This window comes from Chroicocephalus ridibundus, chromosome 1, assembly GCF_963924245.1.
Source record: "Chroicocephalus ridibundus chromosome 1, bChrRid1.1, whole genome shotgun sequence".
In the NCBI taxonomy this organism is placed as follows: Eukaryota; Metazoa; Chordata; class Aves; order Charadriiformes; family Laridae; genus Chroicocephalus; species Chroicocephalus ridibundus.
The window spans coordinates 9,631,806-9,772,251 of NC_086284.1; the positions used below are offsets into that span (position 1 = coordinate 9,631,806).

Here is a 140,446-nt window from a genome sequence, read left to right on the forward strand (position 1 = left end):
TGGCCCCGCTCTCCCCCACGGCCCCGCTCCCCGCCCCTGGCCCCGCCAACCTCTCCTCCTTCTCCCCGCAGGTACGGGGACCTGCACACCTTCGAGCTCCAAGCGCCCACCCGCCTGATCGAATGGGCCCGGGGAAACCGTGAGTGAGGGGCGGAGGGGGAGAGGCCGGGCCGGGGGGTGGTGAGGGGGGGAGGGTCTGGGCCCGTGGCTCCCCGGGGGATATTAGGGTGAGTGGGCCGGGGTCCCCGGGAAAAGAAGGGGGTCAGGGGACTGGGATGGGGCCACGGGGGTAGGGAATCATAGAATCATAGGACCACGGAATGGTTTGGGTGGGAAGGGACCTTAAAGCCCACCCAGTGCCACCCCCTGCCCTGGACAGGGACACCTCCCACCAGCCCAGCTTGCTCCAAGCCCCGGCCAACCTGGCCTTGAACCCCTCCAGGGATGGGGCAGCCACAGCTTCTCTGGGCAACCTGGGCCAGGGGCTCACCGCCCTCACAGCCAAGAATTTCTACCTCAGATCTCAGCACAATCTCCCCTCTTGCAGTGGAAACCCCTTCCCCCTCGTCCCATGGCTCCCCTCCCTCATCCAGAGTCCCTCCCCAGCTTTCCTGGAGCCCCTTGAGGGACTGGAAGGGGCTCCAAGGTCTCCGCGGAGCCTTCTCTTCTCCAGGCTGAACCCCCCCAACTCTCTCAGCCTGTCCTCACAGCAGAGGGGCTCCAGGCTTCTGAGCATCTTCTGGTCATCACAGAATCCCACGTTGGAAAGGACCTCAAAGATCATCTGGTCCAACCTTCCTTGGCACAAGCACAGTCTAGACAAGGGGGCCCAGCACCCTGTCCAGCTGAATCTTAAAAAGTGTCCAGTGATGGGGAATCCACCGCTTTCCTGGGGAGATTTTCTGGTCCAGCTCTGGGGCCTCAGCACAAGAAGGACATGGACCTGTTGGAGCGGGGCCAGAGGAGGCCCCGGAGATGCTGGGAGGGCTGGAGCCCCTCAGCTGTGAGGACAGGCTGAGAGAGTTGGGGCAGGTTCAGCCTGGAGACGAGAAACCTTCCCCATCCTTTGATCATTTTGGTGGCCCTTCTCTGGACTCTTTCCAGCCTCCCTACATCTTTTTTGCATAGCAGTGAACAAAACTACACACCGTATTCCAGGTGTGGCCTGACAAGCACTGAGCAGAGTGGGATAATGACTTCTTTATCTCTGCTGGTGATGCCCTGGGTGATGCAGCCCAGCATCCCATTAGCTTTATTTGCCACAGCAGCTCCACTGCTCAGTCATATTGAGCTTGTTGTCTACCAGGACCCCCACATCCTTTCCCACAGAGCTGCTTCCCAGCCAGGTAGATCCCAGCCTGTGCTGCACTCCGGGATTATGGTTTCCCACGTGCAAGACCGTACACTTGTCCGTGTTGAACTTCATCAAGCTCTTGTCAGCCCACTCTTCCAGCTGATCCAGACTTTCCTGCAGGGTGGCTCTCCCTTCCCAAATGTCCTCTTCCCCACTCAGTTTGGTGTCATCAGCAAACTTCCATCAGGGTACCCTTGATCCCATCACCCAACTCACTTATGAAGATATTAAATAGCATTGGAAAATGGCCATGGGGCCAGGCTGGGGCCACGGAGAGGGGAGAAGGAGGGACCACAGAGTTGGGCTGGGACACCAGAGGGGAGGCCAAGGTGTAGGGCGAGGACCCCAGGAGTGGGGCCAAGTGGCTGGGACTGTACCAGGGTTCAGACTGGGCTGGAGCTCTGGGTCCAGGGTTCAGGGTGGACCGTACTATGACCAAGAGGTCTGGCTCAGGGAGCGGTGGGCCAGGCAAGGGGGTGGGGGCATCCCTCACCATGTCCCTGGTTCTTCATCCCCACCTCCAAGGTGTCTGTGTAGCCGGGTATGGACAGTCCGGTGGGAACGAGATCCTGCAGCTGCTCCCGCCACCATCGCTGCAGGTGAAGGAGACCCAGGTGGGTGTAGCAGCCAGGATGGCACCAGGTCTCTCTGTCCTCCTTCACCTGGTGTTTTCAGAGGCCAGGCTGTGCTCTGCTGGGCTTCACAAGCTGCTGCCTGGTCTCTGTTGCTCTGACAAGGACTTGGCTGGGTCTTGAGCAGCTTTGGTTGAAAGGTAAAGCACCTAAGTCACCCAGGTGCTGTCCTTTTGAGGTAGCACAGGTTGGCACGCCAGTCATGTAATCCTGCAGCTCTGCGGGCAGCTTGTGCTGTGAAAACTTCATCTCCAGATGTGTGAGTGAAAGCGTTTCGTGGGGAGATAGGACAGATCATAAAATCCCAGAACGGTTCAGGTTAGAAGGGACATTAGAGATCAGCTAGTTCCAACCCGCCCGCCCTGGGCAGGGACACCTCCCACTAGACCAGGTTGCTCAAAGCCCCATCCAGCCTGGCCTTGAACACCTCCAGGGATGGGCCAGCCACAACTTTTCAGATGTGGACACCAAGGCAAATGAAGAAGGGACTTGCTGAGATGCCCGAGCCTGGGGCACCACGTTGCTGAACAGTGAGGTTGGCCCTTGGGTAGGTGACCTCTAAAGTAGTGACCTCTAAAGGTCACTAGTAGTCACCTAGTGACCTTTAGAGTGACGTCTAAAATAGAAGGTGGTGTTTGGGCACTGGGTAACGAGAAAGGTTGTGAGCCAGACCTGTATGGATGGCAACGAACCCATGCAGAACCCTTGGCAGGAGCTTTCTCCATATTTTTTTCCTCTAACTATTTTGAGATCCTTCTATTCCTGTAGCTCCTGTTGAAACAGGCATTACTGGACAGGCAAGAGCTTCACCCAGAGTCTCTTTTTTTCTTGTCTCTTTTTTTTTTTTTTTTTTTTTTTCTGATAACTGACCACACCACGTTGTGCACCATTACGTATGAAGAAATGACTTTGCCTCTGATTTCCAGGGCCTGTGTCCAGAGAGAGATTTCAAGGTGGAATGTGGTGGATTTTCAAACCGCCCAGTGTACAGCCTGAAATATGTGCCGGACACCAGGTATGGCCGTATACTTCCAGGGCGTACTGGAGATGGAGAGGGGACTTGTCCACTGAGAGAGAGCTCCTTTTCCTTGCTTGCTTCCCAACCCAACTGGTCAGTCCTGCCAGCTCTGAGTGCAGTGTGAGCCTGAGTAGGGACTTGCTGGCCAGTGACATGTAATGGTCCTCCCAGAACCCTGTCGTGGTGTTTGGAGAGGAGCTGTCTGTCGGGGTGCTCGGCAAAATGGAGTGCACCCCGGTGCCGTGGTACAGAAAGCTGCGGTGACGTGTCTTGTGGGGCAGCTGGCAGAGAAACGGAAACTGCTGCTGGATAACTTGAATCCTCAGCTTCTTCCAGAAGTGAGCCGCAGGGGCTGCTGACATTGATGCTGGCTCACCGGGGATTCCTCCCTGCCCCACTTCTGAGCAACGGGGACCTGTACAGCTTCCGTGCTCTGCCGTTGCCGTCCCTTCCTTTTGCATTTGGCGCAAGCGTGGAGGCGCTCAGCGGGCAGAGCAGGATGCTGCCACTGCTCTGTAAGTCCCTGTGTATGCAGGTTCCAAAGGTTTGGTTTTTTCCTGCTGTGGATTGTAGACCAAGCAAACACGCTTCCCTCTGGCTGATTCATTTCACTTGTTCAGTTCTCTCCTCCTACACAAGCCCCCATTGCTACTTTGGGGCTCTTCGCACCGTTCTTAGTCTAGCGCTTTTGGAAAATGTGCTAATGAAATGCTGTTGCCTGGGACTGTGTTTGCTTGGGCTGAGTAGAGCACCCTGGCATGAGGAGTTCTGGCATTATGGTCCTTCTGTCCCCTTCTCTGCTCTGAGCAGAGGCAGGAGCTCCTGAGCACAGGAGGGGTGGCAGACCCATTTGTCCCAGCCCGGAGGGGGGGAAAAAGCCGTTCTCTGCTCCTGAAGAGTTTTGTGGGGTTCTTTTTGTTTCCTCAGCTTGCTGGTGACGAGTGGCCCACCAGACAGCTCCCTCCAGGTCTGGCAGGTGTCAGCAGAGGACTCTGGTAAGGGAAGATGTTTCTGAGCTTGAGTAGTTTCTCAGTGTAGTTCTTGCGTCAAACATCTCTAGCTTCCTCTTCTTCCTGGGTGTAAAATGAGGAGAGGAGTGCCAGTCGCACTCAGTGAAGTCCTGAGCGACTGCCCTTCTGTGGCAGGGGCTGGAGAAGGGCACGAGACAAGCGTTTGCGCCAGTTCCGGTGGCTTGGAAAGAAACGGCACAAACCTCATAAGGGATTTAGTAGGTTTAAGCCTGTCACGGTGGCTTTATTTGCGGGCTCTTACTCATACAAACAAAAACCCTAATCAGAGTTGGCACAATGTTCCCTACCTAACTCCGAGGGTTAGAAATAAAAAGCGCCATACATCACCTTTCAGGATATAGAATCATAGAATTACAGGGTAAATAATACCATGAAGCACCTCAGTTCTCCAAGCCTGTGTCTGCCTGCTTCTAGAAAAGGATTGCCATTGCCTTGTCTCCTCTTGTGAAATACTTGGAAACCGCCAGAAAGGAAGTGCAAAACGTTAGTCGTTTTCTTCGTCATCGAAAATAAACATCTCGATTCACGTCTTTCCCCGCATTTTGCGAGATTTTTAAACGGCTTGTTGTCAGCCCTTGCTGGATGTGTGGGAAAGAGTGGTTTTATTCTGGAGAGGGGGTTAGTCATAATGAGATTTCTTAGTTGTTTAGTAGGTCACTTTTAGCTTTATGAGGCTGTGAAACAGCTTAATCTTGTGGATTACTTGACTCCTGATGTGTTTTACAACTGCTTACATCTCTTTCAAATAGATGTTATTAAACCCGTAAGTGCCATACCTACAGAAAATGACACCGGGCAACCTTGGGCTAAAATTGCAACCATTTCGGCCAGAGCCCCATGGGTCCTTCACGGCTCAAGACTCAACAGCGTCCAAATTACAGAGGTTGAATCCAGGAAAAATATCTACACGGCAGGTATTCAAACCAAATCTAATGAGTGATTTTTGGGAAGCTGGGATTGGGGTAAAGCAAAAGTAACTGCTCAAGTGGCAAACGTTGCAGTGGGTGGGTACTTCCAGACGTGTGCGAAAGGGCGGAAAGATGTTTGCAGAAAGTACATTGTCTTGAGGAAAGAGGTTACAGTGCTTTGGTCCATCTCCAGCTTCTCATTACTCCCATGACAGCGATTTCTCAGGAAGGACAGGGAACTGCTGGAGAGGGGACAGCAAAGGGCTACCAGGATGCTGAGGGGACTGGAACACCTCTCTGATGGAGAAAGGCTGAGGGATTTGGGTCTCTTCAGTCTGGAAAAAAGATGATTGAGGGGGGATCTTATCAATGCTTAGAAATACTGAAAGGGGGGGTGTCAGGAGGATGGGGCCAGGCTCTTTTCAGTGGTGCCCAGTGACAGGACAAGAGGTAACGGGCACAAACTTGAGCATAGGAAGTTCCACCTAAACATGAGGAGGAACTTCTTTGCTGTGAGGGCAGCAGAGCCCTGGCACAGGCTGCCCAGAGAGGTGGTGGAGTCTCCATCTCTGGAGACATTCCAAACCCGCCTGGACACGTTCCTGTGCCACCTGCTCTGGGTGACCCTGCTCTGGCAGGGGGTTGGACTAGGCGATCTCCAGAGGTCCCTTCCAGCCCCTGCCAGTCTGTGATTCTGTGTGATCTGTGCCCTACAAGAGCGCCATAGATGGTTTCAGAGCGAAGAATTGGGTTAGCAGAGGGCTGCTGTGTGTCTTGTCCCAAATGAGGGAGGACCTGGCCGCAGAGTCACATCTCTTGAGGTCATTGAAATCGGCATCAACTTCTGAGCGAGCTCTGTCTTACTCTGTGATCTGTCTGTGCGGATGGGAGGAGGATCACACCAGCCCCGTTAAACCAGCCATGCCTTAACGCAAGGTGGTGAATGCAGGTCTGGTTTGTTGGGGGTCCTGGAGACCATCTGCCTTCACCAACCCAGTAAGACTCAGTCCACGCACCTCACCCCCTGGTGAGGAAAATGTGTGCATATGTGTCCAGTGGCTATAACACAGTGTGCTGAGCAAAAAGAAGGTCTATTTGTCACTGCTGTGCTGTGTCCCTGTGCCACAGGGACTCACGTGGCTCCCGCTGGCGAGGGGCAGCGCTGGAGGCATTCGCACTTAGAGCTTTGGTCCATGTTGGGTCCCCCGTGGGAGCTCGAACAGAGCTCATGTTAGTCGTGGGCCTCCTGTCTCCTCTGCCTGGGTGTTAACATCTGCTTTTGAGGGTTACGGACTGTGCCAGCTCCACATGGATCCTGCGCAGAGACAATTCCCGAGCAGGCCGTCACTCTCTGCTGCTGGCTCTCTTGAAGAACATTGCTTGAAAGCCACTTGCAGGGACAAGGCTGGAAATCTGCTTTCTCGGGCAAGATTGCAGCAGAAAAACCACGCAAATGCTCCTCGAGTCATCTAAGATCTGCCTGTCTCTTTTCCAGCCGCCAGAAACAGCGAGGAGCTCAGCGGCCTGGCGTTCCTGGATTGCAACACGTTGCTCCTCTGCTCTGCCAAGGGCCAGCTGTGCCTGGCTGACATTCGGCAGCCGCAGAGTCCCTTGGAGGCTGCGTCCGTCCCCTCGGCGCCGTGTGGCGAGCGGTGGTGCATGGGCGTCGGGCGCGGACCTCAAGGCTCTGACTCAAGCTCCCGGCCCGTAGCTCGCCTCTCGAGCGGAGGGCACCTCACCCTCACAGACGTAAGGAAAATCTCCGAGTCCTTGGCCTCAGCGAAGTGCAGGGTGCCCTCTCCCAGCTCGGGTGCGGAGTTCCTGTGCGTCTCCTGGGCTCCCGCTCTGGAAAGCTGCCTTGCTGTTTCAGGTATGTGCTTTGGGTAGAGATCTCCTTTTCTGGATGTTTTTTTGAGCTTTATTTCTACGGACGTCCAGTTCACCCCACCTTACTTTAAACACCCCGGTTAGGAGGTGGTTGTTCAGAGCTCCTCCTGGAGCCAGCAGAGAAGCGAGCTAATTGTTCTCTGCAGTTGCCTCTCTCCAATAACTACACAACGGGCCTGGATGGGTTCTGGGGGACCCCCGCGTCCCTCCTGGGAGAACAAAGACCCCAAGCACTATCCTGGTAGCGCCAGTGTGACAACCTGGCCGCGGGGAAAACTGCGCTGATAAGACCAACTCTTGGCCCAGGGCATCGCAAATTCAGACCAGTGAATCTGCAAGCTTTTTGGATCCGGCCTGTGTTCTCCCCGGCAGCTTGAGACAAGCTCCTGGGAGACTTGGAAGCTCTGCTGTCACGGGTTGTCACTCTGCGTCTTTGTCCTCATTTCTGTCTCAGCAGCCCTGCTGGGAGGTGAGCGCGAGCCCAGTAGGACTAGAGCAAAGCAATTTAGTTCTGCCGTCTCTCTTAATTCCCTTTTATTCAAGGTTTTGATGGGACCGTGCATGTGTATGACGTGCAGAGCTGGGACGGCTCTGGCAGGGAAGCAGAGCCCATCTTTGTTCACAAAGGCCACGCGTTCGGCGGATCGGACAGCGGTGGAGGCCCTCCCTTGGTCACGGCGCACACGTGGCATCCACAGAAGCCGAGAACTTTATTGTCGGCAGCAAGCGACGGTTCCCTGCACGTTTGGGACTGGGTTCAGCCTGGTGGGAACTGTGGGTAGATTGTGCTTTCAGTGCGATGTGGCGCGTTTCCTGTCTGTCTTTGAGTTTGCGTAGGCTGCGAGGTGTCTGTTTGCGTGCAGATACCGTTTGGAGACCGTTGTAGCGAGCGGAGCCAACTGTAAAGAGTGCTATTTTAATATAGTAAAAAAAGTTTGATGGTGTTACTTGCTCTCCTGCCTACCAGCCTTCAAATGATAGCTGTGGCTGGGCAGTAGTGGCCGCCAGCAGAAAACATCCTGCCATCATTTTATCGTAGACCCATGTCCTGTCTGCACCGTATTTTTCAGAAGAAAACAGCCCAAAAAAAAAAAAAAAAACACCCCGTGAGGACGGTTTGAGGAAATGGGCTGTTCTGTGGCATATTTAACCCGCTGGTTTTTTTCGGTCCCGAAGCGCTGGGGGGGCGGGGGAGGAAGGTTATACAGCCCCGTGGGGTGTTGGCATTTCGTCACGTGCGTGTGTCACAAGTGGTGGCCTCCGCTCAGGAAGTGGCAGCGCAAACGCAGCCTGCAAAAGCAACAGGAGCGACCTTTTCGGCCCCGGCCCACTGCAAGCTTTTGCCTTCCCCCCCTGCGGAACGGGAGAGCACCCAGGCTAAGAAAAGGCCTTGGGATCTTTTTGGCTCTTTTCCCACCAACATAAAGTTTAAATTTGATCGAGCTAATGTGATTTCCCGGGCCTGAAGAAGCCCAGCGATGACTCTTGCAACACCTACGCTGTTACCAAGGTGTTACTCGGGGGGGGGGGGGAATGGGTGGATGGGAAACCTGTCTGCTCCTTATCCCCGATGTGAAAACCAGCGTTTTTCACCGAGGAACTGGGGAGGGAGTCTAGAGCCAGGGCAGGGGAGGGATGCAGGCAGGGGGTGCTCACCCTGCAAAAAGCGAGCCCCCCCAGCTTGCTCTGGCACTGAGGGTTGCTGGTGCTGGAGCAGCCAGACTGGATCTTGCAGGGCAAATGTTTGCCCAGGACCTCACCAGGATGCGTCCCCTCTGCTCCGTGTCCCGGCACCCAGCCTTCGCCGTCTCCTCCTGCTTCTAAATGCCTTTTCGCACTTATTTCTGAGGTCAGGAACCGCTGTTCTGCTTCCCTCGGAAGGGGGGGCTCCCCGCTTTTCTGTGGGTGAGAGGTGGGTTGAGGACAGGTGAGATGGGGTGACTTGGGGTGAAGGTTGCACTGGGGGAGGCCGGAGCTGGAAGCGGCTGGGGATGCCGTGTTCCCAACCGCGCTGTGTCATGGCAACCGCTGGTTGCCTGCGGCTGCTAAGGCTGAAACCTGTATCCACGGGATAATGATAACACGGGGAAGCTCCCCGCTGCTCACCCCGCAGGTGTCCTCCCAGGACAAGCTCTTCTCCTCCACACCCAAAGCTGTCCCCTGCCTATGTGACAGCGTTGGAAATGTGGGGAGCACATCCTGCCCGAGGCTGGGGGGCTTTGATTATAGAATCATGGAGTGGTTTAGGCTGGGAGGGACCTTAAAGATCATCCAGTGCCACCCTGGGGCAGGGACACCTCCCACCAGCCCAGCTTGCTCCAAGCCCCGGCCAACCTGGCCTTGAACCCCTCCAGGGATGGGGCAACCACAGCTTCTCTGGGCAACCTGGGCCAGGGGCTCACCGCCCTCACAGCCAAGAATTTCTGCCTCAGATCTCAGCTCAATCTCCCCTCTTGCAGTGGAAACCCCTTCCCCCTCATCCCATGGCTCCCCTCCCTCATCCAGAGTCCCTCCCCAGCTTTCCTGGAGCCCCTTGAGGGACTGGAAGGGGCTCCAAGGTCTCCGTGGAGCCTTCTCTTCTCTAGACTGAACAATCAAAGCAGTTTGCCGCTTTGTCACCTACCAAAGCCACAGGTCTCTGTCACCGCCAGCAGCAGCAGTTGCTGTACCAGTGAGGAAAAAAGCCTGTTTGAGCCCAGGAGAAGCTCATGCAGGAAGGCCTGGTCCTCCTTACCACCCCCGGAGAGTCCCCAGCAAAACCAGACCAACAATGCCAACATCAAACTGGTGTAAATGGCTTCTGACCAGGGGTCTGGGAGGATTTCAGCCCCAGTGAGGCTGACGGATACACAGGCATGGAGGGTTCCCCAAGTGGGATCCTGGAGCTCAGGGCATCTTTTGGGTCACCCCAACCCCATGGATGCTACAGGCTGGGGGCTGAGTGGCTGGAGCCTGGGGTTGTTGGTCGACAGCCAGTTGAATATGAGCCAGCAGTGTGCCCAGGTGGCCAAGGCGGCCGACAGCATCCTGGCCCGTGTCAGGAGCAGTGTGGTGAGTAGGACTAAGGAAGTCATCGTCCACCTGTGTTGGGCACTGATGAGGCCCCACCTCGAGTGCTGTGTCCAGTTTTGGGCCCCTCACCACAAAAAAGCCATTGAGGTGCTGGAGCGTGTCCAGAGAATGGCACCAGAGCTGGTGAGGGGTCTGGAGCACAAGTCTTGTGAGGAGCGGCTGAGGGAGCTGGGGGTGTTCAGCCTGGAGAAAAGGAGGCTGAGGGGAGACCTTCTCACTCTCTGCAACTCCCTGAAAGGAGGGGGTAGCCAGGGGGGGTCGGTCTCTTCTCCCAAGGAACAGGCCATGGGACAAGAGGAAACGGCCTCAAGTTGTGCCAGGGGAGGTTTATCATAGAATCACAGAATCTTCATGGTTGGAAAGGACCTTTGAGATCATCGAGTCCAACCAAACATCCTACAATCTCTGCCACTAGAGCATGCCCTGAAGTGCCAAATCTAGAAGTTTCTTAAACGCCTCTAGGGATGGTGACTCAACCACCTCCCTGGGCAGGTCATTCCAGTGCCTGACCACTCTTTCAGTGAAGTAATTCTTCCTAATATCTAATCTAAACCTCCCCTGCCGCAGCTTCAGACCATTTCCTCTGGTCCTGTCGTTATTCACCTGGGAGAAGAGGCCAACAGCCACCTCTCTCCAACCTCCTTTCAGGGACTTGTGGAGGGCAATGAGGTCTCCCCTCAGCCTGCTCTTCTCCAAGCTAAACATGCCCAGCTCCCTCAGCCTCTCCTCATATGACTTGGTCTCCAGACCCTTCACCAGCCTGGTAGCTCTCCTCTGGACACGCTCCAGCACTTCAAGGTCCCTCTTGTACAGAGGGGCCCAGAACTGAACACAGCACTCCAGGTGAGGCCTCACCAGTGCCGACTACAGAGGCATGATCCCTTCCCTACTCCTGCTGGCCACGCTATTCCTCATACAAGCCAGAATGCTGTTGGCCTTCTTGGCCACCTGGGCACGCTGCTGGCTCATGTTAAGCTGTCCGGCCACCAGCACCCCCAGGTCCTTTTCTGCGGGGCAGCTTTCCAGCCACTCTTCCCCAAGCCCCTGGCGTTGCTTGGGGTTGTTGTGACCAAAATGCAGGACCCGGCCCTTGGCCTTATTAAACCTCATCCAGTTGGCCTTGGCCCATCCAGCCAGCCTGTCCAGGTCCTTCTGTTTAGGATGGATATGAGGAAAAACTTCTTGCCCGAAAGGGTTGTCAAGCATTGGAAGAGGCTGCCCAGGGCAGTGGTGGAGTCACCGTTCCTGGAGGGATTTAAAAGCTGGGCAGACGTGGTGCTGAGGGACATGGGGTAGTGGTGGGCTTGTCAGTGTTGGGTTGATGGTTGGACTCGATGATCTGAAAGGTCCCTCCCAACCTGGACAATTCTATGATTTTTGAGCACCCCTGGCAGTGGGAGATCTGGCAAACTGAGGTGCCCAGCTCAGCTGCAGCAGCTCCTCTTGGCTCCTCCACGACACCCAGCTGGAAGCACCCACCAGGCTGAGGGTCTGGCCCTGGAGAAGGTGGGCTCTGAGGAAAAGAGACGACCACTGTGGCCTTCCCAGCAACCCGGCTTCATCTTCCTCACTGTCCCCTTTGCAGGGACAGCAGAAGCAGCAGAAGCAGCACGCCTGACCCCGTCCTACGTCACGATGATGCCGGTAGCACGGAGAGGACAGGGGAAGCAAACTTGCTTGGCTTGCTAGAAAAATGGGGCTTGAGCAACAGCACACTTTGTACTCATCTAAACTTCCCTTTATTTTTTTTTCCCCAAAATAACTTAAGCCTTTTTGGTCTAGTTTGAACCAGATTTGACAAGTGGGCTGTAGATGTCCAAAATATTAAGTACTTGCAGCTGCCGCAGAAAGGGATGATGCACAGAGGAGGGATCTCCCTTCAAACATGAGGCTCCTGCCTCCAGGACAAATGCTGATGCCCCCAAGCTGGGCAGATATGGTGCTCAGCGATATTGTTTAATGGTGGTTTTTGGCAGGTTGGGTTGATGGTTGGACTCGATGATCTGAAAGGTCCCTTCCAACTTGGACAATTCTATGGTTCTAAGATGGACTGGCTTAAGGACGGTCTCTCCTTCTCCACTGCATCATTGTGGCAAGGGGCAGCTCGCAGCTGCCTTGGTCATAGAATCATAGAATGTGTTGGGTTGGAAGGGACCTCTAAAGGCCATCTAGTCCCACCCCCCTGCAGTGAGCAGGGACATCTTCAACTAGACCAGGTTGCTCAGAGCCTCATGAAGCCCGGCCTTGAATGTCTCCAGGGATGGGGCCTCCACCACCTCTCTGGGCAACCTGGGCCAGTGTCTCACCACCCTCAGGTGTGAAGAACTTCATCCCAATATCTGATCTAAACCTGCCCTGCTCTAGTTTAAACCATTGTCCCTCATCCTATCGCTACATGCCCTCGCAAACAGCCCCTCCCCAGCTTTCTTGTAGGCCCCCTTCAGGGACTGGAAGGGGCTCGAAGGTCTCCGCGGAGCCTTCTCTTCTCCAGGCTGAACCCCCCAACTCTCTCAGCCCGTCCTCCCAGCAGAGGGGCTCCAGCCCTCCCAGCATCTCCGGGGCGTCCTCTGGCCCCGCTCCAACAGCTCCGTGTCTCTCCTGTGCTGAGGCCCCAGAGCTGGAGGCAGCACTGCAGGGGGGTCTCCCCCGAGCGGAGCAGAGGGGCAGAATCCCCCCCCTCGCCCTGCTGCCCACGCTGCTGGGGATGCAGCCCAGGATGCGATTTGCCTTCTGGGCTGTGAGCACACGTTGTTGGCTCATGTCCAGCTTCTCATCCACCAGGACCCCCAAGTCCTTTTCCATAGGGCTGCTCTCTGTCACCTCATCCCCCAGCCTGTATTGATAACGAGGATAGTCCTGTCCCAAGTGCAGGACCTTGCACTTGACCTTGTTGAACTCCATAAGGCTTGCTCGGGCCCACCTCTCCAGCTCGTCCAGGTCCATCTGGATGACATCCCGTCCCTCTGGCCTGTTGACTGCACCACTCGGCTTGGTGTCATCAGCAAACTTTCTGAGGGTGCACTCGATCCCACTGCCTATGTAGACATTAGGAAGAAGTTCTTTACACTGAGGGTGGTGAGACACTGGCCCAGGTTGCCCAGAGAGGTGGTGGAGGCCCCATCCCTGGAGACATTCAAGGCCAGGCTTGATGGGGCTCTGAGCAACCTGGTCTAGTTGAAGATGTCCCTGCTCACTGCAGGGGGGTTGGATTAGATGGCCTTTAGAGGTCCCTTCCAACCCAACACATTCTCTGATTCTATGATGTTGAACAGCACTGGTCCCAGTACGGATCCCTGAGGGACACTGCTTGTCACCGATCTCCATCTGGACATCGAGCCATTGACCACCACCCTCTGGATGCGACCAGCCAGCCAGTTCCTCATCCACCGAACAGCCCACACCCATTGAATCCGTATCTCTCCAGCTTAGAGAGAAGGATGTTGTGGGGGACCGTGTCGAAGGCCTTTGGAGTTCGATGTGAATCCTGTGGCATTTGGGCAGCGATTCACGGGGTTTCTGCTGCAGCCTGAAGCTTCCAGAGTCCCCACACACATGTGGACACTCGGTGGGAGCTGAGGACGGGAGCCAAGGTGGCCTTGACCCACTGCCTGCGTGAGCTTGGAAGCCAGGACACGGCAGGGAGACAAGAGGGTCCTGGGGGGGGCGTCTGGAGGGGTGGCGGAGGCAGACACGGTCCCAGAGCCCGGGCAGGGATGCTGGAAACAGCAGGGCTGGAGCTGGGATGCTGCCGGAGATTTATTTGCATGACGAAATTAATTAACGAGCGAGGAAATTCACAGCTTGGGGGCAGGAGCAGCGGGAGGGCGAGATGCTGGGAGGAAATCTGCTCTCCCGAGTTCGCCTTCGACTTGCTGGGGTGGGACAAAGTGTGGGAGACGGGGGGGGCGGGTGGAAGCGAGAGCCTCCGTGTCCGTCCCCCCCCAGCACCACCACCGGGTGCCACGCTGCAGAAAACCCCCCAGGACTGTGCCGGCTCCCCCTGTCCCCAGCCAACAGAAGCGTCCAGGTGCTGGGACTCTTTTTTTTTTTATTTTATTTTATTTTAATTTTATTTTTTTTTCTGAGTTTAATAAACTAGAATAATTTATTTGACAGAACACAGAAACGTCACGGATTAACGGTGGAGAAACCAAAGAAGCAGGTATCAATGAACAGTACAAAGGAAGAACCACTTTACAAAAAGAAGTACCACGCTGCCCATCAGCTTTATCCAAAAATAATGGGGGGGGGAGGGGGCTCGGCTCTGCACCCCCCCCCTCCCCGGCTCCAGGGGGGGACACACTGCTGTCCCCACGTATCGCTCTCGGATGACGACGCTGACCGCAACGGCACAATAAATAGTGAGACCGGCCCCGGGGGGGGGGATGGGGGACGGTGGGAGACCCGAGCCCCTGTTGGGGGCGGGGGTGGGGGGGGTGGTCCACGGGGGTGGGATGGGTCCCGGGCACCCAGGACAGGCACCGCCAAACCGGGGCGGGGGTGGGGGGGGCACAAGCATCTGGTGAAACACTTGGTCAGGGCGGCAAACGCCGTGTTCTCCTCCCCCCGAAGAGGTGCTTGACCCCATGTAGGCACAAATTGCGGGGGGGGGGGGGGGGGGCGGGAAGAGCAACTGGGGGGAGCTTTGCAGCTCCTGGGGGGGCCAAAGCATCCCTGGTGTAACCCCGCGGGGAACCAAACGTTACGCCACAACCCTGCTGTCATGGAAAAGGCAACATCACCCGGCTGGGACCCCCGGGGACCCCCCCCACCGCCACCGCCAGCCCTGTCCCCGCATGTCACCTCCCAGTCCTTCGCTGGCCCCGGCAACTCAGGGCTTGGAGCTGGCTTCCCCCGCAGGGGGCGGGGGGGGGGCTGTGTAAAAACTGATGAAGAATAAACCCCCCCCCCCGGGGTTGGCTGATTTAGGAGGATTTGGGGGTAAAAGCCGGAGGGGGGTGGGGGGGGTGATGCCCACCCGTCTTGCCCGGTGCCGGCTCGAGCCTTTACTGGGGGGCAACTGGGCTCGGGCAGGATCGAAGCCAGGTTCGTGCATCCCGGGTTTGGGCGGGGGGGGGGGGGCGCAAAACACATGCAGCGGGGCCAGACAGGAGGGGACAAAAGGAGGGGACACCCGAGGTGCCCTTTCCCATGAGCAGGCTGCCTAGAAAAGACATCCCCCCCCCCCGACCCCCCCCCACCCCCAGCCCCATTCTCCTGCATCCCCCCTCCCCGTAGCAAACCGGTGGCGAGACTGGGCTTCTATAAAACGCGTAAAAGAGGCAGCTCATAAGAAAGGGCTCTGGGGGCGGAGGGGAAAAAGGGACAGGGGGATTATGGCGGGGGGGGGGGGTCCTAAGGGTGAATTCCCACCTGCCCCCCCCCCCCCCCACTTTCCAGCACCCCTCCGGCACGGGAAACAGCAGCTCTGGATGAAGAGTGACAACACGGCACGGCGGGAAGGTTATTAATTCCTCTGGCCCTCGGGCGATCCATAGGCTCCCGGGACAAGGTAGAACCCCAAAATTAATAATTATACAAAAGAGAAGAAGCCTAATGCACGGGTGTTTCTTTCTGGCGAGCTGGGGGGGGACGGCGGGTGAGGAGATGAGGAGGAGGGAGGCGTCGAGGAGGGGGCGGAAGAGGTGGGGGGGGTGCTCGCTTATCTGTCGTTGAGCTGCGGGGAGTTTGTCCGCTCCTCCTCGTCCTCCTTGTCGTCCTTCATGCCTTTGAGTCGCTGGCGGGCGAAGTCTTCGAACACGATGTCGTCGTCACTAGCGGAAAAACGAGGGCTTTACCCGAGGGAGGGGGGGGGGGGGGGGACGCGACGGATGGGACGACGGGGACGAGTCCGGGACCCCGCAAGGCTATCCCGGCTCCCGCATTATCAACCCGCTTTATTCCGGCAGCTCGGGGCCGGGGGGGGCTCTTCCAACGCCATCCTTCAGCCAACCGCGTTTTTCACAGCTTTACCAACGCTTGCCCTCTGAGCGTCCCCCCCCAACCACCATCCCCCCCCCCTAAAAAAAAAATGCCCGGGTGCTTGCCCCGGGGAGGAAACTGAGTAGCCCAGGAGCGATGCGGGGCGGGGGGGGGGATGCAGCTCCCCGGGGGTGTCCGCAAAGCGTTCCCTCCGCTCCCGGCAGAGCGGCAGCCCCGCGGCGAGCACCGCCAACACCTCTCAAACCCAACTTCTGCCAGCGCAAACGCAGAGACGGGGATTAAGCCGGATGGGCGCAACGCATCCGCGGCATCGCCAGCCCTGGGGGGGACGTACCCCCATCCCCAGGAACACCCCAACCCCACCCCACCCACCCCCCCCGCGAAGCACGATCCCGGCGGGCGCTTCCTTACTGCGGGTTCTCCTGGTTTTTGGCAAGCCATGCGGGGAGATGGCGAGGGAGGAGAGAAGAGAGAGGGGCACGGCATGCGTTAGGGGTTACGTGCCGGGGGGGGGGGGGTTAGGCATGGCGTTAGCAGGGTTAAGGCGGGGGGGGGGGGGGGATGCCATGCAACCTCTGTAAGAGCTTCGTCTTCCCACCCAGGCTCCGGCGGGGGGTGGGGGGGGCGGTTGATATTTTTTAAGTCTCTTACTTTGTGTCAAGCTCTATCAGGTTGGTATCTATGGGCGCTTCGTTCTCTGGAACTGAACAGAAGCAGGGGGGTTAGTCACCGGGGTCGTCGTCACCGCCGTCCCCAAGGCTGGGTACGACCCCCCCCCCCCACCCCACCCCACCCCCCCGCAAGGTTTGGCTGCACCAGGATGATGGGGGCACCCCCAGAATTTTATCCCTGGGGCTTTTCTGCCCAGAAAAAACAGGGCTTGAAGGGACCCGAAAATCTCCGTCGGGCACCACGCAGCCTCGCTGGCACGGAGGGGGGGGAGCGGGCTGACCCCTCTGAACCCCCCCCCCCATCACCCCAAAGAGGGGCTGCGCCGCACCCAGGGCTGGGGGGGGGGCGGTGTGTTGGACACTCACCATCCCGATGTGCCGGTTCCTCCTTGGGTTTGGGATGCATCAGCGTGAAGGGCAGCTCCACCGCCACGTCGCTGCAAGAGATGCCGGGGGGGGTGTAAAGCATGGGGCAAATTTGGGGAGGGAGGGGGGGAAGGGGGGCAGTTAGAGCCACATCCCACATTTCAGTTGCAGGGGAGACCCCAAATTCGGGCCAAAAAAACTGTATTATCCTCCGCGTAGCCTCTTTACAGCCAGGGCGTGTCTCGCTGGAGCTGGACCCCGCGCTTTGGGATCAGCACAAACACCCCCTGCCCCGAGGGTGGTGGGGGCGGGGGGGTCAGCGGAGGCGAAAAATCGGCCTTTTAGCAGCAAAAAATCAGCCTTTTAGCAGCTTAGCGGCAGCTGGGAATGCAAATCCCCCCGGGGTTTAGGCTGCGCCGTGTGAAGGGCGGCGGGGTCTGGGCCCCACCGGAGGGATGGAGGACGCGCGCTGAGTTTCCCAGTACTCAGCAGGCACCGTGGCGGTGATGCGGGACACCTCTCCCGCTCCCCACGTGCGTCACAGCGGGGCGGAAAGCACGTCGTTGCGTGGCGGCTCCAGCCCCGGTGTCCCCCCTCCCCGGGGAGGGACGTGCGGGAACGTGGGACCCCGCGGGAGGGGACCGATTCAAGGATGGAGAGCGGGGAAGCCCCGGAGATTCTCCTCCCCACGGCCGAAGATGCTCAGCCCCGAGGAGCCACCTCTGTGCTCTGCCCAGTGTCCCCCGCAGCACCCACGGGTCCTTCTCACTCTGGGGTTGGGGGGGGGGGGGGATGCAGAATCCGGCCCCCACCAGCATCCCCAGCCCCACAACGGCTCAGCCCCATCTCTGCGGGCCGCCTGGCTTTTGGCTTCAAGGTGACCCCAATGGCGGTGGCATCCTGAGGATGACGGGATGGGGGTGGCAGTGGAGGGGACCGAGGGGTGCATCGGCGGGGGCCGGGGGGGGTGCTGCGGTGGCGATTTGGGGGTGTTGGGGGCGGGTGGCATGGGCATTACCTGGAGGCGAGGTCTCCCAGCAGGCTGGCGTGGGTCAAAAGAGACGACACGTTAGTCATGGCTCCCCAGGGACATGTGACCCCCCCACACCTTGTGTCCTCCCAACACCTTGTGTGTCGTCCCCCCCCCTCCCGCTGCCCGAGTCCCAGGGGAGGTCTAGGGGGTGACAGACCCCGTCACCTCCCACCACGGGAGGGCTGGAAGCGGGGCCCCGTCCTGCAAAAGGTGCTGCGGCACAGAGAAGGCGGGGGGCAGGGTTGTTGTAAGGATTAATGACCCCACCACCACCACCCCCCCCCAGCCAATGGCCACCCTGGTGTCCCCAGAAAGTGCCACCATGCCCAGAGCTGGGCTCTGCTGCAGCTTCTCCATCCCACCCCCAGGGACCACACAGCGTCCCGGGGGACACATACCGCGGCCGGGGTCCCAAGCCCAGAGGAAAGCAAGGGAAAAGGGGGGGGTGCAGCCCTGGGGGGGTCCCCAACACTCACCCTCCTCGGGACACCACCAGCTTCACCTTCACCTTGTAGGAGACGATGATGCCCAGGATCTCCTTGTTGGCTCCGTCTCTTAACCTTGGAGGAAGGGGCAGGGTGGGCATCAACAAGGGGATGCCCATGGGGACACCCCCCATCCTCCTCGAGGTCCCCCCACCGTGTCTCCTCCACCCCAAGCATCACTCCTGGAATGGGAGCTTGGATGCCCACCAGGGCTTGGTCCTCCCCCAAGTCCCCCCACAACGCTGCGGGAGGGAGCAGGAGCCCCGGGGGGTGGTCATGGGCTGGGGGCTCACAGTGTGCTGGAGGCCAGGTTGGTGTCCTCGTGCTTGAGCTTGCCGTCCAGGGCCAGCCCCCGCTTCTCCCGGTTGTTGGCGAGGAAAGGGGTCAAGGTGTAGACTTTGCAGAACGTCGAGCTTGGGGCCACCATGTCACTGGGGATGATAGCCACCATCAGCCAGAGCCCCAGCACCCTCCCCCATCTCCAACAACGCCACGGGCCACCCTGGACATCTCCATCCCAGTCTGGAGAACATCTCTGTCCCAGGCCTGGTCTGGAGAACATCTCTGTCCCAGCCCCAGCACAGAGGACATCTCCATCCCAGGACCAGCCTGGGGAACATCTCCATCCCAGGACCAGCTCAGAGAACATCTCCTTCTCAGAAGAAATTTGGAGGACATCTCCATCCCAGGACCAGCCTGGGGAACATCTCCATCCCAACCCCAGCCTAGAAAACATCTCCTTCTCAGGACCAGTTTGGAGGACATCTCCACCCACACCACAGCCTAGAGGACATTACCTCCCGAGGCCCAGCCTGGTGAACATCATCCCAACCCCAGCCCCGGCCCAGACATCTCCATCCTAGCCCCAGCCTGGTGAACATCTCCATCCCTACTCTTGACCCAACTCTTGACGCAGCAGACATCTGTCCCTGCCCCAGCCTGGAGTTCATCTCTGGCCAGGGGACACAGAGGGTGACATCCGCCGTGATGCCATCAGAAAAGCATGCAAAACCCCACGCTTTTGGCAAAATGCCCACCAGAAAAGGGTCTCCATCTCCCCACTCCCCCCACCAGGACCTGCTGGCCGAACGTGACACCCCACTGCTTTGAAGGTGCTGCACTGTAGCAGGGGTCCTCCAAAGCTCCTCTGAGGTCCCCAGGGCCCCTCGCCATGTCCCCGAGCAGCCGGTACTCACTCAGCGTCCTCCACGGCCACCGGGCACTTGTACTGGGCGGTGTTGAAGAGGCAGATGTCGGCATACTGGCGCACTGGGGTGAGAGATGGAGAGATGGGGGTCAGGGAGGGTCCCCATGGGGACAGTGACGGCAGCCAGTGGGGACCAAGCCCCGCTCCTCACCTGAGATTTTGATCTTCTTCACCGTCTTGTTGGTGTTGTTGGTGACATGGACGTTGACGCTGATGGGCTCTCCATGGTAGTAGATCTGCAGGGAGCAAAGGAGGTGGGGGATGGTGAGGTCCCCGTCCTCACTGAGGTCACCCCACCGGTGTCCCCTCTCCAGTCCTCACCCACCTCCTTGTCCAGGGACGCCTCGAGGTGCAGCGGTTTGTCTGACATGAGGAACTGCCGGGTGGTCTCCGCCATGGGCTGGGGGCCGGGTCGCTCCGGCGCGTACTGGACCTTACGGATCACCAGACGCACCGAGTTCCTGGGGGGAGAGGAGAACCCAGCTTTCTTGGCCCGTTTTGGGTCAAATCTCTCTTTTCTTCTGGTATGCTACATCAAGAGAAGGATGGCGTGGGAGGTCCCAGCTGGATGCCCAGCTCGCCTGGGTTGCAAGGGGGCAGCCCCATGGCCGTGCCAGGCTGCCTACACGGCCCCATGTCATGGCAGGGCTGGGCTCCTTGCCTGCAACACAGCAGTGGACATCTCCATCCCAACCCTCAGATCATCTCTCACCCATCTCTACTCTGGAAAGCATCATCATCCTAGCTCCATCCTGGGGAATATCTCCATCCTGGAGATCATCTCCATCCCAGCCCCAGCCTGGAGGACATCTCCGTCCCAGCCCATCCAGAGGACATCTCTATCCCAGGCCCAGCCTGGAGGATATCGTCATCTCAGGCCCAGCCTGGAGGACATCTCTGTCCCAGCTCCAACCTGGTGAACATCATCAGCCCAACTCCAGCCCCAGCCTAGCAAACACCTCTGTCCCAGCCCCATTGTGGAGGCCATCTCCATTCCAGCCCCAACCTGGAGGACACCTCCATCCCATCCCCATCTCACCCACTGTGGGTAGCAAACTGGGATGACTCTTTCCCACTGATGGGTCGCAGCCCCTGCCAGCGCCCCGAGGACGCTGCTCCCACCCGGGCTGGATGGATCCTCTCCACTCACCTCTTGTGGATTTTCTCCTCCAGGTTCTCCGCACAGAAAGCTTTGACCTCGTAGTCCACACCACAGGCCTGGAAACCAGGAGGGGGCAGAGAAGGAGGCAGAGAAACTCCTTTGCACCCCCACAAGAGATGACCCCAACTAACGGCCGTTCACCACCACCCCAGTGGCATGAGGATGGGGGGACAGAATCACAGACTGGCAGGGGCTGGAAGGGACCTCTGGAGACCATCCAGTCCAACCCCCTGACAGAGCAGGGGCACCCAGAGCAGGTGGCACAGGAACACGTCCAGGCGGGTTTGGAATGTCTCCAGAGACGGAGACTCCACCACCTCTCTGGGCAGCCTGTGCCAGGGCTCTGCCACCCTCACAGAAAAGAAGTTCCTCCTCATGTTTAGGTGGAACTTCCTATGGTCAAGTTTGTGCCCGTTACCTCTTGTCCTGTCACTGGGCACCACTGAAAAGAGCCTGGCCCCATCCTCCTGACACCCACCCTTTCCGTATTTATAAGCGTTGATAAGATCCCCCCTCAGCCGTCTTTTTTCCAGACCAAAGAGACCCAAATCCCTCAGCCTTTCTTCATCAGAGAGGTGTTCCGGTCCCCTCATCACCCTGGTAGCCCTTTGCTGTCCCCTCTCCAGCAGTTCCCTGTCCTTCTGGAACTGGGGAGCCCAGAACTGGACCCAGTGCTCCAGCTGTGGCCTCCCCAGGGAAGAGCAGAGGGGGAGGATGACCTCCCTCCACCTGCTGGCCACGCTCTTCTTGATGCCCCCCAGGAGACCATTGGCCTTCTTGGCCACCAGGGCACATGGCTGGCTCATGGGCAGCTTGTTGCCCACCAGGACTCCCAGGTCCCTCTCTGCAGAGCTGCTCTCCAGCAGGTCAGCCCCAACCTGTCCTGGTGCGGGGGGTTGTTCCTCCCCAGGGGCAGGACCCTACACTTGCCCGTGTTGAACTCCATCGGGTTCCTCTCCACCCAACTCTCCACCTGCCCAGGTCTGGCTGGATGGTGGCACGGCCTTCTGGGGTGTCACCCATCCCCCACCCCCCCCCAGCTTGGTGTCAAATCCCACGGCCCAGGGTCCTTACCTTCCCCGTGTCCTCCGGCCCCGGCTGCAGCGTGACGGAGCAGGGCAGGTTGGGGGGGATCTGAAGGGGAAGGCGGGGGGGAGTTAGCAGCAGGGTGGGGACCCCATTTCACGGTGTCTCCGGCATTTCCCCTTCCACCCGAACCGCCAGGAGGGACTTCCTCCTTTTCCTAATTACATTTCCTAATTGTGCCCTTTTCCGGATGGATTTCAACCCAAGTTTCCATCCCGAGCAGCACCTCGGCTTCCCCACACCCGAACCCCGAAGGGTTACGAAAATCCCTGGCTTGGAGGTGTGAGGTTTTTTGGATTTTTTTTTTTTGTTGTTGTTAATCTGGGGGATTTGGAGGAATTAAGATTGTTTCGCAGGGGCTCAGGGTTGTTCGCGAGCCCGCGGGGCTCAGCTGATGGCTCAAGCCTGGAAAATGCCACCAGGTGTGTCCCCCCCCCCCTCCCCGCCCAGCTCAAGGAACGTACCCCATGCCTCAGTTTCCCCGCTGGAAGCTTTTTGCTCCTGACTTTTAAGCTCCACTAACAAAAGCTGAATTTTCGTCACGGGTGGCAGCATCTCACCCCCGACCACGACCCTACGGGGCCCAGAGGGGATGCTGATGTCCCCAAGGAGTTGGGGGTCACCGTCCCCTCCACCCATGGCCACCCTACCTCAAAGGTGAAGGGGTAGGCATGCTCGCCCAGCTTCTTGATCAGCCGCTCCTGCAGCCGTGTGAGGGGTTTCTTCTCCTCGGGGACCGGGGGAAAGGCCTGGGCGTTGGCCACAAAGAGGTCCTTGCGGAAGGTCAGCCCCAGCACGTCCAGGTCCTCGCGGCCGTAGCGGAAGGCGCAGGTCAAGGTCACGAAGACTGAGGAGGGTGACAAGGGGTGGAGGTTGGTGGTAGGGTGGCATCGTGGTAGGGTGGCATCATGGCGCGGTGGCATCATGGCGCGGTGGCATCATGACATGGTGGCATCATGGCATGGTGGCACCATGGCTTGGTGGCATCATGACATGGCAGCATCATGGCATGGTGGCATGATGACGTGGTGGCATCATGGCATGGTGGTATCATTGCTTGGTGGCATTATGGCTTGGTGGCATCATGGCTTATCCTGGTCCCACCAGCAGCGGTGGCTCCCCAGAGGTGACATGGTGAGGAGATGGGGACACAGCCCAGGGACGAGCCAGATGCACCTTGGGGCACCCACTGCAGGACACCCATCCCCGGGGGGCTGGAAAATGTCACCCGAGGGCCCAGAGGTGCCACCACCGGGGCAGGACGGTACAGGGCGACCAGCTGTCCCCTGAGGGGTGCCACCTCCGTGTCCCCAGGCAGGAGGGACACCGCAGGGAGCCGTTACCTTTTCTCTCCTTGAGGTACTCGGGATCCACCAGCACCACTCCGTCTGCAAGGGAACGCCGCAGGGTCAGGGGACACGGCAGGGACGGGGTGGGGACATGGCAGGGACGGGGTGGGGACACGCTGGCAAGGTGAGGGGGACACGCCAACAGGGTCAGGGGGACACGCTGAGAGGGTTAAGGGGATGTGGCAGCACCAGGGATGTGCCAGCATAGCTGCGGGGCCGGGGGGGGGACAGGACATGCCAGCGGGGTGAAGGGGATGTGGCAGCAGGACCGGGGTTGGGGGGACAACCAGCGGATGGGGACACCCCCGGAGCATCTCCCAGCGGCCCCCTGTCCCCCCAAAACCCCTTCCTCCTGCGGCCTCGAGCCACTCCACCCACCCCAGCACCTCTGTGTCCGTCCCCCCCCGCCCCGAGATTGTGTCGTCGTCGTCCCCACCCCGACCCCACGTACCCACGGGGTCCACCACGTCGATGTGATCCACGAAATCCCTCTTCCCCAGGTAGACGGTGAGCTGTGGGGAGGGACCAGGGTGGCGGGGGGTCAGGGATACCCCAGAGCCCTCCCCCCCCCGGCCAGGCTCCGAGCTCAGGGTGGGAGGTGTCCTGGGGTCCCCCCCAACCCGGTCCCCACCCCCACCGTCCCCATGTGCCACCCCCATCACTGCGGCACCCAAAAGCCAGTGGCAGCCCAAAAAGCCTGGACCGCCCCCCAGCCCCCCACCCCCCCCCCCCAAAGACATTTGGGTCCAGGTGCAGCCCCAGCTGCGCCCCCCCCACCGCCATGGGCTTGTCCCCGTGGGTCTTAGCAGTGGGGCAGGGCTGAGCCCCACGGTGTCACACCCCCGGCTGTCTCCCGCTGGGGAAACTGAGGCACGGGGCGCAGGAGCGTCGTCACCTAAGGGTGAGCGCGAGCACCCTCCCTGGGCGGAGAGGGACACCAGTTCCAAACTGGGAGCCAGCCCCGGTGGCGGTGCACGCTGCCACCGGCTGGGACGGTCACCGGGTCCTGAGACACCGAATGGGACTTGCCCCCCCGGCCCACCCCCAACCCTGCCGTGCCTCAGTTTCCCCTCCTGCTGGCGTGGCAGGACGCTCAGGCAGCTCGCAGGGCATCTCTGGGGTCTCTTAAGAGTCTGTGCGTGTCCCCCCCGCCGGCTGTGATGGTGGGATTTGGGGGGTGGTGGCCGGTGGGTCACCCCAAGAAGTACCATCTCCCCCCCACTCTCCCCCCCCTGCCATCTCCCCGGCCGCCCCCTTACCTTCCCGTTGGGGCTGGCTTTCTTAAACACCCTGCAAAAGAGCAAAGGTGGGGGGGGGTGGGATTAGCGGCTGGGGCACCCATGGGTGCTGCAGGATGCGTTTGAACCGCGCCAGGGCAGCACCGGGCAGCTGACTGGACTGGACCCCCGTACGGCACGGGACCCACGGTGCCCGGCCCCATACAGCGCTGTGGGGCACAGACTGAAGGCACCCGACCCTGTAGAACACGGGGGGGCACAGAGACCCTATTCCTCGCCCCCTATGGCAGTGGGGAGCACAGATATTGCACCCCGACTCCGTAACGCAGCAGCAGCCCCAGCCCCGTGCCTCAGTTTCCCCCCACCCCAGGCGGCACGTTGGGGCTGGGAGGGGGCCGGATCCCTGCCCCCGGCACCGTTACGCCCGGGAGGGGTTTGACCCCTTGCTGCGGTCCCAGCGGCTCCGAGCCGGGGTGGGTCGGCCATGGGGGGGCTGCGCGTGCAAGGTGCCGGGTCCACGTCCGTGCAAGGCGCCGTGCGAAGGTTTGCCACGCAAAGTGCCGTGCCAGGTGCCACGCAAAGTGCCATGCCAGGTGTCACGCCAGGTGCCGTGCAAAGGCCCCGCTGCGCGAAGCCAGGCTGTCTGCAGGCCAGGGACCAGCGTAGCAGAGGGGTAGCCCCTGGCACACGGCACAGACACCCCCCCCCCGGCCCCAAGCACATGGCACAGCCCCCGGCACCCCGTACAGCCCCCCCAGCCCCACATACAGCCCCCCCGGCACCTCATACAGCCCCCCGACACATGGCACAGCCCCCCTGGCACAAAGCACAGCCCCCATACAGCACACTCTACAGCCTCCCCGGCCCCCCCATACAGCCCCCCCTGGCCCCCCATACAGCCCCCTTGGCTCCTCATACAGCCCCCTGGCACCCCATACAGCCCCCATACAGCACACTATACAGCCCCCCCAGTTCCCCATACAGCCCCCTTGGCTCCACATACAGCCCCCCGGCACCCCATACGTCCCCCTGGTACATGGCACAGCCCCCCCCGGCACCCCATACAGCCCCAAAACCCCTCCGCGAGATCCCACAGGGGAAGGACGTGGGTCCAACACCCCACCGAGGTGATGTGAGTGCTGGGAAAGTTGGAGCATCCCCGGTCCCCCCCGCTGCAGGCAGGGACAGGCAGGGAGGAGGCAGGGACAGGCAGGGACGGGCAGGGAGAGGGCAGGGACAAGCAAGGAGGAGGCAGGGAGGAGGCAGGGATGGGCAGGGAGAAGGCAGGAGGAGGCAGGGAGAAGGCAGGAGGAGGCAGGGACAAGCAAGGAGGAGGCAGGGAGGAGGCAGGGAGGAGGCAGCGGCAGGCAGGGAGGAGGCAGGGAGAAGGCAGGAGCAGGCAGGGCTCCCTCGCCCGGCGCTGCCTGCTGTCGGCGGCTGCTCAGAGCCTGCCCTGGCCCGAAGCCACCCGTAATGGGCTCTCCGCGGATAATCCCTCCGCGCCTTTAAATTCCATTAAAACCATCCGGGAAGATTAGCGCCGGGGCGGCTTCGGGAGCCGGGAAAAACAATTCCCGAGGCGGCTGCTGGGCTCTGCCGAAACCGACCCTCGTCCCATGGCCAAGAGGAGCTGCCTGCATCCCTGCCTGCATCCCTGCCTGCACCCTGCTGCCTGCATCCCCTGCTTGCACCCCGCTGCCTGCATCTGCCTGCACCCCGCTGCCTGCATCCCCTGCTTGCACCCCACTGCCTGCACCTGCCTGCACCCTGCTGCCTGCACCTGCCTGCACCCTTCCAGCGAGGGAAGGAAACCGGAGCCAGGTCCAAGGGACGGTGCCCGGGATGGGGGTGACCGCAGCCTTGGTGACAGGGTGGGACGTGGTGGCAGCGTCCCAGCGCGCTGGGGGACACGCGGGCACATGCCAGGGAGGGACCTGGCACGGCCACCACCGCTGGCTCGGTCCCCACACCGGGCACAGCCTTGATGGGAGCATCCGGGGACGTGCTGCGTGTGCCAGGGTGTCCCTTGTCCCCATGCCCATGTGCCTGGGCCATCCTGACACCTACACCAGGGTCACCCTCACCCCTGTGCCAGGGTGACAGTCATCTCTGGGCCTGGGGGCTGGGGGGACCCTCAGCCATGCCCATGTGCCATTCTGACCCTCAGTCGCGTGCCCAGGGGCCACAATGGCCCTCACCCCCATGTCCCCATGCCTGGGTGACCTTCACAGCCATGCTGGGGTGACCCTCACCCCCGTGCCCATGTGCCAGGATGACCCTCAGCCCTGTGCCCGTGCGTTGGAGTGACCCTCACCCCCATGTCCACAAGCCAGGGTGACTGTCACCTCTGAGCCTGGGTGCTGGGGTGACCCCCACCACTGTGCCCGTATGCCTTGGCGACCCTCAGCCATGCCCACGTGCCATGGTGACCCTCAACCTGTGCCCACGTGCCGGGGTGACCCTCAGCCATGCCCACGTGTCATTCTGACCCTCAGCCGCCTGCCCACGTGCCACAAGGACCCTCACCCTTATGTCCCCATGCCTGGGTGACCCTCACCCCCATGTCCCCATGCCTGGGTGACCCACACAGCCATGCTGGGGTGACCCTCACCCCCGTGCCCATGTGCCAGGATGACCTTCACCCCTGTGCCCATGCGTTGGGGTGACCCTCCATCCCATGTCCACAAGCCAGGGTGACTCTCAACCCCATGCCCACATGCCATGGTGACCCTCAGCCTCGTGCCCACGCGCCAGGGTGGGCATCACCCCCATCCTTGCATGCCATGGTGGCCCTCACCCCTGTGCCCATGTGCCAGGGTGACCCTCGTCCCCATGCCCACATGCCTGGTGACCCTCAACCTGTGCCCACAGACCAGGGTGACCCTCAGCCGCGTGCCCACGTGCCACAATGTCCCTCACCCCCATGTCCCCATGCCTGGGTGACCCTCATAGACATGCTGGCGTGACCCTCACCCCTGTGCCCATGTGCCAGAGTGACCCTCGCCCACATGTAGCCCTGGCAGGAGGGACAGCAGTGCCAGGAGCGCTCCCCAGTGCCACCAAGCCCCAGCACCGGCCTCACTGGCCCAGCCCAGTGCCAGCGCTTGCCATGGCACAGCCCTGGGCTACGGAGGGACATCCAACCCCCTGCTCCCACCGTGCCGTGTCACCCAGCAGCCATCACCGCCAGCTCCCTGGGGACCCGAGCACCCCCATGGGGAAAAGGCGTGGGGAAAAAGGGGGTTGCTAAAATCCAGCGTTTCCTGCGAGTGAAAACACCCGGTTCTGTCAGGAAAGGGCCCTTCCTTCATCTGCTTCCAGCCCGGCTCCCATGGGCAGGAGGAGGAGGAGGAGGAGGGCAGGGTGCTGAGCGGGGCTGGAGGAAGGCAGGGCGCTGAGCTGCTCCGCCAAACCCCCGGCATCACCCACCCCAGAAGCAGGAAGATGCTCCTCAGCCCCCTCGCCTTGCTGTGCCTCAGTTTCCCCATGTCCCCTGCTGCGGAAAAAAGGTGGGAGTTACATCTGGAGGGGGCACGGGGAGAGCGCATGGACACCCCGGCATGGAAAACCAGTGAGCAGAGGACATCGGGTCCCCCCAGGCCCCGGCAGGGCCCATGGCGGGGGGGGGCAGCACAAGTGTCCCCACATCCCCATGTCCCAACGGCCCTGCGTCCCTGTGCCCCAGCATCGCTGCATCCCTGTATCCCTGTATCCCTGTGCCCCTGCATCCCCACATCTCTGCATCCCTGTGTCCCTGCATCCCCACGTCTCTGCACCCTTGTCCCTGCATCCCTGTGTCCCTGTATCCCTGCCTCCCTGTGTCCCCACATCCCTGCATCTTTGCATCCCTGTGTCCCCGCATCCCCGTGTCCCCGCATCCCCGTGTCCCCGCATCTCTACATCCCTGTGTCCCCACATCCCCATGTCATTGCATCCCTGTGTCTCCGCATCCCCACATCTCTGTGTCCCTGTGTCCCCACATCCCTGTGTCCCCGCATCTCTACATCCCTGTGTCCCCACATCCCCATGTCATTGCATCCCTGTGTCTCCGCATCCCCACATCTCTGTGTCCCTGCATCCCTGCGTCCCCATGTCTCTGCACCCTTGTCCCTGCATCCCTGTGTCCCCACATCCCTGTGTCCCCACATCTCTACATCCCTGTGTCCCTGCATCTCTACATCCTTATGTCTCTACATCCTTATGTCCCTACATCCTTGCATCCCTGCCTCCCTGTATCCCCACATCTCTGCATCCCTGTGTCCCCGCATCCCTGTGTCATTGCATCCCTGTGTTCCTGCATCCCTGCATCTTTGCATCCCTGTGTCCCTGTATCCCACCCTTCAGACCCACGGGGCCCAGCCTGGCCTGCCCGAGCTCTGGCCAGGGACCGCAGCGGGATCGGGTCCGGCCATGGGGCGGCTGCCAAGGGGGGACCCGGGAGCGGGGGACCTGGAGGGGACCCAGCCTGCGCCACCACACTTATTCCCCTGCCCCTAGATGAGCCCCAGGGTTTGCTGCCACCGCGGTCCCCGGGGTCAGAGCTGGCGTTAACAAGAACGCTGCTGCGGCTTAATTAATTGGGGGGGGGGGGGGGGGGAATAAAGGGTTAATCAGGGAAGGGCATGGCACCGTTATTCAGCATTTCCCCTTCCCCACAATTAATTAATTAATCGGTTTTTAAGGCCAAGGGGTGAGCGAGTCATCTAGTCAGGGATGGGGGGGGGGGGGTGATGCCACCCACCCCCCCGCCCCGAGAGCCCACAGGAGCCCCACAGAACCCCGTGCTATGGGTGCAGAAGCCTGGGGTGCCCCACAGTATGGGTGAAGGAGCCCCACACAGCCCCACAGCGGGGGGGCAGAAGCCTGGGGTGACCCCCACGCCATGGGGACAGGAGCCCCACAGAGCCCGAGAGCCACTTCGCCCCACACCATGAGTGCAGGAGCCCTACACACCCCATGCTATGGGTGCAGGAGCCCCACAGACCCCCATGCTGTGGGTGCAGGAGCCCCATAGAACCCCACACCATGGATGCAGGAGCCCCATAACAGCCCCACACAGCCCAAAACCCACATGGCTCCATGCTATGGGTGCAGGAGCCCCATAGAGCCCTGCACACCCCCACGCTATGGGTGCAGAAGCCCCATAGAGCCCCACACTATGGGTGCAGGAGCCCCATTAGAGTCCCACACAGCCAAAGACCCACATGGCTCCATGCTATGGGTGCAGGAGCCCTGTAGAGCCCCACAGCACGGGTGTAGGAGCCCCACACCCCCATGCCATGGGTGCAGAAGCCCCACACGCTCCCACGCTATGGGTGCAGGAGCCCTATAGAGCCCCACAGCACGGGTGCAGGAGCCTGGGCTGCCCCCTAAACACCTCCACGGACGCCCATCCCTCCATCCAGCCCCATTCCAAAGCCCCCACGGGAGCAGGGCAGGGACAGGCGGGGACACGGTGGCCCCTGGATGCCGGCGGGGTTGCCGGGGGGCGGGGGGGACACACGGGACCCTCGTCCCTCACCCCTCGCCGCTGCCGGATTCGGAGGGAGGGAAGGAGGAAGCGCGGAGCCTTCCCTCCCCCTCCAGCCCTTCCTGGTGGCGAAAGGCAGGAAACCGCCACCGCTGCTGCCCATGGGTCATTGCCAACCCCCACGCCATGGGTCTGCAGCCCCACTGCCCCCCCCTCACCCACGAGCCCCCCCCCCAACATGCTCTTTGCCTTGGTACTCTCCATCCAGTACCTTAATGAGCTCGTTAGCCACACGTCGGGGGGTTAATGAGCTTTATTTGCTGGCTGATAATTGAGTAGGGTCCCTTTCGATCTCCCCAGGGGGGCAGATTTATGAGGATTTGATTTGTGTGTCGTCGTCGTCCCCCCCCACACCCCGGGGACACGGGAGCGGGGGGTGACGGCCACCGCCAGCCATGGATGGCCTTTGGACGTGGGGTTCCGGGGTTTTGACGGGTTTCTCCCCGCTAACGAGGCCGGCAGGCAGCTGGAATTAGCCAGCGGCGCATTAGAAGGGAGCTGCAGGGATGACGGAGCCGCCGGGATAACGGAGCCGCTGGCAACCACATCACCCACTCCAGCGGGAACCCCCTGCGGCGGCGGCTGGTGGCTCCCGGCCAGCCCCGCCGGGATGAGCCCGCAGCAGCCGGCTGGCCGATCCCTAAAGCTGGAGCAGCCCACGGGCCGAACGCTGCATCCCGCATCCCCGCTGCATCCCTGCATCACATCCCCACTGCATCCTTGCATCCCCACTGCATCCCTGCATCCCACATCCCCCCATCCCCATGCATCCTGCATTCCCATGGTATCCCTGCATCCTGCATCCCGCATCCCTGCTGCATCCCTGCATCCCGCATCCTCACTGCATCTCCGCATCTCCCCATCCCCGCTGCATCCTCGCATACCCACTGCATCCCTGCATCCCGCATCCCAGCTGTATTCCTGCATCCCACATCCCCATTATATCCCTGCAGCATGCCTGTATCCTGCATCCCTACTGCATCCTCGCATCCCGCATTCCCATTGCATCCCTGCATCATCCCTGCATCCCGCATCCCCACTGCATCCTGCATCCCTGCTGTATCCCTGCATCCCACATCCCCACTGCATCCCTGCATCTCCGCTGCATCTTGCATCCCATATCCCCACTGCATCCCGCATCCCCCATCCCCACTGCACCCTGCATCTCTATTGCATCCCTGCATTCCGCATCCCCGCTGCATCCCTGCATCCCACATCCCCACTGGATCCCTGTATCCTCACTGCATCCCGCATTCCCATTGCATGCCTGCATCCCCACATCCCTGCTGCATCCCCGCATCCTGGCTGCATCGCTGCATCCTTGCATCCCCACTGCATCCCTGCATCTCGCATCCCTACTGCATCCCACATCCCAGTTGCATCCCGGCTGCATCCCGGCATCCCCTGCCAGGCTCGACAGCAGCATCCCCTGGCCGGGTGGGAGCTTCGCCGGTTCCCTTGGCAAGGAAAGGCCTTGGCAGTGGGATGCAGGATATGGCTGGATCCTGCCAGAGTTTGTTCTCCAAACCCCATGCAGGAAACGGGAGTCTCCCCTCCCGGGCCACCTTCCAAGGTTCTTCCCAGCGGAGATCCCTGCCCCGCTCCCGGAGCCTCCGGCTTCATCCGGAGGGATGCGGGGGATGCCGGGAGGATGCTGCGAGAGGGGCAGGATGGGCCCGTGGGGCCAGGGGAAGGGGTGGGCTCTGCCATACTGGGACCACCACGGCGCTTCCCCAGTCGCTCCAGTTGATCACTGGGAAAACCCCCCCTCCCTGCTGCGTCTCAAACCGCGGGCCACCTGCCAAGCATCCCACTGGCCCACGGAGGCCACCCAGAAGCCACCCTGCCTGGGTGCTGGGGGGGGGGGGAAGCGGGGGAGCTGGGGGGGGTGATGGATTTTTTTTTGGAGAAGCTGCAAATAATTAGGGCATGTGTTGGGCTGGGGAGGACCGAGACACCCCCCCACCCCAGCACCAAACCCCGCGCGGGGGGGAGCACCCAGGGCCCCGCCAGGAGCAGGGTGACCCCAAACCTCACCACACCCAGGATGGTCGGACGTGGGGCAGTGACACCTCCCCCCCCCCCCCCAAAAAAAAAAAAAGTGGGGTGGCCCCACGCAGGCACTGGCGGAATCGGCACAAATGATGCTTTTGGGGTACCCAACGGTCCACAGCCGAACACCCCCCCCCAATCCCTCTCTGGTGGATCCAGGATGAATCCAAGAGGATTTGGGGCTAAAAGGGAGATGGGGGGGGGGGATTTGAAAGCCTAACTCCCGCCGCACCCCCCCCCCCCCCTCCCTCCGTACGCGCTGCGTGGGCAGGGAGACGATCAGCTCCTGCCTCCCGCGGTGGCTGCCAGCCCATGGGCTTGCCCGCGCCCCTCCCCGCGCACCCAAAAATCCCCCCCCGAGGTGTGGGGGGGGACACCCAATGGGTGCTCCAGCCCCGCAGTCCAAAAGTGGGGGGTTTCCTCCCTCCCCAACCCCTCGATTCTGGGGGGCTCCTCGCCTGCTCCGGGGGTGCCAGGCGACGGTTGGCGAGAATTCGGGATGCTGAGCCGGGGGGATGCGGGTGCTGGTGGCCATAGCGGCCCCCCCGACACCAACACCCCCCCCCCAGTGCTGGGGGGGGGGGGGGCAGCAGGAGCCCCCAAATCCCATCCTGCCACCCCAAAACACCACGGGGTTTCTGGAAGGTTCTGCCCAAAGCAGGGCCGGACCCCCAAGTCCCCCTCTCCTGCCGTGGGGCACGGCGGTGGCATCGCCCGCACCGGGGACACCCAGCCCCAAAATCCATGCTGGGGGGGACCAAGGGGAGGGTAACGCCACCCCCCCACCTGCCCGCCAGTTTTGGGGGGCGAGTGGGAGCGCCCCTCATTACTTGGGCCTAATTAATGAATGACGGGGAGCGTTAACCCCTTGGCCACCCTGCGGTGACAGCCAGGGGGTGTCACAGGAGGGGGTGTCACGGGAGACACCCCCAGACACCCCCATGCATGGGCTGGCGGGGAGGGCGAGGGGCGGCTTTCCCGAGGTGGGCACAGCGGCGGGTCCATGGATTCGCCCCTGGGAAACGCCAGGTGGGGGGAGTCCCCCGTCCCCACGGCACTGGGGTCCCCGGGGGGGTGACAGCCACGGGAGCAGGACGTCGTGCGCCGTCATCGTCCCCACGTGCGCCCTGCCACCCCCCAAAGGCCACGAGGCGGGGGCCAGGGCCTGGGCCCCCGCGGTTGCTCCAGGCTCCCACCCCTGTCACCAGTGGGAAGAGCCCGGGTGACCCTCCCACCCCCCCCCATGCCCCCCCCCCAAAAACCATCCAGGCTCCGGACGGGGTGGGAAGAGAGATGTAACGCTGCCAGCACCGCGCTCGGGCTGTGGGGCGGGCAGGGGGCAGGCAGGGTGTGGGCAGCGGTGAGGGCAGGGTACAGCCTGGGGTGAGGGCAGGGTGTGGGCAGCGGTGAGGGCAGGGGGCAGGCAGGGTGTGGGCAGCAGTGAGGGCAGGGGGCAGGCAGGGTGTGGGCAGGATGCAGAGGGGCGTGGGCAGGATGCAGGCAGCGGTGAGGGCAGGGAGCAGGCAGGGCGCAAACATGGGTGCGGGCAGGGGGGTGCAGGCAGGGGGCAGGCAGGGGTGAGGGCAGGGGATGCAGGCAGGGGGCAGAAACAGGTGTGGGCAGGGAGCAGGCAGGGTGAAGGCCGGGAGCAGGCAGGGGGTCAGACAGGGTGCAGGCAGGGCTGTGGGCCGGGGTGCAGGCAGGGTGTGCAAGTAGGATGAGGGCAGGGAGCAGGCAGGAGTACAGGCAGGGGGGCAGACAGGATGCAGGCAGGGGTGAAGGTAAGGGGGCAGACAGGGTGCAAGCAGGGCTGTGGGCAGGGGGGCAGGCAGAGTGTGCAGGCAGGATGAGGGCAGGGAGCAGGCAGGGGTGCAGGCAGGGGTGAGGGCAGGGTGTGCAGGCAGGGAGCAGGCAGGGGTGCGAGCAGGGTGCAAGACATGGCTGCGGGCAAGGGGCTGAAGGCAGGGTGCAGGCAGGGTGCAGGCAGGGTGAGGGCAGGGAGCAGGCAGGGGGTAGACAAGCTGCAGGCAGGGCTGTGGGCAGGGGTACAGGCAGGGGGGCAGACGAGGGCAGAAGAGGTGTGGGCAGGGGGGCAGGCGGGGTGTGGGCAGGGGGGCAGGCAGGGTGAGGCAAGGAGCAGGCAGGGTGCAGGCAGGGTGCAGGCAGGGGGGTCAAGACCCGCTCCCCAAGGCCCCCCCCACGTCCCCCTGGACCCCACCGGCCTCAAGCCCCGGGCCTGGCTGCAGACCCGCCCCCAACACCGAGGGGACCCGGGTGGCGACCCAGGGGACCCCCCCCCCGCCAGCCCCGGGCAGCGGTGGCGCGATGTTGTACATCCCCACCCCCCCCCCCACCCCCCAACTTCTCCCGGGGGGGGGGGGGGGGGGGCAGCCCCGGAGGGCTCGGTACCGGCAGCGCCGAGACGGGCAGCGGAGGCGTTCCGGGATCCCCCACCCCCACCCCCTCCGCCATCCCCGGGGCTGCCACCCCTGGGATGTCCCCGTGTCCCCCCTCCCCGCGGTCTCCAAACTCACCGGGTGCCTTTGTCTCCCATGGCCCCGCCGATCCTCCGGGGCGGCTCAACCGGGAAGCGCCGGGCGGGCTTGGAAAATTACTGGCTGGATGGCGGAGGGGAAAGGCGGCGGCGGGGCGGGCTCTGGGCTCGGTACGGCCCGGTACGGCCCGGTAAGGCTCCCTGCGGCTCCCTATAGACCCGCCCGGTACGGGTCGGTACGGCCCGGTGCGATCCGGTAGGGCTCAATGTGGCTCGGTACCGCCCGGTAAAGCCCGGTAGGGCTCGGTATGGCCCGGTAAGGCTCCGTAAGGCTCGGTACGATACGGCTCGGTAATGCACGAACCGGGTCGGTGCAGCCCGATACAGCTCCGTACGGCCCGGTCCGGTCCGGTGGGGCTCGGTATGTCCCGGTAGGGCTCGTCCCGGCCCGTCTGGGCTCCGTTGCGGGCGCTGCCGAGCGCAGCCCCGCGGCGCCGCCGCTGCCGCCGCCGCCGCCGCCTCCGCCCGCCCCCGAGCGGCCCCGGGGCGGGGGGCGGTGGCACCAGCGGGGCCACACGCGGCGGAGGGGAAGGGGCGGGGGGGGGAACGGCGGGAGGGGGGGGGGGGGGGGGGCGGACCGGGGAACCGGGGGGGTGGTGATTGGGGGGGGGGGGGGGGGGGCGGGGGTGTGTGTGTGTGTGTGTGTGTGTGTGTGCACCGCCCTGCGCGCGCGCGGGGCCGCGGGAGGGGGAGGTGCGCCCCCCCGCGCATGCACGCGCAGTTGCACGAGGGGAGGGAGGGGTCGTGTGTGTGTGGGACACACGCGTGTGAACACACGCACGTGAACACGCACGTGCGCGCACACACGTGAACACACGAGCACACACAAACATGTGAACACACACGAAGACACGCGCGCGTGAACACACGCGCGTGAGCGCACACGCGTGAACACGCGCGCGAACAAACACGCGTGAACACACACGTGTGAACACACAGGTGCACACACACATATGAACGCACACGTGAACACACACACGTGCACAGACGGGAACACTAGCACATGTGAACACACAAACACACACGTGTGAACACACAAAGACCCACGAACACACACGCGCTCACGTGAGCACACACGCGTGAATACACGCGCACATGCACACACACGTGAAAACACACACGTACACACGCACGCAAACACACACACGCACACATGTGCACACGCGTGTGAACATACACGTGCACACACATGCACACGCACGTGCGCGCACACACACATGCACACACACGAGCACTCACACGTGAACACACACGTGCAAACACGCCCCCGCTGCGCGTGCATCCTATGTGCGAACACCCCCCCCGTGTGTACACGCCCCCCCCGTGTGTAAACACCCCCATGTGTACACACACCCCCGTGTGTAAACACACCCCCCCATCTGCACGCTCGCATCCATGTGCACACACCCCCACGTGTAAACACCCCCCCTGTGCACACACAACCCCCTTGTGTGCACACCTGCATCCATGTGCACACACACACGTACACCCCCCCATGTGCACACCCCCCTGTGCGCGCACACACGTACACCCCCCCATGTGCACACACACACGTACACCCCCCCATGTGCACACCCCCCTGTGCACACGCACATGCACAACCCCCCCCCATATGCACACACACCCCATGGCACACACCTGATGCGCGCACACCCCCCCCGCCGTGTGCACCCCCCCTCCACGTGCACACACCCCACATGCACACGTGCACGCACCCCCCCCTCCCCCATGTGCGCACACCCCACGTGCACACGAACACACGTGTGCACACCCTCCCATGTGCACTCCCCCCCCCCCGAGCCCTGGCTGCCCCCCACCCCTGCACCGCTGGCCGCTGGCTCTGGGGTGGGGTCCCAACCTCCCCCTGGCGTCCCGCTATGGGGACCTGGGACCCCCCCCCCCCCCCCCCCAGTGCTGGGCAGGGACTGGGGACACCCCGACATGGGACCTCAGGAGGAGGAGGAGCAGGCAGGGACAGGCAGGAGGAGGCAGGGACAGGCAGGAGCAGGCAGGGCCCCGCGGTGGGGGTGTGACATTTCCCACCTGCAGCTTCGCAACCCCGAGGTCCCCTGCGGGCAGGAGCGGGCAGGAGCGGGCAGGAGAGTGGGACCATGGGGCCAGCGGGGCCGCGGGGGGCTGGCAGTGAGCTGCGGGGCAGTGCTGCGCGGTGGGGCGCGGTGTGGGGCGGTGCAGTGCGGCGCTGTGCAGGTGCAGTGTGGTGCACTGATGCTGGGCGGTGGGACGCGGTGCAGTGCCGTGCAGTGCGGTCCAGTGAGGTGCGGCGTGGTTGGGTGCGGTGCGGTGCGGTGCGGTGCGGCCCTGCGCAGTGCAGTGCGGTGCAGCGGGGCGCTGTGGCGTGGCGTGGTTTGGTGCCGTGCGGCGCTGCGCAGTGCCGTGCGGTGCAGTGTGGTGCCGCACCGTTCAGTGGGGCGCAGCGCGGTGCAGGCGCTGTCATCTGTGGTGCTGCGGGGCGCTGTGCAGTGCATGGCTGCGCTGTGCAGCGTGGTTTGCTGCGGCGCTGCGCAGTGTGGTGCGGTGCTGTGCGGTGCGATACGGTGCTGTGCAGTGCGGTGCGGTGTGATACGGTGCGGTGCAGCGCGGTGCAGTGCAATGTGGTGCGGTGCGGTGCAGTGCGATGCGGTACTGTGCAGTGCAGTGCAGTGCAGTGTGACGCGGTGCGGTGCAGCACGGCGCGGTGCGGTGTGGTGCGCTGTGGTGCTGTGCAGTGCGGTGTGGTGCTGTGCAATGTGGTGCTGTGCAGTGCGGTGCGGTGCGGTGCAGTGCGATGTGGTGCCATGCAGTGCTGTGCAGTGTAGTGTGCTGCGGTGCGGTGTGGTGCGGTGCGGTGCAGCGCAGTGCGATGTGGTACTGTGCAGTGCAGGGCAGTGCGTTGTGGTGCTGTGCAGCGTGGTGCAGTGCACTGCGGTGCGGTGCAGTGCAATGCGGTACTGTGCAGTGCTGTGCAGTGCGGTGCGGTGCGGTGCAGTGCAATGTGGTAGCGTGCAGTGCAGTGGTGTGCAGTGTGACGTGGTGCTGTGCAATGCAGTACTGTGCAGTGCGGTGCAGTGCGGTGCGATGCGGTGCTGTGCCGCGCAGTGCTGTGCGGCGGGACGTGGTGCTGTGCACTGTTGTGCAGTGCAGCGCGGTGCTGCGCGGTGCGCCGCGGTGCTGTGCAGTGCAGTGCAGTGCGGAGCCAGTTGCTGGAACTGGCCCCGAGTCGCACAGCTCGGCGCAGGGCCAGGGCGCAGCAGCCCCGGGACACTGCACCTGCGCGTGGGCAGGCTCCAGTGCTGCCTGCCCCACTGCCTGCCCCACTGCCCGCCCCGCTGCCTGCCCAGTGCCAGGCAGAGCCCCGGCTCAAACGAGGACCCCGGGGACCCCCTGCTGCCCCCATGGGTGCCCAGCACCTCGTTGCCAGGCTGCTTTGATGGGGTGACCCCAATCCGTGGGGCAAACCCCACGGGTGCTGTTTGGTGAGGGGGATGCTGAGGCTGCCCGGTCGGCGGGCACCCAGTGGCCAGCCACCCCCCCCAAACCCCCCACCCACCCAAACGCACCCAAACTCCTGTGGGGAGTCCAGCACTAGAGGCACTGGGGGCACTGGGGGCACTGGTTTTGCCCCCAGCGTGGCCACTGTACAGGCAGCAGGTGCCATCTAGTGCCGGTGGCCACCCAAAGCTGCCCGCTGTAGGCAGGGAGCCCCCCACCCGCCCGGGGACCCAGGGCTGGGGCTGGGGACACCACAGGGGACCGGACTGGCACGGGGTAGTGGGACAGGGACGGGGACGGGGACAGGGACGGGTCCCAAAACCCACGCTGGCTCCAGGGGGGGGGGCTGACCTGAAGGTGGGGGACGCGCTGGACCCTTACTTGGGGGACACTCAAGTGGGGTGCCCAAGGGACACTCGCACCCAGCCCAGAGGACACCTGCACCGCATGGGGACACCTGCACCCCACACAAAGGACACCTACACCTATCCCAGGGGACACCTGCACCCCATGGGGACACCTACGCCCTATGGGGACACCTGCACCCATCCCAGGGGACACCTGCACCCCATGGGGACACCTGCACCCCACAAAAGGGACACCTGCATCTATCCCAGGGGACACCTGCACCCCATGGGGACACCTGCACCCCACAAAAGGGACACCTGCACCTATCCCAGGGGACACCTGCACCCCATGGGGACAATGCTGCGTGGGGCACGGGCACCCACCCCAACACCCTCCTGAGGCCACCCAGGCAGCGGGGACAGGGTGGTGACAGCTGGAGGGACAGACGGGGACAGAGGGACAGACAGAACGCGCTGGCTGAGACACACAGAGGGACAGGCCCGAGGCCGGGGTGAGGGGCAAGACAGGTGGCACGTAGCCGTGGCACCCCACGTGTCCCCCCCAGGATGGCAAAGGGACGTCACCAAGGGCAAGGGAGCCATCGGTGGGGCTGGGGGCCCCCAAATGCTGCTGGTGTCCCCTGGGTGGGGGTGTAGGTGTCCCCTGAGCTCTGGAGACTTGCTGGGATTTAATCCCGGGATTCCTCCCCGTGGCCGGGAGCAGCGCGGGATGGGGTGGGACGGTGGCAGCTTGGGGGGGGGGGGGAGGCACTTGGCAGTTTTTGCATTTTTTCCCCCCATTTTTCGGCAGCTCGCCCAGGGTCGGCACTTGCCAGCGGCCAGGTCCCCGGGGATTTTCCCTCCGGCATCAAAGGCCGCTGGCTGGGATGAAGCCCTCAGCTCCGGCCGGGATGAAAGCGTTGCATTGATCCCGGGTAATAAATTGCTCGTTAGCGGCGGGGGCTCGTTAGGCCGGGAGCTGGAGTGAAGCCCCAGCCCTGATGCCAAGGGGATGGGCAGAGCCAAGCTGCTCGGATCCTGCACCCCCGGGTGACTTGGAGCATCACGGCGTGACCCACGGCTATGGCGGGGGGGTGGGGGGGGGTCCTGGTCTGGCTGGATCCTGCCCCCACCCCCCAGGCTGAGGGATCCCAGTACCGGTGGGATCCTGGGCGGTGGGAGGGCTGGGAATCGTGTCCTAGTGGGGTCCGTTGCATCCCGGGATGGGTACGGAGGGATCCCAACTGGGGCCGGATCCTGACCCAGTATCAGTCATGGCGGGGGGCGGGTCCCAGCCAGTCCTGCCCCCCAGTCCCAGCACAGCTGGGGGGAGGTCTTGTCCCGGGCCAGATCCCGCTCTAATCCCAGTCCAGATGTGGAGGGGGCGGTTTTATTATGGGCCAGATCCTGCCCCCAGCCCAGCCCAGGTGTGGAGGGATCCCGGCACGGGCCTTATCCTGCATCCCAGCCCAGGATCCCGCTGCTGTCCCAGTCTAGGATGGATCCTGCCCTGGCCCAGCTCCAGCTGGATGGGGCGGGGGGTTTCCCAATGCAGCCCCTTCCTGGGCACATGGGGGGCCCCCCCTGACACATGGGGCTTGGGGCTGGGGCCGGGGCGGGGGGGGGGGGTTGGAGCATTCCTAGGGGCTGGAGCATCCCGGGATGGGGCAAAGCATCCCTGGGGGGCTGGAGAATTCCAGAGGTTGGAGTATCCGACCAGGGATTGGTGCATCTGGGGAGGTCCGGAGCACCCCAGGGGATCGGAGCATTCTGGGATATCCTCCCCCTCCTTCAGCATCACTGGGTGACTGGGGCATCCCAGGGGTCTGGAGCATCCCAGGGGACTGGAGTCTGGAACATTCCGGGAGAGAACAAGGCACTGGGGGGAACCGGAGCATCCTGGGGGGCTGGAGCATCCCAGGGGACTGAAGCAGAGTTGGGGTCGGAGCATCTCGGGAGGGGGGGACTGGAGCATCCTGGGGGGCTGGAGCATCCCAGGGGACTGAAGCAGAGTTGGGGTCGGAGCATCTCGGGAGGGGGGGACTGGAGCATCCTGGGGGGCTGGAGCATCCCAGGGGACTGAAGCAGAGTTGGGGTCGGAGCATCTCGGGGGGGGACTGGAGCATCCCGGGGGGCTGGAGCATCCCAGGGCACTGGAGCATCCCAGGGGACTGAAGCTTAGTGGGGGATCAGAGCATTTGGGGGGGTTGGGGGCGTCTGGAGCATCCTGGGGGGCTGGAACATCCTAGGGGGGTCAGAGCCTCCTGGCCTGACCCGGAGTCCCCCCCGGAGGGCAGTTTTGGGGTGTGTAGGTCTCAGCTGGAGCCACCCAGTCCCCAGCGGAGCCATGAAGGGGGTTGGGGGGGCAGGAACACCCCCTCCCTCCCCGCACCCCCAAACCGTGCTGTCCCCATGCCGGCCGTGCCAGCTGCGCCCACCTCGCACAGCTCACGCACGGGCAGGGTCCTCCCCAAACACAAGTTGTCCCTCCCTGGTGCCACTGCGCATCCTTGGGGACCCCCCTCCTGCTTTGGAGCATCCTCCAGGAGACCCGACATGAGGCACCCACTGACCCTCCGCGGGGAGATCGACGTATGAAATTTATTTAGGAAAACCAAACCCACCAGAAAAAAAAATAATAAAGAAGGAGAAGAAGGAGGAGTAGAAGAAGAAGACCGAGGAGGAGGACGAGGAGGAGGAGAACAAGAAGAAGAAGAAGAAGGAGGAGAAGGAGGAGGAGAAGAAGAAGAGGGAGAAGGAGAAGAAAAAGAAGGAGAAGAGAAAGGAGAAGAAGAAGAAGGAGGAGGAGGAGAAGAAGAAGAAGGAGGAGAAGGAGGAGAAGAAGAAGAGGAAGGAGAAGAAAAAAGGAGAAGAAGGAGGAGGAGAAGAAGAAGGAGGAGGAGAAGATGAAGAAAGAAGAAGAGGAAGAAGAAAAAGGAGAAGAAGGAGGAGGGGGAGGAGAAGCAGGAGAAGGAGGAGGGAAAAAGGTGAAGAAGAAAGGAGAAGAAGGAGAAGAAGAAGGAGGAGGAGGAGAAGAAGGAGGAGGAGAAGGAGAAGAAGAAGGAGGAGGAGAAGGAGAAGAAGAAGAGGAAGAAGAAGGAGAAGAAAAGGGAGAAGAAGGAGGAGAAGCAGAAGAGGAGGAAGAAGAAGAAGAAGAAGAAGAAGAGGAAGAGGAAGAAGAAGAAGAAGAAGAAGAAGAAGAAGAAGAAGGAGAAGAAGAAGAAGAAGGAGAAGAGTTGTCTCCTCCTTGGGCTCTGACGGAGCCCAGAACAACCAGCGCGGCGAGAGGGGGAGACAGAGAAGCTGGAGGAGGTTTTGCACGGCCGCGCACGCCCGGGCACCCGCGTGGGCGAGCGGGGCTGGGTGCCGGCCGCGCTCCCCAGTATCCATGGGGGTATGTACAGGGGCGGGAGCCGGGAAAGCATCGACCACCTACTCACACCAGCGGCGGGGGCTGGAAAAGTGGGATACAGCTGGGAAACGGGCATCCCTGCGTGGTACCCTGTACGCGGCACCCCAGTGCAGGACCCAACCCGCATTCATCGGCACCAGCGAGACCCCCACATGGCCAGGCCCCCCCCCCCAGCTTGGCACCAGGCTACAGGTACCAGTTGGGAGTGGTGGAGCCCATTGGCACGTTGGTGGCACGGCCAGCATCACGCCGGGGATGGAGCCCATTGGCATGGTGGTGGCATGGCCAGCATCACGCCGGGGATGGAGCCCATTGGCACGTTGGTGGCACGGCCAGCATCACGCCGGGGATGGAGTGATGCAGTTTCTCCCCTGATGGAGTGATGCAGATCCTCCTCTCGCAGTTTGGGGGTTTGCTGCCTTCTGGGACCGTCCCTGCCCCACCTCGTGGCATGGGGAGGGGGGAGAAGGGTTTGAAGGCCGGGGGGGGGGGGGTCTCATAGGCGAAGCCATGGGCCAGCAGCCAGACACGGTCACCGGGCGCATCCTACCGGGGTTTGGGCAAAGCGTCTCGCTAAAGGCATCTCCGAGTAGGTAAGGCAAAAGGAATTCAGTTCACTTCGTCCTGGGGAGCAGCTTGGCTTTGGGGTGTCCCCGTTGCTCCCGCAGACACACGTGCTCCGCGTACCCCGAGAAGTGTCGCTTCCAGACGAGACGACGAGAGGAGCGGCTGCCCTGTAGCCCAGATCCGGGAGGGAGCCATCACGCCATGCTGTGGGGACCCGCTGCGGCATCGCCGGGGCTCAGCGCAGGGATGGTGCCGTGGGATGCTGTGGTGGAGCGGGGATGGGGTGGCGAATGGCCCCATGGCTGCACCCGGGCTGCCCTTGACCCTGGTGGGACCAACCCTGGTGGGACCAACTCTGGTGGGACCAACCCCAATGGGACTGACCCCGGTGGGACCGATGCTGGTAGGGCTGACACTGGTGGGACTGACTTTGGTGGGACCAACCCCAATGGGACTGACCCTGGTGGGACCGGCCCTGGTGGGACCAACCCTGGTGGGATCGAACCCCAGTGGGACCAACCTTGGCAGCACCAGGATTTCACCGTGCCACTTCCATCACCTTCCCCTGCCGTGATGGTGAACCCACCAGCTCCCATGAGCCGGGTGATGCAGCCAGGCGGGGCTCAGCACCCACCCTCATCCCCGAACCACTCCCTTTGGCTCAACCCCGGCAAGGCGAGCTGCTCACCAGGGCTCACCCTGCCCTGGTCCCCCTGCTCATGGGTGTTTCGGGTGGCTTTGGTTGGGGTGACAAAGACCTGGGTCATGCACAGCTGGAAGGACCATGCTGGTTGAGCAGAGCCCCCGGGGCTGAGGGGGTCCACACATGTTGGGTTGTGAGACTGGAGGGACCATGGGGAGTCCGGCATAGTCCATGCATGGTGGTCTGTATGACCAGAGGGACCATGGGAGGATGGCAGGGTCCATGAACGGTGGTCGGTAGGACAAGAGGGACCACAGGCGGCCATCACCATCCATGCATGGTGGTCAGTAGGATCAGAAGGACCACAGGAGGATGTCAGGGTCTATGCACAGTGGTTGGTAAAACAGGATAGACCACAGGTGGCCATCACCAGCCATGCATGGTGGTCTGTAGGACCAGAGGGACCATAGGAGGATGGCAGGGTCCATGCGTGGCAGTCAGCAGGGCAGGAAGGATGGTGGGAAACCAGCAGGGTCCATGCATGGACAGAGGGACTGCAGAGAGACCAGTGGGATCCATGCATGGTGCTCAGTAGGACCGGAGGGACTGCAGGAGGCCATCACTGTCCATGCATGGTGGTCTGTAGGACCAGAGGAACCACAGGAGGCCATCACAGGAGGTCCATGGGAGGATGGTGAGATCCATGCATGGCAGTCAGCGGGACAAGAGGGACCAAAGGAGGATGGCAGGATCCATGCATGGCAGTTGATGGGACCAGAAGGACCACAAGAGATCATCAGGGTTCATGCATGGTGCACTGGAGGACCAGAGGGACCACAGGAAACCATCAAGGTCTATGCATGGTGGCCTGCAGGATCAGAGGGGCCATGGGACACTGGTAGGGTCAATGCATGGCAGTCAACAGGATTGGAGGGACCACAGGAGACCATCAGGGTCCATGCATGGTGGTCTGTAGGACCAGAGGGACCACAGGAGACCATCAGGGTCCACGCAGGTTGGTCAGTATGGCAGACATCGTGAAGCCACTGCGAGCTGGGGATGCTCATGGACAAGTTGGTCACCGGTGCAGCCGCTGGCAGAGAGGAGGCTCCTGGGTGGACACCACAGTACCAAGCCAGAGAAACACCCATGTGCTGGGGACAAGGTGGGGACACGGTGGGGACCGGACTCGCTGCAGTGTCCCTGTGGGAGCGCAGGCCCCCCGGTACGTGCAAGCCAGGAGCAGGACACCCCCCCGGCCCTGGCGCGCCTGTAGCCCTTGCAGGGGACGTGGCCTCGTGGGACAGGGCTGGGACGAGGGACACGAGTCCTTCATGTCTGGGGGTCCCGGAGGGGGACATTTAACCAAGGGATGCTGGGCGGGAGCTGGTTCTCCAGCGTGGGTGGGGTCCGGTCTGGTGGGATCCAGCAGAGCATCCCCGTGGCCATCCCGCTCCGGGTGCCTCTTCCCTTCTCCAGCCGGGGCCTCCTTCCGTGGGCCTGATCCTGACCCCTCTGTCCTCAGCCTCCTCTCCCACAGCCCCATGTCCCCCTCTGAGGTCCCCACGCACCCCCTGCAGCCCACCCCCACCAGCACTCCCACTGCCCCTCACCGTCCTGCCCCATGCCGTCCCCCTCCGTGCTGCTGACCCCACCAGACCCAGTTCAGGGGGACGACCCCTCTGGGGGTGCTTCCACCAAGGACACCGTCCCCATTGTCACCCCGCGGGGACAGGACCTGCAGCCTTAAGGCAATTTAAAGCACATCCATCCCCCCAGCCCCGTGGTGGCCCTCCCCACTCCCTGGTGACCCTGGCCACCAAGGCAAGAGTCCCAGCAAAGAGGGGTCTGGGGGCCACCGGGTGGAGGGGACACCCGAATCCCTGCCCTGGAAGGAGGGGACAGTCACCCACCGGTGGGGGAAGGACCGACAGCGGGTGCTGGCAGGGCGCAGACCTCACCGCGGTGGTCCAGAGTCACTGATGTCCCCCCAAACCTCCTCCCGAGGGGCTGGGGGGGACAAGGGTTGGGGATGCTCCTGGTCCCCCCCCCCCACCTCCCCACCCCATGGCCCCCATCACTCGGCCCCCGCCTCGGGCTGCCCCCCCTCGGGCTCCAGGCAGCCGTTGAGCTGGGGGTCGGGGGCCTGCGGGTCGTATTCTTCATCCAGAAAGTCCAGGGAGTTGTTACTGGGCAAACCCCGGATGGTGAATTTGTGGGAGACCTTGGTCCACTGCTCCCGGTTACTGGCCACCCTCTCGTAGAGCTCCGCCGCTTTGGGGAAGAGGTCCTGCAGCAACCTGGCGGGTGGGGGGGGGAGACCCCATCAGCACCCCCTCAGTTGGGTGCAATCCTGCTCCCCACCTCCCCGCTGCTTGGAAACCCACCACCACCACCACCACCATCTACAAGACCCCCCAGCCCTGCACCCCCCCATCCCACCCTGGCATGGTAAAGTGGGGGGGGGGGTGGGGGGGTGATAGGAAAGCCCCCCCCCCCCCCCCGATGCCAGCCCTGGGGGCTCACTTGTAGATGGGCATGGCGATGTGCTCCATGAAGCTGATCTGCAGCTCGGGGATGTAGGCTTTCTCCCGGTCCATCATCTCCAGCGGGCGGTTGCCCATGGCCTTCTCCTGTGGCAGTGGCAAGTGGGGGGGTCAATGCTGGTGGCCATCCCCATCCCACCCCATTTCCATCCCCATCCCATCCCCATCCCATCCCATCCCCATCCCATCTCCACCCTATCCCTTCCTCTTCCCCATCCCATCCCCATCCCACCCCGTTCTCATCCCATCTCCAACCCATCCCATCTCCATCCACATCCCCATCCCCATCTCCATCCCATCCCAGTCTTCATCCCTTCCTCATCCCCATCCCATCCCATCCCATATCTATCCCATCCCCATCCCACCCCCATCTCTATCCCATCCCCATCCCATCCCCATCCCTTCCTCATCCCCATCCCATCCCACCTCCATCCCATCCCCATTCCCAGGCCAAACCTCCCTGCCTATGTCCCCCTCCCCACCAACCTCATCCAAGCCCTCCCAAGAGCGTTGGCCAAGACCAACCTTGCACCAAGCCCTGGGGCTACCTACCAGGTCACCCTGGGAGAAGAACTCCTTGTAGATCAGCTCCTGCAAGGGACAGGCTGTCAGTGAGGGGGGGGTGCATGCCTTGGGTGACCCCCCTCCACGCCCCACCTGCCCTCCAGGCCCCTCTCAACGGCTGCAGGAGAATGGCTCTGCATGGGGAGCTGCTGGGTGGTCTGGGGGGTCCCTGCATGGAGGGACCGCCTCCATGGGGCACAATGCCACTGCAGGATGCTGGTCCCCGGCACCTGGGGACACAGGGGTGTCCCAGGGGGGGCGGTGGGTGGTGGGGTGGCATTTGGGGGGGTTAGCCCCACGGCGTGGCACTCACCGCGATCTTCCTGGTGGTCTTCCAGCCCTTGGTCTGGTCGGAGAGGTCGCAGGACGTCATGAGCAGGCAGAGCAAAAGGCTGCGGTGCTGCTTGTTCTTGGGGTCGTAGCCCACTGCCGGGCAGGGAGGGGGGCAGGGGTTGGGGTGGGGGGGCTCGGGAAGGAGCCCCACAACCCCCATCACCCCCCAACACGAGGACTTTGAGGACATCCAGGACCTGCCATGCCACCTCCCAGCTTTGGCGGGATGAGTTCCCACCACCCCACCACCCCCACCCCCAGGGGCAGGAGCTTCACCTTCTGCCATCTTCTGGAGGTCCTTGAAGATGCGCAAGTGGTGGGCCAGGTCGGTGGCCAAGATGATGTCCCTCATGAGGTCCAGCATGCGCTGGTAGTCCTGCGGGGGGGGGTGGTGTCATCAGCTCCGTGCCCCTGCCAAGCCCTACATCCCAAGGGCCGGAACCAGGGATGGGGAGCTGGGGGTCCAAGAGGGGATGAAGGGGCTCAGCCCGGGCATGGAGGGGGTGGCATGGGAGAGGTACCAAGGCTGGGGGCTCACCTTGCGGGAGAAGTGGTCAAAGATGTTGCAGCCCTGGCTGTTGAGGATGGCGATGGCTTGAGCGAAGTGGTGCCTCTGCGGGAGACGCCGGGGACCGTGGGTGCGGGCAGGGTGCAGGCAGGGGGCAGGCAGGGGTGCTGCCCCCCAGCCCAAGGACCGGCGAGATGGACAGGGGGAGGTTTTGGAAGGGTGGGGATCTTACCTCCATGACGGAACCCTCCGAGCTGTACAGCGCGGCCAGGACTGATTTCTGCAAGGCAGAGCGGCCGGAGTCACAGAGTTATGGTGGTGAAGACCCTCCCCCCGGCGCCATCCCAGTGCCCGTCCCCCCCACCCATACATGTCCCAGCGCTGGGCTCGGCTCACCGAGGCCACCTGGAAGGAGTTATTAGTGCCTCTGTGGTCCAGGTCGTGGCACATGCAGGAGATGAAGAGGGCAAAGATCTCGATGTCCCTGGCGGGGGGAAAGGAGGGAAACTGAGGCAGGCAGGAGGGCAGGGAGCACCCTGGTGGGGCCGGGGGGATGGGGACAGGGACAGGGATGGTGCCTGGCCTTACTCCAGGTAGTTGACCAGCTCCAGGTTCTTGTAGAGCAAGTAGCAGAAGTGGGAGACGGAGAAGGCATGCATCCAGTTGTGGTAGGGGGGGTCGCGGTAGCCCTTCTTCACCATCAGGCAGAACCTGGCGGGGGTGACGGGGACATGAGTAGGGGGGTTTTGCCCCTCCGGGGACCCCCACTTACCCAGGGGTCCCATAGGTGACCATGGGGACAGGGACGGGGACCCACCTGGTGAGCGTCTGGCGGTCCATCTTGTAGTTGTTGATGAAGTTCATGTCCTGCAGCATGCTCAGGATGGCCTGCGGAGGGGACAGGGTGGGTGGCAGGGGGGTGACAATGCCCAGCAGGGTCCTCCCTGTGCCACCCCTGCCTGGGTGATGCTCGGGGTGCAGCCACGTCCCCCCATCCTAGCCCCCCACCACCCTGGGGTTGGGGTAGACAACCTGACCGAGGGCAGGTAGGGGACAGTCGCAGCTGGGGACCGTCCCCGTCATCCTCACCATGGAGGTGTCGTCCTCGGGCAGCGAGCGCGGGGTGTAGGTGAAGCTGGCGAAGTTGGGGTCGATGGTTGACACGGGCTGGATGCCCTCGCTCAGCAGCTTGGTGTACTCGTCGTCCGACACCTGCGGGAGCCATTGTCAGTGGCCCACGCTGTGACCAGGTTCCCAGTGTGTCCCCAAGCTGTCCCCTGGGCCACATCAGCTCCATGGAGAGCAGAGAGCCCCGGTTTGTCACCGCCACCCCACCGCGCCACCACCATGGGGTGGAGTGTGGGGGCACCATGCTGGCAGTGGGGGTGCCAGCTCATGTCCCTGTCCCTGTCCCTGTCACCGTCTCCGTGCCACCTCACCTTCATGTGGTACATCATCATCTCGTTGGCCAGGTGGCTGCGGTACTGCGCCTCGTTCACCTTCTTGTAGAGCAGCGACTGCGGGGCAGGATGGGGGTATGGGAGTGCCGGGGGTGGGCAGACCCCTCCCAAACCCTGAAACATCCCTGTTCCCCGTGTGTGCCCTCCCCATCCCATCCCATCCCATCCCATCCCATCCCCATCCCATGCCATCCCACCCCATCCCCTTCCCATCCCATCTCCATCTCCAACTCCATCTCCATCCCATCCCACCCCATCCCCGTCCCCATCCCAACCCCAATCCCATCCCACTCCATCCCCATCCCATCCCCATCCCCATCCTATCCCATCTCCATCCCATCCCCTTCTCCATCCCATCCCATCTCCATCCCGTCCCCATCTCCATCCCCATCCCATCCCTTCCTCATTCCCATCCCCATCCCACCCCCATCCCAATCCCCACCCTCATCCTCATCCCATCCCATCCCCATCCCATTGTATCCTATCCCATCCCCATCCCATCCCTATCCCATTGCATCCCATCCCATCCCTATTCCCCATCCCATTGCCACCACCACTTGTCCCCAAGGAACAGGGACCGCACACACGTCCCTCCGTCCCTCTGTGCTGTGGCCAGCTGTGGGGCAGAGCGGTGGGGTCCCCCTCGCCCCCCCACCCCGGGTTGGGCCCCCCGGGTGCATACGTGGGCGATGCTGATGCCGCAGTAGATGGAGAAGGCGGTGGCCAAGTCCTCGTCGAACTTGCTGAACCAGGGGCCGTTGATCTTGTTGACCAGCTCCGCCACCCCGATGACCTCTGGGAGCAGAGTTGGGGGGATAGGGGACAGGATCAGGCCCCTGTGCTGGGGACAGGATCGTGCCTATGTGCTGGGGACAGTGCTGTGTCTGTCCATGGGGGGACAGGAGCATGCCCAGGGACAGTGCTGTGCCTGTGTGCTGGGGACAGGATTGTGCCCATGTGCTGGGGACAGTGCTGTGCCCGTGTAGTGAGGGACAGGATCGTGCCCACGTGCTGGGGACAGCAGTGTGCCTGTGTGCTGGGGACCGGATGGTGCCCAGATGCTGGGGACAGGATTGTGCCCGTGTTCTACGGCCATACCACCCTGAGAACACCCCATCTCGTCTGATCTTGGAAGCTGTGATTCTGGGGACAGGGTCGTGCCCACATAACAGGGTCAGCATCGTGTCCATGGGACGGGGACAGGATTGTGCCCATGTACTGGGGACATCGCTGTGTCTGTCTGCAGTGGGACAGGATCACACCCAGGGACAGTGCTGTGCCCCTGTGCTGGGGACAGGATGGTGCCCACATGCTGGGGACAGTGCTGTGTCTGTCTGTGGGGGGACAGGATCGGGCCCAGGTGCCCAGAGACAGCGCTGTGCCCGTGTGCTGGGGACAGGATGGTGCCCAGATGCTGGGGACAGGATGGTGCCCACATGCTGGGGACAGTGCTGGGTCTGTCTGTGGGGGGACAGGATTGCGCCCAAGTGCCCAGGGACAATGCTGTGCCTGTGTGCTGGGGACAGGATGGTGCCCAGATGCTGGGGACAGGATTGTGCCCGTGTTCTGGGAACCGGATCGTGCCCACGTACTGGGGACATCGCTGTGTCTGCCTGCGGTGGGACAGGATCACACCCAGGGACAGTGCTGTGCCCCTGTGCTGGGGACAGGATGGTGCCCAGATGCTGGGGACAGTATCATGCCCATGTTCTGGGGACAGGATGGTGCCCACATGCTGGGGACAGTGCTGTGTCTGTCTGTGGGGGGACAGGATCGGGCCCAGGTGTCCAGGGACGGCGCTGTGCCCCTGTGCTGGGGATAGGATGGTGCCCAGATGCTGGGGACAGGATCGTGCCCACATGCTGGGGACAGTGCTGGGTCTGTCTGTGGGGGGACAGGATCGTGCCCAAGTGCCCAGGGACAATGCTGTGCCTGTGTGCTGGGGACAGGATGGTGCCCAGATGCTGGGGACAGGATTGTGCCCGTGTTCTGGGAACCGGATCATGCCCACGTACTGGGGACATCGTTGTGTCTGCCTGCGGTGGGACAGGATCACACCCAGGGACAGTGCTGTGCCCCTGTGCTGGGGACAGGATGGTGCCCAGATGCTGGGGACAGTATCATGCCCATGTTCTGGGGACAGGATCGTGCCCACGTGCTGGGGACAGTGCTGTGTCTGTCTGTGGGGGGACAGGATCGGGCCCAGGTGCCCAGGGACAGCGCTGTGCCCCTGTGCTGGGGACAGGATGGTGCCCAGATGCTGGGGACAGGATCGTGCCCATGTGCTGGGGACAGTGCTGGGTCTGTCTGTGGGGGGACAGGATTGCGCCCAAGTGCCCAGGGACAGCGCTGTGCCCCTGTGCTGGGGACAGGATGGTGCCCACGTGTTGGGGTCAGGATGGTGCCCGAGTACCAGGAACAGGCTTCCCGTCGGAAGCACACCAAGTTTTGGGACCCGGTGCCACCTCCACGCGCTGGGGGACGGCGTGGCCCCTTGGGTGACAACCCCGCGTCCCCTCACCCTGGCTCTCGTTCTTGATGGGGAAGCAGAGGATGTTGCGGGTGCGGAAGCCGGTGCTGTCGTCCACCCCGCGGTAGAAGAGCGGGTGGGAGTAGGCGTCCTTGATGTTCAGGATCTTGCCCGTGGTGGCCACATGGCCAGCGATGCCTTGGTCCGCGGGGATGCGGATCTCGTAGCTCTGGGGGTAAGAAAGGATGGGGGGGGCGGGGGGGGATGTCACCCCCATGTGTGTCATCCCCCCCCCCCCCCCCCACTTAGGATTCTCCCCCAAAAGTCCTTCCTCTGGCCCCCCCGCGCTCACCTCGTCGTCCACCACGCCGCCGTCGAAGACCTTGGCCACCAGCTCGTGGCTGAGGCGGTCCAGCAGGAAGACGGAGCAGCTGCAAGAGATGCCACCACCCCGCTCGCACCCACGGGGCTCCCACCACCCCCTCAGCACCCCCCCACCCCCGGTGCACACTTATGTGTCGCCGTGTCCCCCACCCACCCGCCCACGCCGGGGTCACCCACTCACATCTCGGCGTTGCTGAGGTTTCGGGCCTCGGTGATGATCTCCTGCAGCAGGACCGAGACGTCGTCTGGGGAAGGGGGGGGAAGAGGGTGAGGGACCCCCCCCCGCGACCGCCCGCCTGGGCTGCCCCACTCGTGCGATGAAAGCAGGGGGGGCTCAGCCGGCACCGCACGGCAAGGCGGGGGCGGGGGGGTGGGCACAACGGGCTGGGGAGCGCAGGGGGAGCGGGCTGCACGGAGCGTGGGCACGCGTGTGCAGGCGTGTGCGTAGGCACGTGTGCATCCACATGTGTGCCTGCGTGTGCAGGCATGCAGGCGTGTGTGTATGCACATGTGCGTGTGTGTGCAGGCGTGCATGTGTGTGTATGCACATGTACATGCGTGTGCGGGCATGTGTGTATTCACATGTGCATATATGTGCAGGCGTGCAGGCGCGTGTGTATGCACATGTGCAGGTGTGCGTCGTGTGTGCATGCATGTGCAGGCATGCAGGATTATATGCACATGTGCAGGCATGTGTATGTACTTGTGCATGCATGTGCAGGCATGCAGGCATGTGTCTATGCACATGTGTATGCGTGTGCAGGCGTGCATGTGTGTGTATGCACACGTGCATGCGTGTCCAGGTGTGCAGGCATGTGTATGCACATGTACATGTGTGTGCAGGCGTGGATGTGTGTGTATGCACATGTGCATGCATGTTCAGACGTGCATGTGTGTGCATGTGTATACAGGCATGCATGCGTGTGTATATACACATGTGCATGTGTGCGTGTGCATACACGTGTGTGCATGAATGTGCAGGCGTGCAGACATGTGTATGCACATGTACATGCATGTGCAGGCGTGCAGGCGTGTGTATGCACTTGTGCATGCGTGTCCAGGTGTGCAGGCATGTGTGTATGCACATGTGCATGTGTGTGCAGGCGTGCATGTGCATAAATGCACGTGCATGTGTGTGCAGGCGTGCACGTGTGTGCATGTGTGTGCAGGCGTGCGTGTGCATGCACGTGTGTGCATGCATCTGCAGGCATGCAGGCATGTGTATGCACATGTGCATTCATGTGCAGGCGTGCAGGCGTGTGTATGCACTTGTGCATGCATGTGCAGGCATGTGTGTATGCACGTGTGCATGCATGCACAGGCCTGCATGTGCATACACGTGTGTGCATGCATGTGCAGGCGTGCACATGTGTGCATGTGTGTGCAAGCATGCATGCATGTGTGTATACACTTGTGCATGTATGTGCAGGCGTGCGTGTGCATACACGTGTGTGCATGTGTGTGCAGACGTGCAGGCGTGTGTGTGTATGCACACATACATGCATGTGCAGGCGTGCATGTGTGCATATACACGTGTGCATATGTGTGCAGGTGTGTGTGTGCATGCACGTGTGTGCCTGTGTGTGCAGCCGTGCATGTGTGTGCAGGCGTGTGTGTATACACATGTACATGTGTTTGCAGGTGTGCATGTGCATACACGTGTGTGCGTGCGTGTGCAAGTGTGCAGGTGTGTGTGTATGCACACGTGCATGCATGTGCAGGCAGGCACGCAGGTGTGCGCATGCACATGTGCACATGTGTGCAGGCGTGTGTGCATACAAATGTGTGCACGTGCGCCTGCACATGTGTGCATGTGTGTGTGTGCACGCGTGTGTGGGTGCATGTGTGTGCCTGTGCATGTGTGTGTTCATGCGCACGTGTGTGTGTGTATGCATGTGTGTGCATGTGCCTGCATGTGTGCATCTGCGCATGTGCATGCGTTTCGGGGGGGGGGGGTGGTGTGTCTGCATGTGCGTGCGCATGCATGTGCATGTGTGCATATGTGCATGCGTGCACATGGAGCAGTGACGCCGCTTGTGTAAGCAGGGCCACAGCACACGCGGCGCAGCAGGGTGCTTGTGTGTGGTGCACGGCAGCTGCGCGGCGGGGGTGTGTGCAGCAGTGCGTGTGCTCCTGCAGCAGCGTGCGTGTGTGCTCGGCTGTGCAGGGGTGCACGTGTGTGTGTGTGTGTCTGCAGGGGTGCATGCGCGTGCGCAGCAACGCAGGCTTGCCCGCAGCACTGCGTGTGCATGTAGCAGAATGTGTGCAGCACTGCGTGTGTGTGCGCAGCTGCGTGTGCGTGCAGCTGTGTGTGTGCGTGCACGCAGCAGCGCGTACCTGTGTGCAGCAATGTGTGTGCAGCACTGCATGCCTGCAGCAGTGCATACATGCGTGCAGCCGTGCATGTTGTGCGTGCAGCCGTGCATGTATGCAGCAGTGCGCACATGCCTGCAGCAGCGTGTGTGCACACAGCAGTACAGGCATGCAGCAGTGCATGCACATGTGCAGCAGTGTGTGTGCCTGCAGCAGTGCATGCATGCAGCCATGAGTGCATGCATGCAGGAACGGGTACATGTGTGCAGCGGTGTGTGCATGCAGGCAGCAGTATGTGCGTGCCTGCAGCAGTGCGTGCCTGCCGCAGTGTGTACATGTGCGCAGCAGTGTGTGCACGCCTGCAGCAGTACGTAGGTGCAGCAATGAGTGCATGCGTGCAGCAGTGCCCGCATGCAGCAGTGCATGCACACGTGCAGCAGCGTGTGTGCCTGCAGCAGCGCAGGCATGCAGCCGTGAGTTCATGCAGGCAGGAATGGGTACATGCATGTAGCAGTGTGTCTGTGCCTGCAGCAGCGCGTGTGCATGCAGCAGTACATGCATGCAGCAGTGCGTGCGTGCATGCAGGAATGGGCGCGTGCGTGCAGCAAATGCATGTGCGCCCACAGCGTTACGCGCACGGCAGCGCAGGGGACAAGGTCCCCACGGGCTGGGGACCCCCCTGCCACCGTTCCCCGGGGCTGCGCATGGCGGGGTCCGTCCCCCACCCAGGCCACGGGCGCTGCCTGCAGCGGCCACCTACCCAAGTGCGTGAAGAGGTTCTTCGCCACCTGCAGCAGGGCCTGGGGGGGACAGAGGGGGACGCCGTCAGTCACGGGGGGGGGGGACCACGCGCACGTGCGTGCCCCGGCGTGACGCGGGCGCTCACCTGGCACTCGCACTTCAGCTTCTGCTCCTTCTGGAAGGCCAAGGTGCTGGTGAGCACCGTGGAGGTGTAGCAGAAGCAGTGCTGGATCTTGTGCTCGTCCGCCTCCGTGTAGCTGGGGCGGGGGGGGACACGACGACATGACCCCACGGCAGGGGGGGACATGACACCTCTCAGTCCCCCGTCCCCGCTGGTCCCCACGCCACGCCTGCCCCCCGCTTTCACCGCGATGGAGATGCTCCATCACCCCCAAAGGCAGCCCCAACGTGGGGCAGAGGGGAAGGGGGTGGGGGACAGATCCGGTGTGTCTGTCCCCCGCCCCGAAGCAAAGCCACTCCTCACCTGTCCCCGCTCAGCTTGTTGAAGGCGCAGGCCAGTGCCACCACCTGGGAGGTGGCCCGGCTGATGACGGGGACGCAGAGCATGGAGGTGACCTCGCAGCCCAACATGCTGCTCAGCTGCTTGTGCTCCTCCTGCGGGGGCGGGGGGGCGAGATTGGGCAGGATTTTACCTCCAACAGCATCCCCCCCCCCCCACCGGGAGGCCCCGTGGGACACCGAGGAGGGGGGACAGCATGTCCCCGGGTGCAGGGAGGAGGGGACGGTCCCCATCCAAGGCTGGTACCCACCTCGCTGATGTCCTTCAAGGTGATGGACTTCTTGTCCTCCACCACCTGTCCCAGGCGCCCGAAGGTGAGCTGCGGGTGGAGGGGACGGGTGAGCCCGTGGGGACCTGCTGCCCACCCCCCCATCCAGTGTGTCCCCCCTCCCCGGGCACCCCCCCACCCCGCGCTCACCGAAAAGCTGATCTCCTCCTCGAGGACGCGGTCCCCCACCACCTGGAAGAGATGGAAGGGGGGGGTGAGCTGCCATGGGATGGCGGCCGAGCCCCCTGGGGGGTGTGCAACGGGACCCACTGGCCCCAACGGGGGGGGGGGGGGGTCGGGGTGGGGGGGATCAGCCCAGTGGCACCCACCTGGCAGAAGAGCTGGTGGTTGTCCTCGGAGACGAGCAGGAGGCAGCAGCAGAGCGACTGGGTCTCCTGCTTCAGCTGGGGGGGTGAGGATGGGGGTCAGCACCTCAGCCTGCCCCGACCCCCGCCAGGGACCCCTCCTCCGCGTCCCCCTGCCCAGGGCACCCCCACATGTGCACCAGGCGGCCCCCTAAACTTCTTCCCTGGGGCTGATCGGGTTCACTCTGGAGACTATTGATGGCGAGGGCAAGGGCAAGGCTGTTCCCTCTGGACACTACTGATGGCGAGAGCAAAGCTGTTCACTCTGGACACTACTGATGGCAGAGGCAAGGCTGTTCACTCTGGAGACTACTGAGGGTTGTGTACAGGACGCTAGGGAACAGGAGGGGGACCCATAGGTTCCCCCTCAGCGTTTGTGTGGCTACGGTGGCACTGTTAACTCTGGCGACTACTGATGGTTAGGACAAGGCTGTTCACCCTGGTCACCACTGATGGCTGCGCAGCTGATGCTTGAGGCTTTTCTTTACTTTGGGGGATTGTCTTCTTTTTTTGGGAAATAAAACGGGGTTCCCTGGTGTGTCCTGGAGCTGGGGGTGAGGGGGGGTGACGTGGGGGTGGGGGGGCGACTACTCACATAGTTGACGACCTTGAGCTGGAGCGAGGCGGCATCCAGGTCGTACAGCTCACCTGCGCGAGGGGCGAGAGCGGCGTGAGGGGCTCAGCCCCCCGGCTTCACCCTGCCCGTGTGTCCCCCCCGGTGTGTGTGTGTCCCCCTGCCAGCCTCACCGCAGAGCTGCAGGATCTTGCAGTCCAGGTCGCTGTAGCCGCTGTCGGGCGCCTTCTCGGGCTTGGCCAGGGAGTTCTGGGAGGAGCTGGTGGAGAGGCTGACCTGGGGCCAGGGCTGCAGCTTCTGCAGGGCTTGCAGGCGCCGGTACGCCACCAGGGTCTGCGAGGGACAAGGGACAGGAGGGATGGGGGACGGGGGTGGCAGGTCCCCCAGGTGGCAGGTCCCACGGCTGACCCAGGGTCACTCACGTGTCTCTCCAGCGCACGCAGGTTCTGCTCGTCCGAGTCACTCAGCTGGCCACAGTGTACCTGGGGGGGGGCTGTGGCATGAGGACCCCAGTGTCCAGGCCCTGTCCCTGTCCCCCAGAGCCTGGCACATGTCCCCACACTCACCAGGATGACGCACACCACGGCCCCGCTGTCCTTGTCCACCAGTGGGATGATGAGCACTGCAAGCCAGAGAGGGTTGATCCCGAGTGGGCACCGGGGAAACGCCGGGCTGTGACACTGAGCCCTCGGGGTCCATGTCCCCACCGTGTCCCCATGTGTCACCCACCCACCCACCTGGCCATCCATCCATCCTCCTATCCATAGAATCACAGAAGGGTTTGGGTGGGAAGGGACCTTTAAAGGCATCTAGTCCAACTTCTGCCCTGGGCAGGGACATCTTCAACTAGACCAGGTTGCTCAGAGCCCCATCCAACCCGGCCTGGAGTGTTTCCAGGGATGGGGCATCTCCCACCTCTCTGGGCAACCTGGACATCCATCCACTCACCCATCCATCCATCCATCCATCCATCCATCCATCCATCCATCCATCCATCCATCCATCTCCATGCCTACTTGTCTCCCAGGGACCCCTCAGTCCCAATATACCCCTGTCCCTCACCTCTCCATCCTGCTTCCATCCAGCTGTATGTGCACCCATCCACCCACCTGCATGCCATCTTGTCCCGTCCACCCACCCATCAGTCCGCCCACCCACCCACATACTGACTCTCCTGCCCATCTACCCACCCACCCATCCACCAAGACCCACCACCAACTCTCCAATCCATCCATTCACTCACCCACCCACCTACCAACTCTCACGCCCATCAACCAGCTCACCCATCAGCCGATCACCCACCCACCAAGCCATCCATCTACCCGCCCAAACATCCACCCACCCACCAACCCATCCACCTACTAGCCCATCCATCCACCCAGCCACCCACCCGTCCGTCCGTCCGTCCGTCCGTCCGTCCGTCCATCCATCCATCCATCCATCCATCCATCCACTGACCCACCCACCAACCCATCCATCTATGCACCCATCCATCTACCCACCCGTCCATCTACCCACTCATCCACCCACCAACCCATCCATCCACTCATCCAGCCACCCACCAATCCATCCATCCATCCATCCATCCATCCATCCATCCATCCATCCATCCATCCATCCATCCACCTACACACTCACCCACCCATCCACCCACCAATCCATCCACCCACCAACCCATTCACCCACCAACCCATCCATCCATCCAACCATCCATCCATCCATCCACCCGCCCACCCACCCACCCATCCATCCATCCACCCACCCATCCACCCACCCACCCACCCACCAACCCACCCACCAACCCATCCATCTACCCACCCAGCCAGCCACCCAGCCACCCACCTCCCAACCCATCCATCCATCCATCCATCCATCCATCCATCCATCCATCCATCCATCCACACACTCACCCACCCACCCACCAACCCATCCATCCACCCACCCATCCACCCACCCACCCACCCACCAACCCACCCACCAACCCATCCATCTACCCACCCAGCCAGCCACCCAGCCACCCACCTCCCAGCCCATCCATCCATCCATCCATCCATCCATCCATCCATCCATCCATCCATCCACACACTCACCCACACATCCACCCACCCACCAACCCATCCATCCATTCATCCACTTACCCATCCGTCCGTCCATCCATCCATCCATCCATCCGTCCATCCATCCATCCACCCACCCACCCACCCACCCACCCATCCACCCATCCATCCATCCACTTACCCATCCGTCTGTCCATCCATCCATCCATCCACCCACCCATCCATCTACCCACCCATCCATCCACCCACCCATCCATCTACCCACCCATCCATACACACACCCACCAACCCACTCACCCACGCACCCCTTCACTTACCCACCATCTACCCCCCCATCTACCCACTCCTTCACCCACCCACCCACTCACCCACCCACCCATCCACGCCTAAGCCCACCCAATCTCCCACGCACCCACCCACGCACCCACCCACCCATATTGCCTCCCCCCACCCCATTATTCCCCCCCCAGCCCCACCTTGCGTGCCGGGGGCCAGGGGTGCTGCCAGGGGCCCCAGCTGCCGACCAGGGAGCTCAGCGGGGGGCAGCCCCCCGCATTCCAGCCGCTTCTGCCTCCGCACCGCATCCCTGCGGGGACAGGGATGGGGACAGGGACACCCTGAGCCACCACCCCGGGGGAGGACACCAACAGCCCCCCGGGCAGGGGAATCCCCCCGGGGAAGGGGACCTGCATGCTCGGGGAGGGACAGGCCACCAGGACTGCGCAGCACATGTGGGAAAGGATGAGGATGAGGATGGAGATGGAGATGATGGAGATGATGGAGATGGAGATGGATACAGGAAAGGGAAAGGGGATGAGGATGGGGACAGGGATGGGAATGGAATGAGGATGGGATGGGGGACAGGGATGGGAATGGAGATGAGGATGAGGATGGAGGTGGGGATGGGGAAGAGAAAAAGGATGGGGATGGGATGAGGATGGAGATGGAGATGGAGATGGGGAAGGGACAGGGGAGGGGATGGGGATGGGGATGGGGATGAGGATGGACATGAGGAGGGGAAAAGGGATGGGGATAGGGACAGAATGAGGATGGAGACAGGATGAGGAGGAGGAGGAGCAGGCTGAGGATGGAGATGAGGATGGGGAAGGAGAAGAGGACGAGGATGGGGACAGGGATGGGGACGAGGATGGAAGAGGATGAGGATGGGGATGAGAGTGGAGCCACCAGCCATGTCCCCTGGGAAACCTCACGCCCGCCGCGCACACGCGTGTGCGTGCATCCACACCAGGCCACAGGCGTGTGCACACACGGCGGGGCGCGGGGGGGGGGGGCAGGCTCACCTGAGCTTCCCCTCGGACGGCAGCTCGTGGGGGGGGTCGTCGCAGATCAGCCGGGTGTCCCCGTCCAGCAGGTAGATGTAGACGTGCTCCTGGAGGGGGACGGGCAGCGCTGAGGGATGGCGACACCCCGGGACCCCCCAGACCCCCCCCAGACTCCCCTGGATCCCCCCCCCCGCCCCCCGGCTCTGCAGGGAGCGGGGAGGTGCTGCGTGCCTCACTTTCCCCAGGTGCGGGGGGGCTTTGCTGGGCAAGAGACGCGGCACCCCACGCACGAAGACATGCGCACAGGCACACGGGTATGTACGCACAGGTACACCCCCACGCATCCGCACGCGTACGCACCCACACGTAAACACACATGCACACCCACCCATGTGCAAAAACACACGTACACAGCCACACGTGTGTGTAAACACACGTACACACACATAAACACACGTACACACCCACACGTGTGTGTAAACACACGTACACACCCACACATAAACACACGTACACACCCACACGTGTGTGTAAACACACGTACACACCCACACATAAACACACGTACACACCCACACGTGTGTGTAAACACACGTACACACTCACACATAAACACATGTACACACACACGTATGTAAACACATGTACACACTCACACATAAACACACGTACACACACACATGTGTGTAAACACAAATGCACACCCACCCATGTACAAAACCACACGTACACACCCACGCATGTGTGTAAACACATGTACACACTCACACAGACACACGTACACAGCCACACGTGTATGTAAACACATGTACATCCCCACACATCAACACGCGTACACACCCACACAGGTGCAAAAACACACGTATGCAGTCACATGTGCATAAACACATGGACACACCCACACATGTATGTAAACAACACATACACACTCACACGTGCATAAACACACGTGCACACCCACACATACGTAAACACACATACACACCCACACATGTACATAAAGACATGTACACACTCACACATGTGCATAAACACACGTACACACCCACACATGCATAAACACATGTACACAGTCACACATAAACACACATACACACCCACACATGTATGTAAACACATGTACACAGTCACACATAAACACACATACACACCCACACATGTGCAAAACACATGTAGACACTCACACATAGACACACGTACACACCCACACATGTATGTAAACGCACGTATGCAGTCACATGTGCATAAACACACGTACACACCCACACATGTACGTAAAGACATGCACACAGTCACACATGTGCATAAACACACGTACACACCCACACATAAACACATGTACACACCCACATATGTGTATAATCACACATGCACACCCACACATGTATGTAAACACATGTACACACCCACACATAAACACACATACACACCCACACATGTATGTAAACACATGTACACACCCACACATAAACACACGTACTCTCCCACACATGTGCGTAAACACATGTACACACCCACACATGTATGTAAACACATGTACACACCCTCACATAAACACACGTACGCACCCACACATGTGCATAAACACACGTACACACCCACACATGTATGTAAACACATGTACACACCCACACATAAACACACGTACGCACCCACACATGTGCATAAACACACGTACACACCCACACATGTATGTAAACACATGTACACACCCACACATAAACACACGTACGCACCCACACATGTGCATAAACACACGTACACACCCACACATGTATGTAAACACATGTACACACCCACACATAAACACACGTACACTCCCACACATGTACGTAAACACATGTACACACCCACACATAAACACACGTACACACTCACACATGTATGTAAACACATGTACACACCCACACATAAACACACGTACACACCCACACGTATGTAAACACAAATGCACACCCACCCATGTACAAAACCACACATACACACCCACGCATGTGTGTAAACACGTGTACACACTCACACAGACACACGTACACAGCCACACGTGTATGTAAACACATGTACATCCCCACACATCAACACGCGTACACACCCACACAGGTGCAAAAACACACGTATGCAGTCACATGTGCATAAACACATGGACACACCCACACATGTATGTAAACAACACATACACACTCACACGTGCATCAACACACGTGCACACCCACACATACGTAAACACACATACACACCCACACATGTACATAAAGATATGTACACACTCACACATGTGCATAAACACACGTACACACCCACACATGTATGTAAACACATGTACACAGTCACACATAAACACACATACACACCCACACATGTGCAAAACACATGTACACACTCACACATAGACACACGTACACACCCACACATGTATGTAAACGCACGTATGCAGTCACATGTGCATAAACACACGTACACACCCACACATGTACGTAAAGACATGCACACAGTCACACATGTGCATAAACACACATACACACCCACACATAAACACATGTACACACCCACGTATGTGTATAATCACACATGCACACCCACACATGTATGTAAACACATGTAAATACCCACATATAAACACACGTACACACTCACACATGCATAAACACACGTACACACCCACGCATGTATGTAACCCATGTAAACACACGTACACACCCACACATGTATGTAAACATAGGTACATACCCACACATAAAGACACGGACGCACCACCCCACATGTACATAAAAACACACACACAGCCACACATGTATGTAAACACATGTACACCCCCACGTATAAACACACGTACACACTCGCGCCTGTGCATCCACACACGCACATACCACACACGCACATAAACACATGCGCACACCCACCCAGGCACGTGAACAGGCGCACACAGGCACACGTGTGCAGGAACGCATGCGCACACAAGCACATAGGCACACACATGTACCTAAACACTGGCGCACCCCCACACATGTATGTAAACACATGTACACACCCACACATAAACACACATACGCGCCCACACATGTGCATAAACACACGTACACACCCACACATGTATGTAAACACATGTACACACCCACACATACACACACGTACACACACACATGTACGTAAACACATGTACACAGTCACTTGTGTGCATAAACACACATACACACCCACACATGTACGTAAACACATGTACACACCCACACATGTATGTAAACACATGTACACACACACATAAACACATGTACACACCCACACATGTACGTAAACACATGTACACACCCACACATAAGCACACGTACGCACCCACACATGTACAAAACCACATGTACACACACACATAAACACATGTACACACTCACACATGTATGTAAACACATGTACACACACACATAAACACACATACACACCCACACATGTATGTAAACACATGTACACACCCACACATAAACACACATACGCACCCACACATGTACAAAACCACATGTACACACCCACACATGTATGTAAACACATGTACACACACATAAACACACATACACACCCACACATGTATGTAAAACACATGTACACACCCACACATGTATGTAAACACATGAACACACCCACACATAAACACACATACCCACACATGTGCATAAACACATGTACACACCCACACATGTATGTAACCACATGTACACACTCACACATACACACATACACACACACACTTACGTAAACAACACCCGTACGCATCCACACATGTGCGTAAACACACGTGCACACCCACACGTGTACACAATCCCGCACACGACCGCGCACCTGCACGTACGCGGACACAGACACGAACACCGACCCTCACGCACACGCTCCGGGGTCACCAGCACCCCAGGGCCACCACCGGCACCAGCATCACCAGCACCCTGGGGCCACCACCAGCACCAGGGTCACCGGCGCTGCAGGGCCACCACTGGCATCAAGGTCACCAGCAGCCCAGGGCCACCACCAGCACCAGGGTCATTAGCACACCAGGGCCACCACCAGCACCCTGGGGCCACCAGCACCCCAGGGCCACCACCAGCACCAAGGCCACCACTGGCAGCACAGTCACCAGCAGCACCAGGATGACCAGCACCCCAGGGCCACCACTGGTACCAGGGTCACTAGCACCCCAGGGCCACCACCAGCACCCCAGGGCCACCACCAGCACCAAGGCCACCACTGGTAGCACAGTCACCACCAGCACCAGGATCACCAGCACCCCAGGGCCACCACTGGTACCAGGGTCACCACTGGTACCAGAGCCACCAGCACACCAGGGCCACCAGCATCCTGGGGCCACCACCAGCACCAGGGCCACCACTGGTACCAGGTTCACCAGCACACCAGGGTCACCAGGACACCAGGGCCACCACAGGCACCAGGGCCACAACTGGTGCCAGGGTCACCAGCACCCCAGGGTCACCGCTAGTACCAAGGTCACCAGCAGCACCTAGACCACCAGCACCCCAGGGCCACCACTGGCACCAGGGCCACCACTGGCGCTCCGGGGCCACCACTGGTACCAAGGTCACCAGCACCCCGGGGGCCACAAGGACATTAAGGGTTCCACAGCTCCTGGCAAGGAGGCGGCCAGTGACACTCAACCCAAGAGCGATGTCACACGGGGCATTGGTGGCCGGTGACACGTGGCCCATATGTGGGAGGACATGGAGGTGGGCCGGGTGGGGGGGAGGAGGGGACATTCCCCCTCCCCCCCGCCCTGAGCTCAACCTTGGTACAAGCCACCAGCGAGTCCCCCGCGTGGTCCCCACCTACCGCAGCGGGCAGCAGGGCCAGCAGGCCATGGCGGAGGGCATCCCGTAGCCCGGCGGCATCGATGGCGGCCCCTAGGCTCAGCAGGGCATCCTGGGGAGAGAGCAAAGGGGTCAGGGGACCGTCCCGCGTCACCTCCCCCGGTCACCCGGCCACCCCCCCGCAGCACCGCGCCCACAGCCCGTCTGGGCTCAGAATGTCCCTTTTTGGTCAATGGCTGTCGGGGAGTGGGGGGGGGGCGCTGGGCATACTGGGAGCACTGGGATGGAGAGCCGGCACCAGCGGGGTGGCGTCCCCAAGGACACCTGGGCTTGCAGGGACATGGCCCCGAAGCCACACGTGGGGACGCACAATCCTGCGCTAGCCACACCAGTGGCTGCGCTAGCCACGCCAACATCCGCATAAGCCACGGCAACATCCGCGTAAGCCACGCCAGTGCCTGCACCAGGCAGCCAAACACCGTGCCAGCAACTGCACTAGCCCAGCTACCAACAGCGCTAGCCACGCCAATGCCCGCACTAGCCAAGCCACTGCCAGTGCTAAGCCACACCAATGCCTGCACTAGCAAAGCCACCCCCGGCTCTAGTTCCACCAACACCTGCACTAGCCACACCAATGCCTGCACTAGCCATGCCACCCCAGTGCTGGCCACACCAATGCCTGCACTAGCCACATCAATGCCTGCACCAGCCACATCAATGCCTGCACCAGCCACGCCACCCCCAGCACTAGCTCCACCAATACTTGCACTAGCCATGATAATACCTGCATTAGCCATGCCAGCATCTGCACTAGCCACACCAGCACCTGTGCTAGCCACATCAATGCCTGTACCAGCCACAGCACCTCCAGCACTAGCTCCACCAGTACCTGCACTAGCCACGCTAATACCTGTCTTAGCCGTGCCAGCATCTGCACAAGCCACGCCACCCCCAGTGCTAGCCAGACCGACACCTATGCTAGTGTCATGGTCAGGACAGCTAGCCAGACCACCCCCAGTGCTAGCCACACCAATGCCTGCACTAGCCAAGCCACTGCCAGCACTAGCCATGCCAGTGCCTGCATTAGCCACACCACCCCCAATGCTATCCATGCCATATACCTGCACTAGCCATGCCAGCCCCAGTGATAGTCATGCCAATACCTGCACTAGCCATGCCAATACCTGCGCTAGCCATGCCACCACCTGCAAAAGCCACACAAACACAGGCGCTAGCCATGTCAATGCTTGCACTAGGCATGCTACCTCCAGTGCTAGCCACGGCAATGACTGCGCTAGCCTGCCACCCTCAGGACTAACCATGCCAACGCCTGCGCTAGTCATACCAATGCCTGCACTAGCCATGTCAATGCCTGCACTAGCCACGCCAGCACCCGCAAAAGCCACATCAACATGTGTACTAGCCATGTGAATGCCTGCACTAGCCATGTCAATGCCTGCACTAGCCATGCCTATGTCTGTGCTAGCCACAACCACCACACTAGCCATGCCACCTCTAGCGCTAGCCACACCAACGCCTGCAACTAACCATGTCAGTGCCTGCTCTAGCCATGCCATCTCCAGCGCTAGCCACACCAATACCTGCACTAGCCATGCCTATGTCTGTACTAGCCATGTCAATGCCTGCACTAGCCATGCCAGTACTTGCACTAGCTACATCAATACCTGTGCTAGCCACGTCAATGCCTGCACTAGCTACGCCACTCCCAGTGCTAGCCACGCCATTGCCTGTACTAGCCACGCCGACACCTCGTCTCCGACGGGGCAGGCAGGGCTTGGGACAGGCAGGGCAGGCAGGGCAGGGAAGGAAGGCAGGGCTCAGTGCAGGCAGGGCAGGCAGGGTGAGCAGGGCAGGCAGTGAAAGGCAGGCAGGGCAGGCAGGGTGGGTAAGGCAGGCAGCACAGGCAGGGCAGGCAGGGCCTAGGGCAGGCAGGGCAGGCAGCACAGGCAGGGCAGGCAGGGCAGGCAGGGCAGGCAGGACCCAGCGCAGGCAGGGTGGGCAGGGCAGGCAACCTAGGAAGGGCAGGCAGGGCTCCATGCAGGCAGGGCCCAGTGCAGGCAGGGCAGGCAGGGCAGGCAGCGCAGGCAGGGCCCAGTGCAGGCAGGGCAGGCAGGTCTGGCACAGCAGGCAGGGCAGGCAGGGCAGGCAGCGCAGGCAGGGCAGCAAACCTGGCTCCCCTCCCCTTAAATATTCGAGTCGGTGCCGGTTCCTTTGCATTAATACACGGGGGCCACCCCGGACCTGTCCCCGCTCCCCACCCCACGCCCCCCCTGGGCACCCAGAGGGTGCAGGGGCCGGGGGGGGGGGGCACCCTGGGTCTGCCGCAGGGTGCCAGGCGAGCCGTGGCCACCGCCGTGGCTCCCGCCAGCCGCCCCCCCCCGCCCAGGGAGCCCCGCGGGCAGGAGGATTCCTGCCGTTCCCCTGCCAGCGCCGCCATAAATCCCCCGGGAGAAAGCTCGCAGGCGCCCGACGTCGGCTCGCTGCCGACGACCATCCCCGGTGCCACGGCGGGGACCCTGCGGGGACCGTCCCCAAGCCGGTGGCAGCCCCTCGGCCGGGGCCGGCGGCGAGGGCGCTTCCAGCTGAAGACATGGGCACTGGTTTTATTCCAACAGGGCCGCATCTCCAGTCGCTTACTCACACTGGAGACACATGCACTGTAGAATACAGCCAGGCCTCGGCCGGGTGGCCGTCCTGCCGTCCCTCTGTCCCTCCGGTCCCTCCGCGGGGGCTCGGCATCCCCGCCGTGTGCTGAGGAGGAGACGGGGCAGAGCCCGAGCGGGACGCCCACCCCCCCACCCCGGGGCTGTTGGGAGCATCGAATGGCGGCGGCACGCTGGGCGCGGGGACGGACAGGTGGCAGCTGGAGGCGGGTGATGGGTGTAATGGGGCTGGGAATTCGGGTCCGTCCCCGGAGCGGGTGGAAAAAGCTGCAGGAGCTAAAAAAAACCCAGCCCCACGCTGAGGAGAGAGCGGCGGAGGCAGGCGGCGGGGCGCGGCTGCACGGGAGGGCATCCCGCTCATCCCACCCATCCTGCTTGTCCCACTCATCCCACTCATCCCGCTTGTCCCACTCATCCCGCTTGTCCCACTCATCCCACTAATCCCACTCATCCCACTCATCCTGCTCATCCCAGTTGTTCCACTCATCCCCCTCATCGCCCTGTCCCACTCATCCCATTCATCCCACTCATCCCACTCCACTCGTTTGTCCCGCTCATCCCACTCGTCCCTCTCATGTCACTCATCCCACTTGATCCATTCATCCCACTCATCCTGCTCATCCCACTCAACCCACTCCTCCGTCTATCCCACTCATCCTGTTCATTCCACTCATCTCGCTATCCCACTCATCCTGCTCATCCCACTTGTCCCCCTCATCCCCCTCATCCCACTAATCCCAATCATCCCTGTATCCCACTCAGCCCATTCATTCCACTCATCCCGTTATCCCACTCAACCTGCTGATCCCACTCGTCATGCTTGTCCCACTCATCCTGCTTATCCTGCTCATGTCACTCATCCTGCTTGTCCCACTCATCTCCCTCATCCCACTCATCCCAATCATCCCTCTCATCCCACTCAACCCACTCATCCCATTCATCCCACTCATCCCACTCCACTCATTTGTCCCGCTCATCCCACTCGTCCCTCTCATGCCACTCATCCCACTTGATCCATTCATCCCGCTCATCCCACCCATCCCCCTTGATCCACTTATCCCACTTATCCCACTCATCTTGCTCAACCTGCTCATCCCCCTCATCCCTCTATCCCACTCATCCCGTTCATCCCACTTATCTCACTATCCCACTCATCCTGCTCGTCCCACTCATCTCGCTCATCCCCTTCATCCTGCTCATCCCACTCGACCCATTCATCCCACTCATCCCCCTCGTCCCTCTATCCCCCTCATCCCCCTCATCCCACTCAACCCACTCATTGTGCCCATCCCACTCCCATACCAACTTCCCCCTGCCATGCCGGCAGTATTCCCGGTTGCTTATCCCGGGATGCCATAGCCGCGGCCGCGCTCTGTACCCTCCCGTGCGCATCCCATGGGACGCTGGGCTGGGAGCCCTGGGCACGGAGCCCACGGGCCACCCGCCCCCCTCCCGGTTTTAGCCATAAATAGCCTTTCCCGAGGCCCCGCTGGGGCCCCGCTGTCAGCTCTGTTTATGGCTTTTATTTAATGACCCCCCCTCGGGAGCTGGAGCGGCGCCCGGGACACTGGGAGAGCCAGGAGCCACGGGGTGGGGGGGGGGGGGCTCCCCTAATTCCTGCTGGGGAAGAGGGATGTGGGTGATGTGCCGGGTCCCCGCGTTCGCCGGGGGGGTGACGAGCATCCTGGGGCCACCGTGCAAAGGGGTTGGGGGGGGGGGCACGGAACCCCCCCCAGAAGCCCCCTTCCTGCCCCATCCGCAGCGGGATGCTCTGGCACCCGACGATGAGACGGGGCCACCGGCCACCCCGTCCCTGTCCCCGGGGATGTCACCCATCCGCAGCGGGTGGCAGGGTGCGGGTGGCACCTCCCGGTACCCATCGGGATGCGGGGGGACATAGGACACGGCGCTGGGTGTCACTGACAACGCCGGGAGCTGAGGGCGCTGCTCCTGAAGAGCAGGATAGAGGAGGGGAGCAGTGCCATGTCCCTGTCCCTGTCCCTGTCCCCCTCCCTGTCCCTCTCCCTGTCCCTTTTGCTCTCCCTCTCCCTGTCCCCCTCCCTGTCATCCCTGTCCCTCTCTCTGTCCCTGTGCTGGTCCTCGTGCTCAGACAGCATCCGTGGCCCCATGGGACCGTCACCCTGGGACCAAGTGTCCCCTGGGAGGATGGGGACACCGGCCTCTGCGTCGGGACTGGGTGACACATGCCACACTGTCCCCATGGGACCAGGGCTGGCACATGCCGGAGCCGTTATCTGCCTCAAATATTTCCCACCGGAGCCGCCGGGGTGATTAATGAATCAGCTCATTAGAGGAAGCAATTTGTCTTCGGCCCCCTCCCCTCCACGAGCCAGGGCACGGCGAGGCCCCGCACGGCACAAAAACCTTCGGAAAACCCAAAAACCTTCGGAATGCACAAAAACCTTCGGAAAGCCAAACCTCACGGTGGCCCTGCCCTCTTCCCCGTGGAAAATTGCACCTTTTTATTCCCCCCCCCATTTTTTCCCCCACTTTTTTCCTTCCAGAGAGCAGCGGCAGCATCCCCCCCACGCCAGGCTCCGACAGACCCCGCTGGGATGGAAAACCATCTTTTCCAGCGGAGGGAATTCACCTGCAGCAAAAGTGAGGTGGGTTTGGGGTTTTTTTTTCCCAGGGAGGGAGGGGGTTTCTGGGACAGATCCGTCCCCATGCTCAGCCCCGCCAGCCGCGGCAGCTGGGGCTGTCCCCCCCACCTCCCCCCCCAGCCCCAAACAACCCCCCCACACACGCCGGCAGCCTGTCTGGATGTTTATGGAATAGAGAAATCCCATCCTGGCCAGCTTCCTCTCCGGAAAGGCTCCTCTCACGCTTGCTGTGGGGAGGGAGGGGGGGACAGGTTGGGGACGGGGGTCCCGCTTCCCCGCCCCCCCCCCAGCACCCGCGCTCGCTGGGTCTCGCACCTCATGGCTTGGGGATAGAGACGGTTTTTCCCCCATGGGGGAGCTCAGGGGTGATGCTGCCCCATCCAGAGCCCCCCCAGCGTGAGGGGTATCCCCCCTGCTTCCGGAGCAGGCAGAGGCCGGATCCAAGGCAGCGAGGGTCCTGCTGGGATGGATGCTCAGCCCCCTGGAAGATGGGGTTCCTCTCGGGGGGCGGCGGGGGGGGGCACTCAGGCGCTTGGCAAGTGGAGTTAGCGCCCAAAGAGCTCAAATCCAGGACCTGCCGCCCACCAGGCTCGGCTCTAACCCGGGGGAAACCGAGGCACAGGAAGGGAGGCAGCCGTACGCGGCGCCTGGGAGCATCCTGCTGCCGGAGGGATGCGGAGCTGGGGTGCAGGGCGCCCCACCCTGCCTTGTAAAAGGGGGGGGACAACAAGGGCTGGGCGTCCTGCCCGGCTCCCAACCCGAGGACGGGGGTGCTGGGCTGAGGGAAACCAGACCCACAGCCTGGCTGCACCCTGCCACGGCTGCGGGGGCACCCATGGGTGCTGGCCCTGAGGCGGGGCTGGGCTGGGGGCGGGGGGGGGGGGGGGGAATGCTGGCATCAGCCCAGGCTTCGGCAACAGCCCCTGCCCGCTGCGGGGCCGAGGAACCTCGAGGAAATGAATCATCTCCCAGCCCGCCTTCGCCCTAAAAACTCCAAGGAAATTATTTGACCGCCCGCCACCCTTGGAGCTCGGAGGCGTCCGGCTCCCCGCAAACCCTCCCAGCCCGGCTCCTGCCCCTCCCGCGGGATTTTATCCACCTGGGAACCGCGAGGGAAATGATCCCAATTAATTCTGTAAGTGGATTAGTGCGTTAATGCCAACCCCCCCCCTCCCCAGCCCCGGCGTGAGCGATCGCCTTGGGGATGAAGCCGGACATCGCTCCGTCTGGAAGGAGTTCATCCCCTGCCCTGAGCTGGGGCAGCCAAATCAAATCAGAGCATCCCAGATGCTGAGTACGCAGATCTCCGTGCCCACGGGCATCACTTCCCCCCCACCAACCCCCACCCCACCCCCCCAGTAGCCACCTCCCGCGGGTACCGTCCCCATCCCTGCCCCATGCCTTTGCCAAGCTGCTGGATTGGGATGCAAAGGGATGGGGATGCTTGAGAGCCCAGCGTACAGCGAGGCAGGGAGGGTCTAGGGCAGGGAAAAGCCCCCCCATCACCCCATTTATCACCTCTCCGGCAGCAGATGGGGTGAGAGATGTCAGCCCTGAAACCGGCAGACCCCCAGGGCAGCCAGGACCCCCCCGCCACCCCCCAGCCCCTCTCACACCACCCCCACTGCCTCTCCCAGGAGCACCTCTCAGTGCCCGGCTGGGGTTGTCACCCCACGGCGGTCCCACAGAGCCAGGGTTGGGGACCCGGCACCCTCCCACCTTGGGTTTGTCCCATGGGATGCATTTTTAGCCGGCGCTGGCTCGGCCACAGCCGCCAGCCTCTGGATCTTGTTCCGATCTCCCGTCTGACAGGCAAAAAGCAAATCGCATTTGTATTCCTGCCGCCCGCTCGCTGCCATCTGGGAGGCAGCCGGTCTCCCTGTGCCCGTTCCCGTGTCCCCAGCATGGGGACACCCGGCCGCTCGGGTCACCTTCCCTTGGCCAGGGCAGCCCCAGGGGCTCCCTGCCTGGCCCTAAACCTGCAGGCAGGGTCACAGTTCCCCCTCCCCAAGCCACAGCTTTGGCTTTCCCCATCACTTTCCCCTCTCCAGGGCACTTTCTCCTCTCTGCAGAGGAAGATGCTGGTCCAGGACCCCCTTTCTGCCCCCACCGATTGCCCCCAAGGTGCCCCCCAGGACATGGGGACAGACATCCCTGCTCTTGCCACCCCCTCCAGGGTGTAACGTCAGGGTGCCAACACCACGTCTGCACCCCAAGATGGGCACCCCCAGCTGCCGGGGGAGCAGCCGAGCCCTGTATCCCCCCCACCCCCAACAGGACCCCCAAGCTGAGCCCCAGCAGCCGGCGGCTGGAAGCAAACCCCCCTCCCCGGTGCCCGCGCCGCCCTGCCCAAGCATTTGCCGAGCAATCTGGCCGGGTATAAAAATATCCCCGAGCTGTGATTCATCCTCCTCTCCCGCCTCCCCCTCGCCTCCGGCAATACCGAGCCCCCCAGTCCTGCTCCCATCCCTGGGGGGGCTGCTCTCCTGTCACACACACACACACACACACACACACACACACACCCCTGCTCCGGCTGCACGGCCCCGTGCTCCGGCCGCGGTGGTTAAATATAGCCAAGCTCTGGCTGTGTGTTAGCAACGCCGAGCTGACAACACGCAGGCAGGGCCGGGCAGGAGCCCTGCGCAGGCAGAGAGCACGGCCCGGCTGAAACATCGCAAGTGGGGAAACTGAGGCAGGGAGTTGGGAAGCGACTCTCCTGAAGGCAGCGGGTCCCCACCGCTTTGCTGTCCCCTCCAGCCAGCTCTGAGTGACACCGCTGAGGTCCCTGTCACCCTGTCTTCGTCCCTGCACTGCCCCAGGATCCCCAGCCCCACGGCCACCATTCCCCAGGGAACGCCCTCCGTCGGGGTGGGGATATGGAGGCAGCATCCCCCATGCCCCCAGCAGCCTCCCCGATACCCCCCAGCTGCATTCCTGACACCCCCAGCCACATCCCTGATACCCCCAGGGCAGCATCCCTGATACCCCCCAGCAACATCCCTGATTCTCCCCCCCCAGCAAAATCCCTGATACCCCCCCAGCTGCATCCCTGACACCTCCCAGCATCATCCCAAATATGCGCCCAGCAGCATCCCTGATACCCCCCAACAATATCCCTGATTCTTCCCCCCAGCGACATCCCTGATACCGCCCCAGCAGCATCCCTGACACCTCCCAGCAGCATCCCTGACACCCCCCAGCAGCATCCCTGACACCTCCCAGCATCATCCCAAATATGCGCCCAGCAGCATCCCTGATACCCGCTGGGGCAGCATCCCTGATACCCCCCAGAAACATTCCTGATTCTCCCCCCCAACAGCATCCCTGACATCCCCCAGCAGCATCCCCGATACACCCCAGCAACATCCCTGACACCCCTCCACAGCGTCCCCGATACCCTCCAGCAGCATCCCTGACACCCCCAGGGCAGCATCCCTGATTCTCCCCCCCGCAACAGCATCCCTGATACCCTCCCAGCAGCATCCCTGGGACAAGGTCCAGGGCGTCAGAGGACGGAGGGATGGACAGACAGAGAGCAGCTCTGCCCAGCCCCGGCTGGGAAGCCATCCATCACCTCCCAGCCTGCCCATCCCGGATTAGAGCACTGCTTTCGCTCCCAAATTACATTGCTTTAATCTAATCAGGCAGCAACAACCTGTAACCCGAGGTAGCTCCTTAATTACCTCATCTTTTATAGGGGGATAATGAGCGTAAACGGGAAGGAAACACTTCTGGGATATCTCTTGCCTCCCCACGGTCATTTGCCGGGGCTCCTGTTGCAGCAGATGGATGAGGAGCAGGGGCTGGCACAGAGTCACCCTGGCATGCAGCAACGCTGGGATAAGGACGCCCATGGGTGGGGGGATGCCAGCCTCCAGCGCCAGCCACCCCCAAAAAAACCCACACTGGGACCCCTCCATGCCCGCTCCTGCCTCAGTTTCCCTGGGTGTGCAGGGTGGCAGGCGTGCAGGACCGGCTCGGAGAGGCGCTGGGGTTGGGAAGGGGCTGTGCTGAGCCCCCCAGCGCCGAGCCCGGAGCTCAGCGCATCCCTCCACCGCGTCCTCCTCGCCCCCGCACTGCCCGCGCTTAACCACAGCCGTAACCACAGCCGTAACCAGCGCCTAGCAGGCACAAAGAGCCCCAGCGTGAGCTCTTCGCTTCTCCTTAAATCATAGAATCAGAGAATCTTCATGGTTGGAAAGGACCTTTGAGATCATCGAGTCCAACCATACACACACCAAAAAAAAAAACCAAGCAAAAAAAAAAACCAAAACCACCAAAAAAAAAAAATATCGCACTTTTCCGAGTCATTTCAGGTGCTGGTGCTCCACCAGCGAGTTCCAGCCCAGGAGGCTGCAATGGAATCGCAGCGGCCAGCAAGGCATCGCCCGGCCGGGGACAGGAGTCGGTGCTGGGGGGGCTACACCCGGCGGGGGGCTGCACAGGACCATCTGGTGGAGCGGGGCCAGGGGAGGCCCCGGAGGTGCTGGGAGGGCTGGAGCCCCTCTGCTGGGAGGACGGGCTGAGAGAGTTGGGGGGGTTCAGCCTGGAGAAGAGAAGGCTCCGCGGAGACCTTGGAGCCCCTTCCAGTCCCTCAAGGGGCTCCAGGAAAGCTGGGGAGGGACTCTGGATGAGGGAGGGGAGCCATGGGACGAGGGGGAAGGGGTTTCCACTGCAAGAGGGGAGATTGAGCTGAGATCTCGGGCAGAAATTCTTGGCTGTGAGGGCGGTGAGCCCCTGGCCCAGGTTGCCCAGAGAAGCTGTGGCTGCCCCATCCCTGGAGGGGTTCAAGGCCAGGTTGGCCGGGGCTTGGAGCAAGCTGGGCTGGTGGGAGGTGTCCCTGCCCAGGGCAGGGGGTGGCACTGGGTGGCCTTTAAGGTCCCTTCCCACCCAAACCATCCCGTGATTCCGTGATTTGCACGGAGTGCTGTGCACGGGGCCATTGCACAGCTAGTGCCAACCATCCGCCCAGTCCGGGGCCAGCTGGACCGACGCTCCCTGGGGACACCGCACTCTCCCAGCGGGGGATGTCAAATATTCCAAGCAAAATTTTCCAACCTGCCTCATCCTCCGAGACCTTGGGGGATGCTCCCCGGGTCTGTCCCCGTCCCCGTCCCCCCCCACCCATCCCAGCCTCGCTGATGGAACGGGGCCGGAGTCAAGGTCGCTTCCTGTTGATGTGCCTTTGTCGGGCAGGACAAACGGCCGGGACCGCGGCCGTCCTCCTCAAGGATTTCCCGTCCCCAAGAACATCGCGGCCTTCTTGGAACGGCAGTCCCCGGCCGGGCTGGCTAAACGATTTGCCGCTAATTAGTTGTTGATAAGAGCGGAGCTGGAAAAGGCCGGGGTCTCTCCCGCCGGGAAGGGAAGGGAAGGACCTTGTTATTTCGGTGGGAAACAAATGGCAAGGAGCAGGAAAGTGGCTGGTCCCCTGCACCATGGGGACCCCCAGGTCCCCTGTCCGTGGCCCCTCCAGACCCCCATCCGTGTCCCCCGGGATCCCCCGTGCACCTCGTAGCCAGGGCAGGGGGGCTGCTGCCTGCAACACTGCCCGCACACTGGGGACATGGACCCCACTCAGCCCCGTGTCACTTGTCCCTAACCCATGTCCCATGGCAGGGAGGGGACAAGGACCCTGCTCAGACCCATGTCACTTGTCCCTAATCCATGTACCCTGGCAGCGAAGGGGACATCAACCCCTCTCAGCCCCATGTCACCTGCCCCTAACCCATGTCCCATGGTGGGGATGGGGACAATGACCCCTCTCAGCCCCATGTCACTTGTCCCAACCCATGTCCCATGGCAGGGAGGGGACAAGGACCCTGCTCAGCCCCATGTCACTTGTCCCTAATCCATGTACCCTGGCAGCGAAGGGGACATCAACACCTCTCAGCCTCATGTCACTTGTCCCAACCCATGTCCCATGGCAGGGAGGGGACATAGACCCCTCTCAGCCCCATGTCCCATGTCAGGGAGAGGGACAAGGACCCCTCTCAGCCCCGTGTCACCTGCCCCAGCCCATTTCAGGGCTGCAGTGGTAGTGCGGTGACACCCTGGCATCCCTGGGAAGGGACTTGACCCCGCTGCCCTTCTGTTCCCAGCAGGGAGCTGCCACCCTGCAAGGCTGCGGTGCCCATAAATAACGTGCCGGAGGATGGGGACAGGCGGGGACAGTGGGGGGGACAGGCCCAGCTGTGGGGTACACGAGGCCAGGGGGGTGCCCGGACCCGGGGAGGACAATCCCATGGATGGGCTGGGGGTTTCAATCCTGCAAACTCAGGGTAGAAAAAGGCCGAGCATCCGCTCGGACCACTGGCCGCATCCCGGCAGGCGATGCCAGCTCCTGCCAGGGCTCGGGGGCCACCTGGGCACATAGAGGGCGAAGGCACCCGAAAACCCACATCCCTAAAACCCTCCTCTCGTCCCACGGGCACCCCACGCCCTCCCCGCGCCCCAGCCCCCGAGCCCTCTCCATCCTCCCCAGGCGGCCGCAGGGAAACTGCTCCATCATTAGGAGCATCCCTGGTACCCGACAGTTGTCACCCCGAGGGACAGGGACATTTATAGCCGCCGCCGTGCTGGCACCCAGCTGTGATGGGTGGCCGGTGCCATCCCTTTGGCGCTGGCAGCTGCGACAGAGCCGGGCATGGGGCCGAGCGACGTTTCAGGCAGTGCTGGAGGGGAGCTGGCACCACGCACGTCCCCAGGACACGGCATTCCTGGAAGGCTTTCCCTGGCACATGGTCCCCTTCCTGTCCCCGCCGGCCACCAGCACCTCCCGGCTGGGTTTTTAGGATATTCCTAGATGTTTTCTGGCGGATTGGCTGTGCCCAGGCTCCGCTGGCCTGGCTCGGCTCGGGAGCATCGTGGCGTTCCAGGGATGCGGATGGAGAGGGGCTCGGGAACACAGGGAAAAGCCGTGTCCCATGGGAAGGGGGACTCGGAGCGGTGGGATGGGAAGGGGAGACGCAGCGTTCCTGCATCCTCTCCCGGCACGGCCGGCGCTAATGGGATCTGCAGGGTGATTAGGGGGATCGTTTATCAGCCTCTGATGGGATCTGGGAAAATTGAATTCCCGGCCATCTGCAGCTGAGGAGGAATTCAATCTGGGGCAGAGCTTCGGAGCAGGGCCCCGGGCGGCCGGGGGGCTGGCAGAGCCGCCTCCCTCAGAGTGGGGGGTGGGGGTCGCTCCGTAGGCATCTGGACCTCTTTTATTTTCCATATATAAGAGGGTTTGGTGACGGGATCCAGCTCCCAGCCGTCGGGGAGGGGTCTGGGAATGGCGGGGTGGGGGGGGGGGTGTCTCATTACTCAGATGGGGAAACTGAGGCACAGCCAGGGGAGGCCCAAAGCCATCCATTAAATGGTTCCCAACGCGGGAAGGTTTAGAGAACTGGTGTTTAATGGATCGGCACCCATCCGGGCAGCAGCAGCACCCAGCCGGGGGTCCCATCTCCAACCCCCTTGTCTATGGCCCGTCCCAAAGCCATGCCCAGGGCACCCAAAGGTGCCGGGCTCCATGCACCCGCCAGAGACGTGGGTGGCAGAGGGATGCACCTTGCGAGGACCTGCCTGAGCCAAAAAAACAGGGAGAAAATCCCCGCTCTGGCTGACACGCAGCTGCCGGGGAGGATTTGCTCCCGGGTTTGGCAGCATCCCTACGGAGCCGGGCTGGGAGCAGCGATCCCCTCTCCTGCGCCAAGAACAGGGAGTCTCAGGAACCAGCCTTGCGCCCCATCTGCTCCCCCCTCCCCCCCAGCATCCATCTCCCTCCCCACACACCCTCTTCGGGGCAGCTCTTTCCTTCCCATGGGATAGGGATGCGACCGGATCCGGCTGCAAAGATCCAGCAGCTCCAGATCCCAGCCCAGTCCCTAAATCCATGGACTCACCTCCGAGAGGGTCGCCTCGGAGCTGGTTTGGCTCCTCAGCCCTGGAGTTTTGGGGACGAGCCTCCCCACGGCTGTGGATGCTCGGCGGGGGGGGGGCTCAGGTGAGACCTGGGTTCAGCCCTCCCCAGTAACCCCCCGACCGTCACACCAGTATGGGATGAGTGAGAAGACCCCGCTGAATTCACCCCTCTCCCCGCCCTGCACTGCCAGCGATGCCATTGTCCCCACAACAAGACACCGAGTGCCCGAGCCACCCCCCTGCCGCAGGCCGAGGGGGGGGCGGTCTCTGCCATCACCTCCCCGCAAAATGTCTCAGCTCGGCTCCAAAAAACCAAGGGTGGCAGCGGCGGCGGTGCCCATCGTGGCTGGGAGGACGACGCTGCGATGCCGGACCCGGCGCGAGAAATTCCTCCCCTCCAGCAAACACCGAAGGTCAAAGCAAACCACCCCCCCCCGGCCCAGCGCTGGCTGCCCCCCACCCGACGCTGCATCTCCCAGCACCGGTGCCTGCACGCAGCCCCCCTGCCCAGTTTGCACCGGGAGCACCCGCATCCTGCTCCTCCATCCTTGGGGTGCACCAGGAGTACCCACATCCTGCTCCTCCATCCTTGGGATGCACCGGGAGCACCCACACTTGGCTCCTCTATCACTGGGATGCACCAGCAGCACCCACATCCTGCTCCTCCATCCTTGGGATGCACCGGGAGCACCCACACCTGGCTCCTCTGTCCCTGGGGGGCACCAGGAGCACCCACACCCCAGCTCCTCCATCCTTGGGATGCACCGGGAGCACCCACACTTGGCTCCTCTATCACTGGGATGCACCAGCAGCACCCACATCCTGCTCCTCCATCCTTGGGATGCACCGGGAGCACCCACACCTGGCTCCTCTGTCCCTGGGGGGCACCCGGAGCACCCACATCCTGCTCATCCATCCTTGGGATGCACCAGGAGCACCCACATCCTGCTCATTCAACTCTAGGATGCAGCAGGAGCACCCACACCCGAGCTTCTCCATCCTTGGGATGCACCGGGAACACCCACACCCCGGCTCTTCCACCTCTGGGATGCACCAGGAGCACCCACACCACAGCTACTCCATCCCTGGCGTGCACCGGGAGCACCCACACCTTGCTCCTCCATCACCAGGGGTGCACCAGGAGCACCCACATCCTGCTCATCCAACTCTAGGGTGCAGCAGGAGCACCCCCCCCCCAGCTCCTCTGCCTCTGGGGTACACCAGGAGCATCCCCACCCTGGCTCCTCCATCCTTGGGATGCACCAGGAGCACCCACATCCTGCTCCTCCATCACCGGGGTGCACCGGGAGCACCCACGCCCGGCTCCTCCATCCCTGGGGTTCCCCAGGAGCACCCACACCCCAGTGTCTGGGCTCTCCGTGCAGCCCCCCCTGGCCGGTGCAGAGCTGTGTCACCGCGACCAGGCCATTTCTGCACCCCAGCCCCGTTTCCACATCCCTAGAGGTGGCCACGAGCCCGGTGCGATACGCCGTGGGGCACGAGGGGGCCGGGACCCGCAGCCCCAAAGTGCCCGGGCACACGCAATGCCGACAGGGGCTCATCCTACACCCGCGAGCACCCGCTCCTCGGAGCGGCCGGACAGGAAGAGCTTTTGCCAGCGGGGATCCTTAGGGCTGGGGACCACTGGGGTGCCCCCACCCCCCGCTCTGGCCTGGGGGTCCCGCTCTGCCCCCCGGGTCCCTGCGGGGTGGGGGAAGGAAGCCGGCCCTGCCCCGCGTCATGGAAAGAAGCGCCCCGGCCCTTTCCTCCGCTTTATTGCCCTGCTGATGTGTTTGTGTCCGTCGGAGGAAACGCCGGGACAAACGCCCACGGGCGCGTTGTCCCCACGCCGCCACCCCCCCCCCCCCAACGTGTTCCCCCGCGTGGGGAAACTGAGGCAGGAGCAGCCCCACACCCCCAGCATAGAAAGGGGAGCAATAGGAGGAGGGGGTGGGGGGGGTAGCACCCGAGCGTGGCCCCCACAGCCTCTGGGTGCAGCGTGGGGCCCCCTCCCAGGCCCTGGGCACTGTGTGCCCCCCCCCGCCCCCTCCCAGCTCCTGCCTGCTCAGCCAGGCTGCGAACGCGTCTCAATTAGGGTTTGATTCATGGGCCAGGCAGCGGGTAATTGCATTGGGGCCGGCGGCTGGGAGGGAGGGAGAGGAGGCACAGCCATCTTCAGCCTCACCCCACAGCGGGGCGGTCGGGGGGAGTCCAGCGGAGGGGGGGGGAATAAAGCCCCAAGTCCTATATATATATCCCCTATACACCCCCCCCCCCACCCCGGGCTTGGGGATGGGGGTCCTGAACGTGGCCAGCACCCAGGGCACCGCCCAGGATAGGGGGTCCTGGACCATTTTGGGGGGGGGGGGGGTGGGGGGTAGGGGGTGGGGGGAGCTGTTTCTCGCCCACCCCCGCAGGATTTGTCCCCCGCCACCCATCCCTCACATGCCACCCGTCCCTGGTCGTGTCCCTTTGCTCCATGCCACTGTGGCATCGCACGATGGGTATGGCTGGGGGGGGGCAGCTTTGCCCCATCACACGTGCCCCCCCCCCCTCCCCCCCCACCTCGGTGCCACCCCAGCAGCCCCCAGACCAGTCCAGGTTAAAGCCAGCCCCATCCTGCATCTGAGTGGCTTTTGCCCCGCCAGGACGGGGGGTTGTGGCTCTGTGGCTCCCTTCCAGGTCCCCCCACACCTCTGGGTGCCCCCGGGGGGGGGGGGACGGGGGGGGACTGCAGCCCACCCAGCTGTAAGCACCCTCCCCAGACAGGGCTAGTTGGGTGCTGGCGGGTCTGGCACCCGCGGGGACCCCCACACCACAGAAAGGGCCGCTTGCCCTGACCAGTACAGAGCCACACGTCCTGTCCCTGTGCCGGGTGACAGCTCTGATGTCCCCAAACTTCACCCTGCCCCTCCGGGGGGGGGCTCAATGCACCCCATGCCCCCCCCCTCCCCCTCCGCCCCTCCATGGCTGAGCTCCTTTCCCTCCGTCAGCAGCTTTTGGCTGTTTCCCGGAGAGCGTTTCCTTCCCTTCATTTCCCAGTCCCTGCCTCGCTCCGGCCTTGAACCCGGAGCCACCCAGAGCCCACCAGAGCAGGGCAGAGGGGCTGTGCCCCCCAGTCAGACCCTGGCCATGGCGGGGGGGGGGGGGGGGAGAGTGGGGGGGAGGGGGAACACCACGGCCACGACTCTCGCACCCAAAACCATGGGTGCTGCCCGGCACTGGGGTCAGGGATCCAACACAGCTGGATGGCGAGATGGGGTGGGAGCGCTCCGGGCTGGGGCGAATCCCTTCGGGACCACCCCCCCCACCCCCCTTCCCCAAATTTGGATGCGTCGACGGCGCAGGAGCACAATGGACCAACCATTTTCCCATCCCTATACTGGGGTGCAGCCTTTCCCCCTTCCCCCCCCCCCCCAAAATGGACAACTTGCGCAAAGAGGGTGGGGAGGACTTGGGGCAGGGAGCTATTGGGGTCCTCCCCTTCCCAGCATGACACCCCCCCCCCCCCCCGAGGACTTTGCCCCACGGAGGGGGCACGCTGAGGAGCTTTTGGGGCGAGCGGAGCAGGGCAGGGGGACACGGGGGAGCGGGGACCCCGACAGAGAGAGGGGACCCGCATTCCCTGGCACTCCCAAAAGCATGGCACCCCCAAAACCCTCACCACACGAGGGACCCCCGGACGCATGGCAACCCCCCCTAAAGCCCCCCCGCCACCACCACCCACCCCGGGGGTCGCTCACATTGTCCTGGAGGGTGCCCATGGCGCGGCCCCGGCTGCCGGCTCGGCTGCGGGAGGGCGCTGCGGGGCCGCCGGGATCGGAGCCGGGATCGGGGCCGGGATCGGGATCGGGGCCGCCCGGTCCAGCCCATTTCCTCCGGGATCCGCACACCCGCCTCCCCCCCGCCCGCCACCGCCTCCTTCCTGCGTGGCTGCGGGGGGGACACCGAGCCCAGCGCGTCCCCAAGGCCCGGGGACACCCCCCCCCACACCCCGTGCCGGGGACACCCGCCAGCCCCCCAACCCCGGGAACCCCCGCCCCGGACGGCTCCATGCACTCGGTGAGCGTCCCCCCACAGCTGCAGGAGGGGGTGTGGGAGGTAACGGGGCGGGGGGGCACGACAGCCCTTTGCCCGCTCTCCCCGGTGCTCCCCATCCCGGCCAGCCCGCCCTGCCCCGGGGCCGCTCACGCAGCTCCGTGCCTCAGTTTCCCCTCCCGGCAGGAGCCTGTCCACGGCTCTCCCGAGCCCCGCCGCCAAGGAGGAGGGGGGGTAAGCGGGATGGAGAAAGCCCCCCCCGCCAACCCGGTGTGGTGTGGGGGGGTCCCGCACGCCCCTGTCCCGCCGCACCCCGATCCCGTGCAGTGCCGAGCACGGCGGGTCGGCAGCCCAGGCTCCTCCGTGTCCCCCCCCCGCCAGCGCTCCCGGTGTCGTGCTCCCCGCCCCCAGCATAAACCGGGAGCCCCCCAGCACCCCCGGGAGCGGGTGGGGAGTGGGCTCTGCCCCAGCCCCCGCTTCCCCGGGTCCCGAGTGGGAGGGGATGAGGTTGGGATGGGGGTCCCCGGTGGGGGGGGAGGTGGGTCGGGGGTCTTGGGTGGGGGGAAAGGTGGGTTAGGGGGGTCTCGGGTAGGAAAAGAGGTAGGTCGGGGGTGTCCGGTGGAGGGGAGGAGGTTGGGATGGGGGTCCCGAGTGGGGGGGGAAGGTGGATTGGGGGGGTCTCGGGTGGGAAGGGAGGTGAGTCGGGGGTGTCGGTGGAGGGGGGGAGGTTGGGATGGGGGTCCCGAGTCGGGGGGGGGAAGGTGGATTGGGGGGTGTCGGGTGGGAAGGGAGGCGGGTCGGGGGTCCCGACTGGGAGGGAAGGATGGCTACGGGTCCCGGGAGGGATAGGAGGCGGTTGGGATGGGGGTCCCGCGTGGGTAGGGAGCGCGGGGGGACCCGAGGGGACACCCCTGGGGGTGTGAGGAGGGCGGGGGTCCCTCCGTCCCTACCTGTAGCGCCTCGGAGCCGGGTACGGCGTCCTCCACCTTCAGGAAAACCTGCTGGCCCCGTCTGAAAAACCGGAGGAGGGCGGTGAGGAGATGCTGCAGCCCCAGCACCATGCCGGCTGCCGGCCCGCCGCTCCCCGGCTCCTCACGGCCCGGCCCGGCCCGGCCCGGCCCCCTCTCTCCCCCCCGCCCCCGGGCAGGGGCTGCGGGCCCCGCCGCTCCCCGCCCCGCTCCCCGCCCCGCTCCGCTCCGCTCCGCACCTGCTGCGCGCCGGCTCCGCGGGGCAGCATCGGCGGGGGGTGGTGGGGGGGGGGGAGAAAGGGTCGGGGTATTCCCCCGGAGGTGGGGGGTGGGGGTCGGGGTGAGGGTCCCGCTGTGGGGTGGGTGTCGGGGTATCGGTCCCCGGGGTGGGGCGGGGGTCGGATTGAGGGTCCCCGGTGTGGGGAGGGGGGCGGGGGCGGGGTATCCCTCCCCCGTGTGGGTCGGGGTGGGGGTCCCCGGGGTGGGGAGAGGGTGAGGGTATCCCTCCCCGGTGTGGGGTGGGGGCCGGGGTGAGGGTCCCGATGTGGGGCAGGGGTCGGGGTATCCCTCCCCGACGGGGGGTGGGGGTCCCCGTTGCGGGGCGGGGGTCGGAGTATCCCCCCCCCCGGTGGGGGTCGGGGGTCGGGGTGAGGGTCTCAGTGTGGGGCGGGGGTCGGGGTATCCCTCCCCGTTGTGGGGCGGGGGTGCTCCCAGTGTGGGGTGGGGGCGGGCAGTGCTCTCCTATGGGGCAGGTACCGGCTGTGCCCCCACGGGTCTGGCATCTGGGGGACAGCCCCCCCCCGCCATGTGAACCCCCCCCCCCCTCCCTTGTGGGGTGTGGGGCAGAGGGTTTGGGTTGGGGGGTGCCTCCCCTGCACATCCCCCCTTTATGGGCGGGGGTCACCCCCCAATTCTCCCCACCCCCCCGGGCAGTCTCCAGCTAAAGTGACGCCCCCCCCCTTTAAGAGCTGTGCCCCAGGCTTGGGGTTCCCCCCCCCCATCCTCCCAGCTCGGGCACTGGGAGCCTCACCACTTTTTGGGGCAAGGCTTGGTAAGGAGAGACAGCCCACCCCCCCCAATTCCCTGGGGGGCATCGGGGGTGTCCCACCCCCCAGACAAGCCCCACATTGGAAGCGCACCCCCTCCTCATTCGAGGATGGGGGGGGTACCCCCACCTTACACGCTGGAGAAGACCCCACTTGGGGGACCCACCCCCATAAGGATGCAGGGGCTTCACTCCCACCCTATAGATCCCACCCCATCGCCTTCGGACCCCCCCACCGAGTGTCCCCTCCTCTCCCAGGGACAAGCACTGAGGATTTGGGCATGCTGCTCCCCCCGAAATGAAAAGATATATCTGGAATATTGGTTGAGGAATGAGGGAGGCAGGAGAGGGGGGGCCATGGAAGCAGATATTGCGCCTGGCATCCCGCCCCCCCTTTCCCCACGCAGAGGGAGGGAGGTTGGGACCGGGGGAAGGAAGGTCTCCCGCTCTTCCTCCAAACCCGGTGAACCCCTCGGCTGCCCCCATGCTTCCGGGAAATGGGAGCTAAACTGGCCTGAGCCACCAGCGACCGTCACTTAACCAGAAAATCATGGAATCATGGAAGGGTCTGGGTGGGAAGGGATCTTAAAGGCCACCTAGTTCCAACCCCCTGCTATCTTTAGTGGGGGGGGGACACCTCCCACCAGACCAGGTTGCTCCAAGCCCCGGCCAACCTGGCCTTCAACCCCTCCAGGGATGGGGCAGCCACAGCTTCTCTGGGCAACCTGGGCCAGGGGCTCACCGCCCTCACAGCCAAGAATTTCTGCCCGAGATCTCAGCTCCATCTCCCCTCTTGCAGCGGAAACCCCTTCCCCCTCGTCCCATGGCTCCCCTCCCTCATCCAGAGTCCCTCCCCAGCTTTCCTGGAGCCCCTTGAGGGACTGGAAGGGGCTCCAAGGTCTCCACGGAGCCTTCTCTTCTCCCAGCCTGTGGCTGGGACTGGGGGCTGCCCCTCCTCCCCGGGTGCAGGACCCTGCACTTGGGCTGGTTCAACCCCATGAGGTTCGTGTGGTCCCACCTCTCCAGCCTGTCCAGGTCCCTCTGGATGGCATCCCGTCACCGCAGCGCTCGGCTTGGTGTCACCCACAACCTCGCTGCGGGGTGCCCTCGCTCCCGCTGGCCCTGTCACTGATGGAGATGTTGAGCAGTGCTGGTCCCAGTACGGACCCCCCGAGGGACCCCACTTGCCAGGAGAAGCTGGAGGGGGTGGGAAATCCAGGGATTGCAGGGGATTCTCCACCTTTGCCGGGTGCCCGGGGCCGTGCCCCATCCCTGCCATCCGGGGAGGCTTCGGCAGCGCATCCCGGAGCCCCACCATCCCCCCAAATTCCCTTTCCCCTCCGCCGCCAGGCTGCGGCGAACGCGAGGAGACAGCCCCCAGCCGCGCTGTGTCCCCCCACGGCGTGTGTATCCCCGCGCTGTGCGTCCCCCCCACACACCCTGTGGCACAGCCCCACTGGGGGGGGGGAAAAAAAATCAAATAAACCCCCCTAAACCTCTGCAAAACACCCCAAAAAGCCTCCGAGGCGCTAAGGTGCACAGCCGCGCTATCAGCCATCAGAGAATACACAGGGGCAGCGGGGGAAGGTGAGACGGGGGGGGGGGGGGCGGGATTTGTCACCCAAGGGTGCTGCTGCTGCTGCTCCCCGGGGACGGGGTGCTGTGGGGATGCGCGGGTGGCTCGTAGGGGCGCAACCCCTCTGGCGGCGCCCCGCAGCACGGCGGGGACGGGGGGGGTCAGGGGGTCTGGGCGGGGGGGGGGGGGGAGGGGGGGAGGGTCAGGGTGGCCGGCGGAGCCGCAGGGCCATCTAGTGGCCGGAGCCACCGGGGCCACCCCGGCCACACGGCGCGGGGGGGCTCATCCCGGCCACCCCCCGCCGTGCCCAGGGGCACCTACACGCAGCCCTCCCCCCCCCTCCCCGGGTACTGCCCCGGAGTGGGGGGAGCACCCCCAGGCTGGGACACTGTCCCCACGGCGGCTGGAGGGTCCCCGGCCCACAGCGCTGCGCTGGCATGGGGCTGGGACCGAAGGGTGACGTGGGCACGGGTGCAGGGAGAGGGGCACCTCGTCCTGGGTGGTGGCACAGGGTGATGGGCACCTCACCTGGGTGATGGCACAAGGCTATGGGCATGTCACCCCAGGTGGTGGCACAGGGTGATGGGCACCTCACTGCAGGCAACGGCACGAGGCATGGGCACCTCACCCTGGGTGACGGCACAGAGCGATGGGCATGTCACCCCAGGTGGTGGCACATGGTGATGGACATCTCACCCTGAATGATGGCACACAGTGATGGACATCTCATCCTGGGTGACGGCGCTTGTTGATGGGCACCCTGCCCTGAACGATGGCACATGGTGATGGGCACCTCACCCCAGGTGATGGCATGAAGCCACATGTACCTCATCCTGGGCAACGGCACATCATGGTGGCACAGGGTGATGGGCACCTCACCCTGGGTGATGGCATGAGGCATGAAGCCACATGTACCTCACCCTGGGCAACGGCACATGGCAGCGGGCACCTCAGCCTGGGTGATGGCACACGGTGATGCGCACCTCACTGCAGTCGATGATACAGGTCATGGGCACCTCATTCTGGGTGATGGCACCAAGCGATGGGCACCTCACCCTGGGTGATGGCACATGGTGATGGACATCTCACCCTGAATGATGGCACATGGTGATGGACATCTCATCTTGGGTGATGGCGCTTGTTGATGGGCACCCTGCCCTGAACGATGGCACATGGTGATGGGCACCTCACCCCAGGTGATGGCATGAAGCCACATGTACCTCATCCTGGGCGATGGCAGAGAGCGATGGGCACCTTGCCCTGGGTGATGGCACATGGTGATGGCACCTCACCCTGGGTGATGGCATGAAGGATGGAGCCACATGTACCTCATCCTGGGCGATGGCACACGGTGATGGGCACCTTGCCCTGAGCGATGGCACACAGTGATGGGCACCTTGCCCTGAGTGATGGCACATGGTGATGGGGACCTCACCCTGGGTGATGGCATGAAGCCATATGTTCCTCACCCTGGGCCATGGCACATGGCAATGGGCACCTCACCCTGGATGATGGCACATGGTGCTGAACATCTCACCCTGGGTGATGGTACGTGTTGATGGGCACCCTGCCCCGAACGATGGCACATGGCAATGGGCACCTCACCGTGGGTGGTGGCACATGGTGATGGGCACCTCACCCCTGGCAATGGCACACAGAGATGGGCACCTCACTCCGGGTGATGGCACGAAGCCACATGGACCTCACCCCAGGCGAGCTGCTTCGCTCTCCGTCCCCAACAGCGGCCGCTTTGGCTCCGGTCCTTCTCCTCCTAGTGAGGACACCCACTAGCCCTGGCAACCGCCAAGGTCAAGCCCTGCCTCAGTTTCCCACATTGGCCAGCAGGAGTCGGCCGGATCCGGGCGCTGGCAGGATTCATTTCCATGGCAACAGGGATAAGCACCGCCGGGATGGCAGCAGATGCTGCCAACAGCTTCGGAGCCGCGGCTGCCAACCGCCCTGGGGTTTGGGGAGCAGCCCCCCTGCGCTGGGTGGGGAAGGACCCCACCGTCCCCACCCTGTCCCCAAGAGGGTCCCCATGGGAGGATTGAGGTGGGCGAGGGGCACCAGTGGGTGCTGGTGCATCACCCCGTCATGCCCACGAGGGCACAGCTCCCGCGGCCGTGCAAGGGTCCCCTGGGATGGCTACGGGTGCTGGGACCAGCGGTGCGCTCCACCCATGGAACCCATCTCCATCCCATGCACCCTGTCCCCAACCCCACAGAGCCCGTCCAGAACCCCATGGAGCCTGTCCCCAACCCCACAAAGCCTGTCCCCAACCCCACAGAGCCTATCCTCTACCCCATGGAACCTGTCCCCAGCCCGACAGAACCTGTCCCCTATCCCATCAAGCCTGTCCCCAACCCCACAGAGCCTGTCCAGAAACCCAGGGAGCCCATCCCCAATCACACAAAGCCTGTCCCCAACCCCACAGAGCTTGTCCTCAACACCACCAAGCCTGTCCACAACCCCACAGAGTCCATCCCCAACCCCACCAAGCCTGTCCCTAAGCCCACGGAGCCCATCCAGAACCCCATGGAGCCCATCCCCAACCTCACGGAGCCTGTCCCCAACCCCACAGAGCCTGTCCCCAACCCCACGGAGCCCTTCCTCAACTCCACAGAGCCCATCTCCAACCTCACGGAGCCTGTCCCCAACCCCACGGAGCCCTTCCCCAACCCCACAGAACCTGTCCCCAACCCCACAGAGCCTGTCCCCAACCCCACGGAGCCCTTCCTCAACTCCACAGAGCCCATCTCCAACCTCATGGAGCCCATCCCCAACCCCACAAAGCCCATCCCCAATGCCATGAAGCCCATCCCCAACCCCACAGAGCCTGTCCCCAACCCCACAGAGCCTGTTCCCAACCCCACAGAGCCTGTCCCCAACCGTCGAACAGAGCTACTTGGTACTCGGTGCTCCTGTCACCGCAGCTTTTTGCACCCCGTGGTGGCAGGAGCAAGGTCGACGGGCACAGCCCTCTACTCCGGTCCCCGATCCCCCCAGCAGCCAGGATGTGACCACGGCCATTTGGGGCTGGAAAACGGCGATTCCCATCACGAGGAGCTGCTCCGGCCCTGAACCGTGTGGGTCCACACACCCGGGGTGGAAAACCACCCCGAAAGCAGAGACACCCCTTCATCGGGGCGGTGGGATGCTGAGCTGCCGGGGCAGCACCAGCACCCCAAGGGCTGGGGTGGGGGGGGGGAAGGCGGGGAAGGACCCCACTGGGGGTTGCTGGGGGGGGGAAAGGACCCTGCCGGGGGCTGCTCCTGGTGAGTCACCCTCCAGCTGGGCTATAATTAGAGATGGCAGCAAGAGGAGGTGTTGGGAGCTTCGTCAGCTGCCGGCCTTAATGAGGCAGGCAGCAGCAGGGCACCGGCACAGCCGGGGGGGGCACGGCTCGGCACCCCATGGTGGGTGGGGGGACTTCAGGGAGAGGTTGGGATGAGGGCAGAGCCAGTACCAGCTCCCATGGGGCAGGGTCTGACCGTGCCCGTCGCCCTGACCGGGCCACCACGGGACCCACCGGACCCACAGGATCAAACCCTGGGGGGTCCCCAGCTCTGGGGACACCCCGCTGCAGGGACCCGAGCATCTGCCCGGCCCCGAGGGATCCTGCCAGCTCGGATGTGGGTCCTGAGCTCTGTGCATGAAGTGGATTCCTCGTAGGGCTAGCAGATTTCCCGTGGGGCTAATAGATTCACCATGGGGCTGGCAGATTTCCCATAGGGCTAGCAGATTCCCCGTGGGGCTAGCAGATTCCCCGTGGGGCTAGCAGATTTCCCACAAGGCTAGCAGGTTTCCCGTGGGGCTAGCAGATTCCTTGTGGGGCTAGCAGATTTCCCATAGGGCTAGCAGATTCACAACGGGGCTGGCAGATTTCCCATAGGGCTAGCAGTTTTCCCATGAGGCTAGCAGATTCTCCGTAGGGCTAGCAGATTCCCCATGGGGCTGGCAGGTTTCCCATGAGGTTGGCAGATTTCCCATAGGGCTAGCAGATTGCCTGTGGGACTAGCAGATTTCCATAGGGCTGACAGATTCACCATGGGGCTGGCAGATTTCCCATAGGGCTAGCAGATTCCCTGTGGGGCTGGCAGCCAGCCACCCCCCCCGAGGAGCTCGCAGGGTCTGTGCCGAGCCTGGCACGTCATTGTCACCGGAGCCACTGCGGGAGCGGGTGACGGGCCTGGCACAGCTGCCCGGGGGACAGAGGGCCATTGCTGAGCCCGCACAAGGGCACAGTGTGGGGCTGTCCCCGCACCTCCCTGTCCCCAACTGCTCGCCCACGGGAGCCTGGGGACAGGGGGGCAGGGACACAGGGCTGCAGGGACACGGGGATGCCCGGGGATGGGACAGTGGGACATGGGGCTGCAGGGACATAGGGGTGCCCGGGGACAAGGGTGCCTGAGGATGGGACAGTGGGACACAGGGGTGCAGGGACACGGGTACAGGGACAGGGGGTGACTGGGGACAGGGGAATGGGACACGGGGCTGCAGGGACACAGGGGTGCAGGGACACAGCAGTGCCTGGGGACAGGGGTGCCTGGGGATGGGACAGTGGGACACAGGGCTGCAGGGACACAGGGATGCTTGGGGACAGGGCAGTGGGACACAGGGCTGCAGGGACACAGGGCTGCAGGGACAGGGGGGCAGGGACAGGGGGTGGCTGGGGACAGGGCAGTGGGACACAGGGATGCAGGGACATAGGGGTGCCTGGGGACAAGGAGAGTGGGACACGGGGCTGCAGGGACACAGGGAGGCAGGGACACAGGATAGTGGGACACATTGCTGCAGGACACAGGGGTGCCAGGGGACAAGGGTGCCTGGGGACAGGGCAGTGGGACACAGGGATGCAGGGACACGGGAGTACAGGGGCACAGAGTTGCAGGGACATGGGGTGCCTGGGGATGGGACAGTGGGACACAGGGATGCAAGGACACAGGATGGCTGGGGACAGGAGAATGTGACACAGAGGTGCAAGGACACAGGGCTGCAGGGACACAGGGGTGCAGGGAGTAACACATAGGTGCAGGGACACAGAGGAGTGGGACACAGGCGTGCAGGGACACAGGGATACAGGGACACAGGGATACAGGGACGCAGGGGCACCTGGGGACGAGGGACACAGGGCTGCAGGGACACAGGGGTGCCTGGGGACAGGGGTGCCTGGGGATGGGACAGTGGGACACAGGGATGCAGGGACACAGGGGTGCCAGGGGACACAGGGTGCCTGGGGATGGGACAGTGGGACACAGGGATGCAGGGACGCAGGGATGCAGGGACACAGGGCAGTGGGACACGGGGGTGCAGGGACATGACACAAGGGTGGCAGGGACACGGGGCTGCAGGGACACAGGGATGCAGGGACACAGGGATGCAGGGATGCAGGGTGCCTGGGGATGGGACAGTGGGACACAGGGATGCAGGGACACAGGGGTGCCGGGGGACACAGGGTGTCTGGGGATGGGACAGTGGGACACAGGGATGCAGGGACACGAGGCTGCAGGGACGCAGGGATGCAGGGACACAGGGCAGTGGGACACGGGGGTGCAGGGACATGACACAAGGGTGGCAGGGACACGGGGCTGCAGGGACACAGGGATGCAGGGACACAGGGATGCAGGGAACAGGGTGCCTGGGGATGGGACAGTGGGACACAGGGATGCAGGGACACAGGGTGCCTGGGGATGGGACAGTGGGACACAGGGATGCAGGGACACAGGGATGCAGGGACACAGGGATGCAGGGACGCAGGGCTGCAGGGGCACAGGGTGCCTGGGGATGGGACAGTGGGACACAGGGATGCAGGGACACAGGGATGCAGGGACACGGGGTGCCTGGGGATGGGACAGTGGGACACAGGGATGCAGGGACACAGGGATGCAGGGACACAGGGTGCCTGGGGATGGGACAGTGGGACACGGGGGTGCAGGGACACGACGCAGGGGTGGCAGGGACACGGGGCTGCAGCACGGCGGTGGCATGCAGGCGCTGCTCCTCAGCCAGCACGCCCGCATCTCCCCGCCAGCTCATTAACGAGCCGGTGTAATTATGAGCTGCTCCGGCTCAGCGGGCGCGTGCGGCCCCCCCCGGGACCCACGGCCCTGGAGGGGAATGTCACAGTCGGATGGGGACATGCGGCAACCGGCCCCTCGGCCTGGCCGGCGGGGAACGAAGGCGGGTGCTGGGGAGGGGGCGCGGGGGCGCGTTTCCCAGCCCGGTTTCCCACATTTTCATTCCGCTCGTTTGGGTTTTTTTTCCCCCCCGGTTGCCGCCCCCGGGGTGGATGGATGGGGGTGTCTCTGCCAGCCCTGCTCCAGCTGGGAGGCTGCCGGGTGGGGAGGGAGCGAAGTCCACGCGGGCGAGTAAATATTAACCCTTATTTCACACAAAAGAAACCCCTTTTGGTGTTTCAGACCCACCAGACTCGGTTTTCTCCCCGGGGGAGAGCGGGAGGCGCTGGCCCCAAACGGCACCAAAACACCAAAACCGAGGGGTTTGGGGGGGGGGCTTTTGGAAGCCTTCGAAGCCCACGGAGCCCCCAAAAGACCGGCAGCACCTTTCTCCCTGCCCCCAGCCCCCTTTGCAGGCGGTATTTAGGAGGGGAAGCTGCAGAAAGCTGCCCCCAGAGCAGCAGCTGTGGGTATACTGGGTATACTGGGAGCACTGGGATGCCGGGTGCCGCCTTGCACGGGGAGCCGGGGGTTGGGGGGCAGGGGATGCGTGGCTCGGTGGTGACCAGCTGTGCCAGCACTGCTGGAAATCATGTCACATCAGTGAAGCTTCATTAAGCCGCGGCGGCAGAGGAGCTGGGATGGATCGCGGGGCCCGATCCTGGCCGTGACACCGCCCCGACCGTCCCTGCGGCATCCCCGACCCCCAAGAGGAAGGAGGAGGGGGGGGGGGCACACACATACGCGACGTGGCCAGGCGCAGGGACACGGGGGACGGGGAAGCGGGGTGTGAGATGCCAGGGGCTGCAGCAAAGCCCCCGGAGCTGAAAATGCCACCCTGCATCCCACATCCCATAGCTGGGGGGGGGTGGGGGGTGGCAAGTGGGGAAACTGAGGCAGCCTGTGGACCGCTCCTTGCCGCAGAGGCCACGCGGGCTCAGCCCCGGGGCCGCGGCCGCTCCTCAAGCTGCTGTTTTTCCAGATAAATTGAGGTGTTATTTCTCCGGAGCTGCTAATCTGGAGTTCGGCTGCCAGCTCGAAATTCAGGCAGAAATAAATCCATCTGTTCTGCCGCTCGGCCGTTAATCCCCCCGGCCGGGGCTGGCCGCCGCAGCGGGGATGTCACCCAGCGGGGATGTCACCCGGCTGCGGATCGATACCTCATCTGCTGCTGGCAGACGGTTTCTCCACCGATAAATCCTGCCCAGCGCCATGGGCCTGGGCTGGCGAGGGCTGCAAACGGGGCTGGAACGCGGGAGGGTTGTTGCGTGTCCCGGTTGGAACGGGGGGATGCTGCTGCATCCCTTCCCCGGAGAGCGGGGGGGGGGATGCTTGGGGACAGCCACCACCCCCAACCCTGGGGACAAGGCTCGGGGCGCCCGGTGGCTCCGTGAGCCCAGACGGTCGATAGCGGCGGCTGCCGCAGCCAAACCGCTCCGGAACCGCAGGAAGAAGCCGCCGGCTCCTTCCTCTCCCATTAAAAATGAAATCTCTGCTCCTGGGCAGCAGCAGGCAGGAGCTGGGCAGGGGCGGGAGCGAGGAAGACCTGCAGCGGCGGGGCAGGGAGGAAGAGCGGGGCAGGAGGGTATTGCTGCTGGGGAGGAGGGTTTAGGGTGGGAAGGAACCTTAAAGCTCATCTAGTTCCACCCCCCTGCCATGGGAACAGGGGTCACAGTCACCCCACGGGGGGGGGGCAGTCCCTCAGCCTGGTACCCCCCACGCTGCACAGGGGGATGCTGCGACCCAGGAGGAGCAGCTGAGGGGGCAGCAACCCAGGATTTACACGCCCTTGCAGTCTCGTACGTGCCGTCTGTGCATCCCATGCCGCCCCACCTTTATCCCCCACTCCCCCCCACAGCCCCACAGGGATGCTCTGAGCCCCAATCCCAGGGATGCTCCAAGCCCCGATCCCAGGGATGCTCTGAGCCCTGACCCCAGGGATGCTCCGAGCCCCCATCCCAGGGATGGTCTGAGCCCCGATTCCAGGGATGGTCTGACCCCGGATCCCAGGGATGCTCCGAGCCCTGACCCCAGGGATGCTCCGAGCCCCGAACCCAGGGATGCTCTGAGCCCTGACCCCAGGGATGCTCTGAGCCCCAATCCCAGGGATGCTCCGAGCCCTGACCCCAGGGATGCTCCGAGCCCCGAACCCAGGGATGCTCTGAGCCCTGACCCCAGGGATGCTCCGAGCCCTGATCCCAGGGATGCTCCGAGCCCCGAACCCAGGGATGCTCTGAGCCCTGATTCCAGGGATGGCCTGACCCCCAATCCCAGGAGTGCTCTGAGCCCTGATCCCAAGGATGCTCTGAGCCACAATCCCAGGGATGCTCTGAGCCCTAACCCCAGGGATGCTCCGAGCCCCAATCCCAGGGATGCTCTGAGCCCTGATCCCAAGGATGCTCTGAGCCCCATTCCCAGGGGTGCTCCAAGCCCTGACCCCAGGGATGCTCTGACCCCCAATCCCAGGGATGCTCTGAGCCCTGACCCCAGGGATGCTCCGAGCCCCGATCCCAGGGATGCTCTGAGCCCTGACCCCAGGGATGCTCCGAGCCCTGATCCCAGGGATGCTCCGAGCCCCGAACCCAGGGATGCTCTGAGCCCTGATTCCAGGGATGGCCTGACCCCCAATCCCAGGAGTGCTCTGAGCCCTGATCCCAAGGATGCTCTGAGCCACAATCCCAGGGATGCTCTGAGCCCTAACCCCAGGGATGCTCCGAGCCCCAATCCCAGGGATGCTCTGAGCCCTGATCCCAAGGATGCTCTGAGCCCCATTCCCAGGGGTGCTCCAAGCCCTGACCCCAGGGATGCTCTGACCCCCAATCCCAGGGATGCTCTGAGCCCTGACCCCAGGGATGCTCCGAGCCCCGATCCCAGGGATGCTCTGAGCCCTGACCCCAGGGATGCTCGGAGCCCCCACCTCAGTGATTTTTATCCTGTCAAGCCCATTGTTTGCACCTCGCGAAGCCCCCCATTTCCCCCCCTGCCACCGTAGCCCCACATTTGCACCCCAGTGTCTGCACCCCCACGCAGCCCCATGGCATCCCAGCCCCATCCTTCTGCCCCAGACCTGCCTGCAGTGGGGCACGGGCTCTGCCCTGCCCAGGGACACCCCTTCCCTTTCCATCCCTTACCCCGAGCCACGTGAAGGAATGACCTGCTCTTCCCATCCCCATCCCGGCCACCATCCCAGCTCCTGCCATCGCTGCCACCCCCAGATCCGACAGCCCCCCTGTCACCCCCAGCACTGGGAGTCCCGTAGCACCCAGGCAAAGGGATGAAGGAACCGAGCCACGGCATGAACCCGACGCCGGGCAAGGATGTAGGTGTCCTAGCACAAGGACATCCCTGTCCCCGGGAGATGCCAGCGATGGGGACCCGGTGGCAGCACGTCCCCGGCGTGGGCAGGGAAGGGTTTTGCTGTTGTTGCTGCTCCTCCTGTCATTACTATCGCCGGATTTTGAGCTGGATAACGAAGGGGCCCGGCCAAGCAAGCGATGCCGGTGATGAATAAGTGATGGAGCCCTCGGAGGGTCTCTATGGAGACAGCTCGGAGCACGCCGGGTGCCGGGGGGCCGCTGGCAGCCCCCGCATCCCAGAGCCCAGGAGCCAGGGCTAATTAGGGGCCGAGCGCGATGGCAGAGCCCTCTCCGCTCCCCGGCGGCTGATTTCCCTCCCCAAGAAGGTGGCTGAGCCCCGTGGGGAGGCTGGTAGGGGTTTAAATGGCTCCCTTTCCATCCCTCTCGCTCCAGCAGCAGCTTCCTCCCCTTCCTCCACTGTTTTCCCCGAGAGGAGCCACCTCGGTGGGTCCCTGGGTATGAGCGAGCCCCGGACACAGTGGCCACGGGCACCTCCAGCTTGGCTTGCAAGGGCTTTGGCACCCTGGGTGGCTCAGCCCCGCTGTCACACACGGCCTGTCCCCTGCGAGCGTCCGGCGTGCCCCGGGTCAGAGCACGCACCCGCTGCGCTGCTCGGGGGGACGAGGGACAGAGGACATCCATGGGGACGACATGTGTTCGAGGGGACAGCGTGCATCGGGGGGGACACTGTGTGTCCGGGGGGACAGCGTGTGTCTGGGGGGACAGCATGCATCCAGGGGACAGTATGCAGATGGGGGGGGACAACATGCATCCAGATGGACAGCATGCATCCGGGGGGACAGCGTGTGCCCAGGGGGATGGCATGCATCGAGGGGGACAGCGTGCATCTGGGGGGACAACATGTGTCCAGGGGGACAGCATGCATCAAGGGGGACAGCGTGCACCCAGGGGGACAACACGTGTCCAGAGGGACAGCGTGCATCCAGGGGGACAGTGTGCATTGAGGGGGACAGCATGCATCTGGGGGGGGACAACATGTGTCCAGAGGGACAGCGTGCATCCAGGGGGGCAGTGTACATCCAGAGGGACAGCGTGCATCCAGGGGGACAGCGTGCACCCAGGGGGACAGCATGCATCAAAGGGGATAGTGGGTGTCCAGGGGGACAGCCTGCATCTGGGGGGACAGGGTGCATCCAGGGGGGCAGTGTACATCCAGAGGGACAGCGTGCATCTGGGGGGACGGCATGCATCAAGGGGGACAACATGCATCAAGGGGGACAACACGCATCCAGGGGGACAGCGTGTGTCCAGAGGGACAGCTTGCATCTGCAGGAACAACATGGGTCTGGAGGGAGCATGCATCTGGGGGACAGCGTGTGTCCAGGGGGACAGCCTGCGTCCGGAGGGACACCCACCTGGGGGACAGCATGTATGCGGAAGGACACCATGTATCCGGCAGGACACCACACACCTGGGGGACAGCGCGTGTCTTAAGGGACGGCACGTGTTCTCGAGGGACAGTAGGTGCCTGAAAGGACAGCGTGTGTCTGGAGGGACAGCACGTGCCCAGAGGGACAGCCTGTGTCTCAAGGGACGGCACGTGTCTTGGGGGACAGGAGTTGCCTGAAGGGACCGCGTGTGTCTGAAGGGACAGCGTGTGTCTGAAGGGACAGCGTGTGTCCGGAGGGACAGCATGCATTTTGGGGACAGCACGTGCCCGGAGAGAGAGAGAGAGAGAGAGCATGCAGTAGGAGGAGGGACAGCAGGTGCATGGGGGACAGCATGCATCAGGGGGACAGCATGCACTGGGGGGACAGCATGCAACAGGAGGGACAGCATGCACTGGGGGGACAGCATGCAACAGGAGGGACAGCATGCACTCAGGGGACAGCATGCACTGGGGGACAGCATGGATCAGGGGGACAACACGCATTCAAGGGACAGTGCGCATCAGGGGGGGACAACATGCCTTCAGGGGACAGTATGCACTGTGGGGACAGTATGCATCGGGGGGACAACATGCATTCAAGGGACAGCGTGCACTGGGGGGACAACATGCATTGGGGGGACAGCACGCACTGGGGGGGACAGTGTGCATCAGGGGACAATGCATTCAGGGGACAGCATGCACGGGGGGACAGCATGCATCCAGGGGACAGTGTGCACCGGGGGACAGCACGGACTGGGGGGACAATATGCATTCAGGGGACCGCATGCATTCAGGGGACAGCATGCACAGGGGGACAGCACGGACTGGGGGGACAATATGCATCAGGGGGGACAACACGCGTTGAGGGGACAGCATGCATTCAGGGGACAGGGTGCACTGGGGGACAGCATGGATCGGGGGGACAGCATGCATCAGGGGGACAATGTGCTGGGAGGACAGCATGCATTGGGGGACAGCATGCAACAGGAGGGACAGCATGCCTTGAGGGGACAATATGCGTTCAGGGGACAGCGTGCACTGGGGGACAGCATGGATCAGGGGGATAATATGCATTCAGGGGACAGCATGCATTCAGGGGACAGCATACATTGGGGGACAGCAGGCACTGGGGGGACAATATGCACCAGGGGGGACAACATGCATTCAGGGGACAGAGTGCACTGGGAGACAGCATGCATCAGAGGGGACAACACGCATTCAGGGGACAGCAAGCGCCCAGGGGACAGCCCACCGGGGACACGCAGCCCCCCCGGCGCGCTGCGTGCAGCAGGGTGCAGGGTCACCCCCCCCCTCCCCGCCAGCCCCCGCTGCGAGTTATTCGCCCCCCAACAACAGGCCGGGATCGCGGCCAGCGACGCTTAAAGCCTGACCTGCCTCCAACCACCACCCCCACCCCCCCGTGCCTCAGTTTCCCCCAGAGAAACCAGCCCTGAACACTCCCCCCCCTCCAGATCTGCCCCCAGCAGCCGGGATGGGGGGGGGATTGACCCATCCCAGTGTGACCAGAGCCTCATTTAGCAGCTTCTTCTGGTTTCCCCCCCCCCGCCAGTTTTATCGCCGTAATATATCCCAGGTGAAAAATAAATGAAGCATCGGAGCCGGGCGGGCAATGTTCTTCCAGAAGTACTTAGGCAAATCGTTAGCGCGTTAATGACTGTGCCACGCCGCCTATTCCAGGTGGCCCGAGCGGCAATAAGGAAGATCCCGGCCAGGCCCAAGCAGACGGAGGACGGGAATTTATTGCCGGATTAAATAAAAGAAGAAGAGGCCGCATCCGCCAGCGAGGGGGGCTGGGGCGCTCTGCCGCTGGCCCCGCTCCAGCCGCAGGACACTGGGACTGCTGCCACCCGCTCCCGGCCGTCCCCGGCCCCTCGTTTTGCGGTGGGTTTGCTGCCAGGTGACAACAGATTGAGGTGCCACCGCCAGCAGCCGGGCTGGGCTCGGGGACGGGGAAGCAGGGGCTGGTTTCCGTCAGTTTTCGAGACTTTCGAGACCCAAGGAGCAGGGTCCCCGTCCCCAGGCTGGAGCTGGCGGAGGCTGCGGGATGCGGGGATGCTGCTGGGCAGCACCCAGATGATGCTCCTGCCTCGCAACAGGGTGCTAAGGCAAATCCCAGCGGCACAAGGAGCCCGGCTAGAGGGAATGTCAGCAGGGAATGCGGACATCAAGGTGTGGGGGGAAAAGTTTGGATGAAGGCAACTGGGAAGGAGCGTGGCTCAGCACACGCTGCAAATGGTCCAGGAGTGACCCCCGGGCTCCAGGGAGAAGGGGAGGGCAGGGGAGTTCTCCCAGAGAGGAGAGGAGAAGGGATGCCTGGTCCTGGGAGCAGGAATAAGGTGCCACAGATGGAAAACCTAATCCCTCGTCTGACCCCAGGGGTGCTCTGACCCCCGATCCCAGGGATGCTCTGAGCCCTGACACAGGGGTGCTCTGACCCCCAATCCCAGGGATGCTCTGAGCCCCAATCCCAGGGATGCTCTGAGCCCTGACACAGGGGTGCTCTGACCCCCAATCCCAGGGGTGCTCTGAGCCCTGACCCCAGGGATGCTCCGAGCCCAAATCCCAGGGATGCTCCGAGCCCCGATCCCAGGGATGCTCTGAGCCCTGATCCCAGGGATGCTCTGAGCCCTGATCCCAGGGATACTCTGAGGCCCGATTCCAGGGATGCTCTGAGCCCTGATCCCAGGGGTGCTCTGAGCCCCAATCCCAGGGATGCTCTGAGCCCCAATCCCAGGAGTGCTCTGAGCCCTGACCCCAGGAATGCTCCGAGCCCCAATCCCAGGAGTGCTCTGAGCCCTGACACAGGGGTACTCCGAGCCCTGATCCCAGGGATGCTCTGACCCCCAACCCCAGGGATGCTCTGAGCCCTGACACAGGGATGCTCTGAGCCCCGATCCCGGGGATGCTCTGACCCCCAATCCCAGGGATGCTCTGGGCCCTGATCCCAGGGATGCTCCAAGCGCTGACCCCAGGGATACTCTGAGCCCCGATCCCAGGGATGCTCCAAGCCCCAATCCCAGGGATGCTCTGAGCCCCGATCCCAGGGATTCTCAGCTCCCCACTGAAGCCATCCCAGCCTGGGTGTGTGTGGCTACCACAGCTCTCCACGCACTTGCCCCCCCCCCAACCTGCTTCGGTTGAAGTACAGATGCCTTCTTCAAAAGGGTACCCGCTCCCCCCCGCTCCTCTTCCTCCAAGCACACACCCCCCGGCCTCTGTTTCCCCGACGTGTGTTCTCACTGCGAGGACGCCCTCATGTGCCTGGGGTGGGACAGCTGTGTCCCCAGGGCCACCACGGATGCCTGGGGAAGGACAGCTCTGTCCCCGAGGGCACCTCGGAATGTCTCGGCCCTGTATTCCTGCTGTGATGATGCTGTGAAACGTGCCGTGCCTCAGTTTCCCCTTCTCGACTCCACGAGAAGCCCCTGATGGAAGGGGGACAAAAGGTGACCCCAGCCCTTCCCTAACACCTTCGGGTGCTTCCCATCCTCCTCCTGGTGGAAATTTTCTCCTCGGAGGTAAATCCGGCCACGAGGATGCTCCACAGGGACGAAGGGGGACGCAGGCAGCGCCAGCAGGAGCCTGGCAGAACCGTCCCCCCTTGATGTGGGGGGGGGGGTGGGGTGACACCCGGCTCTCCCTCTTGCAGGTGTCCCCAGGATTGTCCCCCCCCTCCGGATGACTCTCCTGGGCGTCCCTTGGCACCCCGCGCTCCGCTGCCACCCCCTCGCCTGGCACCTGCCTGCTCCAATTCCCCTTCCTTGTCTCTCCTTTGTTAACGATCCATTCACTCGCCAATTTAACCGGGATTAAAACCGGCTCGCTCGCTCCCTCGCTTGTTCCCCAATTAATTCCTTCGTCGCTTCTATTTCCAAATTAATTCGTCAGGCGCTTTGGCAGGGAGAAAGCGGCAGCGCCCGGGATCTGCGCTGCTCGGGAAGGGATCAGGGTTAATTATCCCACTGGGAATGAGCTGGGGGGGGACGTGGATCCGGGGTTCAGCTGGGGATGGGGACCCGGAGCCGGGGCGAGCGGCATCCCCCGGACCACCCTGAGCATCCCAGCGAGGCGGGGGGGGCTGCAGGATGGGGGACCCATCGCTCAGCCCTTCCACGTTCCCTCGGGAATACGGGACAAAACATGGGAACACGGGGACGAAATCCTTAGGGAACACCTCCGGGGGGGTGGGGGGGGGGTCCACGGTGGGGGAAAAAAGGTGGGGGGGGGGGGGTCCAGGCTGCGCCCCGCAAGGGTTAACACCGGGTAGAGCACGGGGCGTTCGAGCTAAAAATACGCGGTGACTTTTTCTGTATTTGCTCTAATGAGTCATTCCCTTTTCAGTAATTTATTGCTCGTTACATAATCACTTTCATTTTCAGCGCGAGAAAAATGGAATTTTATTTTATTTTTTTTCCTTTTTTTTTTTTTTCCCCCCCCCTTTTTTTTTTTAATGCAAAAGGGCGTTTAGCGATCCCTGCCAGCATCGTCGGCCCCATCGTCCCCACCCTGCCCCGCGTTCGCCTCCAGGGAAGGGGAGCCCGGGGTGATGCCAAAGGGGGGGGCTCTGGGGGCAGGGGGGGTGTCTGGGTGGGGGGACGGTGGCACCGGTGGCTCGAGGGGACGGATCCGTGGGGCCCAGCCCGGGCACGTCTCGCCTGGCTGGGGCAAGTGCTTGCCAGCACGGCCCCGAGGGCCAAGGATGGGCACCAGCTGTGGCCCAGCAAACCCAGTGCCGCGTCCCACAAATCCCAGTGCCGTCTCCCAGCATGCCCAGAGCCATGTCCCAGAAATCCCAGTGCCACGTCCCAGCAAACCCAGTGCTGCGTCCCAGCAAACCCAGTGCCACATCCCAGAAATCCCAGTGCCACGTCACAGCAAACCCACTGCCATGTCCCAGCAATCCCAGTGCCGTGTCCCAGCAAACCCAGTATGGTGCCCCAGCAATTTCCATGCCATTTCCCAGCAGACCCAGTGCCGTGTCCCAGCAAACCCAGTGTCGTGCCCCAGAAAACCCAACGCTTTGTCCCAGCAATCCCAGTGCTGCCTCCCAGCAAGCCCAATACTGATGCCCAGCAAACCTAGTACCATGTTCCAGCAAACCCAGTACCATGTCCCAGAAATCCCAGTGCTTTCTCCCACCAAGACCAGTACGGTGCCCCAGCAAGCCCAGTGCCGCATCCTAACAAGTCCACTGCCGTATCCCAGCAATCCCAGCGCTACATCCCAGCAAGCCCAGCGCTACATCCCAGCAAGCCCAGTAGGGTGCCCCAGAAAACCCAGTGTCATGTCCCAGCAAACTCAATCCTATGTCCCAGTAGTCCCAGTGCTGCCTCCCAGCAAGCCCAATACCGATCCCCAGCAAGTCCAGTGCCATATCCCAGAAATCCCAGTGCTGTGTCCCACTGAGACCGGTACGATGCCCCAGCAAGACCACTGCTGTGTTTTGACAAGACCAGTGCTGTATCCCAGCAATCCCAGTGCTACATCCCAGCAAGCCCAGTACGGTGCCCCGGAAAACCCAGTGCCATGTCCCAGCAAACCCAATCCTATGTCCCAGCAAGCCCAGTGCCGTGTCCCAGCAAATCCAGTGCCGTGTCCTGCCAAGTCAAAGGCAAGCCACAGGGAAGGGGAATCAGCCACCCTCAGCACCAGGGCGGGGGTGACTGGGGGGGTTCTGGCTCAGGTCCCCCTGGGACTGGGAGGTGGGGGGGGGATTTCCTGGCTGGGACACGGGGACCCCGCTGTCCCACCCCTGCCAACGTCGCTGCCGGCAGCTGCCCGCTCCCTGCCACCGAGGCGGGGGGTGGGAAGAGGGGGGGGAAAGTCCCGGGTTGGGAGCTGCAGAGTAGGAATTAACCGCGCCAAATGTTTTATTTGTGTAGAAATGCAATTATGCTAATTAAAGCACATCTGTAATTACAGCACTAAGTGCACAAGCGACGCCGGTGACTTCGGAGGGAGCTGGAAACCTGGAGGGCGGCTCGGCCCCGCAGCCAGTGAGGTCTTCGGCAGGGCGAGAGCCGGTGTCCCCGGGGGAGGTGACAAGGGTGACACGGGTGGCTGCAGAGCTGGCTGCTGCGGCCTCGGGCGGGGGGGGGGAGGGTGGGAGCGAGGTGGGGATGGTACCAGAGGATGCTCGGAGGGTGGGGAGGGGGGGGACAGGACAGAGTGGTACCCACGACCGCATCCCGGCACCCCCACCTGTGCCCGCTGCCATGGCCAATGCCAGACGATGCCACCAGCGCCCCAGGGACAGAGCAGGGGACAAAGCCCACCCCCATCCCCCCCCGCCCCTGACTGCAAGAGGGTCCCCAGAGAGCGTCGGGGGGGGGCACAGGGCAGGGTGGGCATCACCCCAGTGTCCGGGGAAAGGGGTGAAAGGGGGGAGCAGGATGGGAGCCCCGGCTCTGCCGGCGGCTGAGGGTCAAGAGCGTGTCTGGAAGGGAAAAATCAATGGGATGCAGAGGGACACGGCAGCCGGAGCATCAGCGAGAAGGACTCACGGGCTGGCTGGGCTCAGATATTCCCTCCCCAGGCAAAGAAAAGGGGGGGGGGGGGGGGGGCGGATCGCCCCCACCTCAATAAAGCCCTCACTGTGGGGAGCATGTGATGGGGGGGGGATGAGGACCACGGCATGGGGATGGGATGGGGCAGAGGGGAGATGCCCGGGGGGAGCAAGGGGAGCAGCAAACTGGGGGTGCTGGCGGAGCAAGAGGCAGCGCCGGGGAGCTGCGGGGTCCCCGCACCCCCAGGACACCCCTCCTCCATCCTCCAGCGGCGAAAAGCAGCCGGAGGCAGCCAACCTCCCACGCCGGCACCTGCCGACTCCCATTCCATCTTCCCCAGCCTCAAGCAGCGACCGGAAAAATCGCCCGGTTTACCCCAAGGGCCGAGCCCGGAGGCGAAGGATTTCACCCCGCGCGTCCGAGGGACGGATGGCGGCGGGGGCACGGGGCGGGGGGGGCCCCGCCGTTAAACATCGCCGCGGCGTGCGAGGGCAGGACGGGCCGCTGAGCTCTCTCTCCGTGTTTAATTTGGAGCAGTCATCAGCTCCGGGTAATTACAGGCCTGCATATTAATGGGCAGGTGCTGCGGGAGCGCGGGCGGTGACACGCCAGCTGGCAGGAGAGCGGGAGGGAAGGGGAACGGTGTCACCCCCAGCTTGGCCGGGTGCGATTTATTTGCTTTACCAAACGCACGGAGCCCTGAGTGCCTGGGCTGAGGCGGCGGGAGGGCTGAGCTCTGTTTGCACGGCAAACGCGCTTCCCCGCCTGCTGCCTGGCCCTCAAGCGCTGGGTCCCACGCAGGCAGCTGCCTGCGCTGCCAGGATGAAGAGCAGCTTCCCCAGGGCTTCCAGGAGCCACAGGAATGTCGCCCAGCCCCATCCGGTGGGGATGGAAAGCCCGGCATCCCTGAATCCTGCACGTCCTTAATGCACGGCATACCTGCAAAACATCCTTATTGCATGGCATCCCTGAATCCTGCATATCCCTAATGCATGGCATCCCTGAATCCTGCACATCCCCATGGCATGGCATCCCTGAATCCTGCACACCTCCACTGCATGGCATCCCTGAATCCTGCACATCTCCACTGCATGGCATCACTGAATCCTGCACATCCTCGCTGCATGGCATTCCTGAATCCTGCACATCCCTAATGCACAGCATCCCTGCAAAAAATCCTTATTGCATGGCATCCCTGAATCCGGCACATCCCTATGGCATGGCATCCCTGCAAAAAATCCTTATTGCATGGCATCCCTGAATCCGGCACATCCCTAATGCATGGCATCCCTGCAAAAAATCCTTATTGCATGGCATCCCTGAATCCTGCACATCCCTATGGCATGGCATCCCTTCAACCCTGCACATCCCTATGGCATGGCATCCCTGAATCCTGCACATCCCCACGGCGTGGCATCCCTAGCAGCCTGCACATCCCTATGGCATGGCATCCCTGAATCCTGTACATCCCTATGACATGGCATTCCTGAATCCTGCACATCCCTACGGCATGGCATCCCTGAATCCTGCACATCCCCACGGCGTGGCATCCCTAGCAGCCTGCACATCCCTAATGCATGGCATCCCTGAATCCTGCACATCCCTAACGCATGGCCTTCCTGCAACCCTGCACATCCCTATGGCATGGCATTCCTGAATCCTGCACATTCCCACTGCATGGCATCCCTGCAAACCCCCATCCCCATTCCCTGGCACCCCAAGATTCCATGCCCCAGCTCCCTGGAAGCAGGAGCGTATCCCTGAGCCCCCCGGCAAGCTGTCCCCAAGCAGCGACACTGGGAACGCCGAGTGACACGAGGAGCTTTGCATGGCAGCACCGGAGCAGGGAGGAGAGGAAAGCGGGAATGCCACCACCTCGGGGACCTCCAAGCGAGGCCAGCGGCATCCCAAGGGGGCCGCACCGCAGCCCCGGCACCAATCCGATCAGGAGCAGGGATTGGGGAGGCGGGGGGAAGAAACACACGGTTACCCCGAATCTCCGGGGAATTGTCCTTGGATAAATGCAGCGTTACAGACTCTGCCAACTCATCTTTCAATTAGTAGGTTTAGTCGATAACCAGAGCGGGGCGGGGGGGGCAAAGCAGCCGGAGGTGGCGTTTCAGCCCATGTGCGTTTTCTTCCCAGCGCTGGTTTTCTCCTTTTCCTGGCTTTTTTTTTTTTTTTTTTTGCCCTTTTCCTGGCCTTTTTTCCTCTTCCTGGCTTTTTTTCCCTTCTCCATCCTGCCTGTCCCAATGCACGACCAGCTCCACTGCTCATCCCTACCCAGGCCCCAAGCCAGGCTCAGCCCCACATTTGGGGTCTGGGGTCCCCTCTACTGACTGCCATCGGCAAAATCCCATGGGAATAGAGCAGGACTCCCAGAATCTCTGCTCTACCGCCCGTGCCCCATCCATCCCTGAGAACCGCAGCTCCCCCCCCTGCCCCCGAAGCAGGGATCCTCTCCTGGGCTGATTTCTCACCAAATCCTCCCCGTGCCGCCGGGCACCCCCTCCAAAATGAGCCGAATCTCCATGCGGAGGAAAACAATGCGGCACCAACACCCAATATTAATATTTTGGGGTGAGCCCCGGGGGGACCCGGACCATGAGGGAAGGGACAGAAGGGAAAGGGATGCGGCTGAAAGATGCTCCGAGCACCAGGGATGCGGGTGCCAGGGCTGGCACGGGCTTCGGCGGAAGGATGGGGCCGGCAGAGAGACGCGGGGGCACGTTAGTCATGTCCCCCCCCCCTCCCCACCCCCGGCATCGGGGTTGTACCACCGTCCGCCACGATGGCCCGGGGGGATGGCAGCGCGTCTCCTTGCTTAATCAAGGGATGAAGCGGTTTTTACATCTGACTCCTGCGCAAGGAGCTGACGCTTCCCCTCATCTCTCTCTCTTGGTGGGGGGGGGGTGGGGGGGGCGACATGGGCGGCGGTGGTAAGGGAGAGACACCTCCTTCCGTGGGGCACGGGCAGCCGTCCCCAGCCCCGCCGATGTCTCTTGAAGGGACGTCGACACCGATGGGAAGGCCGGGAAGGTGGGCAGCTCGGCCCCGGGATGGGCACGGAGATGCCACGTCCTTCGGCGATGGTCCAAACCCCCCCCCCGACCCCGACCCCGGCACCCTTGGCACCGGCTCTCCAGCGACGAACCGCAACCACCTTCTGCCGGGCGGCCGGATCCTGCTGCGGATCAGGCTGTTTCATGCCGGATCGCGCTTTCTATGAATTAATGGCTTTTCAGCTCCCTCCGCCCCGCCGTGCCCAGCCCGGGGGGGCGGGCTTGCGGGAGGGCTGGCAGCCGGCTGCCACCCGGCCAGTGTCCCCATGCCCCGTCCCCTTCCCTTCGGCGGGGTCCCCGTCACAAGGTGTGGGTCGCAGCGGTGCCAGGCTGCCAGCGAGCTGCACGGGGGGAGGATGGAGCCAGGGGGGGGAAAAATGGGGTCCCCTTGGTCCTCTGGGTACCACCGTGCCTCTGCTGTGCTGTGCTGTGCTGCAGATTCGGGAGGGATGGGAATGGGGGGGAACAGCTGCGGTGTGTCCCCCCCCCCGGCCCATGCTGGTGGCCAGCTGGGGCTCCCCGCGTGCCCGGGGGCTCGCTCCCCAGCACGCTCCCGGCTCCCGGGCACGAGCGATGCACGAGCGAGCGACGCACGAGCGATGCACGAGTGCGCCTGACTTCGCGCTTCTCGCCGCGCCGTGGGCTCGCCAGCCCACGGACCTGCTGGCCCATCTCCCTGCCAGCGCGGCGGCGGGAAGAGGCGGGGAGGGTCCCCAGCAAGCGCCGCAGGGCCCCTGATGAGCCCCCACCTCCGCAAAACCCCTCTGTCCTCACCAAAACAGGCACCCCGGGAGCCGGCTCCCACGCTATTCCCAGCGGGGAAGAGACCTCCTTGCCATCCCTGCATCCCATGGGAGGCAGGACAGCCCGCTCCGGCTCTGGGAAGAGAGGGTGACAATCACAGCTGGACCCGGGGGGGGGGGGGGGCCCAAAGATGAGCCCCTGGCATTGCCCTGACGCCGCTGGGTGTCCGTGGCATGGCACGCATCCTGCCCCGGCTCTCCCTGGGCACCCCAGGGGTATCCCAGCCATCTGGCGGGAGCAGGATGGGAGCTGGGTGGCCTGCAGAAAGCCACAGCCATTCCTGGGGGTGTCATTTACTTGGGGACAGCAAGCCCCAACACTAGCCCCCCTCAAGCTGCCCCCAAGCCTAAGTCCCACCATGAGCATGCCCTTTTCCCGCAGAATCCTCCGGAACGGGCTCTGCATCCGCCTCCACCCGCACCCCGGCTTTGGCCAAGGGACACCAGCACCCAAATGGCACCATAGTCCTTGTTGCGGGGGATGCCTGACCCTCAGCAGCTGGGCTGGGGGTTCCTTTGGGGCAGGAGCCTCGCCGACCCCCAGAATCCCCCCTTGTGAAATCGCCCGCAGCATCTCAGGGCTCCCTTGCGATGGGTGACCGTGCTGAGAAGTCCGTCTCCACGGCCAGATCCAAACCCGCCATCCCGGGGCCACGGCAGGAGGTACCGGGCTGAGAAAAAAACCCCAAAATATAACATATTTCAGCTTTCTGCTGGAGGAGCCCACGCCTCCGAGGGTGCAGAGCACTGGAGGGAACCAGGGGAAATAAAAGAGTAAAAATTTAATTAACAAAGGTCATGATGCTCCTGGCTCGCGCCGCTGAGCCTGCCCCGACTCTCTCCCTACCGAGGGACCCCCCGGGATGCCCAGTAGATGCGGGAGGTGATGGGGAGAGGAGATGCTGCACGCAGCAGCCATGGGGCTAGAGCAAGCAGGAGGCTCTGGGAGTAAATGCAGCGTGTGCCCCGGTGCCCGTCACCCCAGCATCTGACACCAAGACATCCCACAGCCGACCCTTGGGCTGCCCCCCAACTCTCAGCCCGTCCTCCCAGCAGAGGGGCTCCAGCCCTCCCAGCATCTCCGGGGCCTCCTCTGGCCCCGCTCCAACAGCTCCGTGTCTCTCCTGTGCTGAGGCCCCAGAGCTGGAGGCAGCACTGCAGGGGGGTCTCCCCCGAGCGGAGCAGAGGGGCAGAATCCCCCCCCCTCGCCCTGCTGCCCACGCTGCTGGGGATGCAGCCCAGGCTGCGGGGGGGTTTCTGGGCTGCCCACGCACGTTGATGGCTCATGTTGAGCTCCTCGTCCACCAACACCCCCAAGTCCCTCTCCTCAGGGCTGCTCTAAAAAAGAGGTCCCCCATTCTGGGGAGCTCAACGCCAACACTAGCCCTAGAATTAGCCCTAACCCTAACCCTAAACCTAGTTTTACACCTAGCCATAGCCCTAACCCTAACCCTAACCTTAACCTTAGCAACAAACCTAACCTTAATCCTAACCCTAAACATTAACTTTAGTAATAATCCTAACCCTAACCTTAGCCCTAACCCTAACCCTAACCCTTAACCTTAGCAATAATCCTAACCCTAAATGTTAACCTTAGCCCTAACCCTAACCCTTAATTTTAGCAATAATCCCAACCCCAAACCTTAAACCCAGCCCTAACCTTAACCCTGACCTTAGCCTTAACCCCAAACCTTAACCAAAGCCCTAACCCTAAATTATCCCTAATCCCTAACCCTAACTCTAACCCTTAAACTTAGCCTTAAATCTAACCCTAAATCTTAACCTTAGCCCCAATCCTAATGCTAAATGTTAACCTTAGTCCTAACCCTAGCCCAAACACTAACCCGAAATCTTAACCGTAGCCCTAATCCTAACCCTAATCCTAATCCTAAACCTTAACCTTAGCACTAATCCTAAACCTGACCCTAAACCTTAACCTCAGCCCTAACACTAACCCTAAACCTTAACCTTAGCAACAAACCTAACCCTAATCCTAACCCTAAACCTTAACTTTAGTAATAATCCTAACCCTAAATGTTAACCTTAGCCCTAACCCCCAACCCCAACCCCAAACCTTAAACCCAGCCCTAACCTTAGCCCGAACTTTAGCCCTAACCCTAAACCTTAACCAAAGCCCTAACCCTAAATTATCCCTAAACCCAAACCCTGACCCTAATCCTAACCCTGACCCTGACCCTGACCCTAACCCTGACCCTGACCCCAGCCCCAAACCCACCTCCCCTGCACCAGCCCCGCAGCCCCACACCCCATTTTCCCCCCTGACCAGAACCCTGGGGGGCTGCAGAAGGACCTGGCGAGGGTTGGGGGGGGGGGGTCCCCGTGTCCCGCAGCTCCCCCAGACCATCGCGCCCGGGGACCAAAGAACCTCCCAGCCCCTCCTGAGCTGTGGGTCGCATCGCCGGCATCCGGCACCCACGGGCAGCGGGAGCTGGGGGATTTCTTTGCCTCGAGGAGCTGATAATAAAACAATTAGGGGATGTAGCATCCCCCGGCTCGAGCCGGGAGATTAACGCCTTCGCTGGTCCCGACACCTCTCCCTGTTGCTGGAGCCGCCTTGATTTCTTATTGAAAGGCTCCGTGGCTTCCACCCGCTTTTCCCAGGTGGGAAGGATGCGGCCACCGGCCTGGCTGTGCTCACACTAGTACAAAAAAATATGGGAAAAGGCCCCATTTTTTTTTTGTAGAGCAAGGAAAAATACATCAGGACCCACGGCTTGCGTCCTTCCAGCCGGGCTCCAGCTGAGTACGGGCTCAAGGACGGGGCTGTGGACCCATCCTGGCTGCGGGATGAAGGATAGGGAGCAGTTATCCCAGCGTGGAGGATAAATCCCAGGCTGCCACCTCCTGCCCAGCCCTACGGAGGTGCCAGGTCCCCACGGAGGGGAGCAGAAGCTCCGGATGGGGATGGTGTACGGGCAGCCGCTGCCTTCATCCCCAGACACCATCCCCATCACCGTGCCATCCTCGCCAGGCCGATCGATCCCATCGCCCGTGCCACCGAAGCCAAGCTGGGTGCCAGCGAGGGCTCGCGTCCCCGGCTCCATCTCCCTGTATTCCCATGTCGGAGCGGGTTCCGGCAGCCCTGACTGTCCCTTGCCTCGCCGCAGGCAGGGTTTTGCCGCAACGGGGGGAGGTTTGGGGTCAGCCCTGGAGGGGTTTGCGGCATCTTCACCCCATAGAAACCTCGAACCGTGGTGGGACGGGGACGGGTCCCCCTCCAGACCAGCCACCTCTGCCCGCCGCGAGCAGCAGCTCAGGGGAAGAGGGAAGCAGGGCGGGGGGTGGAATAAAAGCCCTCCACCAGCCTTATCCTTTCAAATGCTCTTTATAAATAGCTCCTGGGTGTCTTCTGAGTCACCCAGCTGAAACGTGCAAGCTCAGAAGGAAGCGGGAAGGGGTTGGGAAGCGATTCCAAGGCCGGGAAGGCTCTTTCTGGCGGAGTCATCCCTTCTGCCACGGGGTGGCCGTTGGCTTTTTCCCCTCCTGGGGTGCGATGATTCCCCCCCCCACCCCCGCCGGCATCCGGCGAGGAGAGAGATTTGGGGGGATGCTGAAACACGCCGCGAGGAGGCCAAGCCCTGAACCCAGCTCCCCCCCCCACCCCGCTCCTCACCCCGGCCAACAAAAATTCGATTTTAATATTTTCCTGGGGAAAACACACCCATCCCGACTCATTTCTCTTTTTTTTCCTCTGTGATTTACTATACAAAAGGCAAAGCGACAAAGACCTGGGAGGCTTGAACCCACCCGAAATGCTCCCCGCGAGCTCTCGAGTCACCTTTTCCCCCCTGCCCTCCCCCCCCCCCCCCCCCCAGCTGGCGTTGTGGGATGGGTTTTGCGGGGGCAGGCGCAGGATTTGGGGACGGGAGGAGGATTTGGGGCTGGGAGCAGGATGTGGGGCTGCGGGTGCCAAATAACCAGCCCCCCCCCCCGCCCCGGAGCCCATTTCTGAGCGAGTCCCTCCCTCCGGGATGTCACGCGGGTGACAAGGTTTGGGGATGCCACGGCATCGTGGACCACCATCCACCGGGAACGACAGACCCAGCACCAACCAGAGACCCCCCGCAACCCAGCCTAAACCCCTCCCCCCCAGTCATCAAATCTTGGGGTTTTCACCCATTTCTGTGAAGCAGGGGGGTGGGTGAGCTGCCAGGCTGCCCGTTGCCTGCGCTCTGCCTGCTCTCCATCAACAAACCCCCCCCCCCCCGCCCCTGGCTCTCTCTGCCGTGGGGATGGAGCCACGGCAGCAGACAAAGCATCTCCATCCTCCCCCCGCCCCCGGTGCTTCCCCCCCCACACCCTCCTTGCTTCCAGCCAGGCCCATCCATTAAGGAGAACAGCTCAGCCCTTTGCAGGAAAAAAAAAAAAAAAAAAAAAAAAAAGCTGGACAAGCAGAAAGTCCCAGGCAGCTCCGGGCCCTTGCCTGCGTGTTTCTGGCTCCAGCCCAGCGTGGCTCTCGGCAAAACCACGTGGGAACCGGGAAAAAGACAAAAGAGAAAGCGGGGATCGGGGATCGGAGGAGAAGGGGAGGCAGGAGGGATTCCCAGATCCATCGCCGTTCCCCCCCTGGGAATCCTGTATCCCCCATGGAGGAGCTGTCGGAGAACTCGGATGGATGCTCATCCTCCCAGAGCCCATGGAGCAGCGTGTGCGTCTCCCACCCCTCCCCGCCCCCCCGGGGAGCTCGGCTGGAGCGGGGCTCGCTCAGGGCAGCCCCTCGCTGGCAGAGCCGTCGGTGGTGCCAGCCTGGGCCGCGGCCAGCCCCGCGGTGTGCCAGCATTGCCCGGCCGGCCCCATCGCCTGCATCCGCGCCAGCAGCTGGCCGGCAGCCGGCAAGCACCGGAGGTTCATTCCCCGACACTTGAAAACCTCTGGCTTGCTCCCAAGCCGAGGGTGCTCAGCGGGGTGCCCCGGGGTGGGGGAATGTAGGGGAAGCTCCTGGCTGGTGTCCCCCCCGCAACCTAAGGGAGCTCCCCAAGCGCGGAGAGGTGCAGGGTGCCGGGAATCATGGAATCACGGAATGGTTTGGCTTAGAAGGGACCTTAAACCTCATCCAGTGCAACCCCGTATCCTGGGCAGGGACACCTCCCACCAGACCAGGTTGCTCCAAGCCCTGTCTGGCCTTGAAGACCTCCAGGGCCGGAGCATCCACAGCTTCTCGCAGGCAGGAGCTTCCCCTCCATCCTCTCCGCAAGCCGCTTCCAAGCTCCAGGGCTTGGTGCCCGCGGGGGTGGGTGATGCTGAAGTGCCCCAGACACCTCCCAGCTGACGTGGTGGCACTGGGCTGACAGAAAAGCAAGGCCACAAACAGCCTGAGGCTTCGGAAAAGCCTGGAGAACATCCCAGGCAGCCGCTCGCAGATCCCGAGATCCGCAGCAATGGGAGACCAGGCTGCCCTCACCCCACTGGACCTGGGAAGTGGGTGCCCAGCAGTGCTGGAGTCAGCATTTTCCATGGAAATTTAAACGTACAACCCAGGGACTGGCAATAACCACGGGGCAGAGGGTCGGGGCATCCTGCCCTCGGCTTTGCGGGTGCTCGGAGACCTCCAGAAAGCAGCCGAAACGCTTCGCCAGGCAGCTTGTGCCCTCCACGTCCCAGCCGGCGTCACTCCCCGGGTACCTGCAGGGCTAATGCCACCGGAGCGAGCCACAGAATCCTCGAATGGTTCGGATTGGGAGGGACCTTAAAGGTCATCTGGTCCCAAATCCCATGGATGCCACGTCTCTGCTCCAGGAGAGAAGCAGGGAGGAACAGCGAGGTGGGAAGGGACTGGGGTTTCCCTCTGGTGCGTGCCCAGGCCACACAGAGAGCAGCAGGTAGGGACATCACGAATGTCACCTCGTGCCATCAGCCCCTGCAGCTGCTCCCCTGGGCACCCCCCAGGCCGGGACCCCAGAGGAAGCGGCTCCCAGGTGGGTGCATCAGGGAGGTAACACAGGGATGGGGCATCACGCGTCACCCTTGCATGAGCCTTGATGGGGACACTTCGCCTGGGTCCCGGCATTGACCTGGGGACACAGTCCAGGTCCTGCCATTGACCTGGGGACACATCATCCAGGTCCTGGCATTTTGCTGGGGACACACCAATCAGGTCATGGCATTGATCTGGGGACACATCTTCAAGGTCACGGCATTGACCTGGGACACAGTCCAGATCCTGGCATTGACCTGGGGACACATCATCTGAGTCCTGGCATTGACCTGGGGACTCACCATCCGGGTCGTGGCATTTAGGTGGGGACACACAGTCCAGGTCCTGGCATTGACATGGGGACACACCATCCAAGCCATGGCATTGACCTGGGACACACAGTCCAGGTCCTGGCACTGACCTGGGGACACACAATCCGGGTCCTGGCATTGACCTGGGGACACACCATCTGAGTCCTGGCATTGACTTGGGGACGCACCATCCAGGTCCTGCCATTGACCTGGGACACATCATCCAGGTCCTGACACGGACTTTGGGACACATCATCCAGGTCCTGGCACTGGCCTGGGGACACATGGTCCAGGTCCTGGCACTGACCTGGCACAACCAGCAGAGACTAACGCGCTCCTGCAAAGATGCACAAGAACCATCTTTGTCCCCTGGTGGGACACCGGCTCCTTCCCCCCTGCCGGTGCCCGCGGCACAGGAGGACGGAGCCCCTCGCCCCAGCTGTGACCGCGGTCCCTCCTCCAACGCACGCCTGGCACCGACCCCATCATCGCCCCAGCGCCGAGCGCGGTGACACTGGGCCACTTCACACGTCTGCTCCTGCCTGGCGGCTGCCAGGAGCCGAGCGGGGAGAGCCGGGTGAGCTGCTGCTCCCCGAAACAAGCCCTGACCTCTCCCCAGCCTCCGCTCAGCTGGCTCCTTCCCCGCGGGGATGCTCAAAGCATCCTCTCCTCCTCCGCGTTTTCCACCCGAAGAGCTCAGCCGCTTCTCCCTCTGCCTGGGATGCTGTGAGAGCAGCAGCTCCGGGCATCCCTGGCATCCCACTCGCCGCTAACCGGGTCAGCAGCCGCCCGCCTGGGAATGCGCTTCCCACCGGGGGGAAAAAAGGAGGAAAATGGGTTAAAACGTGACCTGGATAACGCCAAATGGCACTTGACTGGCTGCCACCCAACACTCCCTGGTGATAAATTGACCGCGCAGGTGGGAGACCCGGCCCACCAATGGGTCTCGGCCCCGTGCAGCTCTCGGGAAGCTTTTCCACCTCGTTATATCCCCCCGGGAACAGGGATAAACATCTAGGAAGGACAGAAGGTTATATCCTGGGTAAAAAGGAGGAAGCATCTCGGCTCCCCATTCCTGCTTCTCCTGCCCTGGGCAGCTCGGGGGGCACAGCCGGTGCAGCTGCGCTAAGTTTCTATAGCATCCACCTTCCTTAAAAAGCCATTAAAGAGCAGCTGCAAGTCAGCAGAGGCATTCCAGCCGGAGGAAACATGGGGATAGTGTGGCATTTCAAGACCTTTGTGTGTTTTGCTTCAAGAAAAAGGACACGGGCACGTGTTCCGGCGGCAGCATGAAAGGATCTCCGCAGGGAACAAAGCCTGCACAGCGCCAGGGAGGGAGCCAGGAGAGCTGGCGGGGTGGGGGGGGAAGGATGCTGCCCGCAGAGGGGATCGGACCCAGCACCCACGGCAGCGCGTGGGGGGATCAGCAGCTCTCGGTGCCTCTGGAAGGTGGGTCTAAGCCCCACATCGCACGTAGGCTGGAGAGACGCTGGCGGCTATTTTCTCTAAGAAGGAGACAAACTTCTCCTCCGGAGGTCACCTCACGAGGGTGCGAGAACCTGGCGATGCCAGAGGGAAACATGTGGGGCCGGGGCAGGAGCGGGCGATACCTTCCTTCGCGCCTCGGTAGCCTTGTCATCACCTAAAGCACCCGCTCCAGGCCACCCGAGGCTGCTCCCGGGCGCATCCCCATGCGGCGAGGTGGCCCCTGGGACCGGTGGTCGTGGCACAGGCTGCCGAGCCAGGCGGTTCGGCCGGTGCCTGAGCACGTGGAGCTGGCACTGCCAGACAAAGGAATCCAAGCACTGAGCTGCCTTCCTCCTCGTCCCCCGACACCCGCAATCCCTTCCCCGCTGGATCAGCTCACGCCTCTGGCAATGTGGGGTCCCATCCCAGCAATTGCCCAGGGTGGGGAAGGGGCTGGGAGCACCCAAGATCTCCCGATACCCGGGCGGCGGAGCACCCACGTACGGCAAATCGCCTGTGCCACACACAGCCTGTGCACAGCAGCTGCGGAGCCTCGTGAGTGCTACACACACGCGCGCGCAGAGCCGGGGGTCTCCGCCATCCCCAGCCGAGCCCGTGGGCGATGGGAATTCAGGCACCGCATGTTTCCCGGGAGCCAGCTCAGCCCCCTCTTCCCACGTGGGCTCTCTGGAGCATCACCCTTCACCGCTTCCAGGGAGGCACTGTCATCCCTCAGCAAGGTCACCCCTCGCTCACACGCAAAGCCCCTTGTGCCTGCGCCGCAGAATCAGATCCCCGTGACCCCCGGAGCCCCTTCCCCACCTCGCTTCCGGCAAATGGCGCAGCGATGCCGGGACCCCCAGACCTGTTGCGGGGGTGGGAGTGCGGGGGGGTGGCTTCTCTTGACCTGCGTGGAGCCACCGAAACCACGATTTGGAGGCCTGACCTGCATTTCACAAAGTCACCCGTGCCTCCCCCCGGCAAACCGCTGGGCCGGGAGCCTTCCGCCCCCGCAGGAAGCTGCCACGGGGCAAGGGTGGCTCGGGAAATGGAGAGATGCTCTTCACACCAGCCCTCCGGCACAGAGCCTTTTGGTCGGCCGCCAGTGATGACCTGCTCTGGGCTAACACAGGTGGCGAGTGGGGAAACAGAGGTGGTGGGGGGGTTGCAGCCGCTTGTCATTCCCCCGCCACCTCCTCCCTGCCAGCTGTCAGGTAGGAGGAACTTTTTCCTGCCTCCCCTCGCCCCAATATCTCCCTGACCCCTTCACCCAGCATCACCCCCCGAGCATCCCACCCTCTCGGCGCGGTCCCCCCATCCCCGGTGCCGGCGGGAGGGGACTCACAGGTCAGACGCGGCCGCCTGGTACGGCTGGCTCCGGCAGAGGATGGAGTGTCCGCAGCCCTGGCCCATGGCTCCGCATGCTTCGGCAGCCCTGCCAGGCGGGCGCCGGGGGGTCGGCGAGGGCTGCCGGCGGGTTGCGGGCAGCCAGGAGCCGCCGCTGCCCCCGCTTCTCGGTGCTGGCTGGAAGCGGAGCCTCCCGCCGCGCTCGGCGAGGGTGTCTCCAGCCCGCTGCTGTCACCGAGCCCGATGCAGAGCGCCGAGGCGTGCGGGAGGGGAGGGCGGAGGAGGGAGCGGGGGGGGACACGCTGATTGACGGCGCCGCTGCGGCTCCACGGGGCTGGGCGGGGGCCGAGCCGCTCCCGCGGAAGCGCTGAAGGGGTCCGCACCTGCCGCCCGCCGCCGCCCGCCGCGGGCCGCGCCCGGTCTCGCCCGCCGCGCCGCGCCGCGCCGAGGGGCCGCCGCCTTTGTCTAGTGATGCTCAGGCTGGCCCGGCCCACCCCGTGCTCCCACAAGCGCCTTCCTTCCCCCGGGGCGCCGGGCAGCATCGAGCGATATAGAGCAGCACTGGCCCACAGGCAAGTCCCTGCCCCAGGGATGCTGGGCAGCAGTGGCCCAAAGGTCCCTGCCCGTGGGATACTGGGCAGCACCAGACCCACAAGCAGGTTCCTTCACCAGGGACACCAGGTGGTATCGAGCGATATAAAGCAGCACTGGCCCACAGGAAAGTCCTTACCCCAGGGATGCTGGGCAGCACTGGTCCCACAGGTCCCTGCCCCACAAGCAGGTTCCTTCCCCAGGGACACTAGGCAGCATCAAGCAATATCATGCAGCATGCTGTCACCTCCCAAATTAGCACAGCTTCCCTCTTCCCGAGCACCCAGCCCTTTGCGTGTGTGCAGCACCGAGCACCGCTGGCGCTTGTCTTGGCTGGGGTGGAGGAGCCGCTGCACTGTCCCTTCGGGCTTGCAGGACATCAGGTGGGTTTGTCCCCCTAAAGCCACACTGGGATCTCCTGCCCTGGGCCTCCCTGGGCTGGGGGGTGTCAGGGTGAGCTGTCACCAGGGTGGGATGGTGGCAGAGAGTGGCCAGAGAAGGGCACAAGTTGCTGCAGTGCCAGCCCTGGGGTTAGTCTCCAGTTACAGCAGAAGACCCAGGGCCCTGGAGCTGCTCTCCCAGGAGGGACCCTGGGGAAGGACGGCCATCCTGTGCTGAATCAGGGTCAGAGAAGGCTCTGCCAACCAGGAAACCCCCTATCTCTTGGCACGAGAGGAGGGTGCAAAGCAGGAGCGAGAGCAGCCTGGACTTTTAAAGATATGTAAGCACTTCAGGTCCTTCCAACACAAGCACCAGAGACATCAGACGAAGCTAACAGGAACCAGGTCCTGAACAAAGAGCGGGAGGAGGTCATCCCGCAGGTGAAGGTGAGGAGCAGAACTTTTTGCCCCGGGATGTGGTGGATGCCGCAAGTTCACATGGCTTAAGGTCAGCGTTTTCATGTACACAATGACACTGCCTGGAGTACTGCGTCCAGCTCTGGAGTCCTCAGCACAGGAGAGACACGGAGCTGCTGGAGCGGGGCCAGAGGAGGCCCTGGAGATGCTGGGAGGGCTGGAGCCCCTCTGCTGGGAGGACGGGCTGAGAGAGTTGGGGGGGTTCAGCCCGGAGAAGAGAAGGCTCCGGGGAGACCTTGGAGCCCCTTCCAGTCCCTCAAGGGGCTCCAGGAAAGCTGGGGAGGGACTCTGGATGAGGGAGGGGAGCCATGGGACGAGGGGGAAGGGGTTTCCACTGCAAGAGGTGAGATTGGGCTGAGATCTCGGGCAGAAATTCTTGGCTGTGAGGGCGGTGAGCCCCTGGCCCAGGTTGCCCAGAGAAGCTGTGGCTGCCCCATCCCTGGAGGGGTTCAAGGCCAGGTTGGCCAGGGCTTGGAGCAAGCTGGGCTGGTGGGAGGTGTCCCTGCCCAGGGCAGGGGGTGGCACTGGGTGGGATTTCAAGGTCCCTTCCCACCCAAACCATTCTGTGATTCAGTGATTCTATGATTGATACCAACGCTAAGTGCAACCATATGGTGACAACGTGCTCAACCTGCCCTTTTCCCCCAGGATCCAGGGGGGCTTTCCCCACTGGGATTTCCTTCCAGTAGAGGGGCTACAGCCCACCCAGCATCTCCGTGGCCTCCTCTGGCCCCGCTCCAACATCTCCATGTCTCTCCTGTGCTGAGGACTCCTGAGCTGGACACAGGACTCAAATGCGTCCAGACTTTCCACCTTTCCCAGTCTCTGGGCTCCGGCGGAGGTGTGGATGGCACAGGAGGACCGGCGCTACCTTGCTTTCTGCTGTTGCTTCTTGCAGACTTTCTAGAGCCCAAGACCTCAGGCTGACCTCGAGTCCACGGTGCAGGGGATGTGCCCGGGGACCCACAGGGGTGCCATGGGGCTGAACCAGTCCCTACGCCCTGCAGCAGCTGTGATGTGCGTGGGGAGCAAGGCGGGTGCTGCGTATGAGCCACGTGAACCCCCGTGTGATGGAACCACCTTTCCACATCATCGCGGCATGAAGACATCTACGGGGAGTCCCCTCTTTCCCAGAAAACACTGGTTCCTGTGATTGTTTTTCCCAGCCTCTCATATTCCCAAGAGGCATTTTTGCCTGGCAGCAGTCCCCAGCATGAAGCAGCTGAGAAGATCAGAGCAGATCTTGGAATCCTCTCCACAGGGAAGCAGTGGACTCCCCAACATTGGCCGCTTTTAAGATCTGGCTGGACAGAGCGCTGGGCCGTCTTGTCTAGACCATGCTCGTGCTAAGAAAGGTTGGACCAGGTGATCCTTGAGGTCCCTTCCCACCTGGGATTCTGTGACCCAGGTCCAAGACCCACCAGAAGGAACCATCCATCCCCAGATGCGAGGCAAGGGCCACCACATCTGCATATTCCCAGCATCCAGCCTGCTCTCAACCCCCTGTGGGTCCTTCTGTCATGCCTGGCTCTCTCCCCTATCCAAATGTTCAAAAGAGGTGTTTTTTTCTCTGCTCCACGTCCATCTGTACTATTTTCTCCTCAAGAGAAAACCCAGCCCCGTATCCAAGCAGCTTCTGAGAGTCCTTCTGCCAATGGCAGTGCGGGCGCTCGGGCTGTCACTGGCAGATGCAGTTCCTCCTTTCAGCGTGCGCAGCCCCGGGAGTTTCACAAATGCTGAGAAATTTAAACAGCCTGATGGAACGCTTCCGCTGCTTCTGAATTATTTTGATGCATTTCATTAAAAGTGCTCAGTTTTGTGTTGGGTTTGGTTTTGTTTTGTTTTTTTCCCAGATAAATCCCTGCTTGCTCTTCCTTGGCAGCACCCAGGAGGGCTGGAGTGGCGCCTTGAGGACTCGGGGGATTTCTGACTTGGTTTCATGAGCAACCAACGCCTACAGGATCCCACCCAGGGTGAGGGACATCGCAGAGATGTCAAGTGGTTGTCACCTCTGAGTGGATGCCATGAAAATGAACAGCTGGTTTGGAGATGCCAAAGGCAGAGGAACCTGAAGCACCAAGCTTTGGCTTTCATGCTGTATCTTGAGGAGGTTCCTCAGCAGGTTGCTCCACCAGCCTCAGGCAAAGAGATCTCTCCCTCTGCTGCAGCTCCCCATCATCATGATGGAGACACCCAGCCGTCTCCGGCACCACCTCTGCGCCCATCAAAGCTTCTCTTCCTCCTAATGCTGCACTTTGTGGGCAGCCACTTCTCCACCAAAGCAGCTGGTCTCTACCTGCTCCCTTCAGATTGTGCTGGTCCACCACCCACCAACCCGCGCTGCCCCAAGAACCTGCCGTTTGAGGAAGGCAAGGGTTTCTACAACAACCCCCTTGGTGTGTGCAGGCATCCCTGGGTTCCTGCCCTCCTAGAGGAAACACGAAGTGCCACAGGCATAAGGAGTCCAGGCGCTGGGTGGGCATTGCTGGTGGGCATCGCTGGGTGGAGATTACTGGTGGACAACACTGGGTGAGCATCGCTGGGTGGGCATTACTGGTGGACAACACTGGGTGAGCATCATTGGGTGGACATCGCTGGTGGGCATCGTTGGTGAGCATCACTGGAGGACATCACTGGGTGGACATTGCTAGGTGGGCGTCCTTGGTGGGCATCACTGGAGGACATCACTGGGTGGACATTGCTGGGTGGGTGTCCCTGGAGGGCACTTCACTGGGTGGACATCACTGGTGGGCATCACTGGCTAGGCATCGTTGGGTGAGGATCGCTGGTGGACATCGCTGGTGGGCACCTCTGGTGAGCATTGATGCATGGACATCGCTGGTGAACATCACTGGGTGGGCATCACTGGGTAGACATCACTGGTGGGCATCGCTGGGTGACCCCTCAAACACACGGCGAGCAGGAGGGCTGTGCCTGTGAGATGTGGTGCGGGGACTGGCTGTGGTGGCCTGTCCCCTCCCATGCCCATGATGCCCCTGGTACAGTGGTGTTGCTGCAGGGCAGGGATTTCAGATCTCTGGTCCAACCTTCTGCTCAAAGGTGGGTCAGGCCAGGGCTTCATCTGATCCAGCTCCAAGGATGGAGGCCACATGACCTCTTTGGGCCACCTCTTCCACTGCTCAAGCACGGAAATGTTCCTCTGTACACTGGTGTGAACAACCGTGCTGGCTGTGGACACCCACCTGAGCTGCTCTGTGGGTTGCTCACAGCCCACGTTAGGACCCCGTCATTTGGAACACAGCACCCTCCAAGCCCTCCAACACCCAAGGAGCCCTCCAAGCCCTTCAACAACCTCCTCCAGTGCCGAGGCCACCTCCAACTCCTTCACATGCTGCCCTGCACCCACCCAGGTCCTGTGGGGCTCAGACCCCCATGGAGCTGGTGCTGAGCCTGGCTGATGGAGCCCCATGGGGTGGGCACCCCAAGGGTAGACCCAGATGTTAGACCTGGTGGAGGAGCAAGGCCCTGGTGATGGCCAGCAAGATCTACCAAGAAACCTTCTCCAGGTGCAACCAAAGGGTGCACCTTACCCTGAGGAGGAAGAGGGTCCCGGAAGGGTCCGACACGGCTTTTCCTACAAATCCCTCCTGTTTCTCCGCACGATTCTGCGTTAGATGCAGCAAACACCCTTTTGACAAGCATTCATGGTGATCCCCGCTCTCGGCGCTGACAGGAGCCGAGTATCTTTATTTATTGTCAGGAAGACGAAGCGCTGCCGGCGTTTCAAAGGCATCGTTCCGGTTACGTGCCCTCATACCAATATTGGCGGCGTGAATACGAAACAAGCCTTGCTTTTGACTTCCGCGGAGCCTCCTTAGCTACAGGATTGAATATTTTGTGAGCTCTGAATAGCCGCGCATTGTCCTCGAGCGCTCATTGTGCAGGATACCAATTCCACCGCTAATGTAGATGTATTTGCTGATACAAAGCAATTTGCTCGGCAGATACTTTCCCGACAAAAGGGCTCGGCGTCGCTGCCGCCCCGCGCTCGGAGCTGCGGGCTTCCAGGGAGCAATTTGCTCCCTTGCTGTGCAAGCAAGAGTTGCTTCCTCCAGAGATACCCCGGCAGCTCAACCCAGCAGCCGGGGATAATCCCAGCGACCGAGCCACGCTCCGCTTTCCTGATTCCGGGATTTCCTTACGGCTGACTCTCAAGCATCCCACTGCATGCATCCAGAATAGAATCAGGGCATGGTTTGGGTGGGAAGGCACCTTAAAGGCCACCCAGTGCCACCCCCTGCCCTGGGCAGGGACACCTCCCACCAGCCCAGCTTGCTCCAAGCCCCGTCCAACCTGGCCTTGAACCCCTCCAGGGATGGGGCAGCCACAGCTTCTCTGGGCAACCTGGGCCAGGGGCTCACCGCCCTCACAGCCAAGAATTTCTGCCCGAGATCTCAGCTCAATCTCCCCTCTTGCAGTGGAAACCCCTTCCCCCTCGTCCCATGGCTCCCCTCCCTCATCCAGAGTCCCTGCCCAGCTTTCCTGGAGCCCCTTGAGGGACTGGAAGGGGCTCCAAGGTCTCCATGGAGCCTTCTCTTCTCCCAGCCTGTGGCTGGGACCGGGGGGTGCCCTCACCTGGGTGTAGGACCCTGCACTTGGGCTGGTTGAACCCCATGAGGTTCATGTGGTCCCACCTCTCCAGGTCCCTCTGGATGGCATCCCAGCCCTCAGGCGTGTCACTGCACCGCTCGGCTTGGTGTCACCCACAACCTCGCTGAGGGCGCCCTCGCTCCCACTGTCCCTGTCATTGACACCCCGATGGTGTCAGGGCATCTGCTGGGGGTGCAGGGGGTGCTGGGGACAAGGGACAGTCCCCACGGGCAGGACACCAGCGCACAGGGCTTGGCACCGGCTCATTTTGCATCCCTGGCATTGGCCCCTGCGCCGAAATCCATCCTCCCTGCAAGCTTCCAGCGCGCTCCGGTGAGCCTGGGGACAAACCCCCCCAGCCCCCAGCACATCCCCCAACATCCTCTTTTCCATGTCCTGAGCCCCAGCCCGGGCGAGCAGGAGGAATTTGGGGAAGCCCCAGGGCTTTTTTCACGCCCGGCGTGGCCCAGCCCTACGGGACGTGCCCAGTCTTCCCAGTATTCCCACCAAAAGAAGCACCGGTCCTGTCGCACCTGTAGAAACCTCTGCGAGAAATTTCAATTTCAACCAGTCGAGGGTTTTGGGTTTTCCCCCCCCAAACCCCCGCTCTGATTTTTTCCACCGTTTTCCCCAGCACGGTCTCGAAAACCCGAGGAGTCTTTCAGGGAGGCAAGAAAAACGGCGCAATGGCGAAAAGCTTTTCCATTTTCATTGACGTTTATCCTGGGAACAGCAAAAGAACAGAAAACAACACCCAGAGGAACCCGGAGCCTTGGTTTTTTTATCGCAAGGTCGGTACAAGCTGTTCTCAGGGAAAAAAAAAAAGAAAAAAAAAAAAAGGAAAAAAAAAAAAGAAAAAAAATCCTCAATGATCGGGAAAATGATTTCCCACATCCACAGGTACAACAGCTCTGCCGTGGCGTGGGCAGAGCAGGGAAAATCCACCCCACCCCACCCCCCCGGTATTTTTGGGTAGAGATGGGGGTCCTGGGGAGCTGTTTGGAGGTTGTTCTGGGGGCTGGGGGGGGTGCAGCACCCCGGTCCCCGCGGTGGGATGTTCTCCCGCCCCATCCCATGCCGGAGCCGGTTGCTTTCCCCAAAAACAAGTTGGAGCAAAGAGGGGGGTGGGGGTGGGGGTGTGCTTGGGGGGGTCTCGGCACCCCCTGCCCCATCGGCAGGGGGCAGCTGGAGGTGGGGGGGTGGGATGGGGGGAGCGGCTGATGAGAAGATGCTCCGAGCAGATTAGGGGAGGGAAATGAAAGGTGGGGTAGGGAGGGAGACGTCGGGGATGGTGGGAGGATCACAGAATCGTGGAGTCGTGGAATGGTTTGGGTTGAAGGGACCTTCAAAGGCCACCCAGTCCCCCCCCGCCCCCCGCTGCCCTGGGCAGCGACACCTCCCACCAGCCCAGGTTGCTCCAAGCCCCCTCCAACCTGGCCTGGAATGGTGGGGGGGTTCCGATGGGTGTCCCGGTCACGGCCAGCAGCCCGTTCCCCTCCCAACACCCCCTGGCAAACCCCCCACCATTATTTTATATGGTTTTGCCCAATTTTTGCTGGCGTTCCGTTCCCCAGAGGAGAAATGGGAGCAGATGGCCGCGCTCCCTTGACCACCCAGGACTGCCATGGCGGTGGCCACCGCCTGCCCCGGGCCAGCTCCCGGTTGTTGCCGCTGGCCGGGATGGGGCTGTGGGGCTGGGTTGTGGCCTGGGGGCTGCCCCCGGCCGCGGGGACGGGGTCCAGCCGGGGATGGGGGACCCAAATGCCCAGGAAGGGGCTTGGGTGGCCTCAAGGGGACATAGAGCTTCCCTGGGTGTGGGGAAGGGATTGGAGAGGGAAGGGGAAGGGGAAGGGGAAGGGGAAGGGGAAGGGAAAGAAGGGGAAAGAAGGGGAAAGAGGGGAAGGGGAGAGATGGGAAAGGGAAAGGGAAAGGGAAAGGAAAGGGAAAGGGAAAGGGAAAGGGAAAGGGAAAGGGAAAGGGAAAGGGAAAGGGAAAGGGAAAGGGAAAGGGGAAGGGGAAGGGAAGGGAAAGGGGAAGGGGAAGGGGAAGGGGAAAGAAGGGGAAAGAAAGGGGAAAGAAAAGGAAAGAAAGGGGAAAGAAGGGGAAAGAAGGGGAAGGCGAGAGATGGAAGGGGAAGGGGAAGGGGGAAGGGGAAGGGGAAGGGGAAGGGGAAGGGGAAGGGGAAGGGGAAGGGGAAGGGAAAGGGAAAGGGAAAGGGGAAAGAAAGGGGAAAGAAAGGGAAAGAAAAGGAAAGAAAGGGAAAGAAGGGGAAAGAAGGGGAAGGGGAGAGATGGAAGGGAAAGGGAAAGGGAAAGGGAAAGGGAAAGGGAAAGGAAAAGGGGAAAGGGAAAGGGAAAGGGAAAGGGAAAGGGAAAGGGAAAGGGAAAGGGAAAGGGAAAAGGGGAAGGAAGGGGAAGGGGAAAAAAGAACAGGAAGAGGAAAAAAGAAGGGGAAAGGGAAGGGGAATGGGAAAAGGGAAGGGGGAGAGGAGGAGGAGAAGGAGAAGGAGAAGGAGAAGGAGAAGGAGAAGGAGAAGGAGAAGGAGAAGGAGAAGGAGAAGGAGAAGGAGAAGGATGGTTCCAAGTCATCCGCCTTCTCCAGGATGGCTTCACCCCGTTGCAGGCTGCGGACGGGTGCCAGCAGCCCCCCCCGCAGCTCCCCATGGGTGACAGGGGCAGCAGGAGGGCGGCTGGTCCCGGGGCCCAGGGCCACATCCAGCCCTTGTCATGGAACCTGCCCCCAAGCCTCCGCCGGCTTCCCCTGCCAGGTCGCATCCGTCAGCTGGGGTGAGGCGAGGGGACGGGCACCCGCCAGCGCCATCGCGCCGAGGACGTCACACGGGTGCCCTTGCCCAGCACTGACCTGCGGCGACAAGGCGCTCGTGGCCGGCGAGGGGCTGTGGGGACCCTCTGCCCGCCCCTTTCCAACCTCTATTTGCATCTCCCAGCAAACGTGTCCCACCTCTCACGCTCTGACGTGTCCCCAGGAGCAACGTCTGGAGCAAAATCCCCACAGTGGCGATGACCCAGGTGACAGCATCCATCCAGGTTGACAGCATCCATCCCAGGTGGCAGCATCCATCCCGGGTGGCAGCATCCATCTGGGGTGGCAACATCCGTCCCAGGTGACTGCATCCAACCCAGGTGGCAGCATCCATCCCAGATGACAGTATCCGTCCCAGGTGGCAGCATCCGTCCCGGGTGACAGCATCCATCCCAGATGACAGCATCCATCCCGGGTCGCAGCATCTGTCCCAGGTGACAGCATCCATCCCAGGTGGCAGCATCCATCCCAGGTGACAACATCCATCCCTGGTGGCAGCATCTGTCCCCGGTTTGTGCCGGGGGGGCTGACACCCGTCACACAGGCAGTGGGAAACAAGCATTGGAGCAGGATCAGGCCTGGAGAGACCCATCCTGGCTGTGGGAATCCTCAGGAATCTTCAGGGTGACCTCAGAGTGCCCCCAGCCCCCTCCGGGGCTCTGCCGGGCACCATCCCCGTAGCCCCCCCACCATCCCCCCGGGCCCCCAGCTCTGTCCCCCTCCCCCCCGTTCCCCACCCTGAAGCTGTCGAGGTTTTGAGATCCTTCTTGGCACCCCAGCCCCCTCCCAGCTCTCATATCGATGCCTGTCGTGGGGGGTATCCAGTTCTGGGGTGGCACCGGGGTGCGAGCGGAGCCCAGAGGTCCCAATCCTTGCTGTCCACCCACCCGTCACCCAGAGGGAGGGGTCCCTCCCCCGGTTTTGGGGGTGACGGGGGGGGGGGAGGGGCTTTTCATCTCTACCCAACACCTCCCCATCCCCAGGGTGGGGTGCAGGTGAGGGTGGGGACAGGGGACAGGGCAGGGAGTGGGGACACAGGAGAAGTGGGGACACAGGAGGAGCAGGACGGGGGGCTCTGCGCTCCTGGGAAGGGGTGTCCTGGTGACCTGCACCCCAACAGAGCTGAGATGATGTGGGTGTGACACCCCAGAAGGCCGTGCCACCATCCAGCCAGACCTGGGCAGGTGGAGAGTTGGGTGGAGAGGAACCCGATGGAGTTCAACACGGGCAAGTGTAGGGTCCTGCCCCTGGGGAGGAACAACCCCCCGCACCAGGACAGGTTGGGGCTGACCTGCTGGAGAGCAGCTCTGCAGACACAACCCCCCCACACACACACACCCCCCTCCCAAGCTCATTCCACACTTGCTGCCACCCGGATAAACCCGCTTTGTGGCATTTAACACAAAGAATTGTGGCGAGCCTCCGTCACACGGCAGCGGCCAGACCTCGGATGCAGCATAGAAGAAAAAAAAAAAAAAAAAAGAAGGACGAAAAAAAAATACAAAACGCAGGAAAACCTTAAAAGCCGGTGGGACTTGCTCACACGCACACATATATAAAAAAAAAAAAAAAAAAAAAAAAAAGCAGCTCTTTGAAGAGAATCACTTTAAATTGGCTATTTATCGGCGCAGCATCCCGCCGGGAGGTTGTCATGGCTACCTGGCAGCCGACTGCTGGGGCGGCAGCTTGCCAGCCCCATGTGCCACGTTGTGTGTCCCCACGGTCCCGCCGGTGACAAGCCTTCACCGCGCCGGTACCTGTTGCCGCGGTGCTCAGCAAAATCCGTCGCCCTCCGTCCTGGCATGGGGTGCCAACCCCGACGCCCAGACCCCAGGGGTTGGTACCTGGCTGGGGAGATGCTGCTGGGCATCCCAAGGGACCTGACCGACATCCCTGTCCCTCTGGGGAGGGAGCGACGCCACGCGGCTTCCCAGCCATGGTGGCACAGCCCGTCCCCGAGCCACCGCTTGCTGGGGGATGTGAAACCCCACGGCAATAAACCCTGGGGGCAGAGGTGGAGCTGGGGGTGCATGTCCAGCCCAAAGGATGCATTCCACATCCCTGCTCCAAGCCCTAGGAGAAGGGCCGGGCTTTGTGGTTGTCACATCCCAGGGCTCCAGGTGACAACCTCCCCCCCGCTGCAGTGCTGCCTCCAGCTCTGGAGTTGTGGAAAGACATGGAGCTGTTGGAGCGGGGCCAGAGGAGGACCTGGAGATGCTGGGAGGGCTGGAGCCCCTCTGCTGGGAGGACGGGCTGAGAGAGTTGGGGGGGTTCAGCCTGGAGAAGAGAAGGCTCCGGAGAGACCTTGGAGCCCCTTCCAGTCCCTCAAGGGGCTCCAGGAAAGCTGGGGAGGGACTCTGGATGAGGGAGGGGAGCCGTGGGACGAGGGGGAAGGGGTTTCCACTGCAAGAGGGGAGATTGGGCTGAGATCTGAGGTAGAAATTCTTGGCTGTGAGGGTGGTGAGCCCCTGGCCCAGGTTGCCCAGAGAAGCTGTGGCTGCGCCATCCCTGGAGGGGTTCAAGGCCAGGTTGGCCGGGGCTTGGAGCAAGCTGGGCTGGTGGGAGGTGTCCCTGCCCAGGGCAGGGGGTGGCACTGGGTGGGCTTTAAATGTCCCTTCCCACCGAAATTATCCTACAATTCCATGATTCACAGAATCACAGAATGGTAGGGTTGGAAGGGACCTCTGGAGACCCTCCAGTCCAACCCCCTGCCAGAGCAGGGTCACCCAGAGCAGGTGGCACAGGAACGCGTCCAGGCGGGTTTGGAATGTCTCCAGAGACGGAGACTCCCCCACCTCTCTGGGCAGCCTGTGCCAGGGCTCTGCCACCCTCACAGGAAAGAAGTTCCTCCTCATGTTTAGGTGGAACTTCCCATGCTCAAGTTTGTGCCCGTTACCTCTTGCCCTGTCGCTGGGCACCACTGAAAAGAGCCTGGCCCCATCCTCCTGACACCCACCCTTTCAGTATTTCTAAGCGTTGATAAGATCCCCCCTCAGTCGTCTTTTTTCCAGACCAATGAGACCCAAGTCCCTCAGCCTTTCTTCATCAGAGAGGTGTTCCAGTCCCCTCAGCATCTTGGTAGCCCTATATCCATACATCCCACACTGCACCCCTGTCCCTGGGCATCCCATCCTGCTCCCTCACCGCTGGTCCCAGCTCCCTGCCCCAGCCCGGAGCGGGATGGAGCAGGGATGTCTCCGGGCTGACGAGCCTGGAACGTGATGGCGGGGAGGGAGGCGATGTTCGCAGAGAGATGGAAAACTCCGTTATTTTTAAATAAATCCAAATTGACGTGGGCTTAATGGAGAAGGACAAGCCCAGCTCCTCCTCGCTGCCAGCGCCACCGAAACCAGTCCCAGGGTGGGATGAGGAGCCGGGGTCCCAGTTCTGGCCATGCCAAGCCAAGGGCACCCTCCCGCCCCCCAACCCTAATACCCCCTTCTCCACCACCCCAGGGTGCCCGCACCCCGACACCCATCACCCACACCCGCCACCGACCCCCCCCGGCACCGCCAGCATCCCACAGAAGTCGGGAGAGGTGGATCCCCCCCCCCGGCCCCAATCCTGCTGGACCCCGGCACCCCCAGGCACAACCCGCCTCTCCACCCCCTTCTCCCCCACATCTGCACGACGTTTATTTAGTTATTTAAATTTCCTTTATTTTTCCTATTAAGCCGGGAGCGGCGAGTGGGCGGCTGCTGGGGAGGGAGGAGGGGAGCTGGGGGGGGAGTACGGGGATGGATAAAAGCCTTCAAGCAGCGGGGTCCTTCCCCTGCCCCATCGATTTATACTCTTAACACCCTCCAGGCGGCTCTTTTTCCCCTTCCCCACCATCCAGACCCCCTTCCCCATTATTGGGAACCCCTTCCCCACCATCAAGACCTCCTTCCCCACCATCGAGGCCCCCCTCCCCACCATCAAGACCCCCTTCCCCACCATCAAGACCCCCTTCCTCACCATCGAGCCCCCTTCCCCACCATCAAGACCCCCTTCCCCACCATCAAGACCTCCTTCCCCACCATCAAGACCCCATTCCCCGCCATCGAGACCCCCTTCCCCACCATCAAGACCTCCTTCCCCACCATTGAGACCACCTTCCCCACCATCAAGACCCCATTCCCCACCATCGAGACCCCCTTCCCCACCATCAAGACCTCCTTCCCCACCATTGAGACCACCTTCCCCACCATCAAGACCCCATTCCCCACCATCGAGCCCCCTTCCCCACCATCCAGACCCTCTTCCTCACCATCGAGCCCCCTCCCCCATAATCGAGACCCCCTTCCCCACCATTGAGGCCCCTTTCCCACCATGAAAACCCCATTTCCCACCATCGAGGCCCCCATTCCCCACCATCGAGGCCCCTTTCCCCACCATTCAGACCCCCTTCCCCACCATCGAGACCCCTTCCCCACCATAGAGACCCCCTTCCTAACTCTCTGGCCGGGCTGGAAGCGAGCAGAGGTGCCGGGTGGGCCCTGGACCGCCCCCCCCTCCGGGTCGAGAGTGGTTGTATTTTCAGCAAGTTTCACCAAATCCTTCCCCATCTTGAGCCCATTTTATGGATGGGTAAACTGAGAGCGGAGGGAGGTTGTCACCCTCCATCCCTGGTCACCTCATGCCGAGGGGGGAGGCAGCCCCACGCTCCCATTAAAAAAAAAAAATACAAATACAGGCATGGGGAAAAGGAAAAAAGGGGGAGGGAAAGAAAAGGGGGGGGGGGGAAATGCGAGAGAGCCTGAAAAAAAGCCGGTGACAGTTTAATGGGGCTGCTGATGAAATAATGACTGTTTTAAAGTCTGCTGGAGTGTGGCTGCGCCTCTATTAAATCTGGGAGCTGATAATCTGCTGAGTTCATTACCATGGCGGGGGGGGAGCGCGGGGGGGTCAAGAGCAGCCGCTCGGCGGGACGCAGGGTAGGGGGGCACGGCTGGGGGGACACCCCGTGCCATGGGGCGGTCACAGCATCGCGCCGGGCTGTCGGCATGGCCCCATTCCCCTTTGGGGACCTGAGATGGGGAGGGTGAACGGGGGGGGTGACACACACACACACACCCCCAAGAGGCAATGGCTCTTTTCTGGGTGCACCAAGCGGTTTCTCGACTTGGGGGGGTGGGGGGAGAGTCGCAGGGATTTCCCAGGAGGGACTGGGGAGGCAGGAGCCGCCGCAGGCAGCACCCCAGGAATGGCGGCACCCCAGGAATGGCGGCACCTAGAGCAGTCAGCAGCCCGGGAATGGTGACACCCCAGGAATGGTGGCACCCCAGGAATGGTGGCATCTAGAGCAGGCAGCACACCAGGAATGGTGACACTCCAGGAATTGTGGTACCCCAGGAATGGCGGCACCCAGAGCAGGCAGCATCCATGGACAGGCAGCACCCCTGGAACGGCAGCATCCCAGGAATGGCAGCATCCCAGGAATTACGGCACCCCAGGAATGGCAGCGCCCCAGGAATGGCAGCGCCCCAGGAATGGCAGCACCCAGGGTAGGCAGCACCCCCGGGCAGGCAGCACCCCAGGAGTGGTGGCACCCCTGGGCGAGTATCACCCCAGGGATGGCAGCACCCCAGGAATGGCAGCACCTCTGGCAGGCAGCACCCCAGGAATGGTGGCACCCCAGGAATTACGGCACCCCAGGAATGGCAGCACCCCAGGAATGGTGGCAGCCAGAGCAGCCAACAGGCAGGGCAGGCAGCATGGTGGGTAGGCGGCACCCCTGGACAGGCAGCACCCCAGGAATGTCAGCACCCAGGGTAGGCAGCACCCCCAGACAGGCAACATCATGGGCAGGCAGCACCCCTGGACCAGCAGCACCCCAGGAATGGCAGCACCCATGGACAGGCAGCACCCCAGGAATGGCGGCACCCAGGAATGGCAGCACCCATGGACAGACAGAACCCCAGGAATGGCAGCGCCCCGGGAATGGCAGCATCCAGACCAGGCAGCATCGCAGGCAGGCAGCACCCCAGGAATTATGGCACCCCAGGAATAGCAACACACAGGAATGGCAACACACAGGAATGGCAGCACCCCTGGACAGGCAGCACTTCTGGCAGGCAGCACCCAGGAATGGCAGCACCCCAAGCAGACAACATCCCGGGCAGGCAGCATGGCGGGTAGGCAGCACCCCAGGAATGGCAGCACCCCAGGAATGGCAGCACCCAGGGTAGGCAGCACCCCTGGACGGGCAGCACCCCAGGATTTATGGCACCCCAAGAATAGCAGCACCCAGGAAAGGCAGCATCCCTGGCAGACAGGACTCAGACGAGGTAGCACCCAGGGCAGGCAGCACCCCAGGAATGGCAGCACCCAGGATAGGCAGCAACCCCAGACAAGCAGCATCATGGGCAGGCAGCACCTCAGGAATCATGGCACCCCAGGAACGGCAGCACCCAGAGCAGGCAGCACCCCTGGACGGGCATCACCCCAGGGATGGCAGCACCCAGGAATGGCAGCACCCCTGGCGGGTAGCACCCCAGCATTGGTGTCACCTCAGGAATGGCGGCACCCCGAGCAGGCAGCGCCCGTGTCAGGCAGCGTGTGCCTGTAACACACTCGGGTGCAGCCCTGCATCCCACCCACCGTCCAGCCCGGGGCCCGGGGGAGGCGGCTGGGGCGGTTTGAGGAGGGGCTGGGCTGGCCCGGGGCGCTGAGCCCTGGGGAGCCGCGGGGAGCGGGGGACATGGCTCCGCAAAGCAAACGCTGGGTTAAAACAGCCCCGCAGCGGTGCCTTTTACACGCTCTGCAAACCACGGGGCTGCCCCCTGCCTCAGTCTCCCCCTCTGCAAAGGGATGAGGAAAGGGCAGAGAGGGAAACTGAGGCACGGGAAAGCCGGGGGCTGGCTCCGAGCCCCCTGAGCATGGCCCTTGGTGGCACACAAGCTCCCGGCGGCTGCTTCGTGCCACCTCAGCGGCGACTCTTCCCTGGCGTTTCCCTAATCCATCTGTTCGGCACGCGAGCTCAGGGATGCTCCTGCCACCGCCGGACCACGGGCAGGGATGCTGCCGGCTCTGCCACGTACCGAGGCCTCCCGCACCCTGGGAAGAGGCAGCTGGGTACCAGCCGGCGGCTGCGGAGGGGCTAGAAATCACCCTCACGTGCCAAACCACCGGCGATGGCGGGGAATTTATGAAGCTGTTTGTAAATGACTCCGCAATTAATCACTCGGCTGGGCGAGGTATCACATGGCGTTCGCCTCCGCAGGGCTATATATAGAGGGGAGGTGTAGGTAGGCTCCATCCATCCCGCTCCGGAGAGACAGGCTCTTGGCTGGCCTTCCTCCCATCGCCGGGCTGCAGCTGAGCACGCACCAGCTCGGCGCAGCTGTGGGGCAGCTGCTGCAAAGCGCCCCGCTCCCTCCGTGGGCTGGGGGACTTTAGGTCCCCAGCTGCCCTCGGATGGTCCATCGGGAGCTCCCCATCCATCCTGTCCCCAAGGGAGAAGGATGGAGGTGAAGGGAACCCCGAATCTCACGCCCGGGGGATGCAGGATGCCGTGGGAACCGCAGGCACCCACGGTGGCAGCGTCCCCAGCACGGGACATGGAGGTGGCTCAGGGATGGGAGCGTTTTCTGCGGCGCTGCCCCGGAGCCTGAATTGCCCTGGGAGGGACGGGACCAACCCCGAGGGGCTGCGGGGATGGGGGCTGCTCCCCTTCCCCGGGGGGCTGCGCAGCCCCGGCACGCAGCCCCGGCGCCGAGGGCACCGCCACAGGCACCCGGCCTGGGTCAGCCAGCGCTAAACGCACACGCAAAGGACAAGGACACGTGTGTGCGCACACTCAGGGGGCACAAGCATGTGCAGGCAGCCGGCACGTCACAGGCGGAACACACGTGCAGCACCAGCACCTGGTGCAGACGCTCAGGGCGGGGGCGAAGATGCAGATGCTGAGCACGTGATACGTGCACAGAGCGTGTGTTGCACACACTGAACATGTGTTACAGACACTGAGCATGCGTTGCATGCACTGAGCACGTTACATGCACTGAGCATGTGCTGCATGCACTGAGCACATGTTGCATGCACTGAGCACATATTACATGCACTGATCACGTTGCATGCACTGAGCACGTGTTAAATGCACCGAGCATGTTGCACACACGGAGCATGTGTTGCATGCACTGAGCACGTGTTACATGCACTGATCATGTGTTGCATGCACTGAGCATGTTGCATGCACTGAGCGCATTACATGCACTGATCACATGTTGTATGCACTGAGCATGTGCTGCACGCACTGATCACATGCATGCACTGAGCACGTGTTGCGTGCACTGAGCACGTATTACATGCACTGATCACATTGCATGCACTGAGCACGTGTTGCGTGCACTGAGCATGTGCTCCATGCACTGATCACATGTTGCGTGCACTGAGCACGTATTACATGCACTGATCACATTGCATACACTGAGCACATGTTAAATGCAGTGAGCATGTGCTCCATGCACTGATCACACGTTGCATGCACTGAGCACGTATTACATGCACTGATCACACTGCATGCACTGAGCACATGTTGTGTATTACATGCACTGAGCATGTGCTGCATGCACTGATCACGTGTTGCATACACTGAGCACATTACATGCACTGAGCACGTGTTACATGCACTGATCACCTGTTACATGCACTGAGAGTGTTGCATGCACGGAGCATGTGTTGCATGCACGGAGCATGTGCTCCATGCACTGATCATATGTTGCATGCACTGAGCACGTGTTACATGCACTGATCACACTGCATGCACTGATCACATGTTACATGCACTGAGCATGTGTTGCATGCACTGAGCACGTGTTGCGTGCACTGATCACATGTTGCATGCACTGAGCACATATTACATGCATGGAGCATGTGTTACATGCACTGATCACATGTTGCATGCACTGAGCACCTGTTGCGTGCACTGAGCGCATTACATGCACCGAGCACGCATTGCCCGCACTGATCACGCGTCCTGGCCCTCAAGCCCAGGCGCAGACACCAAATGCTGGGGCAAACACGGTGTGACGCGCACCCACTCAGGGCCAGGCTTCCGCAGGGACACCCTGTCACCTCCTCTGCCACCACCATCTCCGCCACCAACGTGTCTCCGAGGAATCCTGCAGGTTCTCGCTGCCCAAAGGGTGTCCCCAAGAGGTGGGACCCAGACCCAGCTGAAGGGCTCAGCCATGGGTGCCCTACAGGACACCCAAGCCCAGCTGGCAGAAACGGCCATTAAGGGAAGCTCGGCTGGTGGGGGGGCTGAGGAGAACTTGCCTGGGTCATTGAATGGGGCAGGGAGAGGGTTGGGGGGGGTCCTGGGGGAGGAAAGGATGGGGAGGACAGATGGACAAAGGCATGAGTGGAGGGACAGGGAGGCTGCTGAGGGGTGGGTGGGCGGGTGGATGGATGGGTGGAGGGAGGGATGGAGAGATGGGTGGTGGGATGGGTGGAGGGATAGAGGGAGGGATGGGTGGAAGGGTGGTGGGATGGATGGATGGATGGATGGATGGATGGATGGATGGATGGATGGGTGGTGGGAGGGAGGGATGGATGGAGGAAGGGATGAATGGAAGGGTGGTGGGATGGACGGATGGATGGATGGATGGATGGGTGGATGGATGGGTGGTGGGATGGAGGGAGGGATGGATGGAGGAAGGGATGAATGGAGGGAGGGAGGGAGGGAGGGAGAGAGGGAGAGAGGAAGGTACAGATGAGGGGACAATGGATGGACAGATGAATGGATGGATGGATGGATGGATGGATGGATGGATGGATGGATGGATGAATGGATGGATGGGGGAGGGATGGATGGGTTGTAGGATGAATGAGGGAATGGATACGGGGGTGTATGGGGAGATGGATGGACAGAGGATGGATGGATTGATGGATGGATGAGGGGATGGATGGAAGGAGGGAGGGAGGGATAGGTGGAGGGAGGGATGGAAGAATAAGTGAGTGGGTAGATGGATGGGTGGATGGATGGGGAGATGAATGGACGGATGGATGGATGGATGGATGGATGGATGGATGGATGGAGGAACAGGTGAGTGGATGGATGGAGGGAGGGATGGATGGGTTGTGGAATGGATGGGGGGATGGATGGGGAGATGGATGGATGGAGGGAGGGAGGGAGGGATGGATGGATGGATGGATGGATGGATGGATGGATGGACCGGAGGGTGGATGGATGGATGGACGGATGGATGGATGGATGGATGGATGGATGGATGGATGGATGGAGGAACAGGTGAGTGGATGGATGGAGGGAGGGATGGATGGGTTGTGGAATGGATAGGGGGATGGATGGGGAGATGGATGGATGGATGGATGGGGGTTGATGAGTATCTGGACGAAGTCGAGCGCTGATGGCATTTCATGGCTCATGGCTGTGGTTTGGTGTCAGGTCCCCGTTCCCCTGCCTGCAGGGTGCTCTGCCTGCAGAGCCCTGGCCACCAGCAGCCCCATGGGACCCCCTGGCGCACCAGAAAGGGACAGGGGCCATGGAGCCGGGGGTGGCAGGAGCTTTTCCCCTCTTCCCCGACACCCAGGTCCTCGCCCAGGCACAGCAACGAGGGGCCCAAGCCCCACACAGATGAGGCCAGGGCTTGTGTGGGGCTGGTGTCGGGAGGCGGTGGGGACATGGGGGGGGTCTCCTCTCCATCTCCATCTCGGCGGTTCCACCACACTTTGCTGGTGGTGCCGCCAGCGCCGCCGCCGCCGCCGCAAACCCGCAGCCCCGGCAGCGCCTGCGGGTGATTGACAGCCCTCTCCCACGCATGACTCACCGCCTGGCCCCCCCGGGGGGCTCAGCAGCAGGAGGGGGCGGTGGGACACCCACCCAGGGCCACCGCAGGCAGCTCAGTGGGCGAGCGATGCTCCCAGCGCTGCGGTCGCACCCTCTTGCCTACCGCTGCCCACACAGACCCCCGCGTCTCTGCATCCCCGCATCCCCGCACCCCTGCATCCCCGCATCCTTGCATCCCCGCACCCCTGCATCCCCGCATCCTTGCATCTCCGCATCCCTGCATTCCCGCATCCCTGCATCCCTGCATCCCTTCATTCTCACATCTCCACATCCCTGCATCTCTGCATCCCCACATCTCTGCATCCCTGCATTCTTGCATCCCTGCATTCTTGCATCCCTGCATTCCTGCATCTCCGCATCCCCACATTCCTGCATCCCCGCATTCCTGCACCCCTGCATCTCTGCATCCCCACTTCTCCACATCCCCGCATCTCTGCATCCCCGCATCCCCACATCTCTGCATCCCCACATCCCTGCATTCCCACATCTCCGCATTCCCGCATCCCCGCACCTCTGCATCCCCACATCCCTGCATTCTCACATCTCCGCATTCCTGCATCTCTGCATCCCTACATCCCTGCGTCCCTGTATCCCTGCATCCCTGCACCCCCGCATCCCTGCACCCCCACATCCCTGCAACCCTGCATCCGCACATCGCTGCATCCCTGCATCCCTGGGTACCGGGCAGAGGGACCAGGCCACCTCCTGCAGGCCCAGGCTGAGCTCCAAGGACATTCCCAGCAGGGATGGCTGCCAGGAAGGGTTTTCATGGCACGGGCCAAGGTGGCGGACACCGGGGACTCCCCTGGGTGGCACCCAGCGCCCTGCGCCAGCCCCGCGATGCCACGGGAAGGTGGGAGCAGGCTAGGGAGGGGGGGACTGCAAACGCTTGCCCCCCGGAGCCACCTTCCATCATCCGGTGCTGGCACAGCATCCCGGCTCAGCAGAGGAGGGGGACCATCGGACCAGGGTGTCACCGCTCCGTCCCCGGAAAGCGGCTTGGCAGCTCGCTGCCCGCTCCGTGGCATCACCCATGGGCTCGCCAGCCCCCGCTTGTCCCCCGCCACCCCCTCCCCTCCCCGCGGGCAGCAGAGACCTGGACACCTCCACGCCGTTACCCCAAAAACCTTTAATATCACCGAGAGGCGGCAGCGGGGAGCGGGGGCAGCTCCTGCCACCCCTCACCCTGTGTGTCCCCCCCCAACTCCAGCACAGGCTGGAGCCAGGGATGGGGGGGGGGGGGCGGGCAGAGGCCGGATTCACCCCCTCTCCCCGATGTGGAGGGACGCAGAGGCTCTTGTCACCCTGCCATGGGGACCCTGGGGATGGGGCACCCCCTCCCCGGGAGGGACGGGAGCATCCTGATGCCGGTTCCGAGCATCCCACGGGAAGGGCTGCTGCCGCCTGCCTTTGTGGGTTTAAAGGAAAGAGATTTAAAAATAGAGGGAGGAAGAGGAGGAGGTGGAGGAGGAGGAGGAGGAGGAAGAGCCCCCGGCCCAAAAGCAGGCAGGGTGTGGGCTCGGGTGGGCTGGCACTGCCTGGTCCCCGTGGGCTGCCCGGCCGTGGCTCCCGGGACCCGTTCCGCCGTCGAGTGGGTGGCCTGGCTACCATTTCCCCCCCTTCCTGGTCGCCCGTGGGTCACCGTGGGGGGAGACGAGAGGGTCCGGCGGAGGCCGCGGAGCCGGCAGGACCCCCGGCGGGTGGCGGGGTGCGGAGCTGGCGCGGGTCCCCCAGGGCTGCCCCGCTGGCGGACGAACCTGCGGCACAAGGGGAGAGCAAAGGGTCAGCCAAGGGGACCCCCCGCCCCCCCCGCAGGGGGACACGGCGGGGGGACACAACCGTGCGTGCATGCGTGTGCCTGTGTCCCCAAGGCGGGGTGGCAATGGGACAGCCACCTCGGAGCGTGCTGGGATGGGGGTGCAGGCAGGGATGGGGATGATGATGATGGGGATGGGGGTGCCGGCAGGTACGATGATGATGATGATGATGATGATGATGATGATGATGATGATGATGATGGGGATGATGGGGATGGGGCAGGGGGTGCAGTCAGGGATGATGATGATGATGATTGGGATGAGGATGGGGATTAGGATGGGGGTGCAGGCAGGGATTATGATGATGATGATGATGGGGATGGGGATGGGGCAGGGGTGCAGGCAGGGAGGGGGCTGAGATGGGGGTGCAGGCAGGGATGGGGATGGGGCAGGGGTGCAGGCAGGGATGATGATGATGATGGTGATGATGATGATGGGAATGGGGATGGGGGTGCAGGCAGGGATGATGGTGATGATGATGGGGATGGGGACTGGGATGGGGGGTGCAGGCAGGGATGATGGTGATGACGACGACGATGACAGGGATGGGGGTGCAGGCAGGGAGGGGCTGGGATGGGGTGCAGGCAGGGATGATGATGATGATGATGATGATGATGATGATGATGATGACGGGGATGGGGGTGCAGGCAGGGAGGGGCTGGGATGGGGGTGCAGGCAGGGATGATGATGATGATGATGATGATGATGATGATGATGGGGATGGGGGTGGCAGGCAGGGAGGGGCTGGGATGGGGGCGCAGGCAGGGATGATGATGATGATGGGAATGGGGATGGGGGTGCACGCGGGGATGATGATGATGACGACAATGATTATGATGATGGTGATAGGGATGGGGATGGGGGTGCAGTCAGGGGTGATGATGATGATGATGATGATGATGATGATGATGATGATGATGGGGATGGGGGTGCAGGCAGGGATGATGGTGATGATGACGGGGATGAGGCAGGGGGTGAAGGCAGGGAGGGTGGCAACACTCACCTGGCGTGTCAGGCCTCCTGCTCAGACGTTTCGCAGGAGCTGGGGACAGAGAGCAGAAAGGTCCCCGTGAGTCCCCGGCATCCCCCGCGTTGGGGCATCAAAGGGGGATGGCCTCCTTGGCCACCAGGGCACATTGCTGACTCGTGGGCAACCTGTTGCCCACCAGGACTCCCAGGTCCCTCTCTGCAGAGCTGCTCTCCAGCAGGTCAGCCCCAACCTGTCCTGGTGCGGGGGGTTGTTCCTCCCCAGGGGCAGGACCCTACACTTGCCCGTGTTGAACTCCATCGGGTTCCTCTCCACCCAACTCTCCACCTGCCCAGGTCTGGCTGGATGGTGGCACGGCCTTCTGGGGTGTCACCCACCCCTCCCGGCTTTGCTACCAAACTTCGTTAAATCAATAAATATATGGCTATCAATAAACATATCGCTATCAATAAACGTAGCACTGCATCTCTCTGCCCACGACACTTACCCATGAGGGTGCCAACGGCAGTGCCACCAGCCCTGCTGAAGTCATGGTAGCCAACGTCCCTGCTGTCCCCCCCCCACAAAACATCCCTGCTGGCCCCCCACACCGTCCCTGCTGGCTCCCCAACACACCCATCCCTGCTGTCCCCACACCCCGTCCCTGCTGTCCCCCCCCACCAAAAACGTCCCTGCTGTCCCCACAAAACGTCCTGCTGTTCCCACACTGCCCCTGCTGTCCCCCTCCAACAAACATCCCTGCTGTGTCCCCCACACACCGTCCCTGCTGTCCCCCCCCCCCCCCCCCCCCACACACACAATGTCCCTGCTGTCCCCACACAGCCCCCGCCAAGCGCAGCCTCCCAGCAAAGCCCGGAGGAGCCTCCTTGCTGCCCCCCCCCCCCCCCCCCAATTATAAACCTGAGCCTGGGAGGGGGTCCTGGGGCATACCCAGCACTGGGGGCACCGGGGCAGTGACGGTACCACTGTGGGACACCCCCCCGGCAATGACAGTGCCACCGGTGGGACCCCCCCCCCCCCCGCACAACGCCCTCCTCAGGTTTATAACAGCAAGGCTGCGACACCCAGGGCCAGCACCGGCGTGACGGGGGGGTGGGGGGGGTGCCCGGTATGTGACAGCCCCCCGGGAGGGACAGCTGTCGCACAGACAGACAGACAGACAGACAGCAGGACAAGGCGGGGGGGGGCGATTTGTCACCGGGGGTGGGGGGTGGGGGGGTGTTTCGGAGAAATCACCCTTGTTAATGGGGAATTCGGGAGCCGGGCAGCATCCTCTCTTCTTGCATCACACGGTTTGGGACACCCCCCACAGCCGGGAGACAATCCCCCCCTCCCCCCCCCCCCCCGCCCCAGGCCAGACAGGGCACCCAAAAATCATCCACCCCCACAAAGGATCATCCACACACCCCCCCCCAGCTCTCTCCGGGTGGCCGGAGGCTGATGCTGGTACATAAGGAAGGGGAGGAGGGATGCGTGTGTTTGTGTCCCCCCACCCCTTTCCCCAGGTTTGGGGACCGGGATGTCCCACCCCGGCGTGGTGATGCAGGCCAGATGCGGGACACCCCCGCAAGCCACGGACGTTGTGTCCCCCCGCCCCCGCCACGCCGTGTCACTCACGGTTAGGGGGTCAGTAGCGCAAGCGGCCACACTGTTCCTCATCTCGCTCTCGCTGCCCCGCAGCGGATGAGGGAGACGGTACCAACCTGGCGTCCTGCGGCGACCGCGACGCCCGCGTCTTGCACCGCTCCGAGGCCACAGGGCCCCGCCGTTCTGGGGACGAGAGGGTTTTGGTCCTCGGCCAACCCCCGGGGGACATCTCCTTCCTCTCCCCCCCCCGACCCCCGCCGGGATGCGGGTATTTCGGATGCTTGCTACCCCTAACGGTTCCTGCTAGCCAAGCATCCCTCTGGGCGGACCTGGAACGGGCATCCCTTCCCTACCTGAACATGGAGGAGGTGCAAACCACTCCCGCAGGTCGGCTGGGTGGTCACAGCACAGGTACCTGTGGGGACACGTGTCAGCGGCCGGTGGGGACGGCGGGGTGCAGCGGGAGGGACACGGGACAGCCGGCTGCTCCAGCCACCGCTGGGGACGACGCCGCCCCGAGACGCTGAGGTCTCGCAGAGCCCAGGGGACCGAAGGGGACAAGTCAGGCAGCCCGGTGGCATCTTGAGCGGGTCCGTGGGTGCCCATAGAACTCCCCAGCCCCGGCGGCGGGTCCCTCTGTCCCCAGTGTGTCCCCGTGTCCCCAGCCCTGCCCCTCACCATTGCTGCTTCTCGTGCTCGTTCTCGTAGAAGACGGTGAAGCCCCAGCTGGAGGGGGGGAGAAGGAAAAACGCGACGGGGGCCGATGGCACACACTGCCCTGCCATTGCGACAGTGCTCCGGGGGGGCAAAACAACCCCCCCCATCCCTGCGACCCACCCCCCCCACTAGTTCCTGCGAACCCCCCCACTCCTCCAACCACCCCACTCGCCGTCCTCCTCCTTGCGAGTCACCTCCATGCGAGCCACCCTTGCG

At 62.6% G+C, this 140,446-nt stretch overlaps 5 protein-coding genes across 6 annotated transcripts in view; 1 reads left to right on the plus strand and 4 right to left on the minus strand.

Moving 5' to 3' along the window:
• WDR73 (WD repeat domain 73) overlaps window positions 1-7,876 on the plus strand; it is an 8,100-nt gene extending 224 nt beyond the window's left edge. Inside the window, exons 2-8 of the mRNA XM_063327968.1 lie at window positions 72-139; window positions 1,880-1,968; window positions 2,913-3,001; window positions 3,932-3,999; window positions 4,785-4,949; window positions 6,439-6,813; window positions 7,374-7,876. Coding sequence (XP_063184038.1) covers window positions 72-139; window positions 1,880-1,968; window positions 2,913-3,001; window positions 3,932-3,999; window positions 4,785-4,949; window positions 6,439-6,813; window positions 7,374-7,612 — 1,093 coding nt within the window. The 3' untranslated portion in view covers window positions 7,613-7,876. The remainder of the gene's footprint in view (window positions 1-71; window positions 140-1,879; window positions 1,969-2,912; window positions 3,002-3,931; window positions 4,000-4,784; window positions 4,950-6,438; window positions 6,814-7,373) is intronic.
• Window positions 7,877-15,268: 7,392 nt separating this feature from the next.
• ARRB1 (arrestin beta 1) lies at window positions 15,269-35,073 on the minus strand. The gene is made up of 16 exons (XM_063327980.1): window positions 34,559-35,073; window positions 24,464-24,494; window positions 23,656-23,716; window positions 23,199-23,243; window positions 22,506-22,702; window positions 21,844-21,903; window positions 20,758-20,825; window positions 19,933-20,068; window positions 19,759-19,843; window positions 19,597-19,669; window positions 18,694-18,831; window positions 18,392-18,475; window positions 17,901-17,924; window positions 16,883-16,953; window positions 16,497-16,548; window positions 15,269-15,676 (listed from the first exon to the last, which is right to left on the minus strand). Exons 1-16 carry the CDS (start codon window positions 34,576-34,578, stop codon window positions 15,565-15,567), a joined length of 1,257 nt encoding a protein of 418 aa, XP_063184050.1. The 5' UTR covers window positions 34,579-35,073; the 3' UTR covers window positions 15,269-15,564.
• A 5,924-nt stretch (window positions 35,074-40,997) lies between these two features.
• Window positions 40,998-115,927, minus strand: PDE2A (phosphodiesterase 2A). 2 transcript variants are annotated; one of them, XM_063328006.1, is made up of 31 exons: window positions 115,446-115,927; window positions 82,435-82,495; window positions 64,247-64,336; window positions 59,441-59,529; window positions 58,616-58,725; window positions 56,649-56,704; window positions 56,505-56,564; window positions 56,256-56,415; window positions 56,104-56,156; window positions 55,473-55,547; window positions 55,294-55,335; window positions 55,126-55,194; window positions 54,840-54,970; window positions 54,501-54,612; window positions 54,375-54,414; window positions 51,483-51,546; window positions 51,270-51,348; window positions 50,969-51,146; window positions 49,130-49,242; window positions 48,427-48,504; window positions 48,077-48,199; window positions 47,805-47,875; window positions 47,576-47,698; window positions 47,384-47,471; window positions 47,220-47,267; window positions 47,018-47,092; window positions 46,756-46,855; window positions 46,460-46,572; window positions 46,135-46,173; window positions 45,563-45,669; window positions 40,998-45,336 (listed from the first exon to the last, which is right to left on the minus strand). In XM_063328006.1, the coding sequence occupies exons 1-31, from the start codon at window positions 115,511-115,513 to the stop codon at window positions 45,114-45,116; spliced, it is 2,838 nt and encodes a 945-aa protein (XP_063184076.1). In that variant the 5' UTR covers window positions 115,514-115,927; the 3' UTR covers window positions 40,998-45,113. The 2 variants fall into 2 exon arrangements, with proteins under 2 accessions (XP_063184076.1, XP_063184084.1); XM_063328014.1 differs by lacking the exons at window positions 82,435-82,495; window positions 115,446-115,927 and adding an exon at window positions 81,190-81,232.
• LOC134513861 (uncharacterized) lies at window positions 61,351-64,205 on the minus strand. The gene is given in 1 exon segment (XM_063331081.1): window positions 61,351-64,205. A coding segment is annotated over 1 exon segment (1,095 nt). The 5' UTR covers window positions 63,148-64,205; the 3' UTR covers window positions 61,351-62,052.
• Window positions 115,928-136,237: 20,310 nt separating the features above from the next.
• The window catches only part of ARAP1 (ArfGAP with RhoGAP domain, ankyrin repeat and PH domain 1), a 61,267-nt gene continuing 57,058 nt past the window's right edge, over window positions 136,238-140,446 (minus strand). The window contains 6 exon segments of the mRNA XM_063328026.1: window positions 136,238-136,878; window positions 137,942-137,980; window positions 139,544-139,696; window positions 139,867-139,882; window positions 139,884-139,928; window positions 140,192-140,239. Coding sequence (XP_063184096.1) covers window positions 137,963-137,980; window positions 139,544-139,696; window positions 139,867-139,882; window positions 139,884-139,928; window positions 140,192-140,239 — 280 coding nt within the window. The 3' untranslated portion in view covers window positions 136,238-136,878; window positions 137,942-137,962.

Bases quoted from the DNA above. Each gene is read 5' to 3' on its own strand.
- ARRB1 (XM_063327980.1), bottom strand. From the start codon at position 34,578: ATGGGAGACAAAGGCACCCG. The intron at 21,904-22,505 runs GTAGGGTGGCCA...CTTCCCCTTCAG, and splicing joins CCTACCCCTTCACCTTTGAG to ATCCCCCCCAACCTGCCCTG. The intron at 20,069-20,757 runs GTGAGTGGAGAG...CTCTCCCCCCAG, and splicing joins GAGGAGAAAATCCACAAGAG to GAACTCGGTGCGTCTGGTGA.
- PDE2A (XM_063328006.1), bottom strand. From the start codon at position 115,513: ATGGGCCAGGGCTGCGGACACTCCATCCTCTGCCGGAGCCAGCCGTAC. The intron at 64,337-82,434 runs GTAGGGACGGAG...CTCTCTCCCCAG, and splicing joins CCGGCTCCGAGGCGCTACAG to GATGCCCTGCTGAGCCTAGG. The intron at 56,157-56,255 runs GTGAGGCTGGCA...CCCCTCGCGCAG, and splicing joins CAAGATCCTGCAGCTCTGCG to GTGAGCTGTACGACCTGGAT.